Below are 136,103 nucleotides of genomic sequence, written 5' to 3'. Positions count from 1 at the left end.
GGAGGAGCAGCTAAGGAAACTGAAGTGCAGGAAGGCCATCATTTGCCTTAGATCACACAGCTGGTTAAATGCTGGAGAAGTGGTCAGATCCAGATCCACTGGGCTCTAAGGCCCGCTTCTTTCCTGTGTCCTTCTTTGTTCAGAAACGGGAAGACAGCTCAAATTAGGAGCTCTTTTCCAACAGCTCAGACCAACTGCCTCAAAGACGTAGTAAGCCCCCTGTTGCCAGAGGCATTCAGGCAGACACGAGCTGGAGACTGTTCAGGGACACTGTGAAAGGGGCAGGAGGTGAATGCCCATGTGAGACAGAATGGCACCCTGATGTCACTGGCCAGGGGAGTGTTCCTAGTTCCAGCCAGCTTTGCCCAGTTTTCAAGAGAAGTTGTGTATTTGGAATTTTTATGTGATGTCTCTTAGTATTTAAAGTTGACAGCTAATGTAAAGATTTTAATAACACCACGGCGTGGCAAACCTGTCAGTGGCGTGACCACAGCGCACAGGACTCTAGCTGTTCCTGCAGGTTCCTCAGAGGGAAGAGTCCAAAGCCTGGGGGGACTAGGCAAGCCAGGGCAGAAGCATGCAGAGTGCAGGACTCATTACCAAGCATTCATAGGCATCCCACATCCCCACCAGGGCTCCCAGAAATATTTGGGGGGAGGCTTTGCTGGGGGCTGGGATTCTGCACCCCAGGTTGAAGTGGAGCCAACGAAACTTGCGTTGTGCCCATTCTGTAGGCAAACTGAAGAACACCAGTCTGCTGGAACTGGAGGATCCTTGGTGGCTTGGCGAGCATGAGGGGTGGTTCTCTGTCAGGGGTCTGCTCTATATTCCAGACCCTGTTTAGCAAACCTGTTTAGCAAACCTAAAAATTCATTTCGCCAGACGTTTCATGGGCTAAGAGCAGCTTGCTTTCACTTGTCTCCCTGCACCCTCTGAAACTCTCAGGATGCCCTACCCAGATGTATCCTCTCCCCGGGTCTCTCCCTGCCACCCCAGGCCCTCTGCCTGTCCTGGGCTTCAAAGTGGCATCTTGCCAACATGCTGCTGCGGAGAACAATGCCCCCCTAGAGAAGTAGGCATCTCACCAGGACCTTTGGGGAGATGGTGCCTTCCCTCCTGTCCTGAGGTGTCAAGCAGAGGCAGGGCAGCTGGGGAGGGCCTTGCATGGGGGCAGAGGCGAGGCTTCCCTGGCTTTACTCTCCACGCTCATTCGTTCGGCACCTCCCAGGCTGGACTCTCTGTCCCTCCTCTCATCAATACCTGCAACACAGGGCTTCCACCTCATTTCAAAGACAAGGAGAGAGAGATTCGGGAGGCCTGGCTGACAGAGTGGGAAGTGATCTGGAGGGTTGTGGCTAGTTTGTCTCCTCTCCCTGACTGGATCCTAAGCCTCTTAAAGGCAACATCCACAGCAGAGTCCTGGCTGGGTCACCCTGGGTTGTCCTGGTGCACTGTACCTTCTCTGGGAATGTTTGCTGAATCCAAGAGGCCCACAGTCATGCAAGAACCCACCCCCTGCTGGCCAAGCCTTTGCCATAATCATTGCCAGGAAGGCCATTTCTGGGTTACAGGACAGCTTGATTTCTGGGTTGCTGCAAAGGTTTGCCAGCCCGACCTGCCAGGTAGGCTTGACCTCAGCTCTCCAAGAGAAGTGAACAGTGGTCCTCTGCTCCCAGTAGCACACTGGCACCTTGGGACCTGGTTATACGGAACAGGCAAGGTGGGGGTGGGGGTCAGGAAGAGCTAGGCTTGGCCAAGCAGGGCAGCCTCTGAGCCTGTCCTTCCCCCATCTGGCAGCCCCTCTCCTGACCCCTGACCCTTGTCTTTTCCTTCTGGGAGTTGGGAGGGGAGTTGCCGGGAACATCAGACAAGCCCTATTACGTTCTCCATTTTCTGGGAGAAATACCGTTTCAGGAGTATTTCTTCTCACTTCACCTTTCTGAGCTTCAGTTTCCCCAACTATGTGAGGACAATAACGATATGCCACCAACTCAAACGTTTTCTGTGAGGCTCATGTGAGTTCACAGGGCCCTAAGATGAGGTGGCATTGCCATATCTCAAAGGGGGGCTGTAGCTGGGCAGGTGTGCACCCCAAGGGATGTGCTCTGTGGGGCGCCATTTCTTGCACAGATGAGAATGCGTGGTCCGGGTGGGGGCTGATGGTTAAATCCCCACTCATCCTTGAGACACCCTAACCCCTACCCTGGATGGCTCTTTGCTGCAAGCTGTCACACTCAGGGGCTAGAGTCCTCCAGGGAACCGCCCATTCCTCAGCCCTTTGGTTCATTCACTCTGGAGGCTGGAGGGGCCGGCATTCCTCGGGTTTGCACAGAAACCTCTCTGTCAACCCTGGCTGGTGGCTGGAGCCATTGGAGAGCTTAGGAAGAGCCAGATTCCTAACATGAGGTCACTGTCACTTCCTTGCTTGGGGTTCCCCATCTGGAGTGTGCCTCCCCCCCGCCCATTTTCCCAAGGCATGAAGGCAGTGTGGTTCTGGCACTCCCCTGGGCTGGGGCTGGAGTTCCCGGGTAAAAAGACATGACCCTGCCCGTGAGGTGCTCCCAGGCTGGAGGGGAGAGAGCCCCCCAGGAAACAAGTGAGGAAGGAGCTTATGTTACATAGGAAAGACTCAACAGGCCATTGGGGAATGTGTTTAAACTTCGTATTTCACCTCTAGAGCCAGGACAGGCATGCGCAGCCAAGGCAGCCCCATCGTCTTCTCTTCAGTAGCCACATTAAAAAAGTAAAGAGAAATAGATGAAATTAAATGTAATGCTATATTTGTTGAGTGAATGTTGCCTGGTAAGTAATATTAATTTATTAATCAGTTCACTAATTCAACAACCATGTATTGAGGCCCCCTCCCCACTGCCCCAGTGGCACAGTGCCAGGTGCTGGGAATAAGAGAGTGGGCCGCACAGATGTGGTCCTTGAGCTCAGAGCTTCAGTTCAACAGGGAAGCAGGTAATTAAATAGGCAATTGCAAAATCCCTTTCCACATAAGGGACTATTTCAGAAACTGTAGGCACCAAAACTTAAAATAAAATTTACAATTTAAAATATTTCAAAAAAAAATGGCCTCGTTAAGCAGAAAATACCAAATGTAATTTGGCCCTTTCTCAGTGGCTCAGAGTCATCACGGCGAATGGAGAATCTTTGAATCTTGATGTGGAAAAAGACCTAGAGATGAGTTAGTTGAAGCCACTGCTTGTGGGAGAATATGAGAGGCACCTTCAGGGCCACAGGGGTGGCCTTTTCTACTAAATGACCCCAGGCTTCTCTGCCTCCAGGGTATCTCTTCCCTCACTCTCAGGCTGTCAGCTACCTTCTTTTCTCTGCTGCAGGGCTCATGCCTCTGACAGTTTCCAACTGCCTCCTAAATTGCTACTTCTAATCCATTTTAGACTAAACAAATGAATGCTTATTAGAATTGTATGTAAAGCAAAAGTCAGTGGGTTCTAAGTGAGGGACTTGCCTACTAGTAAAACTATGAGCTTAGAGTCAATGGCTGTGGCTGCTGAGAGGTCTCTGCTGATAATTCCTGGTTGTTTTCAGGGTATTTGTGCTCAGGTTGGAGGGTAAATGAGGTGTTGTTAAAAATATGTAAGCAGCTTATTAATGGCCGGGCATGCACAGACTAATTGCTTCCTCCTGTTTACATATAATCAATCACTTCCATGTTTGGAACCGCTGGCAAGCAGCAGAATGGAGCGGATTCCTGGGTTGCGATGGGCCTCAGAGGTTGGGGCTGCTCCATCCTCATATACAAGTCTTTCCTATCCTGAAAAAAACAAATGAAACCATCCCTTCATCCCTTATTCCCCTTGCCTGTCTCCCTCTCTCCTCCCCTTCCCAGCAAACTTGTTGAAGGCTTTGGCTGTTCTCACTCCATTTGGATTCATTTCTCTCTCTTACGACGGCCTCCACGGCCCTTCACCCACCCCCTGCATCAGACTGACAAGCCTTGGTTCCCTGCACTGCCACCCACCAGTCAGGACCCTGAATGGTGTCCCGTACCTCCTTCTCCATCAGTTGTATATCTAGGACATGTGAAGTTCTTTGGTTTCTTAGGACCAAAACATATCTTAAATTCATCTGCTTCTCACCACCGCCACCAGCCTGGTCTAAGTCCCCAGCCCACCTCTCACCAGGACAACTGCAGCGGCCACATCTCTGGCCTCTGTGCATGCCTCTGGGTCCCTTCAGTGATGCACCCACAGCAGCCAGAAAGGTTATGCAGTGCAGAGGGTCATGGCTGGCCCCTGCCCTGTGCCTTCCCCTCCCATGATTAGAACCGTTTCAGAGACTTCCAGGGCTCTCTCTGGATAAAGACCCACATCTTAATCACACCTGCAAGGCCTGGCCCAAGTGGTCTGGGGCCTGCCACCTCTTCCATCACCCCCTCCTCCCTCTCTGCACTTTCTTCAGGAAGCCAGACCCCTGGCCTAGGTCAGCGCTCTCACAGAGCCTTGCAGGGCTCCCTCAGCAACCTTGGCTCGGTCTGGAGTCCCTCCTGCATACGTGTGATCCCTGATCCGACACCACCTTCCTAAGAGAGCAGGGACCATTTCTTCTCCTGCTGGGCCCCAGATCCTCAACATCTGGCATGCAGGCAGCCCTCCATAAAGACTTTTTGCCTTGTCCCTGGCTCCCTTTTGAGGCCGGGCCCAGACCTGGCACTGGGGCTACACTGCCTTTGCCACTAACTGCCTGTGTGACTTTTGGCAAATCTCATTGCCTCCTTGGGGCACTGCTCAGTGTGGGGAAAACCTCTGAGGGCTCTCAACATCTGGGATAATATGGCAGAATATTCATTCTTCTTATTAATCTTAATAACAGCCCTTTGAAGTAAGTTCTATTATTATCTACACTTTATAAATGAGGAGAACCAGGTGGGAGTGGGTGACATGATTTGTCCATGATGCCACGGCTATTAAGTGGCAGGCTTGGGGTTCAAACTCACATCCATGGCTCCAGAGCCCACAGCTCAGTCATTTGGCACCTGGGAGCGGGGACAGAGGTGAGTGCTTAGATGTGTGGAAAGTCTGGGACTTGAAGAGACCAGATGCCCCATTGGGCTATTGATTTATGGATTACTGGTAGGTTGCTGACTCTCCCTGAGCCCTCAGCCTTCTGGGCAAGGAAGGGGAGCTCATGACCTCAAGGGGAGTTCACTGCTGGGCAGCCACAGGGGATGGGGCAGGGAGGTCCTGCTGAGTCTGGGGTCTCCGGTGCCTCACCTGGCCCCTGTAGGAAAGGTGGATTATTGGGTCAGGCCTAAGGCCAAGGCCAGAGCTTGGCCTGACTTCTTAGCTTGGCTGGTGCAGGGGCCCTTCCTGTGGAGTGTCAGGACAATAGAGCTCCTGAGCAGCAGTGCTCTGCCCCTGTGTGTGGGGGGAAGTCTCTGTGCTTATCAGGAGGCAGCAAAGAGCTGGGCTCTGGAGTCAGACCTGCTTTAAATCCCAGGCCTGACCCTTTCCGGGTGCTGTGTGGCATTGGGAAGCTCACTCCACCTCTCTGAGCCTCAGTTCCCAATCTGTGAAAGGTGGATACCACCCCCTGCCCTTTTGGGTTGCAAAGATTAAAAGGACGCCCTGCACATAATAGGTCCTTATATATCACAGCCCTTTGCCCACCGGTCCCACCCAGCCCCTAAGGAGCTGGAGGAATCTGGCTGTGGCCCCACCGTGGCTCATTTCAGCAAGAGGAGCATTAATATCCTGATATTAGAAAATAACCTTATTATTCTGCCTTGTCGGGAGGAGATGAGCCTACATCAGCATTCTGACAGATGGGAGCAGCTCTCTGTGTTTGCGGGTGTTTGTGGGAGAGAGACAGACAGACAGTGGAGAGAGAGGGAGGGGGAGAGCACATGGGTGTGTGTGACACAGGACCTGGGTATTGTGTGGGTGAGTGTGTGGGTGGAGGGGGTTGTGTGTGGGGGCGCTGGAGACTTCTCTCTGCAGGACAGCAGATTAGATCTGGGAGGGGGACTTTGGGACGCCCATTATTGAATGCATTGGAATGCTAAGCAGCTCTGAAGATCTGTGTCTGATATTCATTAAAGCTGCTGAGGCAAAGGGTGATGGGAGGGCCAGCAGCTCTATGCCTGCCTGGGGGGTCTGGTCAGGGTCAGGACCAGTCCCGAGGCTGCCCACAGCACACCACCGCTGCCACCTTCCCAGCCACTACCACCCTCGCCCGTCACAGTCCCACAGCCCAGAGGAAGCCCTGGCCCATGTTCAGCCATCTTGGTCACTGAGCAGCTTCTGTTGCTGTGGCAGCAGACCGAGGGCTGCCACCCAGCGCTCCACGAGGGCAAAACCCCTTTCCCTGCCTCCTGGGCCCCCTTGCTTCTCTGTCATATGGGCAAAGAACCCCGTCCCACTTCCATCCCATCCCATCCCCCCACGTTTTCTGAGGCCCAGCAGCGTCCAGGCAGGGAACTGGGAGGGGGCCGTGGTGGGGGCTGAGCATGGGGGACACACCAGCGATCCTCCAGGAACGTCTCCTCTGGTGGTGCAGGCAGCCCCAGAGTAGATCATTCCACGGCAGCCGGGTGGGAGCGCCAAGACCCTACTGAATGGTCAAAGGGCGGAAACGCTCAGTGGTGTGGGGACAATGTGCACACAGGGAGTCACCGGCACAGAGAGCACACACAGCCCACAGCCAAGGATGGCCCCAGAGCCCACCCTCCTGGCCCCTCACCCAGTGCTCTGGCCCCTGTGCGAGGCCCTCTCACCACGGAGCTGCCGGATCGTGGGGGTGGGGCTGTGGGGCTGCAGCCCTACGGCCTTAGGGTGGGGAATCTGTCCTGCTCCCCCGCATGGCAGGGGGACATAAGCAGCTGGAAGGGGTCGTCATTTCTGAGGTGCCCGCTGTGGGCTGGATGCTTCGCAGTTGGGTCCCCTCTGCAGCGACTCCACACTAAGGCTGCAGGGTGTCATGCTGCTTCCCTTAGGCTCCTTGAAGGCTCAGAGGGGAGAGCAAGCTGTCCAAGGTCACCCAGCCAGGAAGTGGCCGAACTGAGATGGGAACCCAAGACTATCTGACCCTCAAACCTGTGTCTGTCCCCTTTGCCCAGACACCCCCCTGGGGCAGTTTTTTGGGAAGGAGATGGAATGTAACTCAGAAGCTAGAGACCCATCAGTGGCTCAGGGTCACCTAGAAGGAGCTTCCTAGAGCAGAGTTTAACTTGGAATTGTCCCAAATGCAGATTTATTCCCCAGGATGCGAGTGGAAGAGGAGGTGAGAGTCCAGGCTGCTGGGGGCCCGGCTTGTTTGAATTCTAGCCAAGCTCTTCCCTGTCACTGGCCCAAGGTCATTTGTCCGGGGAAGAGATCAGCTTCCCAGCCCTGTGTGCCCACCCTCCCTGCTCTGAGCTGGGAGCCAGGGGAGGCTGAAGGACAACGTTCCTGGCGCGAGCAGACTACCTGGTGAGGGTGAGGGCCGGCTGGGCGGGATGGCACAGTGGTGACAGGTCCATCAGGCGCCTCTCCGAGGGGAGGTTTCCTGGGGCTGCTGGTGACAGGCCCCGGGCTGTGGGAAGAGTGCTGATGAGGTGCAGACAGCTGGGCCCCGTAGCTGGAGACAGCAATCCCCCCTTGCGGGGCCTCGTGGGCAGGGGCTCAGCCTCTCTGATGCCTCCTCCTGAGAAGCCCGAGGAATTCCTCCAGCGAGGGACCATCCACTGCACCTGAGTCCTCTTTAACTTCATCCCCTCCCCCTCTGCCGGCCACAGCCTCTGGGTGCCCCACCTCTAGTCCTGCTTCCACCCACAGCCAGGGTGATCTGTCTAAGGCACAACTCCCCTGCTTACCACCTGCAGTGACCCTGCCATCCCAGGAGTGGGCCCCACTCTGCAGCCTGAGGAGCAAAGCCCTTCATGGTCTGGCGGTGCTTCTTTCTCTCTGCACTCTGGGCCTTTGCACATGCAGCATCTTCCCCCGGCACCCACCCCTTGCCCTGCTGCCTCCCCATGGGGCCTAGCTTCTGATTCTTCCACAGGTCTCTGCTTGGACATCACCTCCTCCTTGAAGCCTTCCCTGAAGCCCTGCAATCTGGGTTGGGTGCCCCTGTGCCCACTGGCACTCACCCCTTGATCATCCTCATCACCCTAACAGCTTGCTGGGGCAGATGCTCAAGGCATGCTAGGCATGGGCTAAGTGTTGTGCCCACATTGCCTCATTCCATCCTGGCACCCACTACAGTATGCTAAACACCTGTTTGCCCATCTCACCCACTAAACTGAGTGCCTTACAATTACCCACTTTTAAAGGAGGAAATGGGGGCTTCGATGGGGAACGATGTGCTCAAAGTGGCTGCTGTGAGCCGAGAAGTCAAGGATCCTATCTGCACTCTCCCACATGCCACCCTTGAGATCCTGGCTTTTTCTGGGAGCTGTTCTGAGTTCTGGCTGAATGTCAGCTCCCTTTAGCCAGACTTTAACCAGGACCACTCCTCCAGCAGCCCTGGCCTCTGGCCCCTGACGTTTCTGAGTGGCTTCCCAGTGGGGGCACAGAGGGGCTGCTTTCCAGTGCAGCCAGGAATGCACACCCTTTCCTGTCCAGCTCTCCCAGCCCCATTTCTGCAGCCCCCCTCGGTGACTCCCAGAGTTCCTGCCCTCACCCAGTGGTGACCCCCTGGCTTCTGGATCCCACCTCCTGCTTGTCCTCAGTTCCCCGCTGCCACACCTCCTATCAGCTCCTCGGCCCCACTCTGCCTCCAACTCGCTGGCGGTGGCTGGGGATAGGCATTTCCAAGGCGTTTCCTCAGTCTGGGCTTGGGCTTATTCTGACCGCCTGTCCCCCCACCGGAGCTCTGAACCCCAATGTGGGAGCTCAGAGCTCTGGCCCCACTTCCTCTCCCCATCGCCGAGGAGGGGAGGATGAAGTCGTCTTAGAAGGAGCAAGCTAAAGATGTAAAGGAGCCCGTGAAATCCCCAGTGACAGCCGTGACCGCTCTGGCTCTAGCCATTAAACATGAAGCTTTCACAGCCCCCGAAATACCCCTGGGGCACTTGTCCTCAGCTCTCAGTCATCACACGCACGCACCCGGGCTGTGCACACGCACGCCAACTCAGGCCCGCACACAGGCTCAGCGAGCAGTGCTGAAAGGGTGGATGGAGGGTCCTGGGAGATGGTTCCAGAAGCCCCTTGGCCTAAGGATGGTGAGTCTGGGCACCAGGGTGGGCGCCCAGGCAACCTTCTGGTCTGCATCCCTTGTGGCCGGGGTGGCACCCTGTGCCCTTCCAAAAGGATCCGAGGTGGGCCATGCTATGTAGCATCTGCCTCTCCTGTCGGCCGCAGCACTGCCTCCAAGTGTGCAGCGCGGCACCTGGCACACAGCAGCACTGGGAGGAAGTGTAGACTGAACACATTTGTCGCATCAGCCATCAAGGAAAATCCACAAGAACCTTGGGCTTTTCCTGAGGTCCCCCTAATCAAGTTGAAGGCCCTGGATGGGGAGTCTAGGCTCTGAGTTCTGGCCTTTCCATCAACTCCTCTGTGCTATTGGCCTCCTGTGTGACCAAGGCCTCCCCGTCTGTGACACCCATTTCCTTATCTGGAAAGTCCCCATCCAGCCCTGGCCATCAGAGCATCCAGTGACCACAGTTGTCTGAATAACAGGGCCCCACAGCCTGGCCAGGGATGGTGACCTGGAAGCTGTTGGAGCTCAGATCCTGCTGGGCACCTGGGGCAGAGGGGGCTCTGGTAGGGGAGCTTCCTGTGGGGGCAGTCACTTTTGTCCACATGGCACTTAGCAAAGGCATGTAGTATATACTCAGAGAAGGGTGGCTAGTCTGAATTTAGCCACCAAATACTGTAAGAGAATTTTCAGGAAGCATTTGGGAATCTCTTCTTCTGTGTCAATTCCCACCAAAAGAGTTCTGGGTCCTGGCTCTTGCTTACCTCTCCAGCCAAGGGGCTCACTGCTCCTACTTCCCACTCAAGCAGCAACCACTCTGAACTTCCAATTTCCCCCGTCTACTCTATTCTCTCTGGCTCCCCTCTGCCAGTCCCCAGCTGGTATACTCTGCTTCCCCTTGCTCTATCCCTTTGCCTGGTGAACTCAGCCTCAAACTGCTCAAACTTCTGTTCTTCAGAAAGCCTTCCCTGGTTCCCCGTGTCTGGGTTGGGTGTGCCCTCAGGCTGCTGTTACAGAAGTTTCACAGTGACAGTTCCATGCTGGGCCATGTCTCTCTTCCCCAGGCACCTGCCAGCTTGGGAGGGCCGGGGTGGTGTCTTCTCCAGGGCTGGGCCTGGCACACGGTGAGCACCAACAAGGACTTGCTGAATGAATGGATGATCCAAGGGCAGCTCAGGGTTGGCAGATTCTGGCATACACTCCTGTGGCTCCCTCAGGTGCCCACCTCATGATTTTAGTGTCCACCTAGCCTGCAGGCATCAGAGGGCCTTTCACATGTGGTCATTTCTGAGACCAGGACCCCTCCACTGGGCTGCCTGTTCTGGACAGCCCAGGGCCAGCTGCTCACGCAGTGGGCTCCACCTATCGTGCCAAAGGCACACTCAGCTGGGGACTATCCTGAAGTGCCAGGCACAGGGCCAGTGAGACAAATGCCAGCCTTTCCCTCCTGGGCATCTTTTCCAAACACAGTGGGCCCTTCTCCCATGTTCCCTAGGGCCTCAGAGCCCAGTCTTCCCATCTCAGTCTCAGTTACTTTTGCCTTTCCCAGGGGTCATCTGTCACAGATAATAGGAAGCAGGGTGCCAAGGATTTTTACTTTAAAGTTCATGAACAGGAAACTGCCTGTCCTTGCCTTGTGGTAGGTTGTAATGAGACCAAAGTCCAAAGGATTATCTGTGGTGGAAAAGGTCAGACTGGTTGGGGGACCAGTAATGGTGGAAAAGGAGGCAGGCCTGGCTGGAAGGGATGGTGTCTCCAGGCCAGCAGAGGGAACAGTGATGGGTGGCGATGGGTGATGATGGAGCAGGCAGAGGGTGAATTTAAGTACAGGCAGTTGGCAAAGGGCAGGCTCAGGGCAGAGCTGCAGTCCCTGTGGAGTGCGAGGAGAAGAGGACAGGACAGTCACTGGGAAGGAACTGCGAGCAAGCTCTGGTCCACTTCCTCATCTATGAAGCAGGGATAATAATGGTGGCTTCCTCATAGGGGGTTCTGGGGATGAGGTGAGTTACCCCAGATAAAGCCCACGTAAATGCTCCGATGATGGTGATTATATTGACTGTATGTGGCTTTACTCTTGCTATTATTATAGTAATGCAATCGTTTATTGACCAGCAACAGTGTAGCTGCACCACTACGTGATAATTCATTCAGACTTCACCACACCCTGTAGGTAAATACTCTCAGACTGCCTGCAGAGGGGGCAGAGGGGTGGGACCAGCTGCCCTGGGTTGCACACAGCTGGGGAGCAGCAGAGAGAGGAGGACCTGGAAGCAGAGTGCAGAGAGCCCATGCTCAGACCTCTTCCCAGGGCCTCAGGTTCCCTGCCCACGGCTCCATCCTCTGCTTCTTAGGCCACAGTTTCCCAGGAGCCCACAGTTTGGTGATCTCCTGGGGAGAGGCAGGGAACCTGTGGGGCCTGGTGAGGCTGGTGGCTGACCCAGTGAGCATGCTCAGAGGGAGCCCCCAGATGGTGGCCTTTGGTGACTGGGCATGTGGGGTGTGTGGGGAGCTTGGGACAGTGGCCTTGCCCAAACCTGCCCACTATCTCATTTCCAATAAAGACTTAAGAGCTGTGACTAGCTTGCTAACGGACTTCAAAGATAGTATTTGATGAGTTTTAGCAGCTTCAGCAAAACTCTCATTTGAATTTCAGGCACTGGTGTGTGATTTCCTCGGTGACAGCTCCGAGGGGAGCTGGGCTCCGCTGTCACCCCGTGGGGCTCTTGCTGGCTGCTGCCTCAAAGGCCTGCCTTGCCGAGGAGGAGAGACTGGAGGCTGAGAGGAGCTGGGGGAGGAGCGGCACAAACAAGTGATGGGGAAAAGTGGGGGGTGGGGGGGACCCGAGGGCCGAGACAGAGGAACAGCGAGAAGGTGGGAGAGGGCGGGGGGCTGAGGGTGAGGTTAGGGGCGCAGTGCCCTAACAGAGGCAGGAGGGGAAGGTGAGAGAGTGTGGGAGGGAGACCCAGAGAGACAGACTGATGGGCCAGAACGCAGCCTGAGGGAGCAAGCAAGAGACCAGGCAGACAGGGAGGCGAGGACAGGGAGACCCGGAAGACAGTGGGGGGCAGGAAGAGACAGGGAGCAGGGGATTCAGACACACAAAAGGATGGAGGGGGGCAAGGAGAGGCCTGGAAGGACCTCATTCAACCAGCCCACATTTGCTAAGCACGCACTCAGTGCCAGGCCTGGTGGGCATGGAGCCCTGGGGTCCCAGCAGGGAACAAGACTGGCAGGATCCAGGCTGCTGTGGAGAAGCCTGGGCTCAGGGTATTGGGTAGGGTGGAGAAGAGAATTCTGCCTTCCAGCACCCTCCCCCTCCCACAGCCCCTCTACCCCTGGCTGGGATAGCTGCTCCACGGGGGAAGGGGCAGAGTCCTGTGTCTCCCCATCCCGGGGTCCCGCTCCGAGCCTGACCCCCAGCAACAGGGCAGTGTGCCAGCAGGAGCTCTGCTGCCCAGTCCCAGCTGTGTGGGAAGGGGCTTATCTCCCGTGTAGGACTCCACCACACACCCGTGCACACTTACACACTGGCTGGGAAGCAGAGGGAGAGAGAATGAAAGAGCAAGGAAAAGAGTCACTTCTGTCTTTCAGAGCTGCAGTTTCTTCCTCTGTGAAAAATCAGGGCAGGGAATCACACACCTCAAAGGGTTCTAGGGAAGGTAACGTGAGAGGGTCACTTAGAGGGTTCACCCAGCGCCTGGCCCAGTTGAATCCGAGATGATGGACACACCTCCAAAACTACAGGACCGTGGTTCTGGGATCTCTTTCCCCCTGGACTCCCCATCTGCTCCCCAGCTGGCCAGGGAGGGAAGCCTTTTGGGGCTGCATGTACCTTCAAGGCCACACAGGCCTCCACCAGCCTCAAAGCAGAACGCTGGGCGTCACAGTCCCTGTAACTGTCGTCTGCACTGGTGCTGGGTTGGGTGGGAAGTGAGGGGGCAGCCCCAGCCCGGGCCAGAGCTGCAGCCCTCCTGGGTGGGGGACAGTGAGGGCTGGGGGCAGGACAAGATGAGAATTCCCACCTGGCACTGGCCAAGACAGCTGCCATGTGTGGTGGCCGAGCACTTGAAATGTAGGTGACCTGAACTGAGGATGGTATCATATGAATAAAAGGTAAAATATCTCATTAATTTTTATATTGATAACATGTTAAAATGAAAATAATTTGGGTGTGCTGGGGTAAATAAAATATATTACCAGTTCCACCTGTTTCTTTTTATACTTCTTTCATGTGGCTAATAGAAAAATCTAGAACATCTGAGCTGGAAGGGCCATTAGATGTGCAAGACTCTGAACCTCCATTACACAACTGGGAGACTGAGGCCCAGAAGGGAAGGGACTTGCTCCAGGTCAGAGAGCCAGAAAGGAGCATCTGGAAGATTCCAACTTAGGTCTCAGGGACAGAGTTGGGAAGGTAAACACTAGTCTCCTCAGGTGTGACTTGGACCATTAATTCATTAGGATGGGATGAGAAGGTATAATTTCTGGGAGTCCTGACAGCTGTGAGGTGGATTAGGAGCTTGGAAAGTCTCCTACCAGGGCTGTCTGAGGATCCCAACCTCAGCCCGATGCCCTTGCCCAGGATGAGGGCCAGAGAATGCCACGTAGCCACTGAAGGGGTGTGCTCATTTACAGCGGGGGAGGTGGAGCTGAACTGTGGACAAATACAAAGGCTGCAGCCCTTCCACACTTAACAAAAGGCAGATTTGGAGTACTGAAAACAGGACTTGCTGTGCACTCAGGGCCCTCAGGGGACCAGCAGAGGGCTGTGAAGGACAAAGCCAGCTGGCCAGGTGACCTCAGCCGGCCCATTAGCTGGTAGGGGTGCCAGCTTCCTTGTTTGCGGCCTGGCATCTAATAAGAGTGCGGATTTGGAATCAGACGAACCTGGCCACTGGCTTGGCCACTTACCAGTGACCCTGAGCAGTTGCTTAACCTCTCTGGAGCTCCACTCCCTCATCTGAGAAATGTGCCTACTTCCTACCCCAAAGGATTGCTGGGAGGACCAGCGGATGACAGACGTGACGTTCTTAGCCCTTGCGAGGCGCATGGCAAGTATTCATTTGTTCAGAGAACACTGGCTGGGCTCCTGCACTTTCCTAGGCACTGGGAATCCACCCCTGCAGTGCCTCTGGTGTAGGTGAGGAGACAGACCAAAGAGTAACTGATAAAAGTTTAGATTGTGGTTAAGTGGTGTGGAAACAATGAAAGGAGGGTGTAGTGTCCAGGCAGTGAGGGCTGGGAAGGCTCTCTGAGAAGGTGACACAGGAACCATTGTTAATATTATTCGCACCCAGGAATCCTGTGCTGGGAAGATCCACAAAGGCCACCCACCCTGCAGCCCTGCACTTCCCTGCCCTGCCCCGCCGCCTCCAGCTCCCCCAGCCCCCGGGGTGCTCCTCCAGCAAGCTCTTCCACCAAGACATGGACTTCCAGGCTTCAGTCCCAGGTCTGCCTTCCAGCAGCCATGTGACCCTGGGTAAGTTCCTGTGCTTCGCCGAGTGTCCACGTCTTCCCCTGTGCAGAGGGGATAACAGCACATAACGAGGCCACGCTGGCCTCCTGGTGATTGATCAGGCAGGCAGGACACCCACAGATCCGACTCCGGACACAGAGACAGCTGCAGGACAGCGCACATTCCAGGATCGGGAAAGGGTACGGAGCAACAGGAGCACAAAGGAGGACTTCTGAAAGAGGCGACATCTGAGTCACAGCTCCGATGTCTTCAAGGGCAGGCAGGAGTTGCCTGGGAAGAGAGGAGGGACAGCATGCGGGCCTGGATACAGCACAAGCAGAGGCTCAGGGAGTGGGGGGCGGAGGGGCGCCGGCAGGGAGAGTGTCTATAGTGGAAGAGGGCTACTGGCAGTTTGAAAGCCTGGAGAGTCAAGTATGAGGCAGAGAACTGTGAGCAGTGAGGCCGGGGAGGTTGGCGGGGTCAGATCTTGGACGGCCCTGTCTGGCTATCTCAGCTGCCAGGACATCATCTCAGGCACTGTGGGGGGCCGGAGCCGGGGCACCACGTGGTCGGATTCGTTCCTAAGCAGGTCCCTCTGACAGTTGAAAGGTCTGTGAAGACAGTGTTGGAGCCCCTGGGGTTTCCCATTTGGGGTCTCCAGGGCTTTCAGCTGCCAGCCCATCTTCACAGTACGTGCTCTGCTTGTAAATGGCACTCACAAGAGTGAGAGATTGTGGCTCTCAGACAGACAGTCCAGGGTCACCTATGGGAAAAATAAGCACAGAGGAATGGCAGGGCCTTGTGCATTTGCCTCCCTCGCCCACCCCCACCTGTGTCTTCTCACCCCACCCATGGTTGCTTTCAGCCACTGGGTTCAAATCCTAGCTCCCCAATGGCTACCTGGGGGGCCTTACCAAGTGACGAACTTCTCTGTGCCTGTCTCACCTATGAAGTGGGGAGGAATCTCCTGCCACAGGTAGGGGTGCGTGTGCGTGAGGATGGGCTCGTAGATCTGTAGGCCGCGGCTGGCGGCTTCTCTCTGCCTCCCCACATCCAGCGCCCATGTGAAGGAGGTGGGGGCAGGCAAACTGCTCCTCCCCCAGCCTACAGAGAGGACAGTTGAGACTGAAGGGGAGGTGGTTGTTCGAGGATACTCAGTGTCAGCGGCACAGCTGGGACCAGGACTCGGGTATTTTGGCACCTGGTCTGAATTCCTTCCACTCTATCAGGTGCCATCAAGAGCAGTATCTCAGGCTCTAGTGGGGGGGATTGCAGGCATCTTCCAGTGGCAAGATGTGATTTTTGAGCTGAGGACATGAGAGAAGGAAATCCTCAGCCCACTCTGTACCCCACCTACCCAAAGGAATCGCTGTAGGCGGGCATCTGCTTACTCTGCCTCAGACGGGGGACTGGGATCCAGGAGGCTGGCCTCGTCCAGAACTCTCTGCTCACCTGCCATGCTCCAGTCTCCGGATGCTAGGGCCCCGCCCCCCCCACCGTGGATGTGATTGCTTGCCTGCCTCTCACTAGATGGCACACTTATGGGCAGTGCCCCTGAGCTGGGTCTCCTCTGTCCCCAGAACCAGGACACAGCCCTGCTATTTGGGGCCCAATGAGTGTGTGCTCCAAGTCCTGACCTTCTCCTCCTTTCCTTAATTTAGTGCTTCTCACCTTTTTCTCAGTGTTGCTCCCCACAGAGCCTTTTAAGACATTTTCTCTCCTAATCTCTACCCCCATGTAAATTTACTACTACAGATTTACTGTATATCTGTTTGTACTGTATGTCTATCTGCACTTTATATGTAAAAAGAGTAAGTTTTCTCCGTCCAATGGCCTATTGCCATGCCCCTTGAGAACGCAGGCCCTAGCCTAGGTCGCTTGTGAGTCCTCTGGACTGTGAACTGCACTTGCTAGATTGACTTGATTGCCTTGCCACAGTTAATCACTTCTTGGTCGAAGATGCTGGCAAAATTGATGTCGGGGCACATTTGCGGGGCGGATGGGTGTTCTAGGAGCAGGAAGCTGACGTGGATCCCTCCCCCAGCTCCACCCAGGCTGTGGGGGCCCAGCTCAGAGGAGCGCAAGGGCAAGATGGCCTCATGAGGTTATGGGAGGTCTGAGCTGGTGGGGCCCTTAAAGATTGTCTGGTACTGATGGAGAGACCGAGGCCAAGGGAGGCCCTGGGAGGGGTGTGGCTTGGAGAAGTTGCAGCCAGACTATGATCCTGCTGAGCGGAGGATGTGCCTTATTCCATCAGCCTCAGTGCCTGAGACCATGACTGACACAGGTCAGATGTGCAGGGAATGGTGGATAAACGTGTGGATGGATGGATGATGACACCTGGTCTCTTCCCCACGCTGAGGTGGAGTCCACAGTGCAGCCTGGGTCTCTGGGAAACTCTGATGGCAGGTGCCAGTTAGGCCTCAGAAACAAAATAGGAAAGCCGGCCATGCTGATCTCTAACAGCCCTGACTCCGGACTCGGGCTTCAGCTGCCTGCACTACACTCTACGTGGGTGTCTGACCAGATCTCAGGGCACGTGCTCCAAAGTAAACTCTGCACCCTTTACCCCCAAACTGCTTCTCGTCGTTCTCCCCATCCTGGCGCACGGCAACTTCATGCTCTCACTTTTAGACCAAGAATCTGAAGAGCCATCCTTGCGTTCTCGCTTGTTTCTCAGATCCCATGTCCAATCCACCAGCAAACCCTGCCTGCTCTCCTTGAGCTCTGACCGCTCCTCACCACCACCTTGGTCCAAGCCGTCATCATTTCTCCTTGCTTGGCTGACAAAGGAGCCACTAACTTACTTTGGTTGCAGCCTCATCTTCATTTTTTAATTTTGGGGAAATTCTGCTGAGATGAGAGAACAGCAGTAGCCCCTAAGTAATCGCCCCTTTCCCCCTATATGCCCCACATGGCAGCCACGGCACCCGGCTCGAAACCTGCTGCTGGCCAAATCCTCAAAATGACCTACACAGTCTACACAATCGGGGCTGGAATTAGTCTTCTGACTTGACCTCCTACTCCTCTCCCTTGCTCACTCTGCGCCAGCCACGCTGGCCTCCTCAGGACTCCTCACACAGGCCATGTGTACGCCTGCCTCAGGGCCCTTGTACTGGCCGACCCCTCTGCCCAGGCGGTCTCCCCTAGACACTCACATGGCCATTCCCTCAAAGCATCTTTGCTGAAGTCATTTAATCTGCGAGGCCTCTCCTGGCCACCCTACTAAAGCTGAAGCCCTGCCCCTCCCCTGCCCCCAGCACCACCCTCGGCACTCAGCATTATCTAGCAGACTCTAAACTTCACTTATTTACTGTGTGTCCCACACTAAAATATGAGCTCCACGAGAGCAGGGGTTTTATTCCGTGCTGTTCACTGTGGTATCTCTAGTGCTTAGAACATGACTGGCATTCACTAGTACCCAATAGCTACCTGCTGAATAAATGAATTCTGGTTTAGAGCTGTGTGAGAGTGGCATGGTGAAGGACTATGCCTGTCTCAGGAAGCCTTAGGTGTGACATTATCTTTGTTCTTTTGCCCTTTCATTTGCCCCTATTACCCACTCAGTAGGGGCACAGGGCTCTGTGGAGGGTTAAGACATGAACACAAGACAAATACTGTATAATTCTACCTCTGTGAGAAACCTAGCCCAGTCACATTCACAGAGAAGAGGAGTAGAATGGTGGTTTCCAGGGCCTGGGAGGAGGACGCAATAGGGAGTGACGCTAACGACAGGGGCCTTCTTTTAGGCTGATGAGAATGTTTACTGGGGCAGAGTTTTAGTATGAAATGAAGAGAAAGTTCTGGAGAGAGATGGTGGTGGTGGTTGCACAGCAATGTGAATGTACTTGATGCCACTGAACTTTACATTTAAAATGGCCAAAATGGTAACTTTTATCATAAAAAGAGGTAAAAAAACCCCACAAAAACAAATTACCACATGCTCAATAGTATGGGTCATATATATGAGGTATCAGAGGAGTCCAGGGGAAGACACTTTTGGCTGAAGTGCCTGGGGGCATCCTTCTGGAGTGGGAGATATTTGGGCTGAGCCTGGAAGGATGGGGAGAAGCTGGGTGGGAAAAGGCTGGCGGAGGGCAGGGGCGGGGGCTGAGAGGAGGACGGTCTGGGCTAAGGCCTGGAGGGAAGGCCCTGAGTACATGTGCTTGGGTGGCGCATACATGGCCCCACACTGGGAACCTTGAAGCCCTGTCACCTTCCTGGCAGCCTGGCTCTGAGCCCCCAGGGAGGCTTGTGGGGAAGTTTTGATCAGGAAATAGGGAGTGGCCTGTGGTGCCCAGGGGTTCTATCCCCTCAGGCTTCCTGAAGGGAAGCTAGGAAGTTCCCCCCACCCCACCACCAATACCACAAACTTGGGGTGTGATCTTGATCACTCAGCTAGCCAGGCCTGTTAGACTCCGGGCACAGAAGCACCAAGCCACAGGCCTGGACTCTCCCAGTTAGTGCTGAGGCCAGTCTCAAGAAGGCGGGGCTAGGACACATAGCATGAAGTTCTTCCTCCCTGCTGCCCCGTGGACACCAGAGTCCAGACTACAAAGCACAGCCTCCTGCCTCAGCCGGCCTTTCTGGGACCAGGCCCAGGGAAGCTAATACTAACTACTTACTGAGTCTCTCCTGCCTGATGCCAGACAAGGGTTTTCATGGGTATTATTTTATAATCCCAAGGGGGCAGGCAAGTGCTATTATCCTCCCATTTCATAGATAAGGAAAATAGAGCCCAGAGCACTGGGCAGTAGCTGGGTTGACATTTGATCATCTGCCTCTGTAGCCCTGACTCCCAGCCCTTGGGCTACCCTAGGCCCCACTCTGGATAGCTTCTCTCGCAGGCTGAGATGTCTTTGTTGCTGTCCCTGCCAGCCCCTCCAGCTGTGCAGCGGTGGGCGGTGGGCGGCAGGGCCCCAGCCCCCATGCCCCAGTCCCCACTAAGATGAGGGAGAGGCAGGGCTGTACCCGGCAGGAGCTGCCACAGGAGGCTCTCATTGTGCCACACTCAGCACCCGCGCTGGCACTCAGAAAGAACCCACGGTTCCCCTTCCACTTGAGGGCAGGGAGTTCTCCCAGCTTCTCTCCCTGGAGCATGGGTGATGAGGTCCTGCAAGGGTCCTGTGCATGCAGGACACACACCTGCCAGGGCCTTCACTATGCTCTTGCCAAGTGGTATGCTCTGGGGGGCAGCGCCCTTACAGGCGAGGAAACCGAAGTGTAGAGGTAAATGTTCAAGTGGCAGAGTCAGGCACAGGACCCTGAGTCCTCTACAACCTGTGCTACATATGGAATCGTAGAATACTGGAGAAGGGCCCTTAGAGGTTACCTAATCCACTGACTGGGGTGGGGCTGAAAAGACTTGTCCAAGGTCATGCAGCTCAGGAGGGACAATGCTGTTTTCCTCAGACTTCCATTATAAATGCTCTTCCACACTGCTGTAAATTAAGATAAATGAAAATTTCATTTAAGATTATAGTTACCTTTTTTAAATGTATTAATTGAGGCAAGTACCTTCTACTATAATAGTTGTCGGAAAGCAACAGACACACAAAGGTCAGCCTGCCCTGAGAGGGGGAGGGAGAGGACTGCCTGCCTGTGTCTGTGGCCCCTTCTAATTCCCATTTAGCTCTGGTCTGGAGCTGGAGAGGAGCGAGAATTAGGCATTTTGTATTTATACCGGGGTGACCCTTCCAGCAAAAACTGAGTGATCTTGGACAAACTTATCAAGGTCTTGGACAAGTTCCTCCACCCTTCTGAGCTTCAGTGTCCACATCAGTAAAGCGGGAAAACAGTACTGTCGTTGTCATCAGTCTGAGGATCAGTCACAGTGAGGTACAGCCGCTGGCACAGTGAATGGTATAGATGAGGACGGGGGATGGAGGCGGGCACAGAGCAGGGACGGGACTGACCGTTCAGCATAAAGCAAAGGAGAGCCTTAACGGATGACGCCGAGTCTCTGAACCCTGCAGCCGATGTTCTCCGCTCCAGTGAATTTCCTTCCTGACATCATAAGCTTTGGAGTCTGTGAGACCTGGATTTGAACTTGGGCTCTGCCACTTCCTGTACAACTTTCTTCCAATATCATAGCAACTGGCCACATATGACCATTTAAATTAAACTTCAAAATTCAGCTTCTCAGTCCCACTAGCCACAATGTCAAGTGCTTAATGCCACATGTGACTAGTGGCTCCCCTACCGGGCAGTGCAGAGAAGACCCATTCCCTGGTCACAGAGGACGCTACTGGACAGTGCTCCTCTGGAGGCCTGGCTGCAATGTAGTGCCCGCGCTGGGGGGACGCACATGGCAACAAATGGGGGCACTCAGCGCACCCTGCCCTGAGGACTCTGGCTCAGCCCTGAGTCGCCGTAGTCACCTGGCCTAAGTTGTGCTTTTCCTCGTCAAATGGGGGTCATGCTGTCCAGCTGCCCTGACCAGTTCCCCTGACTTACTGTCTTACTGATGGAGCTGTGCTGCCTCCTGATGCTCAGTTTTTTCATTTGCAAAGTAAAACTCCATGCCCCCCACCCTGGCCTCAGACACTGCTGCCAGAGCCAAGCAAGTGAATGAGTGAAAGTGCTCTGAAACGGGGCACGGAGACGACAGGGGCAGCACAGCCAGTGGAAGAGCTTGCATCGGCGTCAGAACCCTGGCCTGCAGTGCCACTGCTCACAAGGTGAGGGCCTTAAACCCACGGAGAGGCCGCCTCTAAATTCCTTCACTGTGAAAAGTGTAACAGGGAAGACGACTAGTCTAAACTTTCACACTAGTGTGGGGTTCAGTGCTGGTCTGAGGACAGCAGTGAGAGTAAGGAGTTGCGGGAGCACGCTGCCTCTGCCAAACCCAGGAGCACCACGTTGTGCCAAGTACTTGCCATCTCCTCTCCGTTCTGTGCCGAGAGCCCTGCTCTACTGGGTGAGGCCTCTTCCTGCTCCAGGTCAATGGCCCAGGTTGGGACAGAAAACGGGGATACCAACCACGTGGACCAAGACAACTTATTCTGCCAATGCCAGAACAAGACACGAGCCCCACTGGGTCCACATGGCCAGGACCTTGGGGCACTGTCAGATCTGGAAGTCCACTTGCATTTGGGACACCCCTTGGGCTGAAAATCTTGCTCTGGGGGGCTCTGCAGTGCAGTGAGGAGCAGCAGAGGGGCACGGGTCCCAGGCATCCACAGACCTCACTCAGCTTCTGGTTTGGCTGCGCACCTAGTTCTACACCAGGTGTTCCCTGAGACCCATCGCTGTGCCAGACACTGGGGAAACTGGGTGAGACAGTGAAACAAGGCCCTTCCCTCCAGGGACTCTGTCCAGCTTGCCCTCTTTTTCATCTTCTCCCTGCCAGAAGTGCCCCCTACCTGAGCTTCTGCGCACCCAGCAGGGTCTCTGCAATGGAGCAGAGACCAATCTGGAGCTTTGGGTCCCCTGATAACATGTTTTTTTATTGAGCATTTGCTACATGCCAGGACCTCTAACAAAGTCTTACATGCACTACTTTTAATCTCCACAATTACACTATGAGTTTTATTTCCTCCATTTTAGATATAAAAAAAGAATCAAGGTTAAAAAAAAAACTGAAGTTACACATCTAACCAGAGTGGCCATCCAAACTCCTGAGTGACTGTAAAGCAGGGCTCTGAACCACTGCATTTTATACTGTTCTGTGCCAACACTCTCCAGTAAAATGGTTGCTGTTCTGGAAAACATTTTCCCTCTAGGAACCCAGGATTTGGGGAGAGAGAGGGAGGCCAGAGACCCGACGCTTCTCAGACAGCCTGGATCGAGGAACCCCTCTCGCACACTTGTGCAGGCACTGTGCGGGGCTCAGCCACCCCCACAGGAGCCCAGACAGAACCCATGGCCCTGCCGCCCCCCGAGAAGAGCCTGGCTGAGGACTGGGGAAACTGAGGGTGGGTCCTAGGCTATAGGTGATCTAGTCTCAGAGCAAGAAGGTGGTGACTTACTGCTACTGGTCACTCCATTTCCAGCTGAGAAAAGCAGAGTTTTAGGCCTGTGTCAGGCAGCATGGATAGAAGGGAAGACAAAGGAGAGAGCAGGTGGGGAGGCGTGGTAGGACCTAAGGAGACAGCCCAAGTGTGACAGACGGGGCTGCTGGAGGACCAGGAGTACGGCTGGCTAGGTGTTAAGCAAGAAATGCGTGCACGTAGCCTGTTGCTGAAGAGCCAGCTCTGGAGTCAGACAGCCTGGGCCAAATCCCAGCTGTGCTGTTACCAGCTGGGTGACCTGTCAAGCCACTTCTCTGGTGGGACAAGAGCAGCACGTACATCTGTAACGTGGGACAAGAGCAGCACGTACATCACGGCGCTCCTGAAAGAAGAGTAACATGAAGGGCTTCATCCAGTGTCCAACGTGAGGTAAGAACTTAATAACAGTAATTATTAGTTATGAGAATACCTCTAAAAATACTAATTTCCTCCCACCCAATGAAAAAGACAAAAAAAAAAAAAGAGAGAGAGAGAGAAACACAGCATTTGCAGGTATTTTAGGTCCTGAGTCTGGACCAGCACTGGTGTTTTTGGTACTTGCTTCTCATGTATGATCTGGCTTGGCCAACCAGGTCATCAGTTCCCTAGGAGCTAGAACCACACACCATTTCAGCCTGATACGGCGCCAACCTCTAAGGCATGTGGCGTGGGACTGAGCACATACTAGGACTTCAGAGACTCCAGAACTTCAGGGCTAAGAGACGTGTGCTATCAGACACCTGATGTGCCAGGCTACCTCTGTGTGTGTGTGTGTGTGTGTGTGTGTGTGTGAACAAAAAGGATAATGCACAGCTGTTGCCCTTGAAGGAGTCACAGTTTAGCAAAGGAGGATCTGAAGTCCTGTGACAGTCTAATAATCCCATGCTCCCAACCCACACTCGCTCCAGCTGACATCTCTCCCCCCACAGCCACGTGTGCACATAGCTACGCTTTCCCTCACTCTGCTTTGGCTCCCTGGGCTCACAGCTCTAGCCCTGGCCTCTCTGGAAACGCTGGCTTTGGTCTGGACCCTGTGTGCGGCAGGTTTCAGCCTTAAAGGAATAAAAAGCTGCTCCATCTTATGCCAGCCCCATAGGCCTGCTTCTCTAGCCCCTGCTCATTTTTATCAGACCTTCCTGATGGCAGGTCTGTGAAATCTCCCCTGGAGGGAACTGTGTGTCCCTGGACTGACCTTGTGCTGATGTGTTTGATCAGCTGTTTCTGGCCTTTGCTGGGGGAACCAGTGCAAGAGCTGGCAGGAGCGGTGTTTGATCCGAGCAGCTGGGGAGCTCCAGGCCTGGCTAGCTGCTCTTGGCCTCCTGCTAATCTCTCCTTGGAGGACAAAGAAAGGAGGATGTTTTGATAGATCAGCCCACAGGTAACATGCCAAAGAGCCTTGCTGGTAGAGGTGAGATGTGGGGCTGGGTTCTTCCTGAGTAGCCACGAGGGGGAGAGGAGAGGGGAGCACTGCTTGGTCCTAGCTGAACAGCAGCATCTGCTACGCACCCTGGGGCGCACCTCCTGTTGCCAGGTATGCAGGGGAGATACAAGCGACTTCATGGACATGGCACCTACACTCTGGTAGCCCTGGGGGACAGGGCAGAAGATGAGACAGATGCAAGTGAAAAAGCCTAAAGAAGAAAATGAGCGTGGTTTCTATGCTCATGTCCTAGACCCTCTTCTGGGAGAAATCTGGAGTCCTGGGGCACTTCCCAATGATGGGTGAAGACCCTTGGTCTAGGACAACTCCACACGGAACCATACACTTCTTTGTTCACCCACGTGCATCTCTGAGCTCAAGCTCATGGAAGGCAAGACAAAACAATGTTTATGAAAACTCCGGGATCATGACATACTGTTTGCAGTTCCCGTGCTTGATGAATGTGTTCCCACCTGACATTCAGAGTCGGCCTTTACACAGACAAGATCCCTCAGCTGGGGTGCCAAGGGGCTCTGGCAGTCCTTGCTCCAACTCAGGGAGGTCCTGTGTCCCCTTAACACATTCACTCTGGTCTGGGATAGAGGTTCTGGGGTTACTACAGCACAGCCCAGAGAGGAAATCTTAACCTTGGTCTGGCACACCCCTACACTCCATTCCGGGCCCTCTACCTTAAGTATGTCAGGCATCTTCCTCCCTGTCCCCTACTTCTTGGCCCTCTTCCCCCAGGTACTTTAAAGTGCTAGAAACATTAACAGATATCAATTGGGAAGCACCTATGCTGTGAGAAGTTTTAAAAAGAAGTTTTAACTTACCTCCTCACAGGCACTGTCAGAGATCTGGCCCAAGGTCATAGGCCTAGTCAGAGGTGGAGTTGAGGAGCTCGGAGTCTGTGCCCTTTCCACTGGACTGCTTAGCTTCTGACAGCTGGACCCTCTGCCCAGGCCTGAGACAACTGGATCACCAGGGAAATCACCAGCCCATTTTCTACCTCTGCTCTATTTCTCCTGACCCACAGCAGCACGTCACCTCTGTGCACATTTACCCTCATGGCTGGGGCCACTGTGTGTTACAGGCACTCACAGCTTACTGAGACACCCAGGGTTAATGCTCCAAAGAGTAGTTCCAGCCCCCACCTCTCCAAAGACACAGCTTAGGCAGAGGGGCATTCCTTCACAGAGGCCCTGTGCGCTCTGGACAAGGTCAATTCGTGCTACTTGAGAACTGTCCCAGGAGAGGTCAGCACAGAGCCACCCCGACCGCGGCTTTCCTAGCACAGGGCTGACCTGAGCCTAGAGGGCTGCAGGGTTAGGAACGGATCCTCCCCTTGCCTTGCATGCTGGATTTTTACTGCAGAAATTACATACATCCTATCTGTGTGTCTGCCTCTTATTTCTTTGTTGGCTGTCAGCAACGTGTCATTTTCAGACATTCACCACAAAAGGTTTCTGCTTATTTTACAGTTATCTGCTCAGCACTTTGTGCTTTAGGGGAAGTTGAGATTTAAGAGATAAATGAAAAGTAGTGGGTGTTATAAGGATCCCTAAAGACTCAAAGAGACAGGAAGAAAAGAGACACATAAGGGTGTCAAAATGAACAGTCTCCTCAGTGCTAGCAATTGCAGGGCATAGCTGACCTGTATGTGAAAGGTTTTATTGGTAACCATTTAAATTTTCAACACTAAATTCATTAAAGCCAGGCTGATAATTTGTACTATAATTCTGCCAGGTAAATACAATACCCCCCCCATTTATAAATGAGAGCCAGGAACTCAGAGAGGGTAAGTATCTGACTCAAGGACACACAGTTAGAAAGTGGCAGAGCTGGGATGTACCCAAAGCCTGTCTCTGTGACACTGCACCATACTTGCCCCCTGGGAAAGAAGGGCTTGGAAATGAGACTGCACATGACAGGAGAGCTTCCCCCTGACCCATCCCAAGCCTGCAGGTACACAGTCGTCCCTAGGAAACCAGGCCTACCCAGCCTGTGCCCATCTGACAGCCAGCCAGAACCAAAGAGAAAACAGGTCTGTATCACACAATCCATTTGAAACTCATGCAGCATGTTTTTTCAAAGTACATACTTTATTTATACAGAATAGTGCAAGTTCGAAATGGATAATGGTTTGTCATCTGACTGATACAGCATCACATGCTGGTGGCTGTCCTGCCCACAGTGGCAGCTGGTAGGGCTGGCCTTAGAAGGACAAGGAACGATTTGGCGGCAGTCACTGATTAGCCTGGGGGATATTTTCTTTCTCAGCAATGTAATCCCCTGAGCACAGACAGCTTCTCCCTTCCCTGTAACCTGTTGTAGGTGTAGCAAGTTTCTGTGCTCTGGCTGTGCTTCCAAGCTTCTGGCCCAAGTCCTACCAGCCCCAAGATTTTCCATGGCATCAACACAATTCTCAACTTGCTGTCAATACTCCCTTCAACCCCCATCTTCCTTTTATTCCATTTTCTCCCTACCTCCCAAGTGTCGCGGGGATACACTGGGCAAAGCAGACCAGTGCTGGGGTCTGAATCCTTCCACTGGGAGGACTGATTAAAGCATCCCAGCATTCTCTCCATCACTGTTCAACTTTCTAGCCTCAACTTAATAGAAACATTGCCTATTCCCTAGAACCATTCTCTGTAAGGTTGGCAATTTCCTCCATCCCTTAGTTCATAGATCCCAGGCACATGGGATTTAAAGGCACAGCCCTCCCATCGTATATGCCATCAGCCTGTGGCGACCGCAGCATCAGCTGCGGAGAGAAACTTTCAGGGCCCATCTCATCTTTCTGCTCAATTCTGGGAGGATACCTGGTTTAGACCATAAGACAGAACAGGGGCTTTGTCATTCCATTCCTCCAATCAGACTGGCTCTCATATCACCCCTCAGCCTCCTGGACTGTCAGAGTTCCTCCCTGGAGGAGGAGGCTGGTTGGTGTCCCATGGCTGGTGGGAGAGGAGCGTCAGAACACTTCCTCACAGAGGACTGGCATCACCAAGGAGCAGTATTTGAAAGGCAGACCTTGGTGCTCACTGGATTGTTTTCTAAACATAAAGCTTTTGAGACATGAGAGAGGCTTTACTGAATAAACGAGTGAACACCTTTGTCTCTGCCCCTTTGCTGCCCCCCGGTCCCAGGATCTGCTCACATACGTGGACAGCCCCATCTTCCTATGGTAATCTTTGCTCTCGAATCATCTACGTGCTGTCTTCTCACTTCCCTGGGATGGGAAAACCCTGCTCCTCAGGTGACCCCATTACTCCCACAGAATTGAACTCCTGCCTAGACTCTGTGTTTCCCTCCTCACCAGCTGTGTATGAGCTGTGGGGGCAGAGAAGACTTGGCGTCCCACTGAACAAATTCAAGTGTTCCAAGAAGCCCACAGACTCCACAGCACAGTGAATGCTCCAGAGGTCAGCCCGGAGGCCACCAGGACAGCACCCATGGCAGAGAGGCAAAGAGAACACCACGGCCAAAATGAGAGCGAGTGATGGAGATGGAGGAGACCGTGTAACATCCTCTGCGGCAGCAGTTCAGAAGGTCTCCTGGGCAGAAGGGGGAGAAGGAGTAAAATGGCCAGGGTACTAGCAATAAAATCCAGCTTGGGCATCTCTAGGGAGTGACACTGTAAAATTCACTGCCAATGCAGCATCTTGCAGAGAGGGCCACTTAAAGACTAAATTCAGGATAGACCTTTTCTCATTCTTGACCAGTACAAGGTTCATGCCTCGGGGCGAGTGTGTCAAAGGCTTAGAGCATTTATCACAGCAAGTCCAAATTCTCTGTTTGCTCTTTAAAAAGACTCTTTAAAAATTAGACTTTTTTTTTAGAGACTCTTTAAAAAGAAAAATCACCTTCTCCTACAGGCCCTCAGCAATTAATTTTTTATTTTGCTTTTTGGCTGGAAGAAGTTTTGATGACACTGCAATTTCCAACCACAGCCCACGGCTTGTGAGGGCTGGGACTCCCCCTTGTAAGCATGGGCCACTCCATTCTCTTCCAGTGGGTTTTATCTGGTGCCTAAGGGGAGATTCAGTGTCACTTCACCACTTGTAGACCAAGAGCTCTTGGGTCTGACAGCTCACAGCACTGAAAAACCTTAAGAAGCAGAGAGAGCCTTGGCAGCCAAGGGACGGTGCGCTTGGGTGTTCTTAAAGGTTTGAGCACCATCTTCTGGTCAGTTTTTGGCTTCTGAGGTCCACTTGCCTTTGAAAACTTCATTTACTTCAGAATGAGAAGATCCCTGAGCAGACAAGCTCAAGCAATTTGCATATTAAAATGCCGGCACCGAGTAGTGCCTGAGGGGAGCTGGCCCACAACAGAACTCCTACCTGCACAAAGCACACGGCCAGCCAGCAAGCATGGCCTTTCAGCAGTGTGACAGTAAGGGCCCCGACCGTGTCCATGAGCGACTCCCACCCTCCTTACCTGGTTATGTGAAATGAGCTCGGAGAGAAGGGGTGGGCTTGCCTGTAGCTTGAGGGCAGGTGACCAAACGGGCACCACCCTCCGTGTGGGCAAAGCCACACAGTGTGGCAGGGAGCCCTGCTTGCTGTGTAAACATGGCACCAGCAGACTTCAACTTTCTGGCATCCAGGAAAGGAAGATAAATTCTAGTCATTTCCCTCCAAAGGGCGGGAACCTACATCCATCTAATTGCACTTCATAATGGATTCCACAAACCATTAATTATCAGATTATATTTTAGGAACTGAAGATAAAAAAGCTTTAAGAAATTCAGGCTCTAAAGGATCACTAACCTGCAGGAACAGTGGCAGCTTGGCAGAGCTCAGACAAGAGGCCACTCGCAAGGCATGGAAGAACCTGGCGTGAGGAAGAGCCAGGGGCAACCGCGGCGCCGCCAGCCCCGCGCTGGTCCCCTGGCTGCATCACCTGCGCCAGAGGGAGGGGCAAGGCCTCCAGGTCATGGAGAAGTTTTAGGCTTTTGATGAGAGAGGTGATGAGGGTAACATGGAAAGGCTCAGGAACAAGCCTTCGGGTACAGACCACCATGGAGAATATCCCGGAAAGGTAGAGGCTGTTCTTTGGGGCTGGGCAGCCTCACACTGAACACTTCCAGCAGAAACCTTCCAATGGCGGCGTTTTGGGCAGGTCTGACTACTGACATGGTGGGACTGGGCACGGAAATGAGGCCTCCTGTGTGACCACGCTGCCACCTGCCCTACTGCCACTGTGAAGGGGGCTGGGCGACCCAAGCGGTTGTGGCGATGATAGAGTGAGGAAGGGGCCAAGTGTGCTTGAGGCTGGGGGTCTCTGGATGGTCTGCTGGCACTTTCCTCAGGTTTTCCAGGGGCCAGAAGTCACCGGCAGCATCTGTAATCCCTATCTAACTGCCACTCTGCACCCTGCGGCTGCCAGCATGTCGTACTTCTCTGGCTGCCCGTCACCAGCCCCCAGCCCACTGCTCCTTCAGACTGTCAGGAGGTACACTGGACTTGGGGATGCACAGGGTCCCCGAAGCCACAGCAGCAGGCCCGTGGGGATGCAGGTCTGCCTCCTTGGAGGGCAATGGAGTTGGCATCACTGACTCAGACACTGTTGGTTCTATGAGAACAATGATGCTTCTCAGTGCAGCCGTTTGGGCTGTGCTAGGCTAAGATGCTAACCACTCAGGACAGTTGGGATGGAGGGGAGAGGCCAAGCTGTGTTCTCTCGGCCCTCCACTGGACGAGGAGCCACTCACTTGGCCTCACCACAGATCAGGGTCACGGTGCCATCCAGCAAATCCTCCACAGTCACCGCCACGAGCTCCGAGCTGGTCTGAGATGTCTGAGAATCAGGCAATGTCACAAACACCTGTGACCCAGCAAGCTGGGTCTCCTCCAAAGTGATCACCTGCTCTGTCGGGGCCGCTGGCTCTGGGGTTTGGATCACCTGAAAGGGAAAGACCACGAGGCTGCTCTGGGCAGTGTCCACAGTTGGCACCCCAGAATTTACATGGTTTTCATCTTGTGCTGGAATGATGATATTTATGTTTTCACCTGAGGAGAACAATTACATGTGCCTAATGGGAAGAGGCAAGTCTAACACACCAGTGATGCAAAAGAGAAGGCAGGCAAACAATTTAAATAACTCTGTGAGCTAAATTGCTATAATTTAGCTCAGTATGCCATCTCGGGGTGCCCGGACTCTATGATTACACAACAGTGAACACTGGCTCAGTTTCTCACACTGGGTTTTTCTGTCTTAAGATTACACTGCAGAGGTAAGTGCCATATGAAAGGAATGACACGGAAGGTAGTCGGTCTCATGCTTGAACCATGGAAACAGGAATGAGTTACCAGAAGCCTTGGTTTGCCAAAGGTGGCATCTCTGGACCTCAACCAGGCTAAAAGCCTTCCTTAGAGGCTACATGGCTACAGAGCTTGGAAGAATGGGTAGAGATAATGTGACTTCTATCACCTCATTCATTTGGTTCACCAGCCGGCAGGGCAGACACCTTTTGTCCTCCACAGGTCACACATACCCCTTCCAAATGTCCACCACCTGGTAAAGATGATCTTCCCAGCTCAGGGACAGCTAGTCTGTGGTTGTGAAGTACATCAGTTCCTGCCTCAACCTCCAAGCTGATGCTTCTGATCCATGGAGCTCAGGACGGCTTGAAGCGCCCTGATATTTTCAGACCTGAGCACCCACAGAGGGCACAGTGCCACCCTGGCTCTTGGGAACAGCCAGAAGTGGGGAGCAGGGCACTAGACCTGAGTGGGCAGAAGGAAGGAAGCCAAGCTCAGCCATGTCTCTGTGCTGTGGGGCTGAACAGAGCAATTGTGGTGTTCAATCTAAATCCATCTAGGATAGTTTTCAAAACTGCTTTTCTTTTAGCAATGGGATCCTCCCACTTCACCCCTCCCCTTTTTCTCCCAAAGGACAGCTTACCAAGAATATGTAAAAAAGATCAAAGCAGAGCTGCTCTAGTTGATATGGCAGCAGGAGAGTCACCTGGCGCGGGTGTGCCTGACCTGCCCTCAGCTCCCCACAGACGCCCCTAAGAGCATGTTTAGGAAGGCCTCACCTACGGGACTGGACAGCAGGACAGCCCAGTCAGTTAAGAGTTCCTCTCCAGTCCCTGGACAAATTACTGCCAATAGACAGAACTAAGTTTCCTTTCCTTTCCTTTGTCCTCTTTATTGGAGAAGACAGAGGAGCAGTAAGAGGCCCAGGGAACTACAGAGGGGCTGGAGCAGCTCAGTCCCGAAACATCAGAAGAGGCAGGGCCCTCACCCGGGTGAGGGGAGGGTCAGCCCGAGGAGCTCTCAAAGTGCTTCAAGCGAAGGTCTCAACAGAGAGCTCAGCCACCCAAGAGCTCCCTGGGGCCCCCCGCAGTGTTTCGCAGAAGGCGGGGAAGTGTGTGAATGAGAAGGGGAAACCAAGGTTGGTCTGCTTTTGGAAATTCTTGTTTCAGGCTCCCTCTACCCAGGGACAATTTCAAGTGTGGTCCCCAGCAGACTAGAATTTTCTATTCTGTTTGGTAAGGGATCCAGAGAGACTCTTCTACCAGGTCCTCTTGGTCCTGAATGTATTACTTGTGGGACCATTTGAGAGCCCTAGAAAGATGGGTATTGTGACAGAACTGCCTCTAAAGGAGCCTTAGGAACCCCGAATTAGCGCCCTGGCATCTGATGGCCCCAGAATCACCTGCGCCATCGGTGAGGCTGCTGCTGGGGCATCAGTGCCTGTCACCTTTGGGTGTTCAGATTCCAGGTGACCATCCAGCTGGGCCTGGGAGGTGAAGAGCTCACCACAGAGCTCACAGGGGAAGGTGTTCTCTGACTGCCTGAAGTGCTCCGTGCTGACATGGTGCTGCAGGGCTCCGGGGAAGCGGAAGGTGGCCACGCAGTACAAGCACCTGAACGGCTGCGACCCTGCAGAAGGGGAGACAGAGGGGATGGGCTATGGTGGAATGACAGAGAAATCAGCAGAAAGAGGGGAGAGGAAGGAGCAGAGGCAGATCCAGGTTCTGTGAGAACTGAAGCTTATACGATTTGGGGAACCCTCTTTAGGAAAAACAATACAACATTCCAAATACAGGATTATTTGGAAGTTTTGGACGGGTCCTATGTAAGTGAGGAGCCCTAAAGCCACAGCTTCATTCTCATTAGTATTAGATTCAGGCTAAATGTGCCTCTGCTGGAGCCCATAATTCACTCAGGTGTAGACAGTGACGCTGATGATGCTGTATTTCATCAATTCCAAGAGGCACATTTTAACATCTCTGAAATGGGTTCATGGTATCTTAGGACTGCTCCGGACAAGGCAGCAGGTGGGTGCAGACTGCCAATGACTGCACATTTACGAACACCTGAAGGGGCAGCATCAAGACTTGCAGATTGTGTGTTCGTGGCTTGGAAGGAAATCCCCAAGACAAGAGTGGGGCACATTTTTAACTTACAGGAACCAACCGGTCTTGGGGAAAAGGTAAGAGGTGGATGTTCAGCTACATTCCCAAAGCACGAATGAGAAGTAGCCCAGTCTTATATAATCCTCAAGAGACCAAAACCAACGGCCTTACTGTGCTCCATCACCAAGGCTCCTGACGGCAGAGTGCACCGCCATGTGGAATGACACCAGGTCAACAGTCACAGCTGAAAGGACTCTGAGAAGCTGGATTCTCGCCTTCATTTATTTCTGTTTTCCTTTTTATATTGCATACAAGAGTGAACATAATCTACATCAAATTAAGTCCAAAACAACCCTCAGAATAACCTGCAAGTTCTAAGTGATAAGAAAGTGTAGTTTAATTGGCAGTTTTTCTTTCTTAATGGTTTTTTAAAAACAGTGCAGCTCACAGCTAGCATTTTGAGTGATGAGACATAGCAGTAACAATGATTTCACAGGAAATGCTTCAGAGATGCTCACAGAAATGGTTCCAAGCTTTATGTATTTTCTATATACTAACATACTCATTTTCAGTTTTCCTAGGAGGTAGGCACTACAATTGTCACTGTTTTATAGATGGGGAAACTGAGGCACAAGTTAGTTTGCTTAGCCTGGTTGGCACAGCTATGAATGGTGGGGATAAGACTCACTCCAGATGGTCCAGCCCAGCAGCATTCTGGAAGGGCCACTGACCTGAATGCTGGCACTTGATGTGAACCTGCAGCAAAGCTGGTGTGGGGAAGAGCTCCTTACACTGGTCACATTCATGGAACTTCATATCTGTGAAGGACAAGAAGAAGTGGTGGGAAAGAACAAAAGGATGGCTCTCTAAGGCTGGAGAGTAACAGGACGGGGGAGAGGAGGTGATGGCTAACTCCTAGCAAGCATCTACCTCATGCCTGTGGTGTATGAGTGCGATCTAGTGGCCCAGAGCACCAAGGCTGGATGCAGACCAGCTAGATGCAAACAGGGTTGTTGTGAGAGTGAAATGAGAAATCACACCCAGAGTGCCCTGCATGTAGCCTGCCCACAGGAAATGCTTCATGACTGCCAGCTGTCGTAATTATCTCCAAATTGACAGGCAATGGAAGTATTAATAACTTTCTGAAGACAAGGAAACAGGCTCAGAAACAGAAGTCACCTGTCAAGGTCATACAGCTGATCAGTGCTGGAGTCAGGGTTTCCACCCAAGCTTGTCTGCCCCCATAGCTGCCACCCTTGCCCACGTGCCCCAACTGATCATCACTCAGGCTGGTAGGAGCTCACAGTGCTCTGAGTCTCTGGGCTTGAGAACTACTGCCACTCAAGCTATGTTACTGATGGTCCATGGACTGGTGTGGCATCCCTTCAGGCACGCTGAGGCAGAAGGCAGGAATTACCATAGCACACCTGGCTAACACTGGAAGCCAGGAGATTTGGAACCCAGGATGCTATTCATCAGCAGGCCCTACTCTGTCTATGATGCCCAAACGTCACCTGCATGCTCTGCTTTGATGTGCTTCTTGTGTTCAATAGTGTTGGGAAAGGTTTTGTCACAGGAGCTGCACTGGAGCGATGCGAACTTGGAAGATCGATGGTTCTGAGCAGCAAATACATCAGGGTGGTGGGTCCGATTGTGGTACCACAAACCAGACAATTGCTGCAAGGAATTTGGCAAATGTTAGGTCTTAGAATGTTCCAGTAGCTGGAGAGTTCACAAAATCCTCATGAGAGAGAGAGGAAAACATTCTCAGTTAAGCTTATGGCTCTAGAATCACATGCTTACCTATCAAACTAAGTGTTGTCAACATGAGAGGCTGGTGTTTGTGGGAACAAGGCATTTGTATATTTGCTGAGAGGCCACTACAGGACAGGGCTCAGTTGAGTCCTTCAGAAACTCTCAGTTGTCACAACAAGCCTATGAGGTACAAGCTAAGGCACAAAGGGGTTACATGACTTGTCCAAGGTCACACAGATTAGCAAACAGCAAGACCAGGATTCAAACCCTGGCCTTCCAATTGAAGTACCTGTTCTTCTCCACTGACCCATATCACACCTCTTCCCAGAGGCCCAGGGGGAGCAGCAGAGAAACGTGCTGGAGCAGGGGTGTGTGCTGTCCCTGCTCTATAAGCAACTGTCCCCATCCCTCCTGGGTTCCAGAGCAGCTTTGGGACACTCCCTAAAATTTCACGGTTTCCTAGAGATGGAGTCATAACACAAGACACGACCCCAAATTAACTCTCAGTATTTGTTGTGCTGAAATTAGCCATGGTGCTTCTCTCTATATACCCAAATCTGACAGATGCAAAAACCATTCTTTTCTCTGTGGCATTAGAGTTAAGTTTCTCATAGATGTGGTTTCTTTCTAGTTGCATATGGGGTTTCACCTTAATTACATACCAAATTCTAAGGTAAAGAAGCAGAGCCCTTCCCTGAGAGTTAAACACAAACAACAATTATGCTAAACAAGGTAATTTCAGGCAGAGTTACATACCCCACTGTCATGGTCATTTCCCTCGACACATGGGGTCAATAGGTTCTACAGAACGTGAGTATCCATGGGGAAAAGCAGTATTCAGTTCATGACAAGGCTGAAATCTAAGACAAGTGGTATAAGGGTGCTTGGCTCCAATTAAAGCTCTCCTACCACATTACTCTGACCATGTCACCTTCAATAATCGGAATATTTACAGGCTGCATTCTTCACAAGAACCAGCTATCATCATATCCTGGAGACAAGATGTGCTCTGCATGCTATAAACATGGGAATCAAGGAAGATCAAAGGGAGAGCAGGCCAGGGGCTGGGGGCAGAGCTCCCACGGAATCTGAGCTCACCTGGTAGGCCTTGTTGCAGATCCCACAGCTGAAGGGCTTCCCTCCAACATGGGTCACCATGTGCCGCTCCAGCATGGAAGGGGCACTGAAGATCTTCCCGCACGTGGGGCAGGGGTGGTACTCCTTGGAGTGTACCTCGTGGATGTGCTTGCGGTGATCCTGCAGAGTGGGGAAGCTCATCCTGCATTTCTTGCAGTCATAGGGATCTTCTATGTCTGGTTCCATGAGAGGAAGGAGAGGGGAAATACCACAGGCAGCTATCAGTGAGATGTGGGTGGTTGTAACAGCTCCAGATGCAAGACTCTGTTTAGATGTAATGCAAGGTCGCAGACTCCGACAACCAGAAGTCAGTGTGGTGATCACCTGATTACTTCCTAGCTTCCTCTAGGGAGGGGGATTCCTCCCAGGCTTCTGGATGAACCACCTCTGCAGCACCAAGGATTTCACCTCGATTCCTTATGTGCTATCTTACAAGTGAAGTTCCATTTTGCTACTTACCAGGGAGCAATGCCCTTGCCCCTCCCCTGCTTGCAGTGGGCATTTGTGAGTTTTCCAAATTCTCTATAGAGATTCCTACATACACCCCAGAGCATCACTATTTCCTTTGTTGTCAGTAGTATGACTGACAGGAAGAATGCTTCCTTGCTCCCACTTTAGATTCAAAAATAACATTTTCATAGGTGGCATTCAGTGAGTGCTAGATGACAGGCAGGTTTTAAGTGCCTTACATATATGAACTCACTTTATCCTTCCTGTAACCCTGTAGTAGGTTCCATTATCAGTCCCTATTTTAGAAATTAGGAAAAGCAAGGCTGAGAGTGCCCAGTGACACAGTAGGAAATGGCTGGACTGGGTAACAATCCCAGTGTTCACTGCCAAGTATGCTCTGAGCTACATACTTAATTGGACACACCAACTCTTCAGTGAGACCTCAAAAGTAAGACCTGCCACAGATAAAGAATACATTGCTGTCCCCATGGCAGGAAACTTCAGCCTTTTTCTGAAAGCAACAGAAAGCAAATGTTTTAATAGTAAAACCCTTTGCCCAGAAGAAGGCCAGCACACAGGCCAATCTTAGGTGTGCACTGATCCAGACTAACTCAGAACTCCACCGTGCAGCAGCACTCAGTACCACTGACGACTTTCCCGTGGGCACGAGCTCTGGCAATCTCAGTTTACAAGGAACAGTCTCTGAGAGCGGGGCCTGGATGCTGGGCCTGCCACCAATGATATGCTCTAAGGCATGGCAGGTCTTCTGGGTCCTCTCCATTCTGAAAATTGAGTCTTCCCCTTCCCTGACCCCCCTGTAAACTGGGAGAAGGAAACTGAAGCAGAATGTCATTTAAAAGGTCCAGAGGATGTCAAAATTATGGCACTGGATTCAAGCCAATCTCATTCATCTGGAAGTCTATTGCAACTGGATTTTTTGTACTTATAAACTCCTTGGGGGGAAGGGGCAGCATTTGCTCTTCTTCCAACAATGCCCAGGGTCCAGCCACATGCTGAGCACACACAGAAGCTCTAGCAAAGTCCTTTGCTGGCTGGCTGGTGACAGACTTGAATGTGCTGATATAAAGCATGTTTGTGAGTCACTGTATTTGCTAGCTAGAAACTGATGTGTGGGAAACAGGGCTGGGGAGGGGAGAAGGGTATGCAAGGTCCACAGCATTCAAAAGAGGCTTTGATGGTGAGGAATGGGATCTGAGAGGGTTGCTCTTCTCACCAATAATAGTATCTGGCATTTACTGAGGGTTTTCTAGGTGTCAGGCAGGGAGCTTCGTGCTTTACACCTGATAGCTTACTAGTTCTCACTGTAACCCGAGGTGGTAGCATACTTATTTTCTCTAGTTTACAGAAGAGGCATTAGAGACATAGAGAAGTAGGATATTTGTTTAAGGTCTCAAGGAAGTAAAGGGCAGGGTCACGATGTGTGAATTCAGTGCCCAGCTCTCCCCCCACCGTGCTGTACTGATTACATTCCTACTGCAACAAGAGCAGCTGAAGATGGGATGTGCCGGCCAGACGCCACACTGGCGACTTCCTGATGATGTAATGGGGAGTCACAGAATTACCTTTCCCTTCCTGTGTGTGCTGACTAGAACTGTGTTTTTGTCTGTATCAGTTCTAGCAGAAGGGGAGAAAGATGGGGGAAGACCCTACAAACTAAGTGAATGTGACGGCATTTGGGGGAGAATGCTGGGCGGGCTTTGAAAGGAGTGTGCCTAGGGACCACTCACAATGGTAGACATTTGCTCAGAGGCCTCGGGGAAGGCAGGTTTGATTATAAGATGAGAGTAGGGGAAAGACAGTGGGGGCAGCAAACAGAAGCTCAGTGGACTAATGGGAGTATTCTGCGCTTTGTGAGTCTGTCTGTTACAGAGGCTCTCTCCTTCAAGCCTAATTTGCCTGTCAGCCAAATACCACCAGGTGAGCTAAAGAGGAAGGAAGACAAGGAAACAGCCTGAACAGAGAAATGGGCATCACACAATGACATGTTAAAATGGGATTTTTCTTGAAATAGGAATGAGCTATGTGGGTTTTGCAGGATAGGGGAGGTGAAGGCACCAAATGGGCCCAGGTCTGGCAGAGTGACAACTTCTGTTATGATTGTTACATGCATTCTCAGGGCCAGGCCTAGCACCAAGCGCCTTGTCCACAACCTCAGTACATACTGTGAAACGTGTGCAGGTGGATGGAGAGGCCATTGGCTTGCCGGAAGCCTTTGCCACAGTCCCTGCAGACATATGGCTTGTCTCCAGTGTGAGTCCTCACGTGGCGGGAGAGCTCAATGGACTGGGCAAACACGGCATCGCAGTACTGGCATGCATACATTTTCCCTGGAAATATACATGCTTTTGTTAAGAGACAGCACTAAATATTTTTGGCATTCCTAAAAATGTCACATTCTAAAGCACGTATCAGGGAAATATAATCTGGGAGATGATATTAAAACAAGGTAATATGTAATATACTGAGGGAGAGGTCTGAGCCACTCTATCAGATGGCATCTCACAAACAGCCCATCACACAGAGAGGGTGTCATGTGGTCTCCCTATCCTGAGGAATAAGGATGGAGTTCTCATCATACAAGACTACCCATCTGTTAACCAGGCCACCATGAGGATGGAAGAGTTCATTCCACTCCCGGGAAACAGATACAATCTTGTGCCTGGAAATACCCTAGTCCACATCCCTTACAACTTCACAGTGTAGAACTGCAAGTGCAACATAAAGGTGACAGACGTGGATTCAGAGAAAAATGAAAGCCTTCTTTCAGTGACTTGCTATAAATTACTATAAATAACTTGGCCTCTATTTTCTCATGCACATCATAAGAATATAATGACCAGAATAAAATGAAAGAAATCAGAAAATACAGGTAAAGAGCAAGTCTGGAAAACTGGCATTTGTAAAACATAGTAGACCAACTGTACCTCCAAGCTCCCTTATGGGTCAACAGGGAAGGGAGGAAATCAGTGAGGTAAGGGTCTCAGACCCCTCATATCCCAGGGCCTAATTCAACTAAAGAAATCAACTTCACTTTCATTTTCTACATAGTGGGATTTGAATAAGATCTTGTTAGAAAAAAAGGGTTTCTTGAATCAAGAGTTGAAGTTACTGAGGAGTCCTTGACCACCTTCTTCACCCTCACTCTCCAGGTGATCTCATCTTAGAGCCTTATATACTATCTATACACTGACAGCTTCATTCATAAATCTAGCTCCCAGCTTTCCCCAGACCTTCACTTATAGAGTCATATGCCTGGTACTCTACTTCTCTGCTTGGGGCTCTAATTTATCATATCTAAAACAGAGCTCCTAATTCTCTATCCTACCATGCCCACCACCCACCCACCTACCCATCCATATACACACATGGAAGCCCAAAGCTCTGCCATTTCAGTAAATGGCAGCACCATTTACTCAGCTGCTTATGCCCCAAAACCCAGAGCCATCCTTAATTCTTCCTTCTGTCACATCCCACATGCAATCTATCATTAGTCCTGTAATGTCCACTTTCAACAATACATTCCCAAACTTGAGCATTTTTTACAACTGCCCTTAACACAACTCTGGTTGAAAACCCCACCATTTCCACATAGGACTACTGCAGTGCCTCTCCGTTTATATTGCACTATTGACCTTTTACAGTTTTTTCCCCCCATATCTGAGGGGGATAGGGAATCTGTAATCTGATAATTATTTGATGTTCTTGGGTTTCTAATCCTGCAGTTTGTTATACCTGCTGACTCTCCCTCCTGGAGAATTGTTCCTCAAGTGTTGTCATTTTGTATTGTGAACTCATCTTCTACAGGGTTTTTTAAAATTTTGGTATCATTAATGTACAATTACATGAGCAACATTATGGTTACTAGACAACCCCCATTATCAAGTCCCCACCACATACCCCATTACAGTCACTGTCCATCAGTGTAGTAAGATGGTACAGAATCACTACTTGTCTTCTTTGTGTTCTACTGCCTTCACTGTGCCCCCCCTTCATTATGTGTGCTAATTGTAATGTCCCCTTCTTCCCTTTATCCCTCCCTTCCCACCCATCCTCCCCAGTCCCTTTCCCTTTGGTAACTGTTAGTCCATTCTTGGGTTCTGTGAGTCTGCTGCTGTTTTGTTCCTTCAGTTTTTTTCTTTGTTCTTATACTCCACAGATGAGTGAAATCATCTGATACTTGTCTTTCTCCACCTGGCTTGTTTCACTAAGCATAATACCCTCTAGCTCCATTCATATTGTTGTAAATGGTAGGATTTATTTTCTTCTTACAGCTGAATAATATTCCATTGTGTTCCATTGTGGATATGTACCACATCTTCTTTATCCATTCATCTACTTGTGGACACTTAGGTTACTTCCATTTCTTGGCTATTGTAAACAGTACTATAATAAACATGGGGGTGCATATGTCTCTTTGAAACTGGGCTCCTGCATTCTTAGGGTAAATTCCTAGGAGTGGAATTCCTGGGTCAAATGGTATTTCTATTTTGAGTTTTTTGAGGAACCTCCATATTGCTTTCCACAATGGTTGAACTAATTTACATTCCCACCAGCAGTGGAGGAGGGTTCCCCTTTCTCCACATCCTCACCAACATTTGTTGTTGTTTGTCTTTTGGATGTTGGCCATCCTAACTGGTGTGAGGTGATATCTCACTGTGGTTTTAATTTGCATTTCTCTGATGATTAGCAATGTGGAGCATCTTTTCATGTGCCTGTTGGCCATCTGAATTTCTTCTTTGGAGAAGTGTCTGTTCAGATCCTCTGCCCATTTTTTAATTGGCTTATTTGCTTTTTGTTTGTTGAGGTGCGTGAGCTCTTTATATATTTTGGATGTTAACCCTTTATCAGATCTGTCATTTACGAATATATTCTCCCATACTGTAGGATGCCTTTTTGTTCTACTGATGGTATCCTTTGCTGTACAGAAGCTTTTCAGCCTGATATAGTCCCACTTGTTCAATTTTGCTTTTGTTTCCCTTGCCTGGGGATATATTTTCATGAAGAAGTTGCTTATGTTTACGTCCAAGAGATTTTTGCCTATGTTTTTTTCTAAGAGTTTTATGGTTTCATGACTTACATTCAGGTCTTTGATTCATTTTGAGTTTACTTTTGTGTGTGGGTTTAGACAATGATCCGGTTTCATTCTCTTACATGTAGCTGTCCAGTTTTGCCAACACCAGCTGTTGAAGAGGCTGTCATTTCCCCACTGTATATCCATGGCTCCTTTGTCATATATTAATTGACCATATATGTTTGGGTTAATATCTGGACTCTCTATTCTGTTCCACTGGTCTATGGGTCTGTTCTTCTGCCAGTGCCAAATTGTCTTGATTACTGTGGCTTTGTAGTAGAGCTTGAAGTTGGGAAACAAGATCCCCCCTGCTTTATTCTTCCTTCTCAGGATTGCGTTGGCTTTTCGGGGTCTTTTGTGGTTCCATATGAATTTTAAAACTATCTGTTCTAGGTCATTGAAGAATGCTGTTGGTATTTTGATAGGGATTGCACTGAATCTGTAGATTGCTTTAGGCAGGATGGCCATTTTACAATATTAATTCTTCCTAGCCAAGAGCGTGGGATGAATTTCCATTTGTTAGTATCTTCTTTAATTTCTCTTAAGAGTGTCTTGTAGTTTTCAGGGTACAGGTCTTTCAGTTCCTTGGTTAGGTTTATTCCTAGGTATTTTATTCTTTTTGATGCAATTATGAATGGAATTATTTTCCTGATTTCTCTTTCTGCTAGTTCATCATTAGTGTATAGGTATGCAACAGATTTCTGTGTACTAATTTTGTATCCTGCAACTTTGCTGAATTCTGATATCAGTTCTAGTAGTTTTGGAGTTGATTCTTTAGATTTTTTTATGTGCAATATCATGACATCTGCAAATAGTGGCAGTGTGACTTCTTTCTTACCAATCTGGATGCTTTTTATTTCTGTGTTTTGTCTGATTGTTGTGGCGAGGACCTCCAGTACTATGTTGAATAAAAGTAGGGAGAGTGGCCATCCCTGCCTGGTACCTGATCTTAGGGGAAAAGCTTTCAGCTTCTCACTGTTAAGTGTGATGATGGCAGTGGTTTGTCGTATATGGCCTTTATTATGCTGAGGTACTTCCCCTCTATACCCATTTTGTTGAGAGTTTTTATCATGAATGGTTTTGAATGTTGTCGAATGCTTTTTCAGCATCTATGGAGATGATTATGTGGTTTTTGTCCTTCATTTGTTGATGTGGTGGATGATGTTGATGGATTTTCAAATGTTGTACCATCCTTGCATCCCTGGGATGAATCCCACTTGATCATGGTGTATGATCCTCTTGATGTATTTTTAGATTCAGTTTGCTAATATTTTGTTGAGTATTTTTGTATCTATGTTCATCAGGGATATAGATCTGTTATTTTCTTTTTTTGTGGTGTCTTTGCCTGGTTTTGGTATTAGAGTGATGCTGGCTTCATAGAAAGAGTTTGGAAGTATTCCCTCCTCTTCTATTTTTTGGAAAACTTTAAGAAGAATGAGTATTATGTCTTCTCTAAATGTCTGATAAAATTCAGCGGTGAATCTGTCTGTCCGGTGGTTTTGTTCTTGGGTAGTTTTTTGATTACGAATTCAATTTCTTTGCTGGTAATTTGTTTGTTTAGATTTTGTGTTTCTTCCTTGGTCAGTCTTGGAAGGTTGTATTTTTCTAGAAAGCTGTCCATTTCTTCTAGGTTATCCAGTTTGTTAGCATATAGATTTTCATAGCATTCTCTAATAATTCTTTGTATTTCTGTGGTGTCCGTCATGATTTTTCCGTTCACATTTCTGATTCTGTTAATCTGTGTAGATTCTCTTTTTCTCTTAATAAGTCTGGCTAGGGATTTATCTATTTTGTTTATTTTCTCAAAGAACCAGCTCTTGTTTTCACTGATTTTTTTTCTACTGTTTTATTCTTTTCAATTTTATTTCATCTCTGATCTTCATTATGTCCCTCCTTCGGCTGACTTTGGGCCTCTTTTGTTCTTCTTTTTCCAGTTTCAATAATTGTGGATTTAGACTACTCATTTGGGATTGTTCTTCCTTCTTTAAATAGGCCTGGATTGCTATATACTTTCCTCTTAGAACTGCCTTTGCTGTGTCCCACAGAAGTTAGGGTGTTGTGCTATTGTTGTCATTTGTATCCATATATTGCTTGATCTCTGTTTTAATTTGGTCATTGATCCATTGATTATTTAAGAGCATGTTATTAGCCTCCATGTGTTTGTGAGCCTTTTTGTTTTCTTTGTACAATTTATTTCTAGTTTTATACCTTTGTGATCTGAGAAATTGGTTGGTAGAATTTCAATCTATTTGAATTTACTGAGGTTCTTTTTGTAGCCTAGTATGTAGTCTATTCTGGAAAATGTTCCATGTGCACTTGAGAAGAATGTGTACCCTGCTGCTTTTGGGTGTAGAGTTCTGTAAATGTTTGTTAGGTCCACCTGTTCTAGTATGTTGTTCAGTGCCTATGTGTCTTTACTTATTTTCTGTCTGGTGGATCTGTCCTTTGCCATAACTGGTGTGTTGAAGTCTCCTAAACTGAATGCATTGCATTCTATTTCCTCCTTTAATTCTGTTAGTATTTTTCTCACATATGTATGTGCTCCTGTGTTGGGTGCATAGATATTTATAATGGTTATATCCTCTTGTTGGACTGACCCCTTTATCATTATGTAATATCCTTCTTTATCTCATTACTTTCTTTGTTTTGAAATCTATTTTGTCTGATACAAGTACTGTAACACCTGCTTTTTTCTCCCTAATGTTTGCATGAAATATCTTTTTCCATCCCTTCACTTGTAGTCTGTGTATGTCTTTGGGTTTGAGGTGAGTCTCTTGTATGCAGCATATAGGTGGGTCTTGCTTTTTTATCCATTCTATTCCTCTGTGTCTTTTGATTGGTGCATTCAGTCCTTTTACATTTGGGGTGATTATCAAGATATGTACTTATTGCCATTGCAGGCTTTGGATTTGTGGTTACCAACGGTTCAAGTGTAGCTTCATTACTATCTAACCATCTAACTTAAACTTACTTATTATGCTATTATAAACACAGTCTAATGATTCTTTATTTCTCTCCCTTCTTATTCTTCTTCTTCCACTCTCTATATGTTAGGTGTTTTATTCTATACGCTTTCGTGTTTCCCTTGACTGCTTTTATGGATAGCTGATTTTATTTTTTGCCTTTAGTTAGTATTTGGTTGGTCTGCTTTCTTTGGTGTGATTTTATTTTCTCTGGTGACATCTATTTTGCCTTAGGATTACTTCCATCTAGAGCAGTCCCTTTAAAATACACTGTAGACGTGGTTTGTGGGAGGTAAATTCCCTCAACTTTTGCTTATCTGGGAATTGCTGAATTCCCTCCTTCAAATTTAAATGATAATCTTGCTGGATACAGTATCCTTGGTTCAAGGCCCTTCTGTTTCATTGCATTAAATATATCATGCCATTCTTTTCTGGCCTATAAGGTTTCTGTTGAGAAGTCTGATGATAGCCTGATGGGTTTTCCTTTGTAGGTGATCTTCTTCCTCTCTGGCTGCTTTTAATACCCTGTCCTTGTCTTTGATCTTTGCCATTTTATTATATGTCCTGGTGTTGTCCTCCTAGGGTCCCTTGTGTTGGGAGATCTGTGGGCTTCCATGGTCTGAGAAATTATTTCCTTCCCCAGCTTGGGGAAGTTTTCAGCAATTATTTCTTCAAAGACACTTTCTATCCCTTTTTCTCTCTCTTCTTCTTCTGGTACCCCTATGATGCAAATATTGTTCCATTTGGATTGGTCACACAGTTCTCTTAATATTCTTTCATTCCTAGAGATCCTTTTATCTCTCTCTACCTCACTTCTCTGTATTCCTGTTGTCTGATTTCTATTCCTTTAACAGTCTCTTGCACCTCATCCAGGCTGCTCTTAAATCCTCCCACTGTTTGTTTCATTTCTGTTATCTCTGTCCAGAATTCATCCCTTAGCTCTTGCATATTTCTATGCAGCTCCATCAACATGGTTATGACTTTTAATTTGAATTCTTCTTTTAGGAAGATTGCTTATATTGGTCTCACTAGGCCCTCTCTCTTGCGTTTTAATGATTTTGGACTGGACCAGGTTCTTCTGCCTTTTCATGGCATAGAAGTGACTGCCAGCAAGTGGCGCATGTGTCAGCTGGTAGAACAAAGTCCCTTCCTGCTTACTGGTCACCTTGCCCTTCTCCACTCTCTATGCCAGTTAACCGCACACAGGGAGCAGCAGTCTCTGGGTTAATCCCCTGAGCTGCTGTGGGTGGGTTGGCCCTTGGGATAGCTTAGGGCACTGCTGGGGGTCGCAGATATGCCGTGTGTGTTTTCCTGCAAGAATGGCACCCCTTCGTGCCTTCTGGACTTTGTGCCAGCTTCCTCTGTCTGTGCCTGGCAGCTATGCGCAGGGGGCAGCCTCCGAATCTGGCACAGTTAGCTGCACGCTGGGAGAAGACTCTGTGTGGTTGTTGTGGGTGGGGCTGCTCCCCAGCTGGTCTGCAGCCATGGCATGTCAGCCAGTCTGCTTGCAGTGTCGGCGGAGGGGAATGAACGGCCGGCTGCTTATTGCTGTGAGGGGCTTCAGATCTGCGTTGCCACCCAGGGGGTTAGGGCGCCTGAAGTTCCTTAAAATTCCTAGCCTGCTGGGCTGTATGTGCCAGGATGATTTTGTCTACCTGTTAAACCCTTGTCCCTTTAAGACTTTTAAAGTGCCTTCTTTTCTTTTGTCCCAGGGCAGCCGGCTGTGGGGACCTGTTCGCAGTCTCAGTCTTGGATTTTACTTTTCCATTTCTGTTATCCAGCACACCATGCAATGTGTGTCTGTGCTCCCAGTGCAGATTACAATGGCTGGTTATTTAGCAGTCCTGTGCTTCCACCCCCTCCCCACTCTGATTCTTTTCCTCCTGCCGGTGAGCTGGGGTGGGGTGAGTGCTCTGCTCCCCCCGGGTCACAGATTTGTATCTTACCCTTTTTATGAGATGCCGAGTTCTTGCAGATGTAGATGTAGCCTGTACTGTATCTTTTGGTCTCTCTTTTAGACATTGTTGTATTTGCTGTATTTTCCAAACTTGTATGGTTTGGGGAGGAGATTTCTGCTGCCCTAGTCACACTGCCATCTTGAGAAAATCCCCAACCTTTTACAATTTATTGTTGAGACTGACCAGAATTACCTTAAAAAAAAGGAAATCAGATCCCATCACTCCTCTGCTCAAAACTCTCATATGGCTTCCTATGGTAGACAGGCATAGTGGACCCCAAAGATGCTTATATCCTTATTGTTAAAACTTGTGAATGGGCCAACAGGGAAGTGAGGAAATCAGGCCAAAGGATTCTGAAGGTTCGATTAAGTTCAGGGTCCTGAGATGGTAGGATTATCCTAGATTGTACAATTAGGCCCGGCGCAATCCCAAAGGTCCTTGTGCGAGGTGGAAAGGGAGTCAGAGGAGGAGGCATGATGGTGGGAGGACAGGTGGCAGCCATGCGGCCAGCAGCCATAGGATGCAGACAACCTCTCGAGGCTGGAAATGGCAAGGGCAATGAATTCTCCCCTAGAGCCTCCTCCACGTACACACTTGGCCATAATTTTGATTGCAGCCTCATAAGACCCATTTTGGACCTTTAACCTCCAAAGCAATAAGAGAATACCTTTGCATTAAGCCACTGTTTGTGGTAATGTTATAGTAGCAATAGAAACTAACACACTTTGCACAGAAACTGAAGTCCCTACTTTGGCTTCTAAAATGCTACAAGATCTGGCCTTTGGTGACCTCTCTGGCTTTATCTCTCAGCACTCTTCCCTCATTTACTCTGCCTGAACCCCTTCCAGTTTCCCTGTGATCTCTCCTTCCCACATGGGGAGGGGGTCTCTGCACTTGTGATACTCCTGTCCTTCGTCTTCCATGGCTCCATCTTTCACTTCATTCAGGCTGCTGCTCAATGCCAAGTCTCAGAGGCCACCTCTGACAGGACAAGTAGCACTCCAACCCCACCCATCATTTTCTTGCCACTTATCCTGCCTTATTTTCCTTCCCAGCAATTACTGCTACTGGAACTTACCTTACACATGTACTTGTCTATGGTCTGTTTCACCCCCTAGGATGTAGGCTCTATGACAACCAGGTGTGTACAGTCATGCTATCCCCAAAGACTGTAGTAGTGCCCAAGAAATTAATTCACTCAATGACTGCTTATCGAGGGCCTATTACTGCTAAGTACCATTCTAAGTTCCACAGATCCTGGAGCGGAAGAAACAGGCTAACAGCTCTACCCTCATGGAGCTTGCATTCTAACAGGAGGAGACTAATCAGCAACACAACAGGTTAATGAGGTAGATAATATATCAGATGATAAGTACTATGGAGGAAAATAATGCAGGGGACTGGGGTGGGCCTGAGGCTACACAGGGTGGTCAGGAAAGGACTGGAGGAGATGGCAAGTGTGAGCAAAAACTTGAAGGAGATGAAGAAGCGGAGCCTGGAGGTGTCTGAGAGGAAAGCATTCCAAGCTGAGGGCAGAGCATGAACACAGGTCCTGCGCTGGTGCCTGCAGGTCTGAGGCTTCAAATGGAGGCTGCCCTGGGCAGACAAGTGCGAGGCGGGGAGAGTAGTAAGAGACATGCTCAGCTGTCAGACGACTTAGTCACATGGGTCCTGGTGGGCTATCCTAAGGCCCTTGGATTTCACACTGTGGGACAAGAGAACCTTTTGCAAGGTTTTGAGCCGAGAAGTGATGAGATATAGTTTAGTTGTGAAAGGGTCACTCAGGCTGTGTATTGAGAATGCCGTCCACGGAAAGGATGAGCACAAGAACACCAGTTAGGAGGCCACTACAACAATCCCAGTGAGATGACGGTTAGTTCCTACACATAAATGCTCCAAACAATGCATAGAATTCTCCAGCGGGCCTTCCCTAGAAATGATCTTCTTCCCCTCTGACTGGCCTAGAAACATCCTTCAATCTTGCCTGCCTCCCTGGTGTGACTCCGTCATACGCTGCTGATGGCTCTGCACTGTAACTGCCTCTACACTAGGGGCACTGCAACCACCAGCTACAGGAGCACAGGACTCCAGCTTAGTCGCTCAGCATCTGCCGTGCTCGATCCACAGCAGGTGCTCAACCAAGGTTTTTCTTGGTTTTATGTAAATAAAGGAATTCCTGATTTTATGCAAATTCCGTAAGTATAATCATAATACTATGTTAGCCAGCCTCACTTCAGAAATTCTCACCATAAGCATTTTACACATCTGTGCATGTATGTGTTCCTGCTCCTAGGCATCCGTGTGCCTCGAGATTTTCTGTTATTTTGTTTTTAATCTACTTGAGATATAGATCATGCCTAATTCCAAGTGGGTTTTAGGCAGCTCGCACAGTTAAAGTTCATAGCAAAATGAAGGAAGTCTGCACGCCTTACCCTCTGAGTGCTTCTTCTTGGTGTGGTAGGCCAGGGCAGAGGCCTGGGTGAAGGTCATGAGGCAGTGCTTGCACATGAACGGGCGGTCGCCAGTATGCAGGCGAAGGTGGTTCTTCAGGGTAGAGTTGGCTGCAAACTTTGCCCCACACTCTTCACAGGAGAAAGGCTTCTCGTCAAAGTGCTCTGTCAGCTTGTGGTACTGCATGCCTAGGGAGCCGTGTCAGGGGCCAGAGGGACACTAGCAATCAATGTTATGAACCCAGCATGAGGATGACAGCAAACTCACCTCAGGCTGGGCCCCAAGAGGAAGCACAACACAAAGTACGGGACACCAGCCACGCTCACCCTGACTTCACAAAGCCAGGCTGCTCACTGTCACCACCGAGCAGCCCATAGTCACCGTGGTCCTACTCCTGGATGGAGCAGGCATGGAGGTATTCTGGGTTTATCTTTACCATACCCTCTCTCTCCTAAATAGGACTTAGCTACCCAGAAAAAGTGAAACAAAACTCAATTCTTTCATTAGGTTTATCTACCATCTGAGGTAAGGGGAACCAATTCTCTTTACATTCCACAGCTTCCATGATTCATGTTTTTTATCAAGAACCAAGGGATTCATGGAAACCTAAGAGTCAGGTGTTACGTAGCTGGTTGTTATCATGACCTACTGAGTACTAACTTGGGGAGTACGAGCTCTACTGTAGGCACTGTACTAGGCGTGGAACTATACTATCATCAATCTAGAGAAGTAGGTGGAATCAGAGTGCCTATTTAACAGATGGGCAACTTAAAGCTCAGACAGTTGATTCCAAAGGTCACTTCTCAAAGAGCATTTCTCAAAACATTACCCTGCCTGCAGGGGAACCTGCCCTGGTTTCTCAGCCCATCCACAGCCCTTACTGCATTCAGCTAGAGTGGGGCTCCAAACTACAATATCCAGGTTACCACCCTCTATTACTTTGCCTTTGGAATGTACCTGAGGCATGGGCAAATTCTCTGCCACAGAGGTCACACGTCACCGGAAGCCTCTTCTTCTTCTTCTTGGGGACGTTGGGCTCTCCGCCTGCACCATGGACCTCCAGCTGATGTTTCTCCAGCTCTTTCTTAGAATCCTTGGTCTCACTGCACTCATTACACTGCACCTGTTTGCTCTTGGCCACCCGGCAGCGCTTCATGTGCACCTTGAGGCGGCAGTAGAAATGGAAGCTTTTGTCACAGGCCTTACAGATGAAGCTTTTCTTGGCAGTGTCTGGGGAGGCAGGCATGTCCTTCCCTTGCTGTTCTGGCAAGGGGCCGGTCTGCCCCTGCTCACTCTGCTTCCCAGACCGGCAGTCCTCCTCAGTGGGCTCGGCTGCTTTTCCATCTGCTTTGTCATTGGCTTCATGGTGAAATGTATTACTCACCTTCCACTCTTCCTTCTCTCCATTATCCTGAGTAAGGAAACCTGCATAGGAGAGAACTCTCATGGCTCTGGGAATTCTGTTTCTATTTTGCTTTTCTAGCTTTCTTCTCAGAGGGGACTGGAGACTAGTTGGGTCCCTCATACAACTCTGAAGTAACATCATTGTCATCTTTACTGTCTAATATACACAAAGAGCATCATTTTACATCTACGTCTACAAGTTTTCTATTAGATATTGAGAGCACATAAAATCAGTAAGGTAGTAATGTATGAACTCTTAGAGGAACTATTGCCTCCTCTCTGCAATAAGGAAACAAGCTGGGGGCCTGACAGGACCCCCACCCACCCTATTGCTTACCAGTGTGTGCTAACTCCTGCATGACAGGCTGCAAGCCTGGGAAAGATCTGTGGGTGCGGCACAAGAGGTGACATATTTCAATGGCCGAGACAGATTTTTCCATGGCTCTGCTCAGCACTGCTCTCAGGGAAGCCCCAGGACTGGCGGTCTCAGAGGAAATGCTCAGAATCTAAATGAATACCATGAGACAAAGGTTTGCAGTTCATATCAGCAGAGTTTTACCATGGTTTTCAACTTAGGAAAAAAAAGCTAATTTCAGAAAGGCATCACTCCAGTTATAACAAGTTTTCATTTCTTGCAATAAATGTAGTGGAGAGCCTTCGTTCCAAACAACAGGGAAATTAAGAAAATTAAAAAAAAAGGTTCATGTCAAGATAAATGCATGAATACAAAGAAGGTACAAGCAAGGAAGCATTGTGTTTTCTACATGAGTATTTTCTCAGAGACTAGGAGTCTCTACAATAATTGTTTCAGGTCTCAACAGTAGAAGCTCGGGAAGCCATAGGATTTGGCTGGTGGTGCTTCTGTCTTGGAGACAGAGACAGTTTTTCATAATATATAATTGTCTCAATGCCTGGAAGTAATTGTGCATGATCAGTGGCTTCACATTTTTAGATACTTAAATGTACCCTTTTAAACATCATTTCCTTTCATAAAGAAACTCAGCTTTTTAAGAAGGTTCAAATAGGGGCTTTAAAGAGGCCAAGAATATTATTTCAAAGCCGTCATCTTTTAGAATGTTAGAACTATCAGCAGAAAGAGTCAGTGCACAGAAAATGAAGCTAAACCATCTACAGATGGCCAAATGGAATTTTCATTTTGGAAGATATTTTATTTCTGCTCTTTTCAAGTCTGAATAAACCTGATGTCCCTTGAGGCAGGCATGAGACTAATCAGTGAGGCTAAAACTCATCAACTGCAGAAGCCCCATCTCTGAAGTACATGGCATACTGGAGAGAGTCTAGCTAGATGCATCTTTCCTCTGAAGCCCCACAGAAACAGTGCCATCTTCTCACCATCTGAGTCAGACCAAGGTGGAGCTGTCACCTGAATGGAGAGTTAGAAACCTTCCACACCTACTTGGACATTAAAGCACTACAGGTGAATCTCTAGTTTAATTTTATGAGCCTTTATCATGCTTGTCACTTGATATATGTGGTCCTGGGCCGGACATCCACAAATCCCCCCCTCCATACCAAGTCTCCACCTGGTTTTTCTGGGATTCTGGCCACACTGTGAAGCCTTACAGAAAATGAGTTGGCACTATTTGCTACCCCATATGGGCAAAAACTTTGTTCTATCTATGTTTGTCTTGGCTCCATCTAGATGCCAGAATAGAGTGTGTAAAAGACCAATTTTACTTTCCTTCCTGTGAAAGAAGGTGCTTCTTAGGACATGCTAGAGAGTGGTATTGTGGTTCCCTTTGAGTTTACCTAGGTTTAGACAAATGGAAAACATCTAGCTTTGAGTCATATGAACCTGGGCTCAAATCCTGGCTTCACCACTGACCAGCTGGAGCATCCTAGAACCCCCTGGAGCCTGAGTTCCCATTTGTAAAATGTGTGTGACATCACCTGCCACTCAGGGTTTGGAGGATTAAAAGAGCAAAAGTGTCAGCTTAGCAAGGGGTTCTGCACACAGCAGGCACTCTACAGAAGTTGGTCCTTCTCTTAGGAACGTCCCAGGCATCAACTCTGTAAAACTCTCCAAAGCAATGTGACTTTTATTCCCACCACACCTCTTTCACAGTCTCTGCCAGGTGCTCTTCCTCTGAGGTAAAACACCTGAGTTCAGTCCTTTGTTGGATGGCCTCTAGGATCAATTTGTGGTGCCTCAGGATGGTCTCTAAGGCAGCACTTTCTCGAGTGGTCACTGAAAGAAAGGTAGATTGAAAACTCCTTAGTTAAACTATGACCACCATTTCTTCCTTTCACCTTTTCTCAGCTCTTCATAATGAGAATACATTTCACCTATATCCTACCTAGGGTTGGGAGTGAGGAAAATGGCAAACAGCACTGAATTGAGAGGACAATTATTAGAATAAGCTTAGAATATTCATGGTGTATTTTATCGTAAAAGGTTTACAAACTCCATGTCCTTGAACAAAATTGCCAGTCCTTATTCCAGTGGGATGTGGAAGACTAACTACCAGAAGAAAGTACTATTTCTAGCAAGACCGACAATAACCTCTAGAGGGGCAAAGCTATGACAGAGGTTGGGTAACCTACCTGCCTGGAAGAAAGCATTGGCACCAGGCTCCCTTCGTATTTCCTCCATGAGCAGGTTCAATGAGCAGGTCTTTGTCTCCTGAGCTGCCAGCAGCAGTTGCCAAATGGCTGTTGCAGAGAGAGTCTGCTTTTCTAGAGCTGCTGAAATCAGAGAACTGAAACCACCTGAACCAGGGTCACATTTCAAAAGCTTCTCCATGACCTTCAAGAAGCAGCACAAACATACAGTAAGGGACTTTCTAGCCACTGGCCTAGCTGCAAAGCTGCAATCTGAGTACTGAGTCATAGCACACTGAGTACTGGGTCATTAGTGGACTGAGCACTGGCTCATAGCAGACTGAGCACTGGGTTACAGTATTTCTGGGGAGGAGTTTTACAACATCCTTCACCTCTCTTAACCTGAGAGATTTTTATACATGACAAAGCTCTTCATTCCTCCTTTTAAATGTCTTTCCTTATTACTGCAGAAATTATAACCATCCTACTTATCATTTTGCCTTAGAAATGGGATCACCTTTTATTTCTCCTTCTCTGATAACCCCTGAACATTTTTCAGCATGGCTGTGTATATATATTTATATAAGATATAAATATATTTAAAAAATACATTTATGTTCATCTTTTTTCCTTCTCTCTCATTTTCCACCCTCCCTCCCTCTCTCCCTTCTGCCTTCTCTTTCTTTCTCTCTTACCTCTCTTTCTCCAGGGACTAAACTCTTCATGTGAGTGATCATTTTTAGCAGCATCTGGTTGTCCGTGAAAATCTCAGAGAGGTTTTCCTGATACCGTCTCAACAGCTCAGTCCCATAATCAGTGGGGCTTGCTTGGACTGCAAAGATAGCAAAGGATTAACAAAACAACAACATTTGATACAACAAAACCTCCACGAGGGCTTCTCTTACAGAGGACTAGGGCAGTGACTCGTGAGAGGGGAAGAGAGGTGCCAGTACAAGAGCTCAGTCTCCTCTGGAGAGCAAGTGCGGCTCCTGGCTTGAGGCCTCATGCACATGTGTTCAGATCTCGTTTGGTCTGTACTTAATCACCCAGTGCTTCAGGGTCACAAAACCACTGACACTTTGAAAGTTAGCGCCTAGTGGTAAAAGCTAGCAACTACTCAACAGGGGGGTAATTAGAAGGCTGCACTTGTAAGAGGTTCAGATGCACAGATTCAAGGGGCATTATTTGTCAAGCCTGAGGTAAAGGCTCCGTGCGGTGATGCAAAATACAAGCAGGCATAAGGCAAGACTGTGGTAATGAAGCTGACCCAACATTCTTCTGTTCATAAGCCCTTTGGGCCAATCCATTATGTCCTCTCTTTTAAGAGGTCATATGTATTTGAAAGTAAAGAAAAATCAAAACTATCATGCATTTCCCTTAGTTTTGCAGCTATTTAAAAGCTTATCCTCTGGCCCAGTGACAATACTTCTGGGAATCTAGTCTTAAGAAAGGACCTGAAGGCAAAAACATCTATGTACAAAGATACTGACACTGCATAATTTGTGATAATGATGAAGATAACAAATAATATTTACTGAGGGCCTAATATGTTAGCACTGTGCTAAATGTTTTTACATATTTTATCTCCTAGTAGCCACAAAAACAAACTTATCCCCATCTCACAGAGGAGAGAATGAGGTTCAGGAAAGTTAAGTCTCTAAGAGTCACACAGCCACAAAGTAAGTCAGGATGTAACCCAGGGAGTCTTAAGGCTTAATGATTATGCTACATGTGCCCTACATCATCATATACCCTTTATGATGGAAAACTGCATAGTCTTCAAAAAACAGGATTATGAGGACTTTTTTGAAATGTGGCAGACAGTGTTTATGTTACTGTGTTAAATGGGGGAAATTGTGAAATTATAAAATATGGTAGAGTATCCCAACATTGTAAAAACAAAGTGATAGATATGTGAACAAGTTAATACTGTAATAATAAAGAGGTAGGATTTTAGGTTGTCTTATTTTTTAAATTGTTCAAGTTTAAGTGTTTACTATTTTGATATACTAGAAAAGTTCTCTGGTTCCCAAATGTTCTTTTTATAAAAACCATCTCATTCTCAAATGCTCCAGAAGAGGGAGAATTGCCTAGAGTTGGCTTGTTTTTCTAAGGAACGGGATATGGACTCATTTCCCCGAACTGAATGGACACGAAGGGTAGTTTCTGGAAACTGTTACAGGAACCACAAAGCAATCAAATGGGAATGGGGTAATCAGGATTTGAATGTTGACTGCTCATATTTGTCGACAGAGCTTGTGAAAATCTTGAGCTCTGGAAGAACAGGGATTAAAGATGGCAGCACGACTGGTGAGACAGAAACCTCCCAAAACTACATATAGTATGAAAATACAGCAAACACAACTAATCCTGAAAGAGCAACAGGAAAGAAGGCTGTGCCATACTGCCTATACCTAGGGAACAGAGCAGACCTTAAGGAAAAGGATAAAGTACCAAAGCCGTGATCCAGCGGGACCCAAGCCCTTCGCCAAACACAGTTCACTGGCAGGAGGAAGACAAATGGAGCAGGGAGGGGATGGGAGGCCTAGGACTGCTGAACACCCAGCCTTGGAGATCTGCTCTGGGAGCACAAACCTACATTACATGGTGCTCTGAAGATTAGTGCAGTTGGAAAGCAAGAGAGGCAGAATACTTGGAGAGACTGAGATTCCAGCCACTTGTGAGGAACAGGTACCCACAACTGGCTGCTCTGGGACAAAAGAAAGGCAGGCACTCTGACAGATTTCCCAACAGCAAAAGGGCTGCTAAAAGGGCAAGGATTGCACAGAGCTTGCTTCTCAGGAGAAAGGATAGGTGAATGAAATTGTCCCAGCGCACTCAGCCCAGGGGGTTGGGAACTTTCAGGAGCTTCAGGTGCTCCATCCCCCTGGCTGGCTATGCAGCTATGAGGACCCCACCACCACCACTGAGATTTGCAGCCTGCCACTCCTTCCTCCCGGCTGGCACAGTCTTGCAAACTGGCTGCCCCTGCCATTGTGTCACGTCAGTCAGAGGGCGGCCCTGCCTACGGCAGCTACAAGTGCATAGCAAAGGCTCCTCCCTACGCATTCAGACCACTGGCCCTGGCAGTGGAAGCAGGCACTGCAGCCAGGAATCAGGAAAGAGCTCTTTTCTCCCAACAGGCCACAGCGCCGCTCACCTGCGACCTCTGCCATCACTTCAGGGGCTAAGCAGCTCCACAAAGTAGAGCTTTTGGGGACTAGAGGGTGCCACCTTCAAATATGAAATGTCAAAAGGAAGCTAGTTCAAGCCAAAATCCCACAAACACAAGAAAGAGGGCCAAGTAAAACTGACCTCATCAATCTTTCTGAAAGAGATTTCAAAATACAAATCATAAACATGCCCACAGAGCTACAGAAAAATATTCAAGAACTCAGGCAGGAGTTCAAGAATGAGATACAAATGTTGATGAATTCAGTGTCTGAAATGAAACATACAATGGAAGGATTTAAAAGCAGATTAGATGAAGTAGATGAGATGGTAAATGAAATAGAAATTGGAGAACAGGAATAAAAAGAAGCTGAGGCACAGAGAGAAAAAAGGCTCTTTAGGAATGAAAGAATATTAAGAGAATGGTGCAACCAATCCAAATGGAACAATATTCACATTATAAGGGTACCAGAAGAATGAAGAGAGAGAAAAAGGCATAGAAAGTGTCTTTGAGGAGGTAATTTCTAAGACTTTCCTCAATCTCGGGAAGGAGATAGGGAAGGAGATAGGCTCTCAGTCCATGGAGGCACACAAATCTCCCAACAGAAGGGACCCAAGGAAGACACCAAGACATATAATAATTAAAATGGCAAAGATCAAGGATAAGGACAGACTATTAAAAGCAGCCAGGGGAGAAAAAAGATCACATACAAAAGAAAACCCATCAGGCTATCATCAGACTTCTCAACAGAAACCTTACAGGCCAGAAGGGGCTGGCATGATATATTTAATGCAATGAAGCAGAAGGGCCTCAAACCAAGAAAACTCTACCCAGCAAGATTATCATTTAAATTTGAAGGATTAAATAATTTCCAGAGAAGCAAAAACTGAGACAATCTACCTCCCACAAATAGTCTCTACAGTGTATTTTGGAGGGGCTGCTATAGACAGAAGTGTTCCTAAGGCTAAATAGCTGTCAGCAGAGGAAATAAAACCACAGTAAAGAAAGTAGACCAATTAATTACAAAGCAGATGCAAAATCAAATCAACTACCCCCAAAGTCAGTCAAAGAATAGACAAAGAATACAGAATATGATACCGAGTACATAAAGAATGGAGAAGGAAGAAAAAAGAAAAAAGAACCTCTGGATTGTGTTTGTAATAGTGTACTAAGTGAGTTAAGTTGGACTGTTAGATAGTAAGGAAGTTACCCTTGAACCTTTGGTAACCACGAATCTAAAGCCTGCAATGGCAATAAGTACATACCTATTGATAATCACCCTAAATGTAAATGGTCTGAATGCACCAACACTGCCTACAAGAGACTCACTTCAAACCCTAAGACATACACAGACTGAAAGTAAAGGGATGGAAAATGATATTTCATGCAACTAATAGGGAGAAAAAAGCAGGAGTTGCAGTACTTGTATCAGACAAAGTAGACTTGAAAACAAAAGAAAATAACAAGAGACAAAAAGGGCATTACATAATGATAAAGGGGTCAGTCCAACAAGAGGATATAACCATTATAAATACCTATGCACCCAACACAGGAGCACCTACATATGTGAAACAAATACTAACAGAATTAAAGGAGGAAATAGAATACAATGTATTCATTTTAGGACACTTCACACTCCACTCACTCCAAAGGACGGATCAACCAAACAGAAAATAAGTAAGGAGACAGAGGCTCTGAACAACACACTAGAACAGAAGGACCTAACAGTCACCTACAGAAGTCTACACCCCAAAGCAGCAGGATACACATTCTTTTCAAGTGCACATGGAACATTTTCAAGAATAGATCACATACTAGGCCACAAAAAGAGCCTCAGTAAATTCAAAAAGATTGAAATTGTACCAACCAGTTTCTCAGACCACAAAGGTATGAAACTAGAAATAAATTACACAAAGAAAACAAAAAACTCCACAAACACACTCCTAAATAATCAATGGATTAATGACCAAATAAAAACAGAGATCAAGCAATATATGAACACAAATGACAACAATAATTTAAGATCGCAAAATCTGTGGGATATAGCAAAGGCCGTGCTAAGAGGGAAGTATATTGCAAAACAGGCCTACCTCAGGAAACAAGAACAATCCCATATGAACAGTCTAAACTCACAATTAACGAAACTAGAAAAAGAAGAACAAATGAGGCCCAAAGTCAGTAAAAGGAGGGTCATAATAAAGATAAGGGCAGAAATAAATAAAATCAAGAATAAAACAATAGGAAGAATCAATGAAAGCAGAAGCTGGTTCTTCGAGAAAATAAACAAAATAGATAAACCCCTAGCCAGACTTATCAAGAAAAAAAGAGTCTACACACATGAACAGAATCAGAATTGAAAACGGAAAAATCACTACAGATACCACAGAAATACAAAGAATTAGAGTGAATACTATGAAAAATTACATGGTAACAAATTGGATAACCTAGAAGAAATGGACAACTTTCTAGAAAAATACAACCTTGCAAGGCGGACTCCAGAAGAAACACAAAATCTGAACAGATGAATTACCAGCAATGAAATCGATTTAGTAGTTAAAACACTACCTAAGAATAAAACCCCTGGACAAGATGGCTTTACCACTGAATTTTATCAAACATTTCGTGAAGACCTAATACCTATCCTCCTTAAAGTTTTCGAAAAAGTAGAAGAGAAGGGAATACTTCCAAACTCATTCTATGAGGCCAGCATCACTCTAATACCAAAACCTGGCAAAGACATCACAAAAAAAGAAAACTACAGACCAATATCCCTGATGAACATAGATGTAAAAATATTCAACAAAATATTAGCAAATCAAATTCAAAAATACATGAAAAAGATCATCCATCATGATTAAGTCAGATTTATTTCAGGCATGCAAGGATGGTACAATACTAGAAAATTCATCAACAACATCCACCACATCAACAAAAAGAAGGAAAAAAAGCACATCATCATCTCCATAGATGCCAAAAAAGTATTCGACAAAATTCAACATCCATTCATGATAAAAACTCTCAACAAAATGGGTATAGAGGGCAAGTACCTCAACATACTAAAGGCCATATATGACAAACCCACAGCCAACATGATACTTAACAATGAGAAGCTGAAAGCCTTTCCTTTAAGACAGGGAACATCTTAAGATGCCCACTCTCTCCACTTTCATTCAGCATAGTTCTGGAGGTCCTAGCCATGGCAATCAGAAAACATAAAGAAATAAAAGGCATCCAGACTGGTAAGGAAGAATTTAAACTGTCCCTGTTTGCAGATGACATGATATTATACATAAAAAACCCTAAAGAATCCACCCCAAAACTACTAGAACTAATAACTGAATTCAGCAAAGTTGCGAGATACAAAATCCATACACAGAAAGCTGTAGCATTCCTATATACTAATGATGAACTAGCAGAAAGAGAAATCAGGAAAACAATTCCATTCACAATTGTATCAAAAGGAACAAAATACCTAGGGATAAACCTAACCAAGGAAGTGAAAGATCTATACCCTGAAAACTACAAGACACTCATGAGAGAAACTAAAGAAGACACCAATAAATGGAAATATACCCTGTAGTCATGGATAGGAAGAATTAATATTGTCAAAATGGCTATCCTGCCTAAAGAAATCTACAGATTCAATGCAATCCCTATCAAAATACCAACAGCATTCTTTAACAAGCTAGAGAAAACAGTTTTAAAATTCATATGGAACCCCAAAGACCCCATATAGCCAAAGCAATCCTAAGAAAGAATAAAGCAGGGGGAATTACCCTCCCCGACTTCAAGCTCTACTACAAAGCCACAGTAATCAAGATAATTTGGTACTGGCACAAGAACAGACCCATAGATCAGTGGAACAGAACTGAGAGCCCAGATATAAACCCAAGCACATATGGTCAATTAATATATGATAAAGGAACCATGGATATACAATGGGGAAATGACAGCCTCTTCAACAGCTGGTGTTGGCAAAACTCGACAGCTACATGTAAGAGAATGAAACTGGGTTATTGTTTAACTCCATACACAAAAGTAAACTCAAAATGGATCAAAGACCTGAATGTAAGTCATGAAACCATAAAACTCTTAGAAGAAAATATAGGCAAAAATCTCTTGAATATAAACATGAGTAACTTTTTTTCTGAACACATCTTCTCAGGCATTCTGAATACATCTTCTCGGGCAAGAGAAGCAATAGCAAAATGAATACATGAGACTGCATCAAGCTAAAAAGTTTCTGTACAGCAAAGGACACCAAACAAAAAGACATCCTACAGTATGGGAGAATATATTTGTAAACAACATATCGGACAAGGGGTTAACATCCAAAATATATAAAGAACTCACGTGCCTTAACAACAAAAAACCAAATAACCCAATTAAAAAATGGGCATAGGATATGAACAGACAATTCTCCAGAGAAGAAATTCAGATGGCCAACAGGCACATGGAAAGAGGCTCCTCATCACTAATTATCAGGGAAATGCACATTAAAAACACAATGAGATATCACCTCATACCATTTAGGATGGCCAACATCGAAAAGACATGGAACAACAAATGCTGGCGAGGATGCAGAGAAAGGGGAACCCTCCTACACTGCTGGTGGGAATGTAAATTAGTTCAACCATTGTGGAAAGCAATATGGAGGTTCCTCAAAAAACTAAAAATAGAAATACCATTTGACCCAGGAATTCCACTCCTAGAAATTTACCCGAAGAAAACAAGATCCCTGGTTCAAAAAGACATATGCACCCCTATGTTTACTGCAGCACTATTTACAATAGCCAAGATATGGAAGTGTCCATCAGTAGATTAACAGATAAAGAAGATGTGGTCCATATACACAATGGAATATTATTCAGCCATAAGAAGAAAACAAATCCTACCATTTGCAACAACATGGATGGAGCTAGAGGGTATTATGCTCAGTGAAATAAGCCAGGCAGAGAAAGACAAGTACCAAATGATTTCCTTTATTTGTAGAGTTGTTGTTATAACAGCAAAGCAAAACTGAAGGAACAAAACAGCAGCAGACTCACAGACTCCAAGAAGCCACTAGCGATTACCAAAGGGGTGGAGTGTGGGAAGGTGGGTGGGAAGGGAGGGAGAAGGGGATTGAGGGGTATTATGATTGGTACACATGGTGTGGGGGGGTTCACAGGGAAGAACATGTAGAATGGAGAAGACAAGTAGTGACTCTGTGGCATCTTACTACGCTGATGAACAGTGACTTCAATGCGGTATGAGGGGGACTTGACAATATGGGTGAATGTACTAACCACAATGTTTTTTATGTGAAACCTTCATAACAGTGTATATCAGTGACACCTTAATAAAAAAAATAATATAATAAAATCCTGAGCTCTGTAAGCCCATTTGCTCCTCAAGCAGTCACAGGTGACACATGACAGCACAGGGAAAGCCACACAAACCAACCCTGCACTATAGGAACTTCATGGAGAAGAGCAATTCTTGATTTCTGAGCTTAGCCCAAGAAGCACTGAGAATCACTGACTTGTGGCAGCTAGTTTCTGTTGTGAAATTGCATCTCTTAACATTATCTCATCTCCCCAGCATGGAGCCAAAAGGGTGTTTGTTCTAAGCTATAATTTTCTGTAGGAGTGGTTCTAGTCCAGAGTCAATAATTAACTAATACCTGTGGTGTTCGGCAAAATGGCTAATTTCTGCAAATTCTCCAGCAGCAGGCCCAAGTTTGGGAATGTCATCTTCACAGCCTGAAGGAGTTTCACCAAACTCTCAGCTGTCAGGGTTTTCTCTTCAGACATTCTCTGCAACAGATTTTCTATTGTCTCCTTGGGTGTCCCGCTCTCACAGCAGTTCAGTACCACCTGCATGGCAAGCAACCAAGCAGACACCAGTCACCAGCCATCTAAGCGCTTCGGACACACCACTGGAACCCAGCAAGATGGCATTATGTGCCCTGCTCCTCTACTGGTCTCTACCACTTTTTCATCATCTCCTCCTTATTCTGTCTCAGTAAAAATCTAAAACATTCTCCAAACAAACAGTTCTATGAAATTCTTTCTCAACTGCTGGTCTGTATATATTCTTTGCCTCCAACAATTTGCATTTTGTGAAAATATGCTTATGCTAGGCCTATATGGCAGAGCAGCAAGCTAACATCTAGTTCTTTAGATTTGTTTTGTTCAGACACTAAGCGTGAGAAACAGACTAACAATGAATTAATACAGTGATACATGAGAAACAGACTGACAATGAAGTAATACAGTGATAGTGTTTATCAATCTCTGTTCAAGGAAGTATACGGCAGTGGTAGAGCCTGTAATTTCAGAGCAATTCTGTTATTTTACTTCCTTGTACATTTGCACAGCAATTTGAATGCCCAGATAATTTACACATTAGTCTGTGGCCTCCAAAATAACAAATGTGAAGTGCATTTCTGGATTATTTTTCTTGTGGATTCTTTCTTATCCATCTCTCTTTCTCACTGGCCATGTATCATCTGCTCCAGTCATCATTCCATCCCACAATTCCTTTTTCTTGGTGTACTAGAGGATTTTCTGGGCCAGAGGGTACCAGCAAACGTTCAGCAAAAGGTTGAAAAAACAAAACATGGTACAGTTATTTTACAGATATTTCCCTATTACAAAAGAAATATTTCTGAATGGACTGTGACTCATTATGCATAACTTGACTCTGATAGAACTGATAATGCAGGGGATTACTTCAGTACATACACTCTACAGACTCAATAGGAACTGAATTTTGAGCTTTCCTTTGGGAAACTGCCAGCTCTCAAGAGAAACAGTGAGGCGGATCAGCCTCGTTAGCCTGACAGAGGACTGCCATTATCACATTAACCCCCACTGAAAGTCAAGAATTCAGCTCTAAAACCAAATTAATTTTATAAATATGAAAGGAATATCTACATTATATATATGAAAGGAATGTACATATTATAAATTGTTGTCATATTCCCTGTCAGTACAGAACATAGTCATTCTCTTTGTTTAAAGTCTAAAATATATTCGATTTCTACTAAGTGAATCATATTTTAACATTTAAGAGCTTGTACTAAAAACATACTGATGTCAGTGCTATCATACCTAACACATAATGAGGCTGCTAGATACTGTCAAGAATGGGTATGGGCTTTAAAGCCAGAGGATAGATCTAGTTTGAACCCCCGTTCCAAGATCTACTGCCTGTGTGATCTTGGGCAAGTTATTTAATTATTTGAAACTTATTTTCCTCATCTGCAAAATAATAATATCAACTCTTGCACAGTTGTTTATGAAGAGTCTATAAAATGAGGTTGCTACTTGTAGAGCCTAACACAGCTTCTAGGACATGTGTTATCTTTAAATAATGGTGGTCATTGATATTATTAGGAAGCACTATGCATATAGTGGTTAAAGGAATGTTCTTTGTTTACAAGTCTGAGTTCCAGTACTGGCTCCAAGCAGTGGTGTCTCTGGGTGAGCTGCTTAGCATTCTTAAGTGTCTGTTTCATCATCTTTAAAATCAGGATAAATGTCCAGGATTCATAAAGTTGTTCTGAGGGTAGAATTTAGTAAAGTCTGACAGGTCCTCAGCATGCTGCACAGCACAGAATAAGCACCTGGAGTAATTACTACTTTTCTATTTGTTTCCAATCCTGAAGTGAAGATATTCCTACTTACCATGTGGTGCAGAATCCAAGGCATATACACCTCAGGACCACGGGGCCTGGATGAGCATCACTCCCTACGAGGAGCAGCTCTACAGGCCTGGGTGAGTGCTCCACAGGACGCCCAGATGCTGCGGCTATTAAACAGCATTCACCTCTCCACTCCCACTGTATTATTTTGCTTCAATTTTTGTGAGAAGGAGTAACTTAATGAGGTTCTGGTTGAACCCCAATCCAAAGAAGTTGTTGTGATTTATAACTAATTTAAGTTCTTCTGCTTCAGCCCTTTCTGTCCAGTAAACTGAAAGTGACAGAAGAAAATGACAGCATGGTTTGCCTTGCTGCAGAGAATGAAGCTGTCTGGGCTCTTCCCTTGTTTTACCAAGATAATGAAACAGTTCAAGGGATGTATTCAATCTAGCTAATAAGGAAAAGGTTGGTATGAATAATCGAATGAAATCTGTAGACAGGGAATCAGGTACTTCTCGAGCTATAAGCAACTTACTTAAACTGAGTGTCTGACATTACATATAATCTGAAATCTAAGAAAAAAGCAGGGGTTTAACCTGACTTTGTATATTAACTTTCTTTAAGAAGGTCAAAGGAATTAAAAAAATTTTAAACATAATTAACTTACAAAATACAACTCTGAGATTAAAGATTGTTCCCATTTTCTATGAAAAAATAGCAATATAAGATCACTGAGAAAAAGAAAATCTAGGATCCAGTCTTTACTACTCATCTAGTGCTTAGCCATTATACCAGTGGTTTCTAAACATTTTTTCTCCTGAGTATTTAAGCCACTTCCCAGCCAATTCCAGTTTCAGGAATTGATGCCACAGAAGTTCTCTGTCCCTGTTCCTTCCTTCCAGGTATAAAAATATTTTTAGCACAAACTTGAAATCAGTAACACCAACAAATACAGTTATCTAGTTGACTTGAAAAGTCATGCTAGCAGTTTTATGAGGATTTTACTAGCTGGTGGGAGAGTAAATTGGTACAACCTTCCTGAAGGGCAATTTGGCAATTATATCAAACACTTGAAATTTTTTATACTCTCTATTCCAAAATTATATCTCCTAAAAATTATACTGAGGGAATAATTTGAGAATTATGCAAATTTGTGTGCAAGGATGTTTTCTGCAACATCACTTAAAAAGGAAAAAACTGGAAACAAATGCCCAACAATAAAGAATTAATGAGTTATGGTATGTCCATCAGCCAGAATACAACATAAGTCCCCAAATCCATATTATAGGGATGGAAATGTATTCATAATGTATCAAATAAAAACCCCAAGTCATAAAATTGTACATTCTGTTCATCCCTATTCCAGGATGATCCAAATGAGAAAGAGTAGGACTACATGCTCCACAATGTTGGTAGTCATCATCTCTGAGAGGTGAGATGGCAGGAGATTTGAATTTTTTTGTCTTCTTGTTTGTTTTCCCCAATTTTCTACAGACGAACAGTGTGTCCTTAATGTAAAGAGGAAAAGTATCACAATAATTACAAATGCACCTAATGATGTTAACTCTTGAGGCAACTATTTTTTGTTAAAAACTCATTGAATCAGAGCAGGAATATCCACCCATCGCCATATCTGAGCATTTCATGTATGACTACAATGTGCAAGACCCTCACCAAGCTGCTGCAAGGGATGCAAAGAGGCATGAATCAAGAATCTGAGCTTCAAGGAGCTTACTATGCAGTACCAACAAAATTACTGCAAGGTAGAAAGTGCTATGTGCCACCAAAGAGGCTTTAAAAAGTGCTGTATGAAATCAGAAGGGAGGAAGAGATGCTCAACACAGTTACCCGTTTCTCAGGGCCAGTCAGGAATTCCTCCTTGGTGGTCTCCAGGAACTCCACAATAGGTCTCAGCTGTGTCACACACCGGATCAGGTCCTCTTTGTGTTCTAGCAACAGAACAGACAAGGTCTTTCCCTCCTTGGCGCTCCCTGGGGGAGAAAGAGTTAGAGACACACAACAGAAGCTAGTCAATTTGAAGAAAATGACAGCATGGTTTGTCAAGAGAGATCTAACAGAATAGGAAAGTGATTCTCAGTCTATTTTGAGCACCCAAATGCAGAATCTCTTTTTGGAGAGGAAAATACTTTATTATTCCGTTTAAACTCTATGAAAGGAAAAATGTTTCATTTATCTGTCGAAACACAAAAGCTGCAGAGCCAGCCAGAGGTTAACGTTCTGGTTGGCAAGGCCACTGCTTTGTACCTAACCCAAACTAGAGAGACTTCAGCTTTTAAGTGCTGTCAGCCAACCAGTTCACCCTGGGCACTCGTAACATTGATTTGGACGTGTGGTTTTTTGAAAGGCAGGAGAGCATTGATGATATTCTCCAACTTCAAGGTGTCAGACTAGTTAACTAGAAGCTAGAAATAGAGACTTAAATTTAATTCGTGTATAGTTAACATGCAGCTTCTGTTATTACACGTAGAGTTTATGTGAAATTCACTTAACAGTAACAAAGCCACTGAAGAAACTTACCACTGAAGCAAACTTTACAGCTTCTTCCCAGAATAAAACTCAGTCAGCTCAGGTGCGTAGAATCTCCTACCTTTTGGCTGCACTGCTGCTACCTCCTCCGGCTTTCTGCCCAGCAAAGCTGCCTTTACCGCAGGATTAGAATCTTGGTACAGCCGCAACAGGGACACAACAGTCTGAACATCCAGGCTCTTAGCTCTTACTTTACTCAGGATTCTCTGGAATGCTGAATGTCCTTCTTCACCCTCAAGACATCCCATTATGGCCTGTGGAACACAAGTAACCAGAAAGAGAGATTACTAGCCGTAAGAACCACACTCTCTTTAGATTCAGCAAGTAAGATCCTCAAAATTTGATTGCCACCCAGCTTCTTGGCTTTTCTGTGGTATCTAACATTACTTTTGCCTCTGTGTCACAATCTCATTTCCCAATACAGAGGCATTTTAGATAAGCACTCACCTTTCTGACCACTCCTTTTCAGCATTCCTCACTAATCCTTCCAAATCCATAACCATAGGCAATACTTCAGACCGGTCTCAACTCATTTTCCCCCCTTTATTCTCTCTGTTGTGAAAAGCTCTCACATATATAGTTTTAATTATCACCTTTACACAGATAATGCTGCAAACCAGCTCTCTAATCCTTTCTGTTTAGAGCCACACAGTTTCTACTAGAAGTGCCTCATCCTTCAGAGGTCTCAGCACCACATGTCACCATCTAGACTCCGCTAGAGTATAAAACATCAGCAACTCCAGTGATAAAATCAACAAAAATAGCATCTCTCACACAAATGGGAGGAAGGCCAACTGGAGGGCAAGATTAATATTTCTAGTTTATTAAATAATTTGAAGTGATTTGAATATGATGAATGACATGAAATAATTTGAAAAAAATCTAGAGCCAAAACTTAATTTCATGCATCTAAGTCTGTTTATTTCTGTTTGGCAAAACTACAGCCTACCTTTAATTTTTCTTGTGTGTTAATACTATTTAAATAAGTTATCTCACAAGTCTTTAGAAAGCAAAAAGTTATAGTTTCTACACACACACAACCCCACATCCCAAATACACAGCAAGAAGGATTTCATGAACATGCAGAGTTCAGTTGCAAAATTCAACTACACAGTTATTATAAATTCTGGTGGCAATCATACATTTAAAATTTTTGTATAGAGAGATTTTTATCTTTCCCATCTCCTCCCAAATAAACAGGAATTATAAATAAGTTAGATTCTCTGTTTCTTGGCTTTGCTTTAGCTTATTTCCTGATCACAGAATGGCTTTATAAAGCTAAATTAAACTTAAAGAGGGGAAAAAAGGTTCCTATGATTTTTAGTCATCTACAAAGTAAACTTAGATAAAACACAGTTTAGTAATCCACACTGACATTATAATGGATTAAATAACTTCCATGAACCTAAAGTTAACTCATCTTGTCTCTATTTTAAAAATAATAAAACAAATGGGGTAATGACATCCACTGAATGCTTAATCCCCTTCGGTCACATTTATTCAATCTTCATGTTTTTGTTAGTGACCTAAAATCTGTTTAGAATGCCTTTTCCCTGACAACAGTAGGGACCTGAGGTAAGTAGCCCCTAAAATGGTTCCCAATATCCCAGGGATTCATGCCCTTGGGCTGACCCTCATGACGTGCTTCTAAGGAAGAGAATATGGCAAAAGTAATAGGATGTCTCTTCCAGGTCACCACGACTTCCATCTTGTCTATGTGTGCTCTCTGTCTCTGCTCTGGATGCAAGCTGCCATGTTTTGAGTGGCCCTACAGAGAGGCCCATGTGGCAAGGAACTAAATATCTCCAGCCAGCAGTCAGTGAATGAGCTTGGACGTGATCTTCTGAAGCCTGCCGACAGCCACGTGAGCGAGCTTAGAAAGAGACAGTCCCCTAACTGAGACTCGAGAAATCTGCAGCTCTGGCCAATACCTTAACTGCAGCGCTGCCAGGGACGCTGAGCCAGGGACTCAGCTAAGCATGCCTGGATTCCTGACCCCAGAAATTGTGATGTAATAAATGTTTGTTCTTTTAAACTGCTAAACTTAGAGTAACTTGTTACAAATCAATAGACCCCTAATACAGACCCCACTCATTGTTAACATGTTTCTTCTGCTTTATCTTGCCTTTCCTTTATTCCTTTTATGCATCTTAACTAATAATGCACATAGCCATCTCATGCTAGTCCAGACCAGTAGTTTTTTCACCTGAAGCTCTCTGAATAGCCCAAATCCACCTCTCTCAGTATCCAATTTGTCTAGTTATCATTTGAGCCAGTGGGGAAGAGAAGCTTTCATCAATGGTGGCATCTGATGTGCTTCTCATTATCCTCTCTGCTGTCTCCTCCTCTGCAGAACTGCTCAGCAGTGAAATTAAAACATTTGTTAACTCCCTTGCTCAGCAGTGACACCAGGGTGTGACCATCTGGGATGACAAGCTGGGGTGGGCTGATGAAAAGCCAGGATGGAGCAGTAAGCTGCTAGGACAGCCCTGCTCTCTGCTCTTTCTTCTAGAACCTAACGGGGAACTGCACCAGAGCCCATGTTTTAACTGTTACTCCATCAGCCCCTTAAGCTGCCTGGGGCTTCGCAGCGGAGGAAGCCCTTTTCCAAAATAGTGTTATCTGCCTAAACAGAAGGGTGTCACATATTGCAACAGACTGAGGTTCACTGACTGCTGTCACATAACAGAACTCAAAGAGATGGACCGAAACAGTTTTGTTCTTTAACCATACATATGGAACTCTTCTGATTCTCAGAGTTAAAGGTACTTCAAAAAAATTCGTACCAATTCATGGTCACATGTGTAATCAAAGTACTTTATGGGTGAACTACAAACCATATATTTAAAGATGGGACGGTTTCCTTTCCCACTGTTCTACAAGAAAAACCATTTACTTTTTCACTTACACTCAGCTCTTTTAATTAAATTTACTTACTTTCCCATTGCCTTCGGGTTTGTTTGGGTTCTACTATACTCATTTGCTCATGCTTCCCCGAATAACAAGGGCCAGATGATGGCAATAATGATACAGACTGCAACAGTTCAACCCTGTGCCAGAAACTGTGCCTATGTGCCATCTACTTTACTCCTCACATCAGTCCTAGGAAGCATTATTACAACTACTTCAGTGAGAGTCAGAGAGGGGAAATAACCCGCCCAGGGTTGCATGGCTAGTAAACAAAAGTCCCTGGATGAAACACTGAGCTTATCCCACCTACCTGGCACCCCTTTTACCAGCTGCAACTTTCAAATCTGGAGTGTAACCAAATCCATTTATACTGATTCTACTGGACTTATTGAATCAACATCCTTGTGAGCACTGAGTAGTATTTAGATAATCTGTACCATTCTTCCTGGTCTCAATGATTACAGACATTGGTACATAATAGGTGCTTAATAAATGTTTAACTGAATAAAATCCCTTGCCATAGAACCACAAGCCCTTCTATCTATAGCTCCATATCTTAAACTTACAATTAGCAGAAAAGAGATTTGAAAAAACAGCAACTTATTTTCATCTCTCATAGGCCTCTAAAATGAATCTTATTAAGTCTCTTCTCAAGAGAGTTACCCTACACTGTCAGGGAACACAGTCCACAAAACACAGCCTGCAAATCTCCAAAGTACTGACTCAGTTGAAAACATCAGATTCACGTAGGAGAGGAGACTTATTTGCCTTTGAAACAAAGTTGAAGTAGAAAAAAAAAATGCTGCAAGGTCTTCAGCTTTGGGAGTCTTTCTAGAACTTAAGGGGAAAAGTGGATCAAACAGGAAGGAAATCAATAGTAGAAAAAGTTACCTCCTTTTTCAAGTCAAAGATACACTTGGCTATATACACAATTAATTAAAAGCAGGGACATGGCTAGAAATAAAGAAAGACAATTAAAAGTTCTAGCGTTAAGAGCTGAGAAAAAGTAGGAGTCTGCCTTTAAATACAGGTTTTACTCAGTTCAGCCGGAAAGCCTCTTAGGTCAGCATCTGCTTGTTCTCACGGGTAGGGGATATTACACGGAGATAAAGACAGGCAGAAGACACTTTCCCCTCCCAGCACCCAGGAGGTTTCTCCTTGATCAGTTTTGGCTTTGGTTTCACACAAGCCAAGCCGCCCAGCCTCTTCTCATGCTGCCGCAATCACTGCTCAGGGAATGGCGTTGCCACCTTTCATCATTTATCTCAGGAAATAAAATAATAAGGACAGTGTTTTGGGGTGTCCTTCCTCAACTCAGCCCAGGCCAGATTCACACCCATGGCTGCCCTTCAGAAAAGTAACAGGCCAGCCCATCTCAACCAGACATCATTCACAAGCTGTAACAAGCCTCACAATTAGACATCTAAGCATAGATAATTTTTAATGTTAAGCTGTCTTTTTAATGCTATGATGATTAGCTAAATAACAACAACCAGCAACAGAAAGCATTCCAAGCTCCTTGGGAGCCAAAAATACATAAACAGAAAAACAACAAACAACAAAACCCAAACAACCTGAACAACTGTAGATGAACTGTAGAATGATGTTCCAAGTGAGCACTTCTTAAATGCTTTCCACACCGAGGCCTTTGGGTGATTTGCTGTAGTTTGGTGACTCCAAAAAATAATTACGTGTGTGGCAGGATTTCTTTGCTTTGCTGTCATGACACTTTATAAGAATAGGGATCCAATCTTTACATTTATTTTCCTAGCAACTAGCTCAATGCCTGGCACATGCAAATTGCTCAGTAAATATGCGCTGAATCAAGGAGTAAACAAGGAGTAACACTTGGGAAAAAATGAGGAGTCGGTGGCCCCTCAAAACACTGATCTGCATCAGCACAGACTGGTGACATTTGCCATAATGTACTAAGAATTTTCTAAGCCAACAAATTCTCCAGCAGTGCTTCTCAGAAATATAGCTTACAGATACTTAAACAGCAAATGGGGAATCTGCTAAAAATGTAGATTCCGAAGTTCCACAACCTAAGAATCGGACTCTCTGGAAATGAGGTGTACATCTTACATTTTAACAAAGCCGTAGAGACTGAGGGCTTTGCGTGAGACACTGTATCTATAGTTCAGGAAGGTACTCCTAAATGGGAATGTGCCTATATGAAAGATGACTTGCAAAATTAAACTTAAAGTAACAGCAAACCATCTTCTATGTCAGAGTAAATGACCATGGCACTAGGAAATTATAAGGCATTAAGTAAAAAAGGGGTTTTAAGGTCAAGTAAGTCTAAAAATACTGAGTTAGTGTATAAACAAAAACAATAGCAATTGCCACCTATTGAGCCTCCTCTGTATGCGTGGCATTTTAGTATGAGTTTTACATAAATAATCTTAATCTCACAATTGTCCTACAATGCAGGTGATGACATCCCCATTTTATAAATTAGGAAATTAAGGCCTACACAGATTAAATGATAGAGATGGATAAATTGTATATCCCACCTTGGAACACTGCTCATCAATAAAAAGGAATAAACATGCAACAATATGGATAAACCTCAAAATAATTAAGCTGAATGCAAGAAGCCAGACCAAAAAGAATATAGACTTACATGGATATGTTTTTATAATACTGTGGAAAATGCAAACTGAGATCAGTACTACATGGGGATGAGTGAGTGGAGAGGGGCAGGAGGGAAAGATTACAGAGTGGCATGAAGAAAATGTTAGGGGTGATGGATGATATGATCATTATTTTGGTTGTGGGGATGGTTTCAGGTTTCAAAACTTATCAAACTGTATACTTTAAATATGTATGGTTTGCTGTACATCAATCATACCTCAATAACACTGTCTAACAGAAAGAAAAGAGAGAGGTGCAGGGCCTGAGTACAAAGCAGGATCTCCCAACTTTGTACTTTAATTTAATCTCATGTTCTTAGAGTATTTTTTCTCTTTTTCTTTCTGCAGCTGAAAGATTTATTATGGAATATAACAGAATCCATTTTAAATACAGCTATCAAGTGATTTGTAGAGCTCTTTCTTATTCTGGACTCTAAAACCAGGGAAGAAATAACATAAGCCTATAATGATCACCAACCGTGAATCAGTTTCTTTTAAGGTACTATTAATGTTAATGCTATCAAAAGATTAGTACAAGAACTGGCAGCAGCTATAGGGTGGGGGAGAATGTTTAATGAATCCATGTACAGCAAACATTTCTTGAGGACCTGTTATGTGCCAGACACTTTCAGGTATATACCAATGTTAGAAAAACAATGCATAAGATAGTTCAAGTAAATACACAGGTGACACTAATAATTTGAGTATTGTTGATCTAAAGAAGAATGCTTCCTCTCTGTAACCAAAGTTATGTGGAGAGGAAGTCTGAAGAGAGGAAATGAAGAGGTGTGTCTGTAAGCTATCAAGGTAACAAACTAGTGACAAAAATGATGGATTGAACAGTTAAGAGAACATCCAAGTGCAAAAATATAAAACCATAATGTCCTTCAGCATAATCAGCTCAAAGAGCACCAAGGATTTCCAACTTGAAAACTCCCCGAGAGTCTTCAGGGTTAGCCGCCTTGTAAACATCTTCTCTCTCAGGAAAACAATTTATAGCCACCTGCCAATTAATCATGGTTAAAACAAATACTTGACCTTGAGTTTTTTTTTAAGTAACTTTCTATGAATCAGGGAAATATTTAAATAGTAAAAAAGCATTTATTGCTTGGATAACATTAACTAAGAGATTCTAAATTGCCTACGGCAACATGGGAGTCATCCCCACTCTGGCCCCATCAGATGAGCAATCCTGCAGGGACGGTGCCCTCTTACCCCCTCAGTCCCTCCCAGAACAGGAAGCACAGGGACAAGGTGGAGTCAATCCCTCAGGGTCAAGGTGTGAGCCACCAGGTAATAAGACAGCCCGCTGTTGGTAATGCAACTCCCTGATGCACTGAATAAAGAAAAGGTCAGCTAAGAAATAGAGCATGATAACCATATGGCAGTTTTCTGTCAGGCAATTCCTAAACATTTATACATACACACTGGGAGGCAGTATAACTCAGTATGTAACAGAAAGCTCTACAGTCAGAATGTTAGGTTTGAATTCTTGCTCAGAGTCTCACAAGCTCTGTGACCTTGGCCAAGTTACATCACCTCTTTGAGACAGTTTTCTCATCCATAAAACGGTGATAAAAAAGAGTAACATAGTATCTGCCTTAATAATCTTTGTGAGGACTAAATAACATGTACCAAGTATAAGTATTCAATAAATGTTCACCATTATTGGTTTATGTCTGAAAATGACCATTGTATTCCTAAACATTGGATGAGATTTACTATATAAGTTTATAGTAAATCCTTTTTGTATTATGTTTTGAGTATTTGCTATTTTTTGTTTTTATTACTCAATCTCTGATGTGGAGTTAAGCATGACTACCTTCTGCCTCGTTTTACCCTTCAGTAATCAGGCGGGAATGGTGCAATCATTATGATCCTGGATCAGAACCAGTTGTAAGCTGGGGTTCACCTGGCGATCAAAACATAGCTTCTTTTTGAAAATATCTTTCCTAGTACTTATGCGAGATTTCCCTTTAAGGAATAAATGTAAAAAATACATATATTTAAGTTTGAAATAATTGAGACCTTGGGGAATTTTGCATTTTCATATTTTTGCCCAATATGGGAAGCTGATCTGGTATCCTGAGAATACTAAACTAGCAAACAAATAAAACAGGACCTACCTCCTTCTGTGCACCTTTAATTTCTGAACATTCTTCTAGTCTTTTTAAGACATCCTGGGAAATCAAGAGTGCATCTGAGAAGATATTTTCATTTTCTAGAAGAAAACTTAGCTGGTACTGTTGCCTCTCATACTCTGAATGTAAAACAAAACAAAACAAAAAAAATGTGATTCATTACTCAAAATGATTTTTTAAAGTTTAAGTTGTCTGAGAACCTTTCCATCATCCACTGTGTTTGTAACTGACATCTTGCACATCATTATGAGTAACAGAGGACAGTGTCTCTGAGCAGCTTCCTCCTCTGTGCCATCCTCATCCTGGTCAAAACAGTAAGTATCAAACATAGCACCCTGTTACTTCAAAACTACTTTTCTGCTCTGTATTTCACCTTCAGACTTGCAACATTCAAAAACACAGACACTTTTAAAAGAAGCCCCAGAGGAGTGCTGCATTGGATTTTGTGTGGGATTGGCCTAGATTTTGTTTCTTTGTCCAATGGTGGTCTTTGGTAAATTTATCAATGAAACAAAAAAATACATGAAAATTACTGAATCTAGTAATTGACAACAGAAGAACAGTTTACTAAACAACTACTGAGTGCGTATTACCTGGTTCTGTGCTTGCCTCCTTGGCCTCACTGAAGGTTTGTGCAACAGGGGAGGGGGAATCAACTTCAGCTGCACGAGGTATCTCCACTGGATCTGCGTTCCCGTGCACCTCCCGGGCAGTGGAAGGGTCCACACTCATGTCTTGTGCTACCTGATGGACTGCTTCCTCAGTCTCAGCTTTCACAGGGACCCCTGGAGGGGTGGAGCCCTCTGGGGAAGAATGAGGCTCTCCAGCACCCTCAGAGGAAAGGATTTCCTCTTCAGGCTTCTCTGATTCCTTCCTGAATGACTCTGAGGATGGTATGGAGATATCCCTCACCACCTGACTCTGAACAGAGCAGTTTACGAGGTTGGTCAGAAGATTTTTACAACTAACGGCCACATCAAACATCTGTAGGCTGTCGGCTAAAGAGATGATCTTGGAGAAGTTGTGCTTGCCCACAGGTAGTCTGCCAGTGTACATGATTTCTAACAAGAGGGCAAATTCCTCAGGGCTCACCACAGATGCATCAATGGAGATGGTGTCTGTGTTGTCCAGCAGGGTTTTGAATAGGAGGCTGGCAGCAGCCAGGACAAGCTTGTGGGCCCTGAAGTAAATGGTACCAATGGAAATGGTGCAGTCACAGAACTGCTGCTCCTTGCACAGAGTGTAGAGCTGCTGCAGCAGCTGCCGGCTATAGTTGGGCAGCTCCATCGCCCTGATCAGCACTGCCCTGAGGACTTCTCTTTCTCTTTCCTTCCAGAACCCACTTTGTGAGAATCAGCACAAGATCCTAGAGAAACCAAAAAAGACCATGTTAATACTTCACAGACACACAAGGAAACACCTTTAATGAAATACAGAAACAAACAAAAAGGCAGTTCACTCGTTCTCTCAGTAAATGTTGGTCAGTAGGGAGCGGCACTGTGCCAGGTATACTAAATCAGTAACAATGATAATAATTGTCATGTGTTTAACTATGTGAATGGGATTATGCTTAGTGCTTCATCTAGATGGTCTCATTTGATCCTCACAGTGACTCAGGGAAAAGATACTCTATCTTCCCCATTTCACAGATGAGACTGAAGCTACGAGCGATGGAGAGAACCAGCCTAAAGATAAATAGCCATCAGATGGCATGCCCGTATCACTGATTTCAAAGCTGTAAGTCACCACAGTGTTGTATGTGTTCCCGTTCCCAGTGAGTTCTCAGCCAACTGAATGAGACAGATACATACACAGAGATTTGTAATACAATGTCCTCACCTCATTCGACCTATCTGCAGCATTGGATACCAGCCACCATTCCCTTCCTCTTAAAATGCATTTTCCCCTCTTCCTGCTTTTTTTTTCCTCCTACTACCTCATTGGCCATGCTTTCTCAGTTTCCTTTACTGGGACCTCTGCATCACGTTGGCCTATAAAGCTTGGAATGCTCCAGGACTCAGTCATCTCACTTCTTATCTTCTCTCTCATCTGATTCCATACCTTGGAAATGCCAGTCAACCCCAACAGCTTTCAGATTTACAACTCCAGCTCAAAACCTCTCTGAACTCAAGATGCACATCTCCAACTACCTACTCGACATCCCCAATTAGAGGCCTGATAGATTTCCTAAATTTATATTCAAAACTCTCCTGCCATCCTGCCACTTCACAGCAATTCCACCCTTTCAGATGTTCAGCCCAAAAACCTAGAAGACATCCTTGACTCCTGTTTTTTTTTTCTCATACCACTTATCCAACCCTTTATAAATCCTGTAGGCTCTACCTTCAAAATATATCCAAAATCCAATTACTTATTACCACTTCCACAGATTCTACTCTGGTCAAGCCACCATCACCTTTATCTGGATTCCTGCAACAATCTCCTAACTGGTCTCCATGCCTCCACCTCTTCCCAGCACTACCCATACCCCACCTTACTAACTTGCCAATAGTCTTTTTAGCACACAGCCAGACTTTGTCACCTCTTTGTACTAAATCCTCTGTGGCTTCTGGTCTCAAAGTAAAAGCCAAAGTTCTTAGCCTGGCCTACAGTCTCCTCATAATCCGGCTATCACTAGCTCACGAACCTCTTCTCACACTCTGACCCTCACCCACTCTGCTCCAGGCACACTGCCTGCCTTGCTGATTGTGGAACACACTAAGCATGCTCATCCTCAACACTTTTTCACATATGTGTATGGCAGGGTCTCACTTCCATCAGGACTCTGTTCAAAGGCCACATGATCAGTGAGGCCTTCTCTATGTTCTTTTATTTTTATTTAATTATTTTATTTTTTTTATTATTTTGGTATCACTAATATACAACTACAAGAGCAACATTATGGTTACCAGACTCCCCCCATTATCAAGTCCCCCCCACATAGCCCATTACAGTCACTGTCCATCAGCGTAATAAGATGCTATAGAATCACTACTTGTCTTCTCTGTATATACTGCCTTCCCCATAATACCCCCCTACATTATGTGTGCTAATCGTAATGCCCCTTTTTCCCCTTATCCATCCCTTCCCACCCATCCTCCCCAGTCCCTTTCCCTTTGGTAACTATTAGTCCATTCTTGGGTTCTGTGAGTCTGCTGCTGTTTTGTTCCTTCAGTTTTTTCTTTGTTCTTATACTCCACAGATGAGTGAAAACCTTTGATACTTGTCTTTCTCCACCTGGCTTATTTCACTGAGCATAATACCCTCTAGCTCCATCCATGTGGTTGCAAATGGTAGGATGTTTTCTTCTTATGGCTGAATAATATTCCATTGTGTATATGTACCACCTCTTCTTTATCCATTCATCTACTGATGGACACTTAGGTTGCTTCCCTTTCTTGGCTATTGTAAATAGTGCTGTGATAAACATAGGGGTGCATATGTCTTTTTGAAACTGGGCTCCTGCATTCTTAGGGTAAATTCCTAGGAGTGGAATTCCTGGGTCAAATTGTATTTCTATTTTTAGTTTTTTGAGGAACCTCCATACTGCTTTCCACAATGGTTGAACGAACTTACATTCCCACCATCAGTGTAGGAGAGTTCCCCTTTCTCCACAACCTCGCCAACATTTGTTGTTGTTTGTCTTTTAGATGGTGGCCATCCTAACTGGTGTGAGGTAATATCTCATTGTGGTTTAATTTGCATTTGTCTGATTATTAGTGACATTGAGCATCTTTTCATGTGCCTGTTGGCCATCTGAATTTCTTATTTGGAGAAGTGTCTGTTCAGATCCTCTGCCCATTTTTTAATTGGCTTATTTGGGTTTTTTTTGTTGAGGTGCATGAGCTCTTTATATATTTTGGATGTCAACCCTTTATCAGACATGTCATTTATGAATATATTCTCCCATACTGTAGGATGCCTTTTTGTTCTACTGATGGTATCCTTTGCTGTACAGAAGCTTTTCAGCCTGATATAGTCCCACTTGTTCAGTTTTGCTTTTGTTTCCTTTGCCCAGGGAGATATGTTTATGAAGAAGTTGCTAATGCTTATGTATAAGAGAGTTTTGCCTATGTTTTCTTCTAAGAGTTTTATGGTTTCATGACTTATATTGAGGTCTTTGATCCATTTCAAGCTTACTTTTCTGTATGGAGCTAGGCAGTAATACAGTTTCATTCTCTTACATGCAAGTCTCCAGTTTTGCCAACACCAGCTGCTGAAGAGGCTGTCATTTCCACATTGTATATCCATGGCTCGCTCCTTTATCACACATTAATTGACCATATATGCTTGGGTTAATATCTGCACTCTTCATTCTGTTCCACTGGTCTATGGGTCTGTTCTTGTGCCAGTACCAAATTGCCTTGATTACTGTGGCTTTGGAGTAGAGCTTGAAGTTGGGAAGTGAGATCCCCCCTGCTTCTTTCTTCCTTCTCAGGATTGCTTTGGCTATTCAGGGTATTTGTGGTTCCATATGAATTTTAGAACTATTTGTTCCAGTTCGTTGAAGAATGCTGTTGGTATTTTGATAGCATTGCATTGAATCTGTAGATTGCTTTACGCAGGCTGGCCATTTTGACAATATTAATTCTGCCTATCCAAGAGCATGGGATGAATTTCCATTTGTTAGTGTCCTCTTTAATTTCTCTTAAGAGTGTCTTGTAGTTTTCAGGCTATTGGTCTTTTACTTCCTTGGTTAGGTTTATTCCTAGGTATTTTATTCTTTTTGATGCAATCATGAATGGAATTGTTTTCCTGATTTCTCCTTCTGCTAGTTCATCATTAGTGTATAGGAATGCCAAGGATTTCTGCATATTTTTGTATCCTGCAACTTAGCTGAATTCAAATATTAGATCTAGTAGTTTTGGAGTGGATTCTTTAGGGTTTTTTATGTACAATATCATGTCATCTGCAAACAGGGACACTTTAACTTCCTCCTTGCCAATCTGGATGCCTTTTATTTCTTTGCTGTCTGATTGCCGCGGCTTGGACCTCCAGTACTACATTGAATAGAAGTGGGGAGAATGGGCATCCTTGTCTTGTTCTTGATTTTAAAGAAAAAGCTTTCAGCTTCTCACTGTTAAGTATAATGTTGGTGGTGGGTTTGTCATATATGGCCTTTATTATGTTGAGAAGTTGCCCTCTATACCCATTTGGCTGAGAGTTTTTATCATGAATGGATGTTGAATTTTGTCAAATGCTTTTTCAGCATCTATGGAGATGGCCATGTGGTTTTTGTCCTTCTTTTTGTTGATGTGGTGGATGTTGTTGATGGATTTTCAAACGTTGTACCATCCTTGCATCCCTGGAATAAATCCTACTTGATCATGATGGTGATCTTCTTCATGTATTTTTGAATTCAGTTTGCTAATATTTTGTTGAGTATTTTTGCATCTATGTTCTTCAGGGATATTGGTCCGTAGTTTTCTCTTTTTGTGGTGTCTTTGATATTAGAGTGATGCTATCCTCATAGAATGAGTTTGGAAGTATTCTCTTCTCTTCTACTCTTTGGAAAACTGTAAGGAGGATGGGTATTAGTTCTTCACTAAATGTTTGATAAAATTCAACGGTGAAGCCATCTTGTCCAGGGGTTTTGTTCTTAGGTAGTTTTTTGATTACCAATTCAATTTCATTGCTGGTAATTCGGCGGTTCAGATTTTCTGTTTCTTTCTGGGTCAGCCTTGGAAGGTTGTATTTTTTCTAGAAAGTTGTCCACTGCTTCTATGTTATCCAGTTTGTTACCATATAATTTCTCATAGTATTCTCTAATAATTCTTTGTATTTCTGGGGTGTTCATAGTGAGTTTTCCTTTCTCATTTCTGGTTCTGTTTATGTGTGTAGACTCTTTTTTTCTTGCTAAGTCTGGCTAGGGGTTTACCTATTTCGTTAATTTTCTCAAAGAACCAGCTCTTGCTTTCATTGATTCTTTCTATTGCATTATTTTTCTCGATTTTATTTATTTATGCTCTAATCTTTATTATGTCACTCCTTCTACTGACTTTGGGCCTTATTTGTTCTTCTTTTTCTAGTTTCATTAATTGTGAGTTTAGACTGCTTATATGGGATTGTTGTTCTTTCCTGAGGTAGGCCTGTATTGCAATATACTTTCCTCTTAGCACGGCCTTCGCTGCATCCCACAGATTTTGCGGTGTTGAATTATTGTTATCATTTGTCTCCATATATTGCTTGATCCCTGTTTTATCTGGTCATTGATCCATTGGTTACTTAGGAGTATGTTTTGAAGGCTCCATGTGTTTGTGGGATTTTTCATTTTCTTTGTGTAATTTATTTCTAGTTTCATACCTTTGTGGTCTGAGAAACTGCTTGGTACAATTTCAATCTTTTGAATTTACCGAGGCTCTTTTTGTGGCCTAGTATATGATCTATTCTTCAAAATGTTCCATGTGTACTTGAAAAGAATGTGTATCCTGCTGCTTTTGGGTGCAGAGTTCTGTAGATATCTGCTAGGTCCATCTGTTCTAATGTGTTGTTCAGTGCCTCTGTCTCCTTACTTATTTTCTGTCTGGTTGATCTGTCCTTTGGAGTGATTGGAGTGTTGAAGTCTCCTAGAATGAATGCATTACATTCTATTTCCCCTTTTAATCCTGTTACTATTTGTTCACATATGTAGGTGCTCCTGTATTTTGTGCATAGATATTTATAATGGTTATATCTTCTTGTTGGATTGACCCCTTAATCATTATGTAATGCCCTTCTTTGTCTCTTGTGACTTTCTTTCTTTTGAAGTCTATTTTGTCTGATACAGGTGCTGCAACTCCTGCTTTTTTCTCTTCCATCCCTTCACTTTTAGTCTGTGTATGTCTTTGGGTTTAAAGTGAGTCTCTTGTAGGCAGCATATAGATGGGTCCTGTATTTTTATCCATTCAGTGACTCTATGTTTTTTGATTGGTGCATTCAGAACATTTACATTTAGGGTGATTATCGATAGTTATGTTCTTATTACCATTGCAGGCTTTAGATTCATGGTTACAAGAGGTTCAAGGTTAACTTCCTTACTATCTAAGAGTCTAACTTAACTCACTTAATATGCTATTACACATTCTAAAGGTCCTTTTTTTCTCCGCCTTTTTATTCCTCCTCCATTCTTTATATATTAGGTATCATATTCTGTACTCTTTCCCTATCCCTTGATTTGACTTTGGGGATAGTTGGTTTAATTTTGCTTTTGGTTAGTAATTAACTGTTTTACTTTCTTTACTGTGGTTTTATTACCTCTGCTGACAGCTATTAAACCTTAAGAACACTTCCATCTATAGAAGTCCCTCCAAAATACACTGTAGAGACAGTTTGTGGGAAGTAAATTCTCTCAGCTTTTGCTTATTGGGAACTGTTTAATCCCTACTACAAGTTTAAATGATAATCTTACCAAATAAAGTATTCTTGGTTTGAGGCCCTTCTGCTTCATTGCATTAAATACATCATGCCACTCCCTTCTGGCCTGTAAGGTTTCTGCTTGCTGAGAAGTCTGATGATAGCCTGATGGGTTTTCCTCTGTATGTGATCTTATTTCTCTCTCTGGCTGCTTTTAATAGTTTGTCCCTATCCTTGATCTTTGCCATTTTAATTACTATATGTCTTGGTGTTGTCTTCCTTGGGTCCCTTGTGTTGGGAGATCTGAGCACCTCCATGGCCTGAGAGACTATCTCCTTCTCCAGCTTGGGTAAGTTTTCAGCAACTACCTCCTCAAAGACACTTTCTACCCCTTTTTCTCTCTCTTGTTCTTCTGGTACCCTTATAATGCGAATATTGTTCCATTTGGATTGTTCACACAGTTCTCTCAATATTCTTTCGTTCTTAGAGATCCTTTTTTCTCTCTGTGCCTCAGCTTCTTTGTATTCCTCTTCTCTAATTTGTTTCATTCATCATCTCCTCCACCCCATCTAATCTGATTTTAATACCCTCCAATGTGCTCTTCAATGATTGGATCTCTGACCGGAATTCATTCCTGAGTTCCTAAATATTTTTCTGTACCTCCATGAGCATGTTAATGATTTTCATTTTGAAATCCCTTTCAGGAAGATTCATGAGGTCGATTTTATTTGAATCTTTCTCAGGTGTTGTATTCATAATTTTCCTTTGAACCAGGTTCCTTTGGCATTTCATATCTGTATATGGCGCCCTCTAGTGCCCATAAGCAATGTCAGGGGTCACAGGGGAGCGGCATTGGTGCCTGGGGGGAGGAGAGAGCTATTTCCTGCTTCCTGGCTGCTATGCCTGCCTCCACCGCCAGAACCAGTGGGCAGAGCACACAGGTATAAGCCTCTATACTTTGCGTTTGTAGTTGCTGTAGACGGTGCTTCCCTCTGGCTGGCCTAAGGCCAGGGTAGGGTTTGCTGGTTTGCGAGCAAGGTGGAGCTGGCCAGGAGAAAGATGCAGTAGGCTGCATATCATGCAGGGGGTCCTTGGAGCTGTGTAGCCAGCCAAGGAGCTGGAGGGCCTGAAGATTATGAAAGTTCCCAACCTGCTGGGCAGAGTGCACCTGGACAATTTTGTCTACCTGTCCTTTCTCCTGAGCAGTAAGCTCTGTGCAATTCTTGACCCTTTAGCAGCCCTCTTGCTGTTAGGAAGTCTCTCAGACTGCCCACCTTTCTTTTGTCCCAGAGCAGCTGGATATAGATCTGTGCTTTCACAAGCGGCTGGATACTCAGTCTCTCCAGGTATTCTGCCTTTCTTAGCTTTCCAACCCCCTAATCATGAGAGTACCATGAAAGCACCATGAAATGTAGGTTTGTGCTCCCAGAGCAGATCTCTGGAGTTAGGTATTCAGCAGTTCCAGGCAGGGGCTTGGGTCCCACCATGCCACGGCTTTGGTACATTACCCTGTTCTGTGAGGTTTATTCTTTTCTCTAGGTATATGCAGTTTGATACAGTCCTCTTTCCTGTTGCTCTTTCAGGATTAGTTGTATTAACTATATTTTCATATTATATGTGGTTGTAGGAGAAAGCCTCTGTCTCACCTCTCACGCTGCCATCTTTAATCCTATCTGGGCCTAACACAAAAATTAGTTCTTTCCAAATGACTGGAAGGAAATGTAATGATGGAGATTTGCACCTAGAAACCCAGTTTGAGGAACAGGGTGTCCAGAAGTTAGAGTAAGGTTTTCCAGAAGAGCTAACAGCTGACCTGGCTGAATAAATGAGAGGGCACTGATGAGGTGGAAAGAGTGGAAGAAAAGAGTTATCCCAGGAAAGGAAGGCTGCATGAGGCACACAGATAAGAAAACATCAGATAGGGGAGGCAGGGGTTTAGGAGGGGGGTTATAAGCAGTTCAGTGATACTGGAACATAAAGTGGGGGGCAGGGAGTATTGGAGATGAATCTGGAGAGACAAACAGGGGTTCTGGCCACAGAGAGATAGAGAGAGGCCATGCTTAGGAGCCTGGATTTATTCTAAAGACAATGAGGAGCCACTGGAGAGTCTCAAGGGCTTTAAGCAGGAAAATCACATGGTCAGATTTACATTTTAAATATATAATCTAAGTGACATTTATACAGAATTTGAGGCAGATAATGATAGAAACAGAGTGTATTATTGCAGATATTTGGGAGGAAAATCAAGGAGGGCTTCAATGAGGAGAAATGGTAATAGAACAGAGAGGAAGAGATAACCAAAAATATTTAAAAACTGTAACCATCATGATTTAGAGTCTGAATGGATGTGAGAGAAGAGAGAGAGACAACTCTGGTTCTTGGTTTGGTGAGTGGGGGTAGATAAAGAGATGATCCAGATAATACAAGAAATAGATAGCTTAGGTAAGGAGATACCTAGTTCAGTTCTGGGTTTGAGAATCTTATAAGTCACTTGTAGAAAGAAAAAATACACTAAGAAGAGGGCAGAATATGTCAAAATAACACTGGCTACGTTTGTAAGCAAGATTATGGGCGATCCCCTTTCCACTCCACCACTATTTCTTTATTTTCCCACATTTGAAATCAACAGTTACCAACAGAAATAAAAATATTTCCAAGTTCTGATTCTTGGTCTGGCATGTAAGGAGCTCAGAAGTCACCATTCTATCATAACAACAAGTAAAAAGCTGAACGGAAAAATCAACAACTCTTTTATGATCCATCAGAGAAGTGACATCATAGGGTAAAACTGCTGCCCCCAAAATTGGAGAAATAGACGGGCAGACACAGAGAAGCACAACTTCTCAGAGCAGAAACACACCAAGGGAAACCTCCATGGGAACCAGCAACAGAGCAGGACAACTAAACTGAAACTGATGAATTACTGGAGGCTCTGGGTAGACAAGTCTGAAAATTAAAAACCAGCACCAGAGCAGGACAACTAAACTGAAACTGATGAATTACTAGAGGCTCTGGGTGGACAAGTCTGAGAATTAAAAACTCCAGAGGGATCAAGTCATAATTTTTTTAGTTTTCCCCTCTGGGAGCTCTACCGGGTTCTCACAGTGAACAATGAATATGGAAAAAAATTCCCTCCTGCATCTGGCAATGAGAAGAGGTCAATAATCATTTTGAAATATACCAGAGCATTCTGTTCTTCTTAACAAGGCCCAACCTCAGGAAAAACTATTTTACCAGGGTCTAACCTAACTGGGGTAAAGAGAATGCCCAATTTCAACCCACTATATAGCTATTCTATACCATCTAAGGTAGAGGGCGGGCACTGAAAAGCACTGGTAGAATTCACAGTCCTAGAGCGCAGGCTCACCAAAAGCCTGAGAACTAACCATAGTTCTATAAAACACTTCCTCCCCCCATACCTTACTACCCCTTCACTATAGGCCTATCTACGATAGTACCTTTCACACAGTACTTTATGTCAAGACCAAAAACAGTTTGAAGAGACTGAGCAAGCATCAGAACCACAGTCAGGTATGTCAGGAATTCTCAGACCGGAAATGTTTTAAAAACATGATTAATATGCTAAGGGCTTTAATGGTAAATGTAGACAACATGCAAGAACAGACGGACAATGTAAGCAGAGGGTGGAAATTCTAAGAAAGAGTGAAAAAGAAATGCTAGAGGTCAAAAACATTAACAGAAATGAAGAATGCCTTGGTTGTGCTAATTAGTAGACTGAAAACAGCTGAAGAAGGAATCTCTGAGCTTGAGAGTAAAATAGAAACTTACAAAATGAAAAGTGAAAAGACTGAAAACACAGAACAGAATATCTAAGAACTGTAAGACAACTACAAAAGGTGAAACATTCACGTAATGAGAATATCTGATAGAGATGAAAGGAAGAGAAGCATTATTTGAGCCAATTAATTTTGAGAAATGCCCCAAATTCATGTCAGACACCAAGTGACAGGTCTAGGAAGCTTAGAGAAGACTAAGCAGGATAAATGCCAAATAAAACACTTGGGCATATTCAAAGCTAAAAAAATTTTTGAAAAAAGTCAGCAGAGATTCTACAGCATCTTACTATGCTGATGGACAGTGACTGTAATGGGGTTTGTGGGGGGGGACTTGGTGATAGGGGGAGTCTAGTAAACATAATGTTCCTCATGTAATTGTAGATTAATGATACCAAAAAAAAAAAAGTCAGCCAATAAAATGCCTTACCTATAGAGAAAGGTAAGAATTACATCTGATTTGTCCTCAGAAACCATGCAAGCAAGAAGAAAGTGGAGGAAAATATTTGAAGTGAGAGACAATAGAAACCTACCAAACCTAGAATTCTGTACCTTTTAAAATTGTCCCTCAAAAGTGAAGGAGAAATGAATACTTTCTCAGACAAGCAAAACTGAGAGACTTGGTTACCAGTAAACCTGACTTGCAAGAAACGTTAAAGAAGTTCTTCAGAAAGGAGAATGATAAAGTACAGAAATCTGGAGCTATATAAAGAAATAAAGAGCTTTGGAGAATAAACAGGGAAAGGTACAATAAAAATTTTTCTTCATTCGTAATTGATATAACAGATAACCATTTGTTCAAAATAGTAACAGCAACAAAGTATTTGGTATGTATGCTTAAGTTTATACAAATGTGTAGGTGAAATGAGTGACAGCAGTGACACAAGGGATGGGAGGGAAAAATTAGGTTCATTTTGTTACCATAAGGGATTTGCACTACCTGCAAATAGTATAGTGTCATTTGATCAGAGAAGACAAGCAGTGACTCTATAGCATCTTATTACGCTGATGGACAGTGACTGTAATGGGGTATGTGGTGGGGACTTGATAATGGGGGGAATCTAGTAACCACAATGTTGCCCATGTGATTTTATATTAGTGATACCAAAACAAAAAAAAATGTAAGCTATATTATACTTTAAGCAAACAACTGTTTGAGTGCAAATGTTAATTAACACAACTGGAGATGTGGTTTAAATGTCATAACTATTCTATTGACATGTTAACTTATATTCACCAAAAAGAAAATAAGAACAAGAAAAGCAAGAAAAAAAGTATAGTGCCATTTGAAAGTGGACTTTGATTACTTGTAAATGTTTATTGTGAACTACAGAACCACTTAAAAAGTTGTAAGTATAACTGATATCCTAATAAGAAAGGAGTGAAAACTGAATCATGTCAAATACTCATTAAAACCACAAAAGAATGAAAAAGTATGGAAGACAAAAACAGAAACAAAAAACAAGGGCAAAGTGTAGGCAACATTAACAAATACAGTAGCTATTATTCCACTTATCTCAATAATAACATCAAATATCAATGGTCTAAATATGCCAATTAAAAGACAGATTGTTAGAGTAGATCAAATAACAGGGTCCAACTCTGTTGTCTATAAGACATAACTTTACCTATGAAGACACAGATAGACAAAAGTAAATGCATGGAGAAAGATATACCAGGCTAACACTAATCAAAAGAAAGCCAGGGTAGCTCTGTTAATTGCAGACAAAGCAGACTTGCAAGTAATGAAGATTATCAGGGATGAAGAGGGGCATTACATAATGAAAAAGGGGTCAACACCTCAAGAAGACATAATAATTCTCAATGTTTATGTGCCTAACAACAGAGCATGAAAATATGTAAGACAAACTGAAAGAAACTGCAAAGAGAAACAGATGAACCAAGAAACAACTGTTACAGGTGGAGACTTCAAACATCCCTATGTCAGAAATGGACAGATTCATCAGGCAGAAAAATCAGTAAGGACACAGTTGAAGTCAACAGCACCATCAATCAACTGGACATAACAGGCATCTATATAGACTACTTCATCCAACAGTAGCTCACACATTCTTCTCAGGTCACATGGAACATTCACCAAGACTGACCACATTCTGAGTCGCAAAACAGCCTCAACAAATTGAAAAGAATCGAAATCATACAATCTCTGCTCTCAGACCACAGTGGAATTAAACTAGAAATCAATGGCAAAAAGACAGGTGGAAAATACCAAAATATTTGGAGATTAAATAACACACTTCTAAATAAAACACAGGTCAAGGAAGAAATCTCGAGAGGGATTTAAAAATACTCAAAACTAAAGTAAAATGTAAATACAACTTACCAAAATGTGTGGGATGCAGCAAAAACAGTGCTTACAGGGACATTTACAGTATTAAATACATATATTAGAAAAGAACAAAGTTCTAAAACTAATAATTTAAGCCTCTACCTTGGGATACTAGAAGAAGATGAAGAACTAATCAAATTAAGCAGTAGAAAAAAATAATTAGAGGAGAAATAAATGAAACTGCAAAGAGTAAATCAACAGACAAAAATCAACAAAACTGAAAGTAGTCTCTTTGAATAGATCAATAAAACTGATAAGCCTCCAGCCAGGCTAAGAAAAAAGAAAGGACACAAATTTCTAATATCAGAAATTAAAGAGGGGACATCAGCACAAATGTCATTACAATAAAAGGATAATAAAGAAATATTATGAACAACTTTATGCCCACAAATCTGATAAATATGATGAAATGGATCAATTCCTTCAAAGACACAATCTGCCAAAACTCACACAAGAAATAGACAATATGAATAGGCCTATATCTATCAAAGATACTGACTCAATTAATAACTTCCCAACACTCTAAGTACCAAGCACAGATGGGTTCACTGGTGAATTCTACCCAACATTTGAGGAGGAAATTTTACCAAGAATCTACAGTCTCTTCCAGGACATAGAAGCAAAGGAAATACTTCTTAATTCATTCTATAAGCCCAGCATTACAGTAATACCAAAACCAGACAAACACATTACAAGAGAACTACAGAACTCTCATGAACATTGATACAGAAGTCCTTAAAAAAATATTAGCAAATTAAATTCAACAATACATAAAAAAATTATATACCATGATGAAGCAGAATTTATTTCAGTATGTAGAGCTGGTTCAATATTTGAAAATCAATAATGTAATGCATCACATAAACAGGCTAAAGAAAACAAAACCACATGAGTATCAATAGATGTAGGAAAGGTACTTAACAAAATCCAGTATCCATTCATGATAAAAAAACTCTCAGTAGACTAAAAATAGAAGAGTTCCTCAATGTGATGATGAACATCTACAAAAAACCAACAGCTAACACTATAGTTAATAGTGAAAAATATAAAGCATTCTTTCTAAGATCAGGAACAAGCCAAGGATATCCCCTCTCACATCTTCTTTACAACATTGTACTGAAGTGTTAGTTAATTAAAAAGACGAGGAAACAAAAGACACACAGATTGGGAAGAAAGGAATAAAACAATTTTTGTTGACAGATGATATGATAGTTTGTGTTGAAAATCCAAAATCAACAACAAAAGAACCTCCTAAGTTATTACAGCAATGTTGCAGAACACGAGGTAAATATACAAAAGTTAATCACTCTCCTATATATCAGCAATGAACAAGTGGAAATTAAAACGTTACCATTTAATTAGCACCCCCAAAAATGAAATACTTTGGGATAAGCTTAGCAAAAAATGTACAAGATGTATATGAGGAAACCCACAAAACTCTGAGGAGTGATAACAAAGGAAGATTAAGTAAATAGAGAAATATTCTCCATTCATGGATAGGAAGACTCAGTACTGTTAAGATTTCAGGTCTTCTCAACTTGATCTATAGAGTCAACACAATCCTGATAAAAATCTCAGCAAGACTTTTTGTGGACATTGACAAACTGATTCTAAAGTTTATATGAAGAGGCAAAAGACCTAGATTAGCCAACTAAATATTGAAGGAGAAGAACAAAGTTGGAGGACTGACACTACTCAACTTAAAGACCTGTTACAAAGCTACAGTAACCAATAAAGTATATTGGTGAAATAGATAAATAAACCCACAAAAATAGAGTCACCTGATCTTTGACAAGGGAGCAAAGACAATACAATGGAGCAAAGAGTACTTCCAACAAATGCTGCTGGCACAACTGTATATCCACACGTAAAAAAATAAATCTAGACACAGAGCTCAGAGCCTTTACAAATTTAACTGAAAATGGATCACAGACCTAAATGTAAAACAAAAATCTATAAAGCTCCTTGCAAATAACATAAGAGAAAACCTAGATAAACTTGGGTATGAGTTTTTAGATACAACACCAAAGGCATAATCCCTGAAAGAAATAACTGAGGAGATGGACTTCATTAAAAAAGAAAAAACAAAACAAAACAACCCTTATGCTGTGAAAGATGATACAAAGGATTTGAGAAGACAAACCACAGACTAGGAGAAAATATTTGCAAAAGACACATATATTAAAGAACTATTATCTAAAATATACAAAAAATTTAAAACTCAGCAAGAAAACAACCAACCTGATTTAAAAATGAGCCAAAGACCTTAACAGACATCTCACCAAAGAGATACACATAGCAAGTAAGCATATGAAAATATGCCCAACATCATATGTTATAAGGGAATTGCAAACTAAAGCAACCTATCAGAATGGCCAAAATCCACAACACCAACACCAAACGTAGTGAGGAAGCACTGCAACAGGAACTCCTATGCACTGCTGGTGAGAATGCAAAACGGTACATGGTACAGCCACTCTTGGAGGACAGATCAGCAGTTTCTTATAAATAACTGTACCCTTATCACAAAATCCAACAATTGTGCTCCTCAGTATTTACCCAAATGAACTGAAAACTTATGTCCACATAAAAACACACACATAGCTATTTGAGTGGCTCTATTTTTAACTTTCAAAACTTGGAACAATCAAAATGTCTTTCAGTAGGTAAATGGATACACGGTGGCACATCCAGACAACAGAATATAAGGAATTAGCTACCAAAGACATAAGCTATCAAGCCATGTGAAGACATGGTGTAAACTTAAATACATATTACTAAGTGAAGAAGCCAATATGAAAAGGGTACATATGAATCCAACTACATGAAATTCTGGAAGGGGCCAACCAATGCAGCCAGTCAAAAGATGAGTGGTCGCCAATGGCTAGGAGGAGGGGGGAGTGACAGGCAAAGGAAGCACAGAAGGTTTTTAGGGCACTGAAACTATTCTGTATGATAAAACAAGGGTGGGTGCTTGTATTATACATTTGTCAACACTCACAGAATGTAAATACCAAAAGTGAACCCTAATAAAAACTATGGACTCTGGGTGATAATGATATATCAACACAGGTTCACTTATAGTGACAATTCAGTATTGTTTTGGCTTGTGGGATAGTGGGGGAGGTTGTATGGGGACAGGGTTATACAGGAACTCTCTATTATCAATTTTGCTGTGAACCTAGAACTGCTCTAAAAATAAAGTTCATTTATGTAAAAAAAAAAAAATTCCTAAAATGAATGTAAAGTTTCAGTTCTATTCACCCCAAATGCTATCTATACCATGATATCTAACACTATGGGGCATTCATGAATTCATATAATTTTTTTAGTTTACTCAAAGAATATCTTTGAGTACATCTAGCCCTACTATTTGAGTACAGTTTGTTTTAATAACTGTATTATAAAAATGCATGCTTTTCAAAACAGATAAAGAAACTGTAGCCTAGGAGCTAGCTGACTTGTTGCAATAGCAGTAGCAACTGGAGCAGGACTGAAAGCTGTACCTCCTGATATTTGTGGAAAGCAGAAAGAAAGAAAAAATCCTTTAACTTTAAAACAGGCAAAAGTAGGAGGTAGCTTTAGAAAAAAGATAATTCTGAAAATATGTAAATTAACATCTGAGAAAAAATGAAAACAAGAATTCAACTTACAAATAACACAAAGTATAAACTACTAACCAGGCATTGATGTGGTTTTTCTAAAGAACAAATTCGATCAACAAAATATGCTATTTTTCCTAAGATATAGGCCTTATAATATATTACAGTAAATCAAAATACTTATCTGGACATACATTAGATATTTTTAAACCTCCTTAGTAGTAAGAAACAAGTGATTGTGATTATATTTTCAGGACAAACTAAAACTTACTTAAAATGTTTTTCAGTCAGTTTTCTGGAAAGAGTACCCACAATCTTTCATCAAATTAAAAAATAAGGTTCCTACATCAAGCTAGAAAGCTTCTGCACAGCAAAGGACACCATCAGCAGAACAAAAAGGTATCCTACAGTATGGGAGAATATATTTGTAAATGACATATCCAACAAGGGGTTAACATCCAAAATATATAAAAACTCACATGCCTCAACAACCAAACAGCAAATAACCCGATTAAAAAATGGGCAGAGGAAATGAACAGACAATTCTCCAAAGAAGAAATACAGATGGTCAAGAGGCACATGAAAAGATGCTTCACATCACTAATTATCAGGGAAATACAAATTAAAACCACAACGAGATATCACCTCATACCAGTTAGGATGACCAGCATTGAAAAGACAAGGAACAACAAATGCTGGTGAGGATGCAGGGAAGGGGGAACCCTCTTACACTGCTGGTGGGAATGTAAACTAGTTCAACCATTGTGGAAAGCAGTATGGGGGTTTCTCAAAAAACTAAAAAATAGTTACCATTCGACACAGGAATTCCACTCCTACGAATTTACCCAAAGGATACAAATTCTCGGATTCAAAGACATATGCATCCCTATGTTTATTGCAGCACTATTTACAATAGCCAAGATATGGAAGCAACCTAAGTGTCCATCAGTAGATGAATGGATAAAGAAGAGGTGGTACATATACACAATGGAATACTATTCAGCCATAAGAAAGAAACAAATGCTACCATTTGCAACAACATGGATGGAGCTAGAGGGTATTATGCTCAGTGAAATAAGCCAGGCAGAGAAAGACAAGTACCAAATGATTTCCCTCATTTGTAGAGTGTAACAACGAAGCAAAACTGAAGGAACAAAACAGCAGCAGACTCAGAGAACCCAAGAAGGGACTAACAGTTACCAAAGTGGAGGGGTAGAGGAGGGCGGGTGGGGAGGGAGGGAGAAGTGGATTGAGGGGTATTATGATTGGCACACATGGTGTGTGGGGGGATCATGGGGAAGACAGTGTAGCACAGAGAAGACAAGTAGTGCCTCTGTGGCATCTTACTACAATGATGGGCAGTGACTGCAATGGGGTGTTGGGGGTACTCAATAATATGGGTGAATGTAGTAACCACATTGTTTTTCATGCGAAACCTTCATAAGAGTGTATATCAATAATACCTTAATAATAATAATAATAAACTAAATAAATAAATAAGAAAATTCATCAATGATCCAGAGGGGAGTATCTGAGCATCAACTACAGGACTTTGTGGTCAGAACTTTCTTATATTTTTGGTAACAACTAAATTAGGTAAGAAAATAATAAAATAACGGTAGCAAAATAAGCAACTGAACAAGGTTAAAAAATTAAACCGAACTATATGGCTTACCAATATATACTAAAAACATGCTTATAAACTTGAGCAATAAAAGATGACTTGGGGTAGTTAAGGCCGAAAATATTCAAGGATGATCAAGGGCTACTTAATGAATATAAGTTGACAATGCTGAAAGTTGAAATTTTACTGACTGAAAGGAATGCTAATTAAAGAACTGACTTTTGGCAAATGGTACACAGAGCTGATGTAAATAGACCTTTTCTCCCACTTTACCCACATAGAAATGCTGGATAAAAATTAAATATAATAAAAATGCTTTAAAAATATATAGTCAGTGGTTAGCCAGAGACAGGTAAGATTCCTCAAGGGAGGAACAACCTAAGACAGGCACAGTCGCAGGGGGGCCATCAGGTGAGAAATTGGGGATCAACAGAGGTGAGGCTTAGAACCTCACCCCCCCCGTTTTGAGAGAAATCTTCTGCATCCGTGGATGTTTTGTTGCCCTTGTCTAGCTTGGATTAATACTTAGTCTATAGGCACACACCTGATCATCTACATTTGCCCTCTTACAGCACTAAATTATGTTTTCTACCTTTATCTTGCATCTACCTACCACTTCAGCATTTTATTTAAAAAAATAGTAATAATAATAAGGGAGAAAAGTGGGACTCACATATAAATCAAGTATAAAAATCAAACGAATAATCATATGTGACTTGATTGTTTATAGTTCATGATGTGTGATCAAAACCGCAAGTTTCTGTGATATGACTGCCCTTGCACTGTTCACCATGTAAGAACTTATTCACTATGTAAGAACTTGTTCACCATGTAAGAACTTGTTCGTTATGTTTCAGAAGATTGGAGACTGTTGAGAATTAGGCTTGGGGTTGATTAATGATTGTGCATTGAGTCCCCTATACAAAATTTTATTGTTGTTAACCATTTGATCAATAAATATGAGAGATGCCTTCTCAAAAAATAAAACACAAACAAACAAAATATATATATATAGTCAAGTTTAAAAAAAAAAGGGAATTCCACACACCTGAAATGAAAGACATCAATATTAAAGCTGTAACTGTAAGTGGGAATTGAGACCAAGATGGCCTAAATGGGTTTCGAACTCCAATACAGGCCATGGGCTTGGAGGAGAAAGCATTAATCCTTACCTGGAGTCTGAAAATATCTTCAGACAGGTAGAAAGTGGGGGAGTTGGAACTAAGACCCTTGTACAAAGCCTAGAATACCTATCTGTCCTTGATATGCAGTCTGAAAATCTCTATCCACTGGCTCAGGGATAGGCCTTGAAAAAGGCCAAGGATACCCACAAGAAGTCTAAAATGTAGGCCGACCATACAGGGGTGGTAGGATTCAAATTCATACTCTTTCTTATAGGAATCCTGAGCTGAGAAATTAACATAAAAACTGGTCTTTGATATGCAGAAGAAAAAAAAAAACAGGATACTTTCATAACCCAAGGCACAGAGATTCACACAGGGAAAAAGGAAAACACAGAAAAGAGCTCAGTATTGCAAATCATATGAGGAAGATCCAAATATGAAAGGTAAACCTATAAAAGCTTACAGTAGAAAATATCAGAGGGGATCGTTCAAGCAGAGGTAGGGAAATTTCTTAAACAATGCTCTAAGAGCCCCCCCACCACAAAAAGAAGGGCAGAGGGGATGAGTTTCACTATACTTACATTAAAGGTTTCTGTCAAAGAGCTCTAGACATGATTAACAGACAATGGACAAATGGTAGAACCAGGAGATTAATATTTGCAGTTTAAAGGCAAAAGGATTAATATCTAGAATAAGTAAGAAATTCCTGCAAATCTTAGGGGGAAAAAAAAAATCCAAGGTGGAGGTAGGGGCGGGTGGAGAATGGGCAAATGATATAACTAGGCAATTCCAAGAAGGAGAAGCTTACAATTGCTAACAAGTAGTAACAGTAGTTCTTATAATGCCAGTAAAAGCAGCTAACACTTATTTGATGGCTATTGTATTCATGAAGTACTTATTATATTCAGGCATATGCTTTACATATATTAACTCATTTTAATCCTCTTAACAAGCTGATAATAAGGCAGATGCTGTTATTATCCCCTTTTTACTAATGAGACTAAGGCCCAGAGAGGTTGTACAATTTCTCCAAAGTCTCACAGTAACATGTGGTAGAACATGAATTTGAATCTAAGGTACCACTGTGGGGTATATAAACAGATACAGCTGTTTTGAAAAAACATTCTGTAATATTTAGTGAAATATTCTGTGCATATATACCTTGTGACCCAGGAATCATACTCCTGGGTACAAATCCTAGAAAATTTCTCACATAAATCCATAGGGAAATATGGCCCACATGATCACTGGGGCATTATTTTTGGTACTGGGAAGGTAAGAGGCAATTTAGATGCTATCACTAAAAGAATGTAAGTAAATGTACAGGATGTATACTCAGGAATAGAGTGTATTGGAAAAAAGCAACAACTGGCTCTTCAGTCAGAAACATGGATAGATCTTAATATGGAGTGTTGAATGAAAAAATAACAACCAGAATGAGATCCAGAGCATACCATTTACATAAGTTAAAAACACTTAATCAAAACAACATTATATATTAGATAATATAAATAAAATAAAACATTATATGTAGCCAAAGATACTTTATCAAATATATGGGAGTGGGTACCTAGTGGGAGATGGAAATGGGAGTTGGTGGTGAAGGAGAAAAAAATAAAATTAAACAAAAAAAGAGGGCCTTACCCCAAGAAACGCTAATGTGCCACAGATGAGGAGGCTCCCTAAACCACCCCAAAAAGGCAAAAAGTAAAAATAAAGCCACATGAGGCAATGAATCACTATGAAGACAAGACAATAGATGTAGGAAACAGCACAAAGAGCATCCCCAAGAATTGAAAACCATAAAAATTGCAGAATACTATGAGAAATGTGAAGAGAAGTCATGATGAAAAAACAAGATAATATGAAAAAATGATAGGCAGATGTGAAAAAGAACCAAGAGAACTTCTAGGAATAAAAAATTAAGTCACTGAAATTCATTCATTGATGAATTCGACTAGATAGAGCTAAAGAGAAAATTAGTGACTAAGAAGAGAATACTGAGAAAATTACTCAGAAGGTAACAGAGTATTTAAAACAACAGAAATATGAGAGGTTAAAGGGCCTGGAAGACAGAATGAGAAGGCTGCACATGCATCTAATAGGTGTTCCAGATAGAGACGATGGAGAACATATGGGAGAAGCAATTAGAAGGTATAATTTCTGAGAATTTTCTAGAATTGTAGACAGACATGAATCCTCAGAATGAAAACTTCAAGTAACAACACAGAGAAAAATAAACTGTAAGAAACACAAGAAAAAATATTACAAGAGAACAACTGGACTGATAGAATTCCTATTTAATCACAACAGATGTTAGAAGAAAATGGAGTAACAGTTTTTAAATATTAAGGAAAATAACAATTAACTACGTATCTATATCTAGGCTGAAGAAAAATCATCTTCTAACAAAGAAAACAGAAACTGTCACTGAAAGAATTACTGCAAGAGGAAACTGAACAAGAAAAAAGGGATAGGATGTAAGAAAAAATAGCAAGCAGCAAACAAAGAAATTGCTACACATATACACCAGAAAAGTTAAAATCAAAAGGACTGATAACACCAAATGTTGCTAAAGATATGGAGTGACTAGGACTCTCATACACTGCTGGTGTAAGTGTAAAATGGTACAACTACTTGGGAGAATTATATGGAAGTTCTTATGATAAAAGAATGAACTAGTGATACACGCAACAACATGGATATATCTTAAAACTATTATGTCAGGTCAAGGAAGGCACAAAATTATACATATATATGACTCAATTTATACAGAAATACAGGCAAAACTAATCTACTGTCATAAAAATAAAATAATGGTTATAGAGACTGTGGGAGTGGTGTGGCGACAGAAACTGAATGGAAAGAGAAACGAGAACTTTCTGGGTGAAGGGAAATATTCTAAGCTTATTTTCTGTGGAGGTTAAACAGTAGTCATTTGTCAAAACTCTTCAAATTCAGTACCTAAGCTCATTGTATTGTATGTTAATTATATCTCAATAAAAAAGGAATTAAGGAATACATTGGTATACCTACAATGCACTGACTGTTTAACAATGGTAGGGGAAGGGGAGGTTAAAAACAAAGTAGAATAATGAGAACCATTTTATTGAATGTTTACTATGTGCCAGGCACTGTTCTAAATGCTTTGTGTATATTAACTCATTTAATCCTTTCAACAACTCTATATGAAGGAGATACTCTTATCAACCCAATTACAGATAAGAAAATTGTGACACGGAGAGGTACATAACATACCTAGGGTTACACAATTAGTGTGTGGCAGAGCTGGGGTCCAAACTCAGGCAGTCTGGCTCTGAGGTCTGTATTTAAAAATTCACTGCTCCTCTGAAATTAAAAATCAACAACAACATGGAATATGAGAAAAGGCAAACTAGAGTTAGGGTGTCTAAGAGTCAAGAGGATGACAAGAATAATGACTAACTTTAGCCTTTTTAGCCCAAGTGAAGTATGTATGTTAATAGGTAAGGATGTAAGAGAAAAGAAGCTAAATAAATACCTGCCAACCAAAGATATAAAAGGCAATAAAGAAAAAGTTATTAAATAGCAAGTGGAAAAAGGAAGACAAAGAAAGCATAGTACACTGAAAACAACATAAGATGGTAGAAATAAATCCAAATGTATAAGCAATCACAATAAAGAAGCAGATTAAACTTTCTTGTTAAAAGGTAGAGATTCTCTGATCAGGTATTTTTAAAAAACAGCTATATGTTGCTTGTAAGAGGATTAATGTGTGGGTGTGTTTACACCTAAAACAGTGCCTAGCACATAATGAACACTACATGTGTTAGCTGTTATTACCAAGAGAAACTGTGAATCACTCTGTTTTGAAACTAGCCATCTGACATGACAGCTGAAGTATCTGTAAATAAACAATTAAACCATATAATCTTTGTAGACAACTTTCAGGTACAGAAATACTGTTATTAAATAAATCTAATATATAATCATGAGGGAAACACTAGTGATTTGGGGGCCTTGAAATGTACTATACAGAGAAACTAAACTATACTTTGCTGAACTCACAACTAAAATGTAAAGGCCTCTAGTATCTATTTTTACTGTTTCCCCCTAAGTCCCTTTGCAACGAAGTTCAATCAAGGAGACAGAATATAGCAGTAGGTATAATGTCATGAAAGTGTGGCGCTTTTCAGAGTTAAGAAACTATAGTGGAACATTGCATGCTGGAATCTCAGAGTTACGTCCTGCAGATTTCTGTATAGAGACTATCTAAATTATGTTATTAAGCACTTACTGAAATCACTAGGCTTGGAGAACTGCTAAAGGTCCTGAGGGAAGAACATTTAAGCAACAAAAGAGCATGAGAAAGATGGATGTCCCTCAAAGGAACTTATGAAAGCCTCAAGAAAAGACTATACTTATATAGAATAAAGATACTTAAGAAGAAAAAACTTAATTGGCTGAACCAAGTACTGCATAATGACCCAAAACACAAATGGGAATTCAACACAAAGTGGAAACTAGGCCAGCTTTCTAAAAGGAGCACAAGAATATTTATTTATTTATTTACATTTTACTCTATTTCCAAAAAGGATTTGAAAGTTTGAAGACTCTTAAATTACAAAGAAACAAGAGTCACACATGGGAGGAAAACCAGAAAAAGAAAAGTAAGAACTAAGTCATAGTTGGTAGGAAACATGGAATCCCTTTCATGAACAAGGAGAAATTAGACACACAGACTTACAGTCTCAATATGCATTATTAATTAAATTAAATAGATGCTCTGAAATCCACAACTGTTGGCAATGTCCTCAGCAAAGCAGTCAAATAAAGGCCTTTGCTGCCACTACTGGAATGTGAGAGGCTCTGTTCAGTTCCTGAAGAACTAGACCTGCCAACTTGCTGCACTGATGGACAGTGACTGCATTGGGGTATGGGTGGGGACTTGATAATATGGGTAAATGTAGTAACCAATTGTTTTTTCATGTGAAACCTTCATAAGAGTGTATATCAATCATACCTTAAAAAAAAAAAAAAAGAACTAGACCTGCCATTCCCCAATTTACTGTACTTATTTTCCTGTAAGTGTTCAGCCGGCAATGCATACATGTCAACCAATAACTATTTACGGGTCAATCTGGGTACTATTTACTCAGCACATTGCTAGGTGCTGTGTAGGAGCCAAGTGAAATATAAAGCAAGATCCTTGTCCACAGGGAATTTGTGATAAAACTGACCCAACACTGGAAGGATGGAAAAAAAGAACTCTTAAAAGGACTCAATCCACAAGAGACAAGAAGAAGGAAAAGAAGAGAAAGGAGGGGAGGAAAACAGATCAATTCCATTGGAAAGGGAAAAGGCTGTAGCTGGTAGGTGCAAGTTATGTATAATTTCAACAGGCAAGGATGAAAAGGGAAAGAATTTCAGATAGGAAGAACTGTGAATCCAGTTGCAGAAGAGGTATACCTGGTATGTATGCTGGAAATAATGTACGTGTGTAGGCAACTGGCACTGCACCTAGCATTGGAAAGATATCCAATTAAGTAGCTGCCCTCATTATTATGGATTCTGGGCTGGCTAGGGTGAGTCTCTGAAAACACCCATGTAAGAGGAAGTGGAGCACAAGGCTGCCTAAGGTTAGGTAGGCCAGAAAATGAGTAGAGGAATTTACACCTGCTCTGAGGAAGGAGCTTCTGAAATAGAAATAGCACAATTAAAGCAGAGCGTCACCAGTGACAGGTGGGATAGACTAATTAAGAAAAGTGACTAGCAATGGGAAGAACAGGCATCCTATACATATTGTCAGTTAACAATTGGAGTTCTATGGAGACACTGGACCCACCTGTGCCTGGATTTCTGTATTCCAATATCCAAGAGAGAAAAGCCATTCAACTACTTGATCAAGGGTCCTCTATTCTGGTTCCCCGAACATCTCCTATGGGCCCATCTATCTTATGGTCTGAAACATCTCTCTTTAAGGTCAGGTTCAATGTAACTTTATCTGCTGAAAGTATTTTTTTTTTTTTTTTACAGTTGCTATTGGAAATCCCTATCTCCTGAATAAAATCTTTACTTCTGTCTTGATGCCTGGGCTCTGCTGGAGCCAGAGAGCTGGAAGAGACCTTGGAGAGCCCTATTCATTGCTTTCAGCAAACAGAAGTTCATTACTTTATCTATCACACACTCTTGTCGCATGACCAAATGACCTTAGTCCAATCTCTTCCCTTTTAAGGGAAGAAACTGAGGTCCTGAGAGGCTGAGTTGCTTTTTGATCTGAGTCGGCTTTAACCCCATGGCTATTTAGTATCTCACAAACAACCAGAGTCAGGTGAAATAACAGGCACTCTCAACATAATTAGAGCAAAGATCACACATTCAGAAACAAGAAATGGGGCGCTTGTTACACACAAAAAGATCATTTAAAATGTAAGGTATCTAAGGAATTGGCTAAGTTAAAAGAGAACCACTAGCAATTATTTCTGAGAATGCAAGGAGGATTGGTGAGGTTAGAAAAGGGTGACTATAGCTTTTAGCGGGCCCAGATTTCTCAAGTTCAAAAGCAGCAGTCACCTGGTCTCTTAACACTAAAGGCTGAAAGGCAGCAACGTATAGTGTAAGGGATGGAGAATTACATATTTGACATTCCTGGGTTCATAGTAGTATCTTTTCATACGTATTGACATTGTTTTTCTAAAGCTATCATTACCATCATCATCATCATTCCAGCCCAAATGCTAGTCTACTACTGTTCAGTCTTTGAGATTTGTGGCAATACTTGAATGGTCTCTGTGCTTTCCTAAGGTACATTCTGGTCATTAGGAAATCTAGGTAGCCAGAACAGCTGTAAAGAACTCCAGTACTGAAGCTTCTAAAGCTGCTGAATGGGGCATAAAATACACCTTTGGCCATTCAGAAGGCTGTCTAGTGAGCGTTATGGTAGATACCAAGTAGGGATGATGCTGGGACTTGCTTGTGTACTGGGACTTATACCTCATCATCCCACTTATCCATATTTTACAGAGGATGACTAAGACTCAGAGATGTTAAGTGCCTTGTTAAGGGCCAGAAGCTAATAAGGGACAGAACTGAGTTCTTTGTCTCAGTTCTCAAGACTTGGTTCCTTCCTCTATAATGCAAAGCTCTCACTGGATGCCAAGACTCAGCTCCCACTTCTGCAGATAATTCTCCCTTCCCAGAGCTCACCAGCCATTAAGAAGTATTGCTGTCAACTCTTGGTTACTTAACAAGTAAACTTATGGTCTCACCCTGAGGGAACTGGTTAGGGAGCCAACCACATCCACTGCGCCACTGGCTGAGGAGACCATATTTTTCTCAACTACCAATTCACATCTTATGACAGAGTAGCCCTCTGCTCTCTTTTCATATTCCATCAAATTATATAAGGATATTATTTATCAAATAACCACTAATAAAAGCTACTAAGAATTAAATACCTTATTGTGTTTCTAAGCACTTTTTACATGTTACCTCTTTTAATATTGTGGGGAAGTTGGGGTTCCTATGGCCAGGATTCTCATTGAACTTAAACCACCTGATGATGTAACTGGCCTGTTGCTAGGCTACCACTTCCACACCTTTTGGCAATAAGCTATTATTGTACTATATAGAGAGTTCGGCCCAGTGCTCTAGGCAGAGGCAGAGATGCTAGTGCTCAACCTACCACTGGAATAACAGCCCAGGTAATGAACCCTTTCACCCCAAAGAACTTTACTGTCATTTTCTTTGGTCACATTGAATCCATAGGGAACTTGCCCGGGGCTGAAACCCATTGGCAAGACAATTGGCAGAAGTCAGCAGGGTTCATTGTTGACCAAGGAATAAGACAGGCTGCCCTTATGGGAGGGGCACTTCAGCAGGCTGCCCCTGTGAGTGGGGAGACAGTGGATTGTCCCCCAGTGGGTATGTGGTCGGAGGTGGCTTGCCTCCTAGAGGACTGGGCCCCACGCCAGAACTGGAAGCAAGTGGAGGTGACACCTGAGGCAGTAGGGGTGGCCCTTGGTATAGTAAGTAAGTCTTTTGAGAGACAGAGCGCCTGTGAGGCAGCGGGGACTGTGGTTTGGCTGCTTCTCACAGTACTGAAAAAGTCTACAGAAGAGAAGGACATGCTCCTGAAAAAGACCCAAGAAATGGCAGCATGAGAATGCAAGCTGCAAACTTCTGTGGATTCCCTGAAGAAGAAAATGGCATTGACATGACAGGAGGGAGCACAAGAACACTGGTAGCGAGGTACCGTTGAAGAGGTAAAAGATTCCTTACAGAACAAGAAGGCAGCGCTGCCAGGTGCTCTGGAGGAGGAAAGGCCATCAAGGAAAAAGACAAACTCCTGAGGGAAGCACAGGTGGAGATGGCACAAGAACGCCAGCTGCAAAGCATTGAGGTGAAGGTAAGAGAGCTGCTGAAGACTGAGCTGGCATGGCTGCAAGGCATGGTAGAAGAGGTAAAGGTCGTAGTGGAGGAGGCACAGGAGAGGGGAGAGAAAGGTGCCATCAGTCCTGGAAATGGGGGAGCTGGGGAAGGAAGAAGGGGCGGTGCCAGAGGCACTGAACCCTCCTGTATTGAAAGCACACCCATTGATTGTAAAGAAAATAAAGACCCAGCAGCTCAAAGTTCCCCAAGGAGAAGAAGAGCCCCCTCCCCAGGTCATGGGGCACTTTATACTCAGGCTGAGCTGGTGGATTTGAGCTCCTGGTTTAGGCAGAAGCCCTTGGAGTCAAGATCAGCTTGGCTCCTGCATCTGTGGGACTTAGGGGTGGATGGAATTGTTCTGCTGGGATCGGATGGGAAAGCTGGCTTCCCTGACAGTGCAGCCTGCTTTGAGGCAGTGATTACAAAATTCACATCAGACCCCAGGGAGTCACTCCCTTCTCGCCTGGCTTATGGCTGCATTTCGTGCTGTATGGCTCAATCAGGGTGATCTGCCATCCTCTCGTTAGACGGCAGACCTATGCTGAGCTCCAACAGGTGTTATGAGAGCTAGGCATAAGAAATGCCATCTATAGTCCAGAGAATTATGGCCCAGATGAAGAGATTTTCACTACTGGGATGAGAAATATTATGCTTCAAACAGCTCCCACAACCCTCTTTGGGTCTCTAGTGGCCATTCTTTCCCCTCACTTAGGGCAGCCCATAAGTGAGGTGACACATACAGTAGCAGACTTAGGAGAGGCTTAAGCAATGAGAACATGGAAAGAAATAAGGTCTGCTACTCACAAGAAGAATTTAAAGGACCCCAAGAAGGTTATGAGGACCCAGATGTGGGTTGATTTAATATAGGCAGGAGCAAATGGAAGGAAATTAGATAGGAAGTCAAATAGGAACTTACTAGAGCCATGGCAACACCTGAAACCAGAGCAGCAGTTCCAGCCATTAAGACCAAAGAGGCAGAGGTCAGAGACAGAGCCATAGTCCAGCCTGTTTGTTTGCAAGACTTCCTTCCTGCTGGAGAGCAAGCCAACCTCACTCAAGCCCACACAGGAAGATGATTGGGGAACATGGTTTGACTGAAGGGAAGGTCAAGGTATCTGACCTGAGGGACCAGGGGGGGGACCTGAGGCCACATGTTGAAATAGCTATCCCTTGGTCCCCAGTGGACATACAACATGTCCTGGCTCTGGTGGACATAGGGGCCGAATGTTCACTGATTCATGGTAACCCTGGGCAGTTCCCTGGGACCCCCACTATCATAAATGGATATGGGGGTAAGGCTATCAGAGTGAAACGAGCCCAAATCCCTTTGGGAATAGGGCATCTACCCCCAAAAGAATATACTGTGTATATATCTCCTATCCCTGAGTATATTTTGGGGATTGATATCCCGCAGGGTCTATGGTTGCAGACCACTCTAGGTGAGTTCAGACTGAGAGTACGTGTGGTGAAGGCAGTTCTGAGGGGACATGCTAGGCAGCCGCCCACAGCTTTGCCTGTGCCTCGGTGGGTGACTAATACTGAACAATACAAACTGCCTGGAGGGCATAAAGAGATTGGAGAAACTCTCCAGGAGCTGGAAAAGGTGGGTATTATAAAGTCCACCCATAGTCCTTTCAATTCTCCAGTGTGGCCAGTAAAAAAGCCAGATGGCTCCTGGCATATGACTGTGGATTACAGAGAACTGAATAAAGTCATACCCCCTATGCATGCTGCTGTCCCCTCTATTGCAGGCCTGATGGATACCCTCAGCCATGAACTAGGAACATACCATTATGTGGTAGATCTTGCTAATGCCTTCTTTTCCATTGACATTGAGCAGGAAAGTCAGGAACAGTTCGCCTTCACATGGGAAGGACGGCAGCGGACTTTCACCATCCTCCCACAGGGATACCTCCACAGCCCCACCATCTGTCATGGTCTTGTAGCCTAGGACTTGGCTACATGGGAGAAACTGCCAATGGTACGGTTGTACCATTATATTGATGATGTCATGCTCACATCCGATTCTCTTTCAGATCTAGAAGGTGCAGCACCTAGACTGCTGCAACATTTGCAGGAGAAAAGATGGGCTGTGAACAGTACCAAGGTTCAGAGACCTGGTTTGTCTGTCAAATTCTTGGGGGTCATCTGGTCGGGTAAGGCCAAAGTTATACCAGAAGCAGTTATAGGTAAAGTCCAGGCCTTTCCCACCCCTACAACTGTAGCATTGCTACAGGAGTTTCTGGGTCTTCTAGGCTACTGGAGAGTGTTTATCCGACACTTGGCACAAATTCTGAAGCCCTTATACTGGTTAGTACAAAAGGGTATCAGGTGGGACTGGGATGAGACATGTGCATCTGCCTTTACTACAGCAAAATGGACAGTCAAGGCCGTGCAGGCCTTGAGTGTGACAGACCCATCAAGGCCCTGTGAATTGGATGTTTATGTGACTGAAGACGGTTATGGCTGGGGTCTCTGGCAGAAGCTTGAAGGAACTCGCCAACCTATTGAGATTCTGGTCACAACTCTGGAAAGGGGCAGAGGTACAATACACGTTGATAGAAAAACAACTGGCTGCCATGTATCACACCTTGCTGGCTACAGAACCCATCACTGGAATGGCCCCGATAAAGGTAATAACTACCTATCCCATCTTGGGGTGGGTACGAGACTGGACCCAAAAGCCAAGGAGTGGTGTGGCACAAACACCCTCACTGGCCAAGTGGGGTGTTTATCTACAGCAGTGTAGTGCCCTCTCTAGTAGCCCCTTGAGTGAAGAACTCCAATGCTTATTGGGGCCAATGACATATACTAGTGAAAAGCAGGAAGAACTTGCTTTTGAACCATTAGTAGCAGAGAGTCCCTATCGGGAGGGAAGAGCCCCTTTACCTGAAGATGCATGGTACACAGATGGCTCCAGCCACGGGCAGCCCCCAAAATGGAGGGCCATAGCTTTCCATCCAAGGACTGAGACAATATGGATGGAAGATGGTGAGGGGAAGAGTAGCCAATGGGCAGAGTTGTGGGCCGTGTGGCTTGTGATCAGCCAGGAGCCCACCCCTATAGTTGTCTGTACTGACAGCTAGGCTATCTATCAGGGCTTGTCCCTGTGGATACCAACCTGGTACTGTGTCAACTGGCTGGTTGGTCACTGACCCCTTTGGGGGCAAGAACTGTGGCAAGACTTATGGGCCTGTGGTCAGAATAAAATAATTACAGTATACCATGTGACAGGTCATTTGCCATTGGCATCCCCAGGAAATGATGCAGCAGATAAATTGGCCCAGATTTATCTGGGATTAAATTGGCATTGGTTAGAAGAAAAGCCTGCCTCTGATATAGCCCAATGGTTACATCAGCATTTGTTGCATGCAGGGCAAAAGACAATGTGGGCCGTAGCCTGTTGGTGGGGCTTGCCTTTGACCTTTGAAGAAGTTAGTAGAGCCCAGCAGGAATGTGTCATGTGCTCCAAAAGGGACTTACACTGAGTTCCACAGCAACATGGGACAACAGCTAAGGGGTCTATATCCTTCATCAGGTGGCAGATAGACTATATTGGGCCTCTACCTGTGTCAGAGGATATTGGTATGCCATGACTTGTATGGACACAGCTACTGAACTTCTGGTTGTTTTTTCTACCCATTGTGCAGACCAGCAGATGACCAAAAGAGGCCTGGAGCGTCTCTCTGCCACCTATGTCCGACCACAGGTAATTGAGAGTGATTAGGGCACCCATTTTACTGGACATACACTGCAAGAATGGGTGCGACTGCTGGGAATCAAATGGAAGTTTCATGTGCCATACAATCCCAGCACAGCAAGCATGATAGAGAAGCACAATGGCTTGTTAAAATCCAACTGAAGTCAGATACCAATAGTCTGCGGGGATGGTCAGTCTGCTTATGGACTGTGTTACAGCATTTGGATGAGAAACCCTGAAAGGGAGCCCTGAGCCCCATAGACATGTTAACACATATGGCTGCCTCCCCTATACAACTGCAAGTACAAACCAAGGAAGAATCACTGAAATCAAGGTTTGGCCATCAGAATAATATCTTGCTGCCAGCACCAACTGCACTGAACCCTGGGAGACTCCATTGGGTAGATGTGGCCTTGGACCTTTCGACACATGGACTAACAAGGCTGGCTCTCCTGGCACCTTCGGGACAAGGCCTGGAAGCTGGCCTTCTGTGTATTCCTGGAATAACAGCAGAGTGGCCCCCAAAGGTTACAGCAGTATATCCTGAATGGCCAGAAGGTAGGAGCATCTTACCAGGGAGTTTTGTTTTATCATTATGGCCAGTGCATGCACCTCCAGTAGCACTATACATAGACCCTTCAGTAAACCCCATGGGGAAAGGAGTAAAAGTATGGTATACTAAACCTGGAAGGGACCCTGTTCCTGCTACAGTCCTATCACAGGACCACTCTCTTGCATGCATCCTACCTGAAGGACAAGATTTGCCTATGTTGGTGTTATTAAAACATGTGTCTTATCGCCCCTAAGGTCTTTGTGGATTGGGAACTTCCTCTGGCTTTAGGATTATTATAATTTTTGTTACTTGTATCAAAATCTTGTTGTATCTTAATTTTTGTAATTATCTCTAAGTTGTTGTTATCCTCTGTTGCTGTTGTGGAATGTGGTTATAATGCTCCAGCTTTCTTGCACAGGGATCAGGTGGAAGACAAAGTGTGTAGATTACAAGGCCAGAATCCTGGAGAGGTGGTGTCTTGCCAATGGGTTTCAGCCCTGGGCAAGTTCACTATGGATTCAATGTGACCAAAGAAATTGACAGCAAAATGTTCTTGGGGTGAAAGGGTTATACCCAACTTTATTTCCAGGTGGCAGGTCAGTCACTAAAATCCTGTTCACTCAGAGCAAGCCTGCATGCAGCAAACCGGTCTCTGCCTCTGGGCCCCTCTGTCCGCACAGCCATCCTCTGGGCTTCTCTGCCTGCACAGCCGCCCACACAGCCATCCTCTGGGCCTCTCTGCCTGCACAGCTGTCCCACACAGCCATCCTCTGGGCCTCTCTGCACAGTCGTCCCACACAGCTGTCCTCTGGGCCTCTGTCCTTGGTGCTGCCACCACTCCAGCCTCTGCTCTGCTCTCCTGCAATCTTGCAGCCATGCCACAGTGTCGCCCAGAGCACTGGGCAGAGCTCTTTATATAGAGTCAACAGCAATGTATTGCCAACAGGTGTGCAGTGACCTAGTCAACCAGGGCCAGGGGAGAATCCTGGCCACAGGAACTCTCATTTTATCCACAGGTGGAGTGTGGGGAAGTTGGGGTTCCTATGGCCAGGATCCTCACTGAACTTAAACCACCTGATGATGTAACTGGCCTGCTGGTAGGCTACCACTTCCACATCTTTAGGCAATAAGCTATTATTGCAGTATATGAGAGCTTGGCCCAGTGCTCTGGGCAGAGGCAGAGACGATAGTTGCTCAACCTACCGCCAGGAGAACAGGCCGGGTAATAAACCCTTTCACCCCAAAGAATATTTGCTGTCATTTTCTTTGGTCACATTGAATCCATAGCGAACTTGCCCAGGGCTGAAACACACTGGCAAGACAAATATTAACAACCCAGCAAAATAGTTAAACCCAATTTATAAATAAGTCCTAATAATGGAGAAGTAAAGTGACAGACCCAGAACCACACAGCAAATCAGCAGAGGAGCTGAAAGTTTAATCCAATCTTCCTGGACCTAAATCTGATGCCTTTCTATCTACTAGAACTCATTTTCCAATTTTTAACAAGCATAAGAATCAGAATCATCTTGGGGATCTTGTCAAAGAAAAGATTCCGATCCAAAAGCTCTGAGGTTGGGCCTAAAGTCTGCATTTCTAAGCTCCAGGTGATACAGATGCTGTTGGTCCAAGGAAGCCTCTCTGCAAAGCCCAGTATGACACTATTCTCAAATCACATATTTTTACACCTAATTATTATTGAAAATGTTTTAAGCAACTCTTCACCTCTATAAAGTCTCAAGTCATCCTCAAATCCTTCCCTTTTGCACCTGTCTTGGCTCCAGTCAGAAATACCAACTTCATAATAGCTCTGGGAATAAAACCTACAAAACATACAGAATTCTAATAACCAGGCCTTATGTGAATGGCCTGGCACCAAGCCAAACTCTTTTAGAATGCATTTCAGCAACCTGCTCTTCCCAGGCTTGCTCAGCTTCCCTGGCTGCTGCCAAAGTAACTAGAGGTCAAACTGCTTCTACAGAGAAGTGGTCAACTGCATCTGGTTAAGCTTGAAAGGGCCTACCATGATACAATCAATAATTGCATGCTGAACTGAATACAGTGAAGAGATCTTGGCTCATAACACTGTATATGACCTACTGTGACATTTCCTTTCTAGTCACTACACCATTTATCTTCTCCCATAGAATCAGATTCCACTTATCTTCCAAAGCCTTCCACTCAGATCCCCTGAAAGTTGTATTAAACACCATTGTAAGGCTTTAATTCTTTTTTGTGGTATAAAGTCTAAAATTAAGACACAGTATTATATGTTGCCTTGACATTTGGTAAAATCAGGAGGGCCTTATATGGCCTAACCATAAATTCCACTACCCACTCTGCTCCTGTGGACAAGGTCCCCTAGCCAGACAAACCTCCTTATCAAAGGAACCAGGTACAGCTCCTGCTTATCCCTTAGTGGGTTTCAGTTCCCTGCTGGCCCCTCAAATTATTCCAACACGAGCCAATTGTGGATAAAGTGAAGGTTCCTATGGCCAGGATCCTCACTTGAACCTAAACTACTTGATGATGTAACTGGGCCTGCTGCTAGGCTGCTGCTTCCACACCTGCAGGCAATTAGCTATTATTGACTGAGTCACTATATGAAGCTCTGTGTGGAGGCAGAGACAAAGGAGGATTACAGACCTGCAGACTGTTGGGTACAGATGTAATTCTAGTGCTTGACCTAGCGCAGGCTGAACAAACCAGGTAATAAACCTTTCACTCCAAGAATGTTCCATTGTCATTACTCAGTCTCACTGAATCCAGAGAATTTGCCCAAGGCTGAAACCCACTGGCAAGGCACCAATCATACCCTCTGGCAGAAACCAGGAGGCACCCCATCCTCTTGATACTACAAAACCTGTCTCCCACTGACCCTGGTTGTTTGCTCTATTCCTGAGTACAACCCCATGTGGCACTGAGTGGCAGGCTGTGAGTATACTAATAAACTGCTGTCAATCTCATCCACCAGAGTTCAGTGTCATGTGTTCAGCCATTCCCATACCCCCAGAGTAGAAATCCCTCCCTTATCTACAGGGTGAAGAGGAGGTGATTAAAACATCTTTTTCCCCAATCCACCACTGGTCTCTGCTTTTTTCTATATTCTTGAATCTCTTGAATGCCTTTGGCAAGGTCATCAACTGCTCTGTGATGGTAATAATGTCCAGCATTGTGCTAAGCCCTGTCCAAAATACTTTCCCATTTAATTTCCCTTACATCCCTGTGAGGCAGATACCATTATTATCTCTAAAGTACAGATGAGGAAATTAATGTCCAACAGGTAATGCAACTTGCCCAAGACCACGAAGCTAATAGGTCTGAGCAGAGTTCCAGTGCAGATCTTTCTGGCTTCCTGTTCTTAACTACTACCTTAGTCTTGAGAGGATTTGTGGGCTCAATGCTATGCTTCCTCAACCTCTCTCACAGACAGAGACATGCTCATGCTGGATGGCTTGACAGTAACCCCTGCATTTGAGGCACCTTGTTTCCTCTGTTGGTCCCAGCAGATGGAATGGAGATGTATCTGGGAAAGAGAACTGTTGGGTTAGGCCAGATGGCTAGCTAGTTGCCAAGAGACTTCCCTTGATGGCTTCAACTTTGTTACCAAAAGGTCTAGTCTGGTTGTCAATCTTGCAGATACCAACACCCTATCCTGTAAGTCTCACAGTTAACTGGACTCATATATCTGATAAGGCTCTAATATCCAGAACAAATATATACAGTATGTAAGAATATGGTATCCAGAACTCTTACAACTCAACAATAAAAGGACACAGAAACCAATTAAAAAATGGGCAGAGAATTTGAATGGACATCTTTCCAAAGAAGATATACAAAATGGCCAATAAGCACATGAAAGATGCTCAACATCAGAAGTCATTAGAGAAATGAAAATCAAAACCACAATGAGATATCCTCCATACCCATTAGGATGCTATAATAAAATAAACAAACACAGGAAATACAAGTGTTGCTGAGGATGTGAGAAATTAGAACCCTTATACACTGCTGGTAGGAATGTAAAATGGTGCAGCCACTATGGAAAACAGCTTGGCAGTTCCTCAAAAAGTTAAACACAGATACATATGACCCGGCAATTCCATTCCTAGGTATACACCCACGAGAAATGAAAATATGTGTCTACACAAATACTTGTACATAAATGTCCATTGGAGCATTACACTTAACAGTCAAAAAGGGGAAACAACCCAAATGTCCATGAACTGGAAAATGGGCAAAAATGTTATATATACATACAAAGAGTATTATTCAGCCAAAGAAAGGAATGAAGTACCAATACCTGCTACAACATGGATGAAACTTGAAAATATGACAAGTGAAAGAAGTCTGACACAAAAGGCCACACAGGATGACTGCACTTACATGAAGTGTCCAGAATAGGCAAATCCATAGAGATAGAAAGTAGATCAGTGGTTGCCAGAGGCTGGGAGGGGCAGGGATTGGGAGTGAATGCTAATGCATACAGAGCTTTTTTTTTTTGGAGTGATGGAAATGTTTTAAAATTAGAAAGTCGTGATGGTTACATTTGAATTATATACTTTAAAACAGTGAATTATATCTCAATTTTTTTAAATTAGGCTCTTGAATATTTTTAATAACATGGGGAAAAGCTCTCAATATACTAGAAGGAAAAAAACAACATGCAACTGTATATATAATTCCAATTTAGTTTTAAAATATATGTACATGCATGTATACATTTACATTTTAAGACAGAAAATATATCAAATTGCTAATAGTGGTTATCTCTAGGTGGTATCATTACGGGGGACTTAGATTCTTCATACATTTCAAAATTTTCTGTAGTAAACATGCACTATATATTTTTAACCAGGAAACTTAAAAATAGAAACCTAGGTAAGTCTGTCTGGTTTCAAAACTAGTGTCATTTCCAATTTCCATACCATTCACCCATTGAAGTTTTATTTAGCGCCTACTATGTACCAAGCAAAATTAAATAAGATATAAACTCTGCCCACAAGGAATTTATCTTAAGTGTAGAGTGATATTTGTACCCGAGTCCATGTACTGGGAAGGGGGAGAGGACTCATAGTTTCCTTAAATCAAATGTAATGTTGTCAAACTGCACATTTCTGGGGGAGAGGGCCCACAACTGTCATGAGCAGCCGTGTAGCTCAGTGGTTAAAGGCTGGCATTGGAGCCAGACTAGCTGGGTATGAAGCTTGAATGTCTAATTGCAAACGGTGTGATCTTGGGAAAATTACCTAATCTGCATGGGGCAGTTTCCTCATCCAACAAATAAGGATAATAATAACCTCTCTCATTGGGTTGTTGGAAGATTAAATGGTCAACATATTTAAACCACCAGTGCTATACACTGGGGACACAGTAAATGCTCCATAAATTAATTACATGTAGCTGCCATCATCACCACTACTACCACCTCACCACCAGATTCTCGAGGTAGAGAGGGAGCAGAGTAAGGACCACTAAGCTGTTTTCCACATCTCAAAAGTGGCAGCTACCATCTGATTCTTAATAAGCCTAGAATAACCATTATATTAAACTGATTTCTTTTTCCAGAATCTCTCAATTTCTAATGAAACTCTCCTTTTAAAGTGTGCTATAAAATCCAATGAGGCAAAACATCAAAATGTTCAGCCCAACAAACTGCTGTGTCCTCTTATCTTCTGACTAATTCATAGAAACAACTGATTTTTCAAGGTTATTATAATGGAAGGAGGCTTTGAGAGACTTATCTGCCTTTCCGGCCCATGCTGCTCTGATCCAGCAGTTCATCCAAGATGACTCTTCACAGACCAAACTGCAAAATCTCCTAAGCAACACATTCATCTAATGAGTGACTGGGGATTGTAACTGCATTACACCTAATGCAACTCTTCCATCCTAGAGCCAAGAGTCTCAACAAGCAATCATCACTTCAGTGCCTTCACATCCAAACTCTTTAAGGACCCTTGGCTTTGACACTGCTACGATAGCCATTTTGCTCTGACCTGAAAATATGGATGAGTTCTGAGTTTTCATCAACTTGATTATAAGAATCCACTTTTCTTCCACAGGACATAAATCTGGACCACATAGTAACAGTACCAAATTGCAAATCAAAGATATCCATCTAATGTAAAAATGTAAGAGGTAGGCAACTAAAGAATACCAAACCAGGCCTTTTGACTCCAGAGATTGTAAGCTTAACAGTAAAGGTCTGGAGCACAGGCTCTAGAGACAGACAGCCTAGAGGGTGAATCACAGCTCTGCCCCTTTTATTAGCTGTATGACTTGAAGCAAGTTGCTTAATTCTCTGGGGAGGTTTTCTCAACTGTAAAATGGGGATAATATTAGAGTTTATCTCATGGAGGAGTTTGAATGCATAAATAAGCCACTGCATGTAAATGAGTCAATACATATAAAGGACATTGCCTATAACACTGTAAACATTCATTAAATGTTAAAAAGCATCATAAAATACACCCCCCAAAATATGTGTTTCTCAGTTCTTAGTTTGGGTAGTCAGTTCACAGATGGATTTTTAAAAAATCACTGATGCAATCTCTATCAAAATACCAACATTCTTCAATAAACTAGAACAAATAGTTCTAAAGTTCATATGGAACCACAAAAGACCCCAAATAGCCAAAGCAATCCTGAAAAGGAAGAATAAGGCTGGGGGGATTATGCTCCCCAACTTCAAGCTCTACTACAAAGCCACATTAATCAAAACAACTTGGTATTGGCACAAGAACAGACCCATATATCAGTGGAAAGACTAGAGAGCCCTGATATAAACCCACACATATATGGCCAATTAAATATAAAATAAAGGAGCCATGGATATACAATAGGGAAATGACAGCCTCTTCAACAACTGGTATTGGCAAAACTGGACAGCTACATGTAAGAGAATGAAACTAGAATATTGTCTAACTCCATACACAAAAGTAAACTCAAAATGGATCAAAGACCTGAATGTAAGTCATGAAAGCATAAAACTCTTAGAAGAGAACATAGGCAAAACTCTCTTGAACATAAACATGAGCAACTTTATCCTGAACACATCTCCTCGGGCAAGGGAAACAAAAGCAAAAATGAACAAAAGGGACTACATCAAACTAATAAGCTTCTGTGTAGCGAAGGACACCATCAGTAGAACAGAAAGGTATCCTACAGTATGAGAGAATATATTCATAAATGACATATTTGACAAGAGGTTAACATCCAAAATATATAAAGAACTCATACACCTCAACACCCAAAAAGCAAATAATCTGATTAAAAAATGGGCGGAGGAAATGAACAGACACCTCTCCAAAGAAGAAATTCAGATGGCCAACAGGCACACGAAAAGATGCTCCACATTGCTAATTGTCAGAGAAATGCAAATTAAAATCACAATGAGATATCACCTCACACCAGTTAGAACAGCCAAGATCCAAAAGACAAGGAACAACAAATGTTGGTGAGGATGTGGAGAAAGGGGAACCCTCCTACACTGCTGGTGGGAATGTAAATTCGTTCAGCCATTGTGGAAAGCAGTATGGAGGTTTCTCAAAAACCTAAAAATAGAAATACAATTTGACCCAGGAATTCTACTGCTAGCAATTTACCTGAAGAAAACAAGATCCCTGAGTCAAAATGACACATGCACCCCTATGTTTATCACAGCACTATTTACAATAGGCAAGAAATGGAAGAAACCTAAGTGTCCAACAGTAGATGAATGGATAAAGATGTGGTACATATACACAGTAGATTATTATTCAGCCATAAGAAAACAAATCCTACGATTTGCAACATGGATGGAGCTAGAGGGTATTATGCTCAGTGAAATAAGCCAGGCAGAGAAAGACAAGTACCAAATGATTTCACTCATTTGTGGAGTATAACAACAAAGCAAAGCCGAAGGAACAAAAACAGCAGCAGAATCACAGACTCTGAAAAGGGACAAGCAGTTCCCAAAGGGAAGGGGTTGCGAGGGAGAGAGAAGGGGTTTAAGGGGCATTATGATTAGCACACACAATATAGTTAGGTCATGGGGAAGGCAGTTCAGCATGGAGAAGACAAGTAATGACTCTATAGCATCTTTCTACACTGATGGACAGTGACTGTAATGGGGTGTATGGTGGGGGAACTTGATAATATGGGTGAATGTTGTAACCACAATGTTGCTCATGTGAAACCTTCATAAGATTGTATATCAATGATACCTGAATTAAAAAAAATCATTCTGCCTCTCCAATTATATAAGTTACATATGTATCTTATATGTGTCAAATATTTCATATTTTTTTAAAAGAAATGAGTTTATAGAAAACAGCATTCCCCTTTCACAGAGCTGGTCTGGAGTGGAAATCAGGTAGCAAAGGGAGAGAAAATAGGGTGGGTTAGGCCTCTCATAACATAGAGTGCTGAACTATATTCTGGGAGAATTCATACAAAGCCTTAAACTCATTGAAAATTAGTAGGAGATATAAAGGACTTTTGAAATCACCTGGACCAATTCCCACTTTTGTAGACAAGGAAACTGAGACATTAAGAGCTTAAGTGTTTTAAGATCTTCCAGTTCACTAATGACAGAAATGAGGCTCTTCCTGTTTGTTCCCTACATCTTAATTATCTTTTTTTACTGGAAAGCAATGAGGAAGATATTTTGGAAAGGGGGAAGAGATACAGTTCAGAAGGGTTAAGAGAGCAACCTAACAACAGCTGCTAACATTACTGAGTGAATAAACTGAATATTTATTATATCCCAGGCACTGTGCCAAGCACTTTGCATGGTGGCCTTATATAATTTTTGCAAAACCTGTGAGGTAATTACTATTATATTCCACTTTCAACTGAGAAACTGGAGGCCTACAGCGATTAAATGACTTGCCCCAGATCACAAAGCCAGTAAGTGGTAGGGTCCATGAATGAACCCACACTGCCTGACTACAGAGCCAGAACCCTTACCACTAGGTACTGTCCAAGCTTGAGATTTTAAAAAGCAATGAAGAGGCGGAGCCAGGATGGCGGCGTGAGTAGAGCAGTGGAAATCTCCTCCCAAAAACACATAGATCTATGAAAATATAACAAAGAAAACTCTTCCTAAAATAGAGACCAGAGGACACAGGACAACATCCAGACCACATCCACACCTGCAAGAACCCAGCGCCTTGCAAAGGGGGAGAAGAAGGCCACAAACCAACAAGAAGGGAAGCTCTTCCAGCGGTCACTCGTACCAGCTCTGCAAACTAGCTCTATCACCATGAAAAGGCAAAACTACAGGCAGACAAAGATCACAGAGACAACACCTGAGAAGGAGACAGACCTAACCAGTCTTCCTGAAAAAGAATTCAAAATAAAAATCATGAACATGCTGACAGAGATGCAGAGAAAAATGCAAGAGCAATGGGATGAGATGCAGAGAAAAATGCAAGAGCAATGGGATGAAGTCCGGAGGGAGATCACAGATGTCAGGAAGGAGATCACAGAAGTGAAACAATCCCTGGAAGGATTTATAAGCAGAATGGATAAGATGCAAGAGGCCATTGAAGGAATAGAAGCCAGAGAACAGGAATGTATAGAAGCTGACAAAGAGAGAGATAAAAGGATCCCCAGGAATGAAACAACACTAAGAGAACTATGTGACCAATCCAAAAGGAATAATATTCGTATTATAGGGGTACCAGAAGAAGAAAGAGGAAAAGGGATAGAAAGTCTCTTTGAAGAAATAATTGCTGAAAACTTCCCCAAACTGGGGGAGGAAATAATCGAACAGACCATGGAATTACACAGAACCCCCAACAGAAAGGATCCAAGGAGGACAACACCAAGACACATAGTAATTAAAATGGCAAGGATCAAGGACAAGGAAAGAATTTTAAAGGCAGCTAGAGAGAATAAGGTCACCTATAAAGGAAAACCCATCAGGCTAACATCAGACTTCTCGACAGAAACCCTACAGGCCAGAAGAGAATGGCATGATATACTTAATGCAATGAAACAGAAGGGCCTTGAACCAAGGATACTGTATCCAGCACGACTATCATTTAAATATGATGGCGGGATTAAACAATTCCCAGACAAGCAAAAGCTGAGGGAATTTGCTTCCCACAAACCACCTCTACAGGGCATCCTACAGGGACTGCTCTAGATGGGAGCACTCCTAAAAGGGCACAGAACAAAACACACAACATATGAAGAATGGAGGAGGGGGAATAAGAAGGGAGAGAAGAAAAGAATCTCCAGACAGTGTATATAACAGCTCAATAAGCGAGCTAAGTTAGGCAGTAAGATACTAAAGAAGCTAACCTTGAACCTTTGGTAACCACAAATCTAAAGCCTGCAATGGCAATAAGTACATATCTCTCAATAGTCACCCTAAATGTAAATGGACTTAATGCACCAATAAAAAGACACAGAGTAATAGAATGGATAAAAAAGCATGACCCATCTATATGTTGCTTACAAGAAACTCACCTTAAACTCAAAGCACAGACTAAAAGTCAAGGGATGGAAAGACATATTTCAGGCAAACAACAGTGAGAAGAAAGCAGGGGTTGCAGTACTAATATCAGACAAAATAGACTTCAAAACAAAGAAAGTAACAAGAGATAAAGAAGGACACTACATAATGATAAAGGGCTCAGTCCAACAAGAGGATATAACCATTCTAAATATATATGCACCCAATACAGGAGCACCAGCATATGTGAAGCAAATACTAACAGAACTAAAGAGGTAAATAGACTGCAATGCATTCATTTTAGGAGACTTCAACACACCACTAACCCCAAAGGATAGATCCACAGGGCAGAAAATAAGTAAGGACACAGAGGCACTGAACAACACACTAGAACAGATGGACCTAATAGACATCTATAGAACTCTACATCCAAAAGCAACAGGATATACATTCCTCTCAAGTGCACATGGAACATTCTCCAGAATAGACCACATACCGGCTCACAAAAAGAGCCTCAGTAAATTCCAAAATATTGAAATTCTACCAACCAATTTTTCAGACCACAAAGGTATGAAAGTAGAAATAAATTCTACAAAGAAAACAAAAAGGCTCACAAACACATGGAGGCTTAACAACATGCTACTAAATAATCAATGGATCAATGAACAAATCAAAAGGAATATATAGAAACAAATGACAACAACAACACAAAGCCCCAACTTCTGTGGGAGGCAGCGAAAGCAGTCTTAAGAGGAAAGTATATAGCAATCCAGGCACATTTGAAGAAGGAAGAACAATCCCAAGTGAATAGTCTAACATCACAATTATCGAAACTGGAAAAACAAGAACAAATGAGGCCTAAAGTCAGCAGAAGAGGGACATAATAAAGATCAGAGAAGAAATAAACAAAATTGAGAAGACTAAAACAATAGCAAAAATCAACGAAACCAAGAGCTGGTTTTTTGAGAAAATAAACAAAATAGATAAGCCTCTAGCCAAACTTATTAAGAGAAAAAGAGAATCAACACAAATCAACATAATCAGAAATGAGAATGGAAAAATCACGACAGACTCCACAGAAATACAAAGAATTATTAAAGACTACTATGAAAACCTATATGCCAACAAGCTGGAAAACCTAGAAGAAATGGACAACTTCCTAGAAAAATACAACCTCCCAAGACTGACCAAGGAAGAAACACAAAAGTTAAACAAACCAATTACGAGCAAAGAAATTGAAATGGTAATCAAAAAACTACCCAAGAACAAAACCCCGGGGCCAGACGGATTTACCTCGGAATTTTATCAGACACACAGAGAAGACATAATACCCATTCTCCTTAAAGTGTTCCAAAAAATAGAAGAAGAGGGAATACTCCCAAACTCATTCTATGAAGCCAACATCACCCTAATACCAAAACCAGGCAAAGACCCCACCAAAAAAGAAAATTACAGACCAATATCCCTGATGAATGTAGATGCAAAAATACTCAACAAAATATTAGCAAACAGAATTCAACAGTATATCAAAAGGATCATACACCATGACCAAGTGGGATTCATCCCTGGGATGCAAGGATGGTACAACATTCGAAAATCCATCAACATCATCCACCACATCAACAAAAAGAAAGACAAAAACCACATGATCATCTCCATAGATGCTGAAAAAGCATTTGACAAAATTCAACATCCATTCATGATAAAAACTCTCAGCAAAATGCAAATAGAGGGCAAGTACCTCAACATAATAAAGGCCATATATGATAAACCCACAGCCAGCATTATACTGAACAGCAAGAAGCTGAAAGCATTTCCTCTGAGATCTGGAACAAGACAGGGATGCCCACTCTCCCCACTGTTATTTAACATAGTACTGGAGGTCCTAGCCATGGCAATCAGACAAAACAAAGAAATACAAGGAATCCAGATTGGTAAAGAAGAAGTTAAACTGTCACAATTTGCAGATGATATGATACTGTACATAAAAAACCCTAAAGACTCCACTCCAAAACTACTAGAACTGATATCGGAATACAGCAAAGTTGCAGGATACAAAATTAACACACAGAAATCTGTAGCTTTCCTATACACTAACAATGAATCAATAGAAAGAGAAATCAGGAAAACAATTCCATTCACCATTGCATCAAAAAGAATAAAATACCTAGGAATAAACCTAACCAAAGAAGTGAAAGATTTATACTCTGAAAACTACAAGTCACTCTTAAGAGAAATTAAAGGGCACACTAATAAATGGAAACTCATCCCATGCTCATGGCTAGGAAGAATTAATATCGTCAAAATGGCCATCCTGCCCAAAGCAATATACAGATTTGATGTAATCCCTCTCAAATTACCAGCAACATTCTTCAATGATTTGAAACAAATAATTCAAAAATTCACATGGAAACACCAAAGACCCCGAATAGCCAAAGCAATCCTGAAAAAGAAGAATAAAGTAGGGGGGATCTCACTCCCCAACTTCAAGCTCTACTACAAAGCCATAGTAATCAAGACAATTTGGTACTGGCACAAGAACAGAGCCACAGACCAGTGGAACAGATTAGAGACTCCAGAAATTAACCCAAACATATATGGTCAATTAATATTTGATAAAGGAGCCATGGACATACAATGGCAAAATGACAGTCTCTTCAACAGATGGTGCTGGCAAAACTGGACAGCTACATGTAGGAGAATGAAAATGGACCATTGTCTAACCCCATATACAAAGGTAAACTCAAAATGGATCAAAGACCTGAATGTAAGTCATGAAACCATTAAACTCTTAGAAAAAAACATAGGCAAAAACCTCTTAGACATAAACATGAGTGACCTCTTCTTGAACATATCTCCCCAGGCAAGGAAAACAACAGCAAAAATGAGCAAGTGGGACTACATTAAGCTGAAAAGCTTCTGTACAGCAAAAGACACCATCAATAGAACAAAAAGGAACCCTACAGTATGGCAGAATATATTTGAAAATGACAGATCCGATAAAGGCTTGACGTCCAGAATATATAAAGAGCTCACATGCCTCAACAAACAAAAAACAAATAACCCAATTAAAAAATGGGCAGAGGAACTGAACAGACAGTTCTCTAAAAAAGAAATACAGATGGCCAACAGACACATGAAAACATGCTCCACATCGCTAATTATCAGAGAAATGCAAATTAAAACTACAATGAGGTATCACCTCACACCAGTAAGGATAGCTGCCATCCAAAAGACAAACAACAACAAATGTTGGTGAGGCTGTGGAGAAAGGGGAACCCTCCTACACAGCTGGTGGGAATGTAAATTAGTTCAACCATTGTGGAAAGCAGTATGGAGGTTCATCAAAATGCTCAAAACAGACCTACCATTTGACCCAGGAATTCCACTCCTAGGAATTTACCCTAGGAACGCAGCAATCAAGTTTGAGAAGGTCAGATGTACCCCTATGTTTATCGCAGCACTATTTACAATAGCCAAGAATTGGAAGCAACCTAAATGTCCATCGGTAGATGAATGGATAAAGAAGATGTGGTACATATACACAATGGAATACTACTCAGCTATAAGAAGTGGAAAAATCCAACCATTTGCAGCAACATGGATGGAGCTGGAGAGTATTATGCTCAGTGAAATAAGCCAAGCGGAGAAAGAGAAATACCAAATGATTTCACTCATCTGAGGAGTACAAGAACAAAGGAAAAACTGAAGGAACAAAACAGCAGCGGAATTACAGAACCCAAAAATGGACTAACAGGTACCAAAGGGAAAGGAACTGGGGAGGATGGGTGGGCAGGGAGGGATAAGGGGGGGGAAGAAGAAGGGAGGTATTACGATTAGCATGCATGGGGGGGAGGGTGGGCTATACAACACAGAGAGGACAAGTAGTGATTCTACAACATTTTGCTAAGCTGATGGACAGTAACTGTAATGTGGTTGTTAGGGGGGACCTGATATAGGGGAGAGCATAGTAAACATAGTATTCTTCATGTAAGTGTAGATTAAAGATTAAAAAAAAAAAAAAGAAAGAAAGAAAAGGGGGATTACTCCTTGGTAGGATAAAACTATTGGTAAATCAAAGATCAATGCATGCTTTAAATATCCTTAATGTTGATCACTTAAAGGGTGTCAGATGATCACCTATGGAGGTACTCTTTTCTGATAATATTCCTTTCTCTTAATAAAAAAAAAAAAAAGCAGTTCCTGTGTGCTGACCTCCAATGAGTTCTGCACAGTGGTATAGAGGGCATGTCAAAGTGTGGGCAAAGGGTCTGTTTGTTTCTATGCAGAAGATCAAGGCCTAGCTTGGATACCCAGGAAATGAACTAAGATACGATTTGAGGAGGAGCTTCCGGCATCAGCACTCTCTGGAGGACTTGTGCCAGGGGGATGATCATCAAAAAGCCTCCACAGGGATCTGGGTGATGCTGCGGTTGTGGCTGCGTCCACCCCACTGTTTCCTGGACCTGCCATTGGAATGAGGAGGGAGATGTCTAGGCTGGCATGTGCATACAGTGAGACAACGAATTTGAGTGGATCTGTACTGTTGGAACTCAACCAGGAGTTGGGAGGGGTGCAAGTTATAGCACTCCAAAATCTTATGACGATAGACTATCTACGGTTAAAAGAACATATGGGATGTGAACAGATCCCAGAAATGGGCTGCTTTAATTTGTCTGATTTCTCTCAGACTGTTCAAGTACAGTTGGACAATATCCATCATATCATAGACAAATTTTCACAAATGCCTAGGATGCCTAAATGGTTTTCTTGGCTCCACTGGAGATGGATGGTAATTTTAGATTTGCTTTATGTCACCGTATTCCTATTATGTTAATATGTGAGTGCAAATTAGTTGGTAGTTTAAAACCTATACATGCTTAAGGTACTCTACAAGAAGATATGTCAAAGAAATAATCGATCCTCCCATGTTTTCTTCCATGTGCTACCTCTATAGCTTTTCTTCTTCCTTCCTAATTACAACCCTTAAATAGAATTCGTGCCTCATATAGAATTTACCGAGTATCATAATTCCTCCAGGTGGTAAAGATACCTCGAGACAAGTGCTGGGCATAGAAGCCACAGGGCATAAATCTGCAAAGAAGTAAAAAGCTAACCTTTTCAAACAATATGGCTTCTCTCTCACTTACCAACTTTACATTTCCCTGTGTGGCCCCGGAAGATGACTGGTTAGCCAGAGACGGGTAAGATTCCTCAAGGGAGGAACAACCTAAGACAGGCACAGTCGCAGGGGGGCCATCAGGTGAGAATTTGGGGATCAACAGAGGTGAGGCTCAGAACCTCACCCCCCCTGTTTTGAGAGAAATCTTCTGCATCCGTGGATGTTTTGCTGCCCTTGTCTAGCCTGGATTAATACTTAGTCCATAGGCACACACCTGATCATCTACATTTGCTCTCTTACAGCACTAAACTATGTTTTCTACCTTTATCTTGCATCTACCTACCACTTCAGCATTTTATTAAAAATAAAAATAATAATAATAATAATAGAGGGAGAAATGTGGGATCCACATATAAATCAAGTATAAAAATCAAATGAATATTCATATTTGACCTGATTGTTTATAGTTCATAATGCGTGATCAAAACTGAAAGTTTCTGTGATGAATGCCCTTGTACTGTTCACCATGTAAGAATTTATTCACTATGTAAGAATTCGTTTACCATGTAAGAACTTGTTCGTTATGCTTCAGAAGATTGGAGACTGACGAGAATTAGGCTTGAGATGGATTAATGATTGTATATTGAGCATTGACCTCCCTATACAGAATTTTATTGTTGTTAACAACCATTTGATCAATAAATATGAGAGATGCCCTCTCAAAAAAAAAAAAAAAAAGCAATGAAGCTCTTGATCCTTTAGTCTTTCTCCTACTTTATTTTTGTAATTTCTCTATTCAGAGGCAAAGATACAAAAAAGTTTTTTAAGTAAGAGCAGGTGACATTTATTTAGAGCCCACTTATGCCATGCTAAATGAGGCACCATACACACATTCCTCAAGCTCCCCGACTTGTCCAAGACCATGAAACTAATAATGGTGCCCCTGGGGGACGCAGAGCCCATGCAGCCCTAGTATGGTTTTCAAGGCTCCATTTCACAGCCTAGTCAGTGTCTGCTTGACTGTCGAGCAGTTCTTACTGAACTCAGCTGAATGCCCTTAACTGAGGCTTGGCACTACACAGAGAAAAATTCAGCAAAATTCCAGCTTTCAAGGAGCTTATGGCACAGCTAGGAAGAAGAGGTGACTTTCAGCTGAAATCCTTCCTTTCCTATACCTTTGCCGTGAAGTAGCAGAAGCACTGCAGACACTATGGACCTCCAACTTGCTGCGTTACTCTTCTATTACACTACTCAGGTCACCCAACTTTGAGGGCACCTCTGTGTACATTTCAGAGATGAACTCCAATCTCCTTCCTCCTAGTGTTTGAAGCTTTTTCTTCTGTCTTTGAAGAAGGGGGAATTATTTTCAGCTCTATTATTTCTCTCGTCCACCACCAGGGAGTAGGGCAAGTGGGTTAATTTAAGGAGCTAACAAAAAAAAATGCAAAAGAGGATAACTCTTCTATTGCCTTTAACTTTGGGAAAGAGCCTGTGGGATTCCACACTATTTGCTCAAAAATGTTCAAAGGAGAATTTCATCCTGAACATTCTGCTGCCCAGGAAAAAAAATCTAGAACTCTAGGGGCCAATTATTCTGCTGTCTTGGACTCTGACCTTAGAAAGTCTCCCTCTGGTGTGAACCTGGCTGGAACTGAAGACAGCTGACGGCAGAGTGCCAGCTATACCAGCAGCTTGTAACTAGGGTGGTCAGACTTAATGACTGCCAGGATTTCAAAGCATCATTTGAAAGTTAGATTGTCCCACCAAACCCATGGCTAAATGAGTAAGAACAGCAAATTTTACTGTTATTTAAGTTCATAAGTTCATACTATGTTCCCAACATCATGCCAGGAGCTGGGTAGTCAAAGCAGTGGCAGGCCTTTAAAAAACAACTAATATCAGATTGCTCTAATCGAACTAGACAGAGAAGGCAAAGCAAGAGCAGAGCACGCAAGAAAGACAGTAAAAAGGCGGACACGAGAGCTTACTGTTTGCAGATAGTAAAGGGAAAAAAATATTTGTGATGTGAACTAAAAGACGAATACACTACGACCAGCTGGAGCTTAGAAGAGCAGCTTCTGACTGTCTCTTTTGCTTCTGTTTTTCCCTAGCCAGTTAGGAGTTTAACATTTGAAAAACAATCTTAATAGGAGCTAAAAAGAGTTGGGTTCTAAGGCTGACTTTAGCTTTGTAAGCTTGAGTCACTTAACCTTTCAAAATCTGTTTTCTCAAATGTAAAATGGAGATAAACGTGTATGGGAGGTCATAATGCTACGTATGACCACTTTATATGTTTGATATTTCCGTAATAATTTTTTTAATGGGGATTCTAATACCCATTGCTTATCTGCTGTGAGGATTACAAGAAATAATTATGTAAAACACCTAGGACAGTGCCTGGCACTTTTTAGGTATTCAATAAATGATTAACTATCATCATCTACATGGTATTTTTTAAAGTTCTGGGATGAGGATAAGGAAGAGAACAAAATACTATAAACTAGTAAATGGCTGCAGATGGAAGACTTGGGGAATAATATCTCAATGTCTGGACAACAGGACAGCCTTTCCAAATACAGGTCTTACAGGCTTCTGACTCTTTCATCCACTTTCATTTTCCCCTTGCAGCTTTGTTCATCCATTCAGCAAATATGTACACAGTACACAGAGCCCGGTACTGAGAATGGGAAACAAGTGAGCCTGTTTAAAAGTTTATCAAGTTGGTGGTATCACCACACAGAGAAAATAATGACATCAAGTGACTTAAGGATAGTATTTGACTATACATCTCAAGTAGCATACAGCCTAAGGGCAAAGAATCACCTAGAAAACCAAAACAACATCCAGTAATCTAATGGTCCATGCGTAGAACGGCACTGCTACTGGAGTGGTTAATAGCACTGCCAGGGAAATCCAGCAGCCTCAAAGAGTGTGGCCCACTTGTCCTGGGAAGGAAGAAGTTCTGTGGCCCACTGAGTGTTGCGGACTGGTGCTCCAGTGTAAGTGGGGAGAAGGAGAGGAGCAACTGCTAAGAGGTGAGGCCTGGGACAGGAGCAGTCAGAGCTTGAGAGCAGCACAAGCCAAGCCAAGCAAGTGCACTATCCTGAGGACAGGCAAGCTATCCAGGAGTTTAAAGCATGGGAGTGACATGTTCAGATCCAGGCTTTATAAAGATCACTGACAACAGTGTAGAAAACAGATTGGAGAAGAGCAAAGCCAGAAGCCAGCTGGCCAGCTGGCCAGCTACAACGCTGTTGCAGTAATCCAGGACAGGAGATTACAGTAGCTTTAACCAAAAGAGCAAGGGGACATCAACAGGTTTGTAGCCTAAACAAATGTGTGCTATTAGTGGGTAGTGAGTAGAAGAGGGGTGGCAGGTTGAGAGCAGGGGAAGAACATGGAGCAACTCCCAGGTTTCTGCCTTTGGCAACTCTGTGGGATGGTGCAGTGAGACTAAGAACCAAAGAGAAGAACCAGATGGAAGGAAAATGGCAAGCTGACTGCTGCCAGAGCACCTGACATCATCTTTCAGAGCTAGTAGGGACAAGGAGCTAAAGGAATCAAGAAGGAAGACCCAATGGTCAGGCGGCAGCCCAAGTAAGCTGAGAAACAGAGATGAAATCAGTGGGTTAGATTAGCTCTTGAAATATTTTCTCAAAGTCAGAAATAGAATCACATACTGTTCACTTTGCTTTTATAGTTAAAAAATTCAAGTAATTAATATTTGGAGCCTCAAAAGCCATTACTTACACTTGCAATCCTTTGTTTCTAATATCCTTCATCCTTCTTGGCCCTTTCCTTCATACAACACCCTATTGTTTTTCCCAGAACCAGACTCCTAGGTCTATAGCAGAGTTCACTCATGCAAATACACACATAAAATCTCTGATGTTTAAATGTAAGCAACTAATTGTTAAACACTATGTGGGCCAAATAAACTGTGGTCTGCAGTGGTTTTCTACTGAAGTCCCATTTCCACAAACTATCCTAAGATGAAGATTTAAAAGCTATTTCTTTCCTTCCTTTTATTTCCTTTTGGGTACTAATAAAAGTAGAAATTACATCTATAAATTGACTTTTTCAGAGCTCCTAGTATTAGATAAGTTCTGAGATAAATGTAGTTTCAAAATAGAAGCTCTTTATTTTCACAGACAGAGGGAGACCAAGACAAATGCAGGGAAAGCATCTCTTTTCCTTTACTCCTCAGTCTCTGCCTCATTGAGTCTATCCCTCTCCTCCTTTTTCCCAACTCTGAGAAACTGACTCTACCTGCACGAAGTTGGTGCATACAGCCAAAGAATTAGGCTTCTAGAACTCTTCCTGCCACCAGTCAGAAGAAATAAATATGGTACCTGCTAACCAGGTTGCAGAAACAAGATGCCCCATTTCACCAGCCTCATGTAAAATAATGACAAAGATCTCTAAGGCATCTCGAAAGCACCCCATTGGGTAGGTATCTCTGTTATACATGAACATTCAACTATGCTTGACCACTTCAGATAGGACACAAGGCCTTTACTTTCAAAACTCTGAGGTCAAGGCCACAGAGCAGTAGGAATAACTGATTTCAGGGGGACTCTCATTACTACTTGGAGTCAGTGGTATTATGTGACATTTCATTGTTGCCTCTGCATCTTTTTAAGGATCAAGGACCCCTCTGAGATCTGATTAATCAGCTCTCTCCCCAGAAAAATGACATTCACACAAATTCAAAAGATTCGTGGATCCCCTACAACTCAACCATTTACCCTAGATTAACAATTCCTGCCTTACGTGGACCAGCTATAATGTAGTTACTTATTCTAAGGCAATGAAATACTCAGTGTCATGATTTTGTGTTAAGTAACAACATTAGAGAAATGTAAGGAAAGTTAGCATTCCTTCCTAACCCTTCTCTCCCTCGAGGGTTACAGAAGTCTCAAAACTGCATGCTCTCTGCAAATGAAATATTGCACCCTCTGCATGAGTTAAAGAAAGTGACAATCTCAACTCTGAATTTAAATGCCCTTAATATTTCATTCTTTTCTCTATGTAGTTATAGCTTGCTTTCTCCACATTATCAAGATGACGGCTTTAGAAAGCAGGCTATTGGAGATCCAGAAAACCATAAATTCCAATTCAATTTCCTTGTGAAAATCAAAGAGCTCACTCTCTCGAAGAGTTGAAAGCGGCTGAGGGGTCACTGCCTTCCCCCAGGGCACTGGTACAGGCAGTACTCCAGAAGGCTAATGTAAATACTTAGTATGAGGAAACAGGGCATACCAATTTGTTTTCAATCTATTTTATTTCAGTTCAAAGCTTCTTTGCAGACAGTCCAAGAAAACAAGCCACACTTTGGTTATATTCAGTCTTCCTCAATCTCCAAAACAGTTGAATATTGCCAAAGTATGGCTCGCTTTCCTGTGCTGCCTGTCTGCAATGATGCTGTGAACTGAAATAAAATAGATTGGAAAACAAATTGGTATGCCCTGGCTCTTCCTGCAGTTTTATATTATCCTTCAAAGCTAGTGTTACCACCTACTCTTTACTGGAACCCAACAGACCCAAATCACAGAGTAAAAGTGCAATACTTTAAATGTGAAGGTCCCACCCAAACCTAAAATAGCAATTTAATTCAGGGCTTGTTGTTTAACATTGCATTAACATGCCACTTTTTGTCCAGTTCTTTGCTCCATTTGCTGGACTGGATTACATCTTCTGATGACATGTGCAATCTGGTTACTGGATACAGTTTAAAGCAGAACTTGACATTGCTGATCTTATATAGTTCGCTCGATTTATTATTGCCTCTGTAATTTTTCATGTTCATGAGCCCAAACGTCATCTTATTTTTACCTACTCAAAAAGTCTGCTGCTTGCTTTACAGCATTCAGTGTTCTGCTTAAAGCATGCAATATTATTTTAAAAACTTTTAGAGGAAACCCAAAGTTATTTGCAAACAAATTTTGAAATGACCACTAACTAGAAAAACCCTGTAATTTTCTTAGAATGCCTTAAAAAAGTGCAGTTGCCTGCTAGAGGAATATATATGATTTCAAGTTTAAAATACTTAAAATGATGAAAAAGCTCTGAGTAGACAGTTGTATAATTCGGTAGAAAAATTAAAAGCTGTTTGGAAAAGTTCCCCTCTTAAGAGAAACACTAAGAAAAAAGAAGATCTGTTCTCCCCTCAAAAGAGGGAAACATATACAAAGGAACCCTCAATTTTGTAACACTGAGTTTTTGTTACTACGTAGCACTGAAAATAAGTTTCCACTTGGAGCCAAAGTTAGTTTTCTCTAACTGGAATTCAGCAACATGTGTAACAAGAAGAAAACACCAAAGCTATTATTACATTTGTCTCACTTAATCCACACAAGAAAGCTTTGAGGAGATACCACTCACTGATTAGACAGTTAATCTGTAACTGGCTCAAGAGTATGCAGCTCTATCAGCAGTAAAGCCAAGTTCAGGGCCAGGGACTCCACAGGGCTGTGAACCACAGCACAAGCACTTGCTTCTTTCAGTTGTCCAACACCCCCATTCTTGCCACTTCGCAGTCTCTGATCCAACTGAGTTCTTCCTCCCCACTTCTCTCTCCTTCCCCTTCTTGCTGAGCTGGATCCTTGTCACTCAAAAAATTTTTTTAGCTTTAAACTACCCTTCTAAAGGAAGGCGTGTCAGGGCCATCCTGGTAAAAGGGGTCTCCAAGATTAGCACTCTGTTTCTTTCATAGCAGGTGCCACAACTGGAAATGACTGTCATTTCTTTACTGTCTTAAGACACTAGATATTAGGTCCATTTTGCTCACCCTGGTTTTCACAGAGCCTAGCACAGTGGTGCCTGGTACACAGCAGGCATTCAAATATTTGCTCAATAAATGGCCTGGATTTATTTAATGTTTACCAGATGCCAGATTGTGGACACTGACTAGGTGCTGAAACAAAAACAGGTAAAGTATGGTTCCTGCCCTTTAGGACCTCCTTATCAGGTAGAAAAGAAAATATGAAAATGGAATACAGGGAGGTAAGTGTGATAGTTTAGGTTCATATTCCCAGCTCCCTTATGCATTAACTGTGTAACTCTGGATATCTCTCCTGCATTTCAGTTCCTCAGCTTTAAATGGCAGGGTACTACGTACGTCACGGTGTTGGTTTGAAGATTAAATGATAGCTCATGTAAATAACACAAGAGTGCAGTCCTTGGCAGGTAGGAATCATTCCATAAATACTAACTAATTTTATGATTGGGATGCAATGACAAGTGCCCCTTAAGTTATCTTTGTTTACCTGTATACCATCCACCCAAGGCCCTATGGAATTTAAGTTCTGCTGAAGGGCAAAAATCATGCTGATCTTATTCATCACTGTATTTCCAGGGACCATCCTGGTATTACAGTAGGTGCTCAACAAATACTAAATGGTTCTGAATGCACGCATGCAAGCATGGGGTGTTCTGAAACCACTTGTTTGTTAAAGTGACAAATAGTCCGGTTTGTGAACTAACGCCCTAGATGAAAGGCGCTTGAATTAGAAAGTGGGGTGTAGTAGAAATTTGATGACTTAGCCAAGTAGAGAAAAATTTTACTTTGGGGTCGTAATTCAATCTCCATAAACCATACAAAGACTTGGATACAATTTCAAGGAAGAACCAGTAAGCCCCAAGTTGAGACTTGGAATAAAGTCCCAGTCACCAGGCAGAGGGTTCCCAGGAATGAGCACAATTTGCCAGATTTATAATCTGGTACACCCTTAAACAGCTTAATCTCTGGGACTCCGGGCTTCCTCCTCTTAAGTAGAAGAAACAAGACCAGTGATTTATATACAGTTGTCAGCACGAACATGCTGGGTCCGAATACAAATAAAGCATCTGGCTTAGTACAGGAATTGGGTGGATGGCATTATTGTTATTCAAAGAGGGGAAACAATTCCCACTTTGAGTAACAGATAAATAAGACCAGAAGAGACAATGAAAGCCAGAGTGTTTTGTCACTAAACAACTTTAGACGCACAGGGCACTTGTAACTCGAGTTCCCCATTCCGTGAGACGTGACCAGAAGAGTCGCTGGAGAACACTGGCCTAGTCTACTTGGGTCTAAAGCAGGGGTCGGCACACTTCTGCGAAGAGCCAAATATTTTTGGCTTTGTGGGCCATGCGATCCAAGACATGAGATATCTGTCGCAACTACTCCACTTTGCCCCTTTGGTAGGAAGGCAGCCTACTTATTTTTAAGTAAATGCATAAAATGAACGTGGCTGTGTTCCAATAAAACTTCACCGGTAGACACTGAAATGAGTTCCTACAATTTTCACAAATTACATGAAATGTTCCCTCCTCACCCCAACCATTTAGAAATGTAAAAACCATTGTTAATTCCCAGCAGAAAAAACGTGTGAGTTGTTGGTGTGTGTGGGGGGTGGCCCAAGGCCACAGTTTACCGACGCCTGGTGTAGGGATTTGGCAGGACAGGGAAGGGAGACCGCGAGCAGCCGCGAGGACTGGCCCCCGATCGTGCCGAGCAGGCGGTGCGGGGCGAGCGCAGGCCCCAGGCAGGGAACAGCCCGGGCGGCCCAGTGGGGGCCCAGCGGCCTCTCCCCGCCAGAGACAGCGGCTGAGACCGTTCTAGGGGTGGGGGCCGCCCTTAGGGGGTCCTAGTCCCGGGCGGGGAGAGGCGGCTGGGACCTGGGAGAGCCCCACAGAGTTCGCCACGCAGAGGGTCTCCGCGCGCCCCTCATTTGGGCGCCTCTCGGGCCTCAGATGCAAAAAGGGTCTCCACGTTGAGTCCCAGCCCTGTTTCTATGGTTACCTGTTCAGCACCGATTCAAACTGCCGTTCTTTATTGACAGCGCCATAGAGGACACGAACACTCCTGCCCGAAGGGAACAATAAAGCTTTCTCCATTCAACAGCCCCAGAGTCGCCAGAAAGCGGCCATTTTGGGGCCGGCGCGGAAAGGTTATAGAGGGGAGGGGGTGGCCCGGCCTGCCCCGCGCGCCGAAGTCACGTGTTGGGGGCGTGGCCCTTGGGCGGGCTCTACGTCCCGCGCTCTCTGCGCCAATGCTAGGGTGCGGGGGCAGCGAAGAGCTGGCCTGCTTTCTGACCTCTGACCCTTAGCCACTCTCTCCGCTCCCCGCACTCCCTTAGGAAAGTTCTAATGGGGTTCCACGGCCCCTCTCCGAGGCAGCCTAGCGGTAGGCTCTTGGTACAAGACCCAAAAGCGTTCTTCACATTTTTCCCAAACCACGTTCACCTGCAAAGCGGAGACGTGACCGGAGCCGCGTCCCCAGAAGCATTCTCATTGGTGGGGAGGTTTGGCGCCGCTCGGAAGTGCTTGGCTAACAGACTCATATCAGCCAATCGTGGTGCTTGAAGGCATTTTGATCCCGCCTTTCCCTCCCACTTTTAGGATTTAGAGGTTTTGGGGCGTAAACGGTTCTCAGCCTTTCTTTTGCTCAGTTTCTGTCCCACACTCTGTTGCACACTGTGCGTCGCGCACCGGAGCTCCCCTTGCCACCTTTATACAGTCAAATAGATTAAGTCAGATCCAGGTAGTATCAGACAAAATAAGTCACATCAGCGCTAGCCCACTGAATCTCACACTGTCAGTCTGTCACTGAAACGCAGCCAATTTTTTGTCACTGCCAGTCATGCCGCCCAAATCCAGTTGTCTCGGTACAACGCCGAATTCCCTCTGCGGTGACAGCTGTTACATCCACAATGTCAATATTCAGTCGTTCTGAGAGCTGTCACTGTCAGACTGACTCCCACTCTGTCACCGTTTTTAATCACAAATTCAATCTGGGCAGAACTGTCACTTGCATTGTTACTGTCATTCGTTCCGCCATTTTTTACTGTCACTGTCTGATGTGCGACCACTGTCAATGACCACAAGCTTCAAACAGTTCTGTACAATGTAGCAATTGGACTCTGTGCCCAGCTGTCACCCTTTGGGTTGTTTTCACTGTCATTGTCATTCAGCTACTTTCACTGCCACACAGTCAAGCCAATATTTAGCAGGCCCCTACTGGGTACACAGCTGTCCTTGTTGCTGCCCAATTAGTCACTTTCACTCTTATTCTCACACATCACTGTCACATTCGGGGCCAGACACTGTAGCTGACATTGGGTCTCTTGTAGTCATGGAGCCACACCACAGCTGTTTCCATTAGCTCTGCATTCTCCTTTAGAGAGGTTGTCAAATTTAGCAAATACCTAGAATGGTGCTTGGCACACAATAGGTGCTCAAAAAATATTTATCACATTAATGGATCTTTTAAAACACACTTTTATTGCCAATATACTGCATGTAAATGTGGGTGGCTTGAGGTTCACCAGTGTCAAACAATAGGAATAAGTTGGCAGGCACAATCTGTCCTCCTGTTTCACTTAACAAGGCTCTATACCCTATAAGGACGAGAAAGAGAAAGTGTGGGAAATGTGGCTACCACATACACTGAATTCCTGGGACCATGGTTACAAAGAATAGGATTTTTTAAATTCTGCATTTCTTATTTTAAAAGGAATGCATGTTTCTTGCAAAGCATTCAGAAAATATAGGAAGGACTCTTTCCTTCTGAGGGTGGTTTGAGACATTACAAGGAATGTCAACCCTCAACACTCACCCAAAACACACATACACAGAGTCAAAGGGTCAATGGCTGCAGTTTCTCCATAATTGTTTACTTGAGGTTTTCATTATGAAGCATTCCCAGGGAACAGCCTTGCCTGTGATTCATAAAGAACAGCATAGGGTCATAGGGCCAATGGCTCTGACTTCTGGCTGGCCATCTGGGAGAACAAGAAAATGACTGGACCCTCTAAGGATCTCATCTCTCAGGAGACCCTCAAGGGTCTTGGAGAAATAAGTCACCAGAAAGACTCAGTCCTGATCTTCAGGGGAATGGTACCTGAGAACTTTTCCTACTTTTTCCTACCTTGACAGAGAATGTTTCCAGACCAATGCCTGAGGTAGCTTCAGCTTAACTAGCAACTGTTTCTGGAGTAACTACTATGTGCTGGGACCACTGAGGTGACTAGAACACGGCCCCTGCCCCAGGAGGAAACAACACAGCCACAACAACTTCTACTGCTAATAACATGGGCATCATTTATCTTGCTCTGTGTGCCATATCATGCCAACCCTCCCGATTATCTCATTTAATTCAGATAGCCACCCAATGAGATAGGTAACATTATTACTCTCTTTAACACAGGAAAAAACAGACTCAGAGAAGGTAAATAATTTGCTCAAGGTGACACAAGCAGCAGAATTGAGGTTTAAACCTAGAAGCCTGGCTCCTGAGTCTTCACTTTCCCCCCTGTAATAATGTCTTGCAGTTTTTACAAAACATGTTCATGATAAAGAATTCAGAGATTATAGAAAAATACAAAGGAGATTTAAAAAGAGAATCACTATAAATCCTACCACTTAGCAGCAACATGTCATTATAGATGAGCGTTCCTCCATCTCTGGGCATATATATGTAGATAGGTAGACAGAGAGATAATAATGATAATGACAGTCCCCCTGTAAGTACTATGTGCTGGACATTATTCCAAACGCTTTCCATGAATTAACGCATTTAATTCACTGAGAAAGAGATAGAAAGACATAATTTTATTAAAATGAGCCCATTTAACACAGTCAGGGGTCACATCAACAGCCAACCACCTGGTGATGTTTTTCTCCAACTCTGGTTCTTTCCTCAGTCTTTGCTATCTTCTCTTCACCTTCCAGTCAAATCCTAAGCCCAGAGTCCTTGGGCTGCAAAAACGGAGTCTTTAAATAGCACCCTCTGCACAGCTGCTGCCCAGTCAAATGTCTCTGCTGTTCCCCAGGGCAGTGCTGGTATTTGTAGAAGTGAAGTTTGCTAGAAGCTCAGTGTATGCTTTTCATTTGTTAGGTAGGATCTGGGCCTTGGCATTCTTTTTCCTGGCTTTCTAAGTGCTAGAATTTCACTACCCTTTCCTCAAATCCAAATGAAGCTTCGTCTTCAGATGTTGCCCAGTGGAGACTAGAGAGTCTCAGACGAGAATGCCGCTGGAATTTGCAGAATGTTTCAGAAAGGTCTGCCGCCTGCTCATCTGTTCGGGATGACAAAAGACCTGGAGGAGGAGACTGCCTCACTTCAACGGGCCACCCAGCCATTGGAGTCTTGGGCACTTCCCTAAGTCTGGCCCTACCAGTTTCTTGTATGTGAATAAATCCCTTGCCTCAGTTTCCCCTGAGACAAAAAGCATTCTTGCACTTAGAATGATGAAATCAATATCTCCATGGAGATGGAAAAGCCACAGAAGCTATGATTTTCCAGCTAAACCTACTTCTGTCCAGCTCCCTAGCTCAGAGAGGACAGTCCACCTACCAATGCTCAGGTCAGACACCTGGGAGTTGTTCTTGATGCTTCTGTCCATTCACCAGTCACCAGGGCCTGTTGATTTTAACTTTAATATACTCTCTGCATTTCCATAGCCAAAAACCAATTGAACTTTACCTCTCCCTTCCTGTAATATCCTCCTTCTGCAGCTTCTTTTGAAATCATTTACTTTGTTCCACAGACAGGAAGCCAGCATAGTCTTTCACATCATTTACAATCAACTTTGTTAAATATAATTTACATACAAGAAAATTTATTTATTTCAAGTGGAGTTTTGGCAGTTATTAGAGCAGAGTATGTACTGCTCTAAAAGTCCTGTGTCCCACCTATTTATCTTCCTTCCCATAACCCCTGGCAAGCACTGACTTTTTAACCATCGCCATAGTTTTGCCTTTTTCCAAATGTCGTAGTTGGAGTCATAGAGTATGTAGCCTTTGCAGATGGGCTTCTCTCACGTGGTAATGAGCATTTTAGTTTCCACCATGTCTCATAATGGCTTGATAGCTCATTTCTTTTTAGCCCTGAATAATATTCCATTTACTGGGATAGTTACCGGGGGTCTGGAAGTGCCCCAGTATAGTTATCCATTCACCTACTGAAGAACATCTTGGTTGCTTCCCAGTTTGGGCAATTATGAATAGAGCTGCTATAAACATCTGTGTGCAGGCTCTTGTGTGGACATAAGTTTTTAATTCATTGGAGTAAATACCAAGAAGCACAACTGCTGGATCATATGGTACAAATACATTTAGTTTTGTAAGAAACTGACAGACTGTCTTCCAAGAGAAAACTATTTTGCATTCTCACCAGCAGTGAATGAGAACTCTGTTGCCCCACATCCCCACCAGCATTAGGTGTTGTCAGTGTTTTGAATTTTGGCCATTCTAATAGGTGTGTAGTGATATCTCATTGTTACTTTAAATTGCATTTCTGTGATAACATATGATGTGAAGCATCTTTTCATGTGCTTTCTTGCCATCTGTGTATCTCTTTTGGGGAGGTGTCTGCTAAGGTCTTCAGCTTATTTTTAAATCAGGTTGTTTGTTTTCTTATTGTTGAGTTTCAAGAATTCTTTGTATTTTTTGTATAATGGTCTTTTTTACGTTTGTCTTTTGCAAATATTTTCTCCCAGCCTGTGGTTTGTCTTCTCATTCTTTAGATAGCGTCTTTCACAGAGCAGAGAAGTTTAACTTTAATGAGCCCAGTTTATCTATTCTTTCATGGATTATGCCTTTTTTGTTGTGTCTTAAAGGCATCACTATACCCAAGGTTCATCTAGATTTTCTCCTATGTTATTTTCCAGGAGTTTTGCACTTTTCAATTTTACACTTAGGTCTGTGATCCATTTGGGCTTAGTTTTGTGAAGAGTAATGTCTGTGTCTAGATGAATTCTTTTGCATGAACATGTCCAGTTGTCCCAGCACGATTTGTTGAAAGTATTTTTGCTCCGTTGTATTGTTTTTGCTCCTTTTGTCACATGTCAGTTGACTTTATCTATGTGGGTTTTTTCTGGACCCTCTATTCTGTTCTATTGATCTCTTCTTTGGCTAATACCACAGACTTGATTACCGTAGCTTTACAGAAGTCTTGAAATTGAGTAGTGTCAGCCCTCCAACCCTATTCTTTTCCTGCAATATTGTGTTGGCTCTTTCTGGGTCTTTTGCCTCTCTATGTAAACTTTTGAATCAGTTTTTCAAAATTCACAAAATAACTTGCTGGACTTTTCATTGGTATTTCATTGAATCTATAGATCAAGTTGGGAAGGACTGATATCTTGAAAATAGTGAGTCTTCATATGGAATTTCCCTCCATTTATTTAGTTCTATGATTTCTTTTATCAGACTCTTGCAGTTTTCCTCATATATATTTTGTACATGTTCTGTTAGGTTTATATGTAAATATTTCATTTTGGGGGTACTCATATATTGTATTTTTAATTTCAGATTTCAACTGTCATTGATGACATATAGGAAAGTAATTGACTTCTGTATATTAACTTTGTATCCTGCAAACTTGTTGTAATTATTTACTAGTTCTAGTGTTTTTTGGTTGATTCTTTCAGAGCTCCTAAACAGACAATCATGTCACTTGTAAAAAAGGCATTTTTATTTCTTCCATCCAATCAGTTCTCAGACCTTTGGACTCTGAATTATACCACTGGCTTTCCTGGTTCTTCAGCTTGCCAATGGCATATCATGGCATATCTCAGCCTCTGTTATTGCAAGAGCCAATTCTTATAATATATCTCTTCTTACACATCTACCTATCTATCTATATCTACATCTATATCTATATCCATATCCATATCCATATCTATGCTATTGGTTCTGTTTCTCTGGAGAACCCTGACTAATGCATCAATATATAAGTTTTATACAGAAGCCATTAAAAGAAATAATGGAAGAATGACTTTATTTAAAATAGCAACAAAAGATAAAATACCAATGTATAAGCTTAAAATATTGGTAAAAGATACAACAGAAAACTTGAGCAGTAAAACAT

At 43.9% G+C, this 136,103-nt stretch overlaps 1 protein-coding gene across 5 annotated transcripts; it reads right to left on the bottom strand.

The window, feature by feature from the left end:
• Positions 1-26,096: 26,096 nt before the first annotated feature.
• Positions 26,097-130,352, bottom strand: ZBTB40 (zinc finger and BTB domain containing 40). 5 transcript variants are annotated; one of them, XR_012130050.1, is made up of 19 exons: positions 130,035-130,350; positions 73,786-74,558; positions 73,178-73,311; positions 65,567-65,759; positions 64,807-64,949; positions 60,994-61,186; positions 52,852-52,988; positions 52,160-52,361; positions 51,670-51,803; positions 49,932-50,100; positions 49,148-49,615; positions 48,172-48,378; positions 37,910-38,074; positions 35,238-35,452; positions 33,899-34,061; positions 33,116-33,202; positions 31,682-31,908; positions 28,786-29,920; positions 26,097-28,611 (listed from the first exon to the last, which is right to left on the bottom strand). XR_012130050.1 is itself a non-coding variant. In XM_073233375.1 (19 exons), the coding sequence occupies exons 2-19, from the start codon at positions 74,477-74,479 to the stop codon at positions 28,915-28,917; spliced, it is 3,726 nt and encodes a 1,241-aa protein (XP_073089476.1). In that variant the 5' UTR covers positions 74,480-74,558; positions 130,035-130,351; the 3' UTR covers positions 26,097-28,914. The 5 variants fall into 5 exon arrangements, 2 of the variants coding, with proteins under 2 accessions (XP_073089476.1, XP_073089475.1); XR_012130051.1 differs by having other exon boundaries at positions 26,097-27,570; XM_073233375.1 differs by having other exon boundaries at positions 26,097-28,918; positions 29,730-29,920; positions 130,035-130,351.
• Positions 130,353-136,103: the final 5,751 nt, after the last annotated feature.

This window comes from Manis javanica, chromosome 4 (genome assembly GCF_040802235.1).
Source record: "Manis javanica isolate MJ-LG chromosome 4, MJ_LKY, whole genome shotgun sequence".
NCBI lineage: Eukaryota > Metazoa > Chordata > Mammalia > Pholidota > Manidae > Manis > Manis javanica.
Note: the sequence above shows the minus strand (reverse complement) of the source record. Positions and strands in the feature narration are given on the sequence as shown.

Bases quoted from the DNA above. Each gene is read 5' to 3' on its own strand.
- ZBTB40 (XM_073233375.1), bottom strand. From the start codon at position 74,479: ATGGAGCTGCCCAACTATAGCCGGCAGCTGCTGCAGCAGCTCTACACT. The intron at 65,760-73,177 runs GTAGGTCCTGTT...TGTGTTCCACAG, and splicing joins TTAAAGGTGCACAGAAGGAG to GCCATAATGGGATGTCTTGA. The intron at 34,062-35,237 runs GTGAGCTCAGAT...AATTCCTTGCAG, and splicing joins TCTGCAACAAGGCCTACCAG to CAATTGTCTGGTTTGTGGTA.